General features: G+C 38.1%; 1 protein-coding gene, 1 non-coding gene and 1 pseudogene across 2 annotated transcripts; 2 read left to right on the forward strand and 1 right to left on the reverse strand.

The window, feature by feature from the left end:
- The first annotated feature begins 17,267 nt into the window (after positions 1–17,267).
- On the forward strand, positions 17,268–18,310 carry LOC113180704 (farnesyl pyrophosphate synthase pseudogene; annotated as a pseudogene).
- Positions 18,311–33,398: 15,088 nt separating this feature from the next.
- Rnf24 (ring finger protein 24) lies at positions 33,399–111,245 on the forward strand. The gene is made up of 6 exons (XM_026385846.2): positions 33,399–33,490; positions 86,719–86,868; positions 93,981–94,023; positions 95,523–95,564; positions 106,249–106,328; positions 107,323–111,245. The coding sequence occupies exons 2-6, from the start codon at positions 86,726–86,728 to the stop codon at positions 107,459–107,461; spliced, it is 447 nt and encodes a 148-aa protein (XP_026241631.1). The 5' UTR covers positions 33,399–33,490; positions 86,719–86,725; the 3' UTR covers positions 107,462–111,245.
- Positions 36,306–36,410, reverse strand: LOC113180711 (U6 spliceosomal RNA). Its single transcript, XR_003300500.2, has one exon. It is a non-coding gene; the product is annotated as a U6 spliceosomal RNA (small nuclear RNA).
- Positions 111,246–114,567: the final 3,322 nt, after the last annotated feature.

Below are 114,567 nucleotides of genomic sequence, written 5' to 3' on the forward strand. Positions count from 1 at the left end.
TGGATTTTGCTTAGACTGGGTGGGAGCCATTGGAAGTTTTCAAGCAGAAGATGAATATGGGCTCAGCCTCTCAACAGTTACTCTAGCTGCTGTTTTGGGAATCACCTGGGGGGGGTTGAGAAACTAAGGGACTAATCAACTGGGAGAGAGAGAAACTAAGGGAGAAGTTGGGGAGAATGAATAAGGCACTCATCCAAGTACAGTGGTTGTGGCCCAGATTGGATAATGAAGGTGATAGTGGTTAGGTACTTTGAAGACACACAAGGTGGGGTTGCTGATGACTCGGGTGAAGGATACAAGAGTCAAAGTTTCTATACTGAACGATTAGTCCAGAAACATGGTAAAGTGGAGAAGACTACAGAAAAAGCAGTTTAGTGGTATAAATGAGGGTGCAGTTTGGGATATGAATGGTAGCTTCACAGAGTAGTTCATCTGTCTTGCTAGTTACAGGGAGAGACATTTTTCAGGGGGCAGGATAATCCTGGGTAAAAGTGATGCTCGGCTACAGAAAGACAGACACAAATGTTCATAACTTTATTCATAGGAATCCAAAATGAGAGACAACTCAAATATACACCAATGAGGCAATGGATAAACGAATTATGGCCCATTCGTACCATGGAACACTACTCAACAAGAAAAAGGAATGAACTACTTATGTATGCAGCATTCTGGATGAATCTCAAAGGCATTGTACTAAGAAACAAAGCGTATAAACTGTATGGTTTGTTTTATATGAAGTTTAAAAACAGGCAAAACTAAGCTAAGATGGGGAGAGTCATTTCATTTGGAAAAGGGGATGGATCGGTGGGTGATGGGGCCAGTACATAAAGGGACTTTCTGAGGTGATGGTAATTGTTCCTATTTTTATCTGGTTAGAGATTACACAAATGGGCAAGAAAAATTCACTAAACTGAATCTGATGTATGCATTTTACTGTGTTAAAAATTAAACTTCAATTTCTTTCTTTAAAAAAAATAAGACAATGAAAAAAAAATGACTGTTGGAAGTGAGCTCTACTTGAAACACCCAGCTCCTCATAACTGATGGTAAAAATAAAAAAATTAAAAAATGGAGTGCTGTCAAGAGGAAGCCAAAACATGAGTTGACTGTGACCACAAGGGAGGATTTTTGTAGAAGCTTTGATCAAGCTGGAAGTTGCCTCTTGTGTGTTGGGGAGGACCCAGTGTCCAGCTAGGGTGAAGGAAGGAGATTTGACCCTGGAATTTGGGTGTATCAGTTAGCTTTTATCACCTTTTACTTATTTATTTATATTTTGGGCAGCCTGACACATCTGGGAACCCTCCTGTTATTTGGAGAAGCCTAAGATTATGAATTGTTTTCTCCAGAGACAAGGGTATAGCAGCCCAGAACCAAGCCCAGCTTCCTCCTTTTCTTGCCTCCCAGAGCTCTGAAGCTAAGGTAAGAACCACAGAAAAGCAGGGACAGTTGAGAATGTGATCACAGACAGAAAACAGCGGTGCCAGCAGCAGCAGTGCCTAGCCACGCTCCTCCTGTGGCCAGTCCTCTGATCAATCCCGTAAACCACCCTGTAATCATCTAATAACTCCTTCTTCGGCTTAGGCCACTCAGTCAGTTTCTGTGGTTTGTGAACAAACACCCTGGCTGATAAGTGCTATATTGGAAGAGTCCAGAGCTAAGCGTCAGAAAGATTTGGGAGGTGTTTTAGGTCACTCTGGTTTGTCAAGTCCTGGACAGTCAGAGGGAGCCGGTCCCATGACCAGCTCAGGTCATGCGGGGAGACATTGGACAGGGAGTGGCCCTGTAAAGACAGGGAGAGCTGTGGAAGGCAGGTCCAGGGCCCACTGGCTCAGCCAGGGAGACTAGTTGTAGCTCTGTGGGTGGGGGCTGGGGCTCTCCATTCCTGCTGGATCCAAGGTCAAGGTGAGGCAGTTTATGGGACTGAACCAAATCCACAGTGCTGGAACCTCACAACTTAATCAGAGCTTTAGGAGCAACTTTTAGGGAATGAGGGCCAGTATGCTGCCTTGGGAATATCTCCTGGATACAAAGCACAGACTGGGCCTCAGGGCATCCTCAGCCAAAGAAGAGTGACCTTGAGATGTGAGATACACTTTAGAGGTCATGGCAGAGGGGTGTGCATGCATGCACACACACGTATTAGCTCCCTCAAAGAGGAATGCAGGAAAAAGATGAGAGAGTACCAGGACAACCCCACTGAAGAGAGGAAGCCAAAACGTGAGTTAAGGTGACCACAAGGGAGGATTTTGTAGAAGCTTTGATCAGGCTGGAAGTTGCCTCTTGTGTGTTGGAGCAGACCCAATCTCCAGCTAGGGTGAAGGAAGGAGATTTGACCCTGGAATTTGGGTATATCAGTTAGATTATACCTTTAAAATAATAAGCATTTACTATTGTTCATGTGTCTAGGTTAGCTGGGTAGTTCTTGTAGTATCGTCTTGGATCACACATGTGTCTACTGTCAGCTGAGCTGAGTCCTAGTGGGTCTTGACCGAGCTCTCTGACATGTTTGGGCAGCAGCTCACAGTTTATCTAATACAGCCTGAGCTGAGAAGCTTGTCTCTGTTCCAAGTGGTCTCTCATCCTCCCGAGGGTTAGTCTGAACTTTGTTCACCTGATCATAGCAACATTCAAGAGACCAAGCCGAAGCAGGCAGTGCCTCTTGAGATCTAGGCTCAGAACAAACATCACCTTCCATCAGCCAAAGCAAGTCAGCTGTCCAAATCAGATTCTAGGGTAGGGAAACAGACTCCACTTCTCATTGGGAGGAACTGTAAGATGAGGAGAAGGAGCATGAGGCTGAGCATGCCCTTTTTGGTGAGTAAGACCCACCTGCTGACGTTGAGGAGCAAGATTTTATCATCTCTTACCTCTTCTTTCCTTACCAGTTTCTCCTGGGCACCAACCTCTCACTGATCCCTGACTCACATCAACCAGGCCTCCCTTGGGGAAAGACTCCAGGCTCCAAAACCAGCCCCCTCTCAATTACCCCAACTTCTTCCAGGTCTTCACGATTTTTCCTTCTGCTCACCGCTAGGAGAAAAAGAACCTGAGAAATCCTCTCTGTCCTAGAGTCAGGGTAGGTTTAGCAACAGATTTCATCTCTAAACAGCAATAATGATGATATGAACAGCTTCCATTTACTTAGCATCTACTATGTTCTTCTCCAATATTATTCTGGGATTATTCTTATTGTTACTGGTACAACATAGAACATTCACTCTCTTGAGAGGGATTATAAGGCATTGTCTGAGGGAGTTTTGTGATCAGTTGGCATTGTCTTCTGTGGTGGTAGCAGGCATACCTGGTGGGGACTATAAGTCCTGTGCCCCTACAGGTGGGGCAGATCAGGATAGAGTGAGGCTACCAGTATTTTAAAAAGAACTCCACACTAAGAAAGGTGTCTCCGATTTTCAGTGAGCAGATTCACTTGAGGTCCTCAGCATTTAGGGACCACACATGCAGTAGATACTGCTCTTGGCTCTTACCTCTTCCAACTACCAGTACCTGTGATTTTTTTTTTTTGCCCCAAAGTTTTATTTGGCCAGTTGAGCCTATTCTATTCATCTGTAACCAGGTGTTAACAACCTATCCCCAGTTGCCCTCAACTAATGGCTGATGGGTTATGTCATAAGCACCTGCTAGAATTTAGATCTAAAATGCCCCTCAAAGCCCCTTGTGTTAAAGTCTTGGACCTCAGTTTAGTGCTATCAGAAGGTGGTAGAACCTTTAAGAGGTGGGGCCAGTGAAAGGTCTTCAGGTAACTGAAGAGTGCTCTTGAAGGGAATATGGGATGCTGCTTTCTTTACATCCAGCTTCCCTGAGGTGAGCATGTTGTTCCACCACATACTCCCACTTTGATGTGCTCCTCACCACAGGGCCAAAGTAATGGGGCCAATTGACCATGGCCTGAAACTTCTAAAACTGTGAGTCCAAATAAACCTTACCTCTTTTAAAGTCAGTTTATCACAGGTAAATGATTTGTCATAGTAACACAAAGCTGACTAATTCCATTTTCCCAGCTCCCTCTCTGATTGCTCTCCCTGGTCTCACTTCCTCACTTTCCTACTAAAGATCCTGGGATCTCTTCACAAACCTTTGTCCCAGGATCTACTGAAGGCAATAATCCAAGAGCCTACCTTGGGTGAGGCCAACCCTTCAAGCTAGTGGTCACCTGGAAGGCCCACACCAAGCCTGACCTCTGCTTAGTGACTAAGCTGCCTGAAAGTGATAGACATTTCAGCTGCTCATTCAGAAATCATCTCCATCCCCAAGGCATTCAAGCCAGAAGACACACGTAAAAGGCAAATTTTCTTTCCTGGAAATTCTCTCTCACATACCTATACACGTAAAAGGCAAATTTTCTTTCCTGGAAATTCTCTCTCACATACCTATGAACTCCTCCATATGGCTACCAAGGAGTCTTAACTGAAGGGCAGGGATGACACACAAGGTCCATCTCTAATTAATTAATAGAAGATAACTGGGTCTCCATTCAGGGTCTAGGAATATAATTAGTGACGCCAGCCTCACATATTGGAAGGATTTTTGGGGGTGAGCATTAGCCTTATATTTATCCCCATAGCTCTAGAAGTAAATGAGTTCCTTCACAGCAAAGTTGGATGGATTTTTCCTTGGTATTCCTGTTCCACCAAGGCTCTCTCTGGCTCTGGCTGAGGTACTTCCTTCATCTATCTGACTTGCTCTAACCCAAACAGCGAATTTGTGCAGTGAGCATGGCTACCCATTTTATGAATGAGGAAACCGAGGCTTTGAGCTAGTAAGTGAATTTCCCAGCATCACAGAATTTATAAGGATAGAACAGAGGTTTTAAATCAGATCTATCTGACACCAAGCTCCCACCCTATGTCCTTCTTAGAGAAGGCAGTAGTAAAGGGCTTTAACCAAAGAGAACAGCCCCACATCTCTTTTAGTTAAAAGAAGCCTTCTGCCAACCCATGCTCTACATACTTAGCTATCTTCTCCAATCAGTTTCTTTGGAGGCCAGCTAGGAGACTTTCCCCAACCCACAGCCACCCCAAGTAATTCCTCTGCCAGGCCCAGGCCCCACCATCTCTGGTCCAGACTGTCTCACCTCCACCTGGGCCACACACTCCTACTTACTTGCTGTCCTTGAGCAGCTGTCTCTAAGAGAGGGCTGCAGGTCGCCTGGAAATGCCAGAGGCAAAATTTTAACTAGAGCAGATGTGATTGGGGAGCTTCCAAACCTCCAAGTTATGGAAAAACCCAGCAGAGGCCTTCCAGGATGGTGACTCAGCTCCCACAGGCAGGGGCTGCAAATAGGGTCTGTGGACCACAGCCCAGGCTGGAGCCCACTCACTAGGCTGCTGGCCTGCTCACCCAGGGTTTGTCTCCTGTACTGTTCCAGGAGCAGTTCAAGACTTCACTTCAGATACATTCCCATTGCTGCACATCTGGGGCCTGTTCCTGAGGGTGGGGACTTCCTACTCTGAGAAGCCTGGGGGTGGGACCCACAGTCTTTCCCACCCGCAAGTGTAGCCCCCAATTTCCCCACTCCCTACCCAGGGAAGAGGTTTCCAGCAGAGTCTCCGAGTATGTTGCAGGTGCTCTGTTTTGTGGATTGAGGCAGCAGGGAAGGAGGAAGTGACAAACCCACAGAGAGCTTTCTGAGGGCTAGGACTCTTGGCCTGTCCTCAGCAAGAACCCCCTCCCCCAAGGAGGTGTCCACTTCTGTTGACCTTCCACCCAGCTTTAGATATACAGTGTCCAGTGGGCTGACTGAAGTCATCTAGGCCTGAGTTTCAATCCTCACTAGCAGGTGTCCTGAGTCCCACTTCCTAGACTCAGAGCCTGAGATGCAGAATCTTGGGTGCATGATTTACCCAGGAAAGGATCTTAGGAAACAGGCAAGAAAGAAAGTAGGGTAGGAAGGAATAGTCCCAGTTGTAGTTCCTTGAAGGTAAGTTGTAGTTGTAATTGTAGTTGTATTTGTGAATAGTCCCAGTTGTATTTCCTTGGAGGTTAGAAGTCCAGGTTCCTGTGTACCTGTGTCAGCCAGTCCTTGTCTACCACTGAAGAATGGGGGGGCTGGGGATGGGAGAAGGAGGTGTAACTTGCTAGGTTCTGGACAAATGCAGTCCCATCACTGAGGAAATCCTCTAGGGATGGTCTCAGACATAAAAGCTGTGGCTGGAGCACTGGCAGATTCTAGTGAAGGAGGTGCACTGTCTGAGAAAAGAGATTCGGGTGGGGTACTAACACCACACTTCAGTTGACTCCTCTGTCAGATGAGCAAGATACCTACCTACAGGTGCATCAGAATAGTTCACCTGAATCAGGTCACTGCAGCACAAGGACCCCAATATAAGGTAGAGCCTCACTAACTGGGAGCTACCATTCCTATTGCTTTGTGAAGTTATTTCAGTAAAGAAGTTAATTTTATGTGTCAATTTGACTGGATAACACTGCCCAGATATTTGGTCAACTATTACTCTGGATGTTTCTATGAGGGTATTTTTAGGTGAGATTAATATTTAAATCAGTAGACTTTGAACAAAATAGATGTCCCTCCCTAATGATGGGATCATGAGGCCCACCAATCACTTTAAGGCCTGAATAGAATGAGGCTGACCTCAAGCAGGAGAAATTCTGCCAGCAGATGGCTTTCAGATGAGAACAGCAACATGGGCTCTTCCCTGAGTCTCTAGCCTGCCAGCCTACCCTGCTGATTTTACCAGTCTCCATAATTAATTGTGAGCCAAGAGGGGGAGGGGGGCAGTGAATGAGTTAGGGGAGAGGGAGAGAGGGAGAGAGAGGGAGAAAGAGATGCATATAATTATGTTATTGAGGAAAAACTTAAATAAACTCTCTAGCTTCACTTTCTCTCCGTTGACTTTTCTGTTTTACCACTGACTGGGGAGGTCTCACAGCTGGGAAATACATTGTTACTCTCCCGCTAGCTTTGCTGTAGATACCACCTCTTTTGTGTGAGTTAAGATGTTAATGGTTGCCTAGGTTACTCTTCAGAGACCTGAAGGCCACTTTTGCTGAAAATACTGACTATTCACTTGGGCCTGTAGATGTCTGATGGGTAACTGGAATGGGATGAAAGGCTTGGCATCTCTGCCTTCATATTGGGTCTGTCTCTTCTATTGCCTTAATCTTTGGGTCAGATGCTCATCAGCTCTGCATGTAGACATGATGATCATTTGAGATTTGTTTTGTGCAAAACGATAACATAGTGCTAACTTGACCTAGATTTGCCTGATCTCCCTCCCACCCCCCCTCCCACCTTTAAGCTAAAAACACTTATCAGCCACATTGAAAGAAAACACCAGACCATGAAAGAAATGACAAGGGATGGCACACAAGTTTCTGGAGGATCTCTGCGTATTCCCAGAAAAGACATGAATGTGCCTCCCTTTTATGAGCTTACCCTCTCCCACATTATTGCTTTCCTGTAACTGCATCCCCTCAACGCCCTGGAGTTGAGAAGCTGATTTGTGAGAAATGCTCCCTCTTCTGCATTCTTTGGCCACTGAATAAAGCCTTTCTTTCCCCACAACACTGATCTCTTGGACCTTGGTTTTTCCATGTAGTGAGCCTCTGAACTTATTGCTATGTTGTTACATAGTAGTTCTACTGCTTCTGTTTCTCCAAAGAACTCTTGACTGATACAGAAAAAAGGGAAGCAGAAGGTGGGTAACCAAGGGCTCCATTGATACAAACACATGTATGTTTCTATGTACCCCCAAACATGCTTGTAGAATGCTCCAAATCCCCACTTGTTCTTTTTTTTTTAAAAAAAATTTAACTTATTTATTTGTTTTCACGTGGTGCTGAGAATCGAACCCAAGGTCTCATTCATGCTAGGCAAGCACTCCACCACTCAGCTACAACCAGCCCATCCCCACTTCTTCTTAAGGCTCCTCTCCCAGCCTGCCTGGCATTCACTGAGTCAGCTTCCCAAGCAACCCCTTCAGGATGGCACCTCACTCCCCAAGCACACCCCACCTGTCCTTATCAGCCCTGCCTCCAGATTCTTCATACCCTTGCCCTGACTAGCCTAAGGTGTCAGGAACGTGTGTTGGGGGAGTGATTCCCTGGGACAGAGGGAAGGAGACCCAAAAGGGGCAGCTGTTCCTAGAGCTCTCTGCTTCTTCCCAATTTTAATGATCTCACCAGGATGCCAACAGCCCAGCACAAGGAGACAAAGGGGACATTAAGACCACAAATATTCCCCCTCTGTCATCTCAAACTCTGTAAGGCTCTCTGCTTTCTTCCTACCACAGTGACTCACATCCTTTCTAGCCACCATCAAAACTGATAAACATATTACTGTGCCCCATCCCCAGGCTCAGGAAAATTTTTAAACAGGAGCCAGGAGTGATCCCACAGGAGGACACATTTAGAGTTGGACCCCGGGCAATAGCTGCCTGGTGGAGAATATATTGTTAGGCTGTGAACAGCCCCAGAGTTTCTAAAGCCCCTTTGCAGATACAAGTCATTATCTAGGGAGACCTAACACACAAAAGAGGAAGTTCTTAGGAGTGTCTTATCATCTGCAACTGGCAGAAGGCTCAGGCCCCAAAAAGATGATAACAAAGCATGACATGATGATGTAAAAGAAAAAAATGTCCAAGTCGGTATTGCAGCTCGTCTACACAAAAGAAGCGGAAATAACATTAACCCTGTGATCTAGTTACCTGAATAGTTAATATGTTTCCGACTTTGGATACAGTCTCTTGTGAAGTACTTCTCAGAACCACCCTGGGAGTGAGGGTGAGTACCTCCATTTTAGAGATGAGGTAACTAGATCACAGGGTGCTCAGTCATTTTCACAAGGAGACAGGGCCCTGGAATGAAATTAGAGCCCACCTGTCCATGGAGGGAGCACAATCAACTGGTAGCACTTCAGGAGGAAGCATCCCAGGACCTCACTGGACAGTTTGTGTCTAGCACTGTCCAGGCTATGTAGGTACTGATCCTGGCTCATTAGAGTCCTATTAGAATTCATTTAGTTTACAGATCAAGCCTACCAGTTTACACATCAAGCTCCTATGACTTGAACAAGTGAGAGTCAAGCCCTGGAAGTTACTAGTCACCGGGCATGCCAAGGACTGAGTTTCTTATTTTTCTGATTAAAAAAAAAATTGAGGTATAATTTACAGAGTTCAACCTGATGAAATTATATTTATGTAAAAAGATGCATATGCAACCTGAATCCCTTTTAAGATACAGAACACCAAAACACCAAAATACCCAAAACACTCCCACACACAGATTTTCTCATGCCCCTTCCCATTCAATACCTTCCTAACTATTCTGATATCTATCAGCTTAACTTTTCCTCTTCTTAAATTGTATACAAATAGAATTGTATAATGTGTACTGTTTCATTCATGTTGTTGCTTCTGTCCTCAGTTTGTCTTATTATTGCTGAGTAGTTTTCCCTGTGTGAATATACTACAATTTGTATATTGATTCTGTTGATGGACCTTTGAGTTGTGTCTAATTTGGGACACTATTAAAATTAAAGTTGGGCCAGACACAGTGGCCCACGCCTATTATCCCAGCCACTCAGGAGCTCAGGAGACTGTGGCAGGAGGATCGAAAGTTCAAGGGCAGCCTCAGCAACTAAGTAAGACCCTAAGAAACTTAGAGAGAACCTGTCTCAAAATAAAGAATAAAAAGGGCTGGAGATGTGGTTCAGTGGTACAACAACCTTGGATTCAATTCCTAGTATCAAAGAAAAGAGTGAGAGTGAGAGTGAGAGAGAGAGAGAGAGAGAGAGAGAATGCCTGAGGAAGGAATATCCACAGCTGAATCCTCTTAAAAATAAATAAATAAAGTTGCTTGGAACATTCTAGTACATGCCTTTTGGGAGACTAAATAACTTTTTTCTGTAGGTTATATGCCTAAGAGTGGAATCACTGAGTCATAGGTAATGGTATTATGGGTTGAATTTGTGGCTCCCCAAAAGATAAAGAAAGCTTTAATCCCTGTACCCACAAACATGATCTTATTTGGAAATGGGGTCTTTGTAATCAAGTTAACAGTCAGTAGAGTGGGACAAGCCCTAATCCAATATGACCGATGACCATAAAAGGGGAAATCTAGCTGCAGACACACTCAGAAAAAAGGACCATATGAAAACAGAGACACACAGGGAGGGTCTGTGTGATGATGGCTGCAGAATGGGGTGATACAACCAGCTGCATGCCAAGGGCCACCAGTGATGCCAGAGATACTAGAAACTCAGACAAAGGCAGAGAATGGTCTCTCCTAGAGCCTTGGAGGGAGTGTGGCCCTGCCAACTCCTCGACTTCTAACTTCCAGCTTCCAGACTGTAAAAGGATACATTTCTGTTGTCCATGGCCACCCAAGTGTGGTTCTTTGCTATGGCAAACTGAAGAAAGGAATATAGCTGATTTAGTAGCTACGGCCCAGCAGTTTGCCAGAGTGCCAACCACTAAACGTCAGAGGGAAACCTGAGGATCAGATTCCAAAAATTGGTACCCACACCCCTGTAACTGCCCTCCTAGGAGGTCTGCCCAACAGCCAGCTGCTGTTCTCTCCAGAAAAATCCTCCTAAACCACTACCACTGCACTCAGGTGGAAATGAAAGCTCAGGGAGGTTAGAAACTTGCCCAAAGTCACATAGCTGGCAAATGCTGGGGCTGAGTCTTGATCACAAACAGACTGATTCTAAAGCCCTGAGATTTTTGTGACACTTGGGCTCCAAAGATTATCCCCACCTGATATCACATAGGCAAGTGGCTGCGGGTTTCTCCTGGGAGCTCCATTCCTTTTGGCTCACCTTAGGTTTCATGCTGTGAGTCACAGCAGCCAGACTTTACGAGCCCTCTAATGGGCCAACTACCCGATAACCTGATTATGCAAAAAGCCACATGTGAAACTCCCGCCCTAATAACTACATAATTTATAAAGCAATGAGTCTACCTTCCCCTTAGTCTTTGGCTGCCTGCCCTCCACCGAGGCTCAGTGGAGTTTTTCAAGCTAAGGCAGGAAGCACCAATAAAGGGCTCCATCCTCTCCCCTTTCTGAACCCAGAGAGCCTCCATTGCCCTAGGCCTCTTTCCTGTCTTGGCCTCTGCACATTCCACCATGCACTGGAGACCCTGGAGGCTGGAGAGAAGGCTTGGAGGGGAGGCAGGAACAATCAAAGGAGAAACAAAGAGAAGGAGATTTTGGAATAGCAATGGACCCTGAGGGACAGGGCCATCCAGCATCCACTGCTCAGAAACTGGGGCTGAGACAAAACCCACCAAATGAAATAAAAAATCTGTCCCCTTTGACCTGGGGAACCCAGACAGCAAGGCTGGTTCCAGAGTGGGACAGCACAACTATCCATTCCCCTTAATGTCCTCCTGGGATTTTCAGATGAGGGCTTCCTTTTCTGATTCCCTCTGATGGGTCTCTCTCACTGCTTCTTTCTTCCTTCCCTCCCTAGTCCTCTTAAAAGCATTTGTCCTGGGCTGGGCTTGTGGCTTAGTGGTAGAGCGCTCACTCACCTATGTGTGAGGCACTGGGTTCAATCCTTAGCACCACTAAGAAAGGAAGGAAGGAAGGAAGGAAGGAAGAAGGTGTGTCCATCTACAACTAAAAAAAATACATTAAAAAAAAAGCATTTATTCTGTGTCAGGCATGGTGCTAGGCACAGAGAAATGAGATCACACAGTCTCTGCTTCCTGGTGTTTCCTGAGCACTCCCCTCCCCTATCCTCTGCAGGGATAATGGTGCTGGGGATGGAACTCGGGGTCTGGCATCATACCCTACACTGAACTGCCTCCCCAGCCAGTCGTCCACAATAATCTTATCTACTTCCAAGACTTCATGTCTGTCCTTCCTACTCTCCCTCTGGAACTAGCCAATTCGTACCCATCTCAAAAGCCATCTCCTAAAAACAAATAGTTTCCCTCACTTTCTTTTTGTTTATGTTTTTCTTAAAAAGAAAATGGAAATTTAACAGACAAGTTAAATCCTCTCTTTCTTTTAGATTTCAACATTCTCTTAAACAATAAGAATTTGGGGCTAGGGATGTGGCTCAAGCAGTAACGCGCTTGCCTGGCATGTGTGGGGCGCTGGGTTCGATCCTCAGCACCACATAAAAATAAAATAAAGATGTTGTGTCCACCGAAAACTAAAAAATAAGTATTAAAAAATTCTCTCTCTCTCTCTCTTAAAAAAAAAAAAAAAGAATTTAATCTCCACTATGTACAGGGCTCTGCCCTAAGGCCTTGAACTCCTTTAGTCCTCCAGACAACTCTGGGAGATCAGCACCAATGTTCTCTTTTTTGCTCAGTTCTTCCCTGCTGCCCTTGTCTTGGTTCACCATGGGTGTGGTACCCTTCCCTCTACCCCATTGGCTTCAGCCTTGTGACCTGCCTTGGCCAATGGAATGTGGGTGGAAGCAAGGTGACAGTGCTGAGCTCAAGGCTTAAGAAAGCATTGTGTGTTTTGCTTGCCACTCATGCACGTGACTTCTGCCATGAAAAGAGTACGCGTTGAATAGTTGCTGATAGAAACATGTAGACCTGAGGATGGGGTTGTGACTCAGCAGTAAAGTGCTTGCCTAGCACATGCGAAACGCTGGGTTGATTCTCAGCACCACATAATAAAAAGGTATTGTGTCCAACTACAACTAAAAGATATTTTAAAAAAAGAAAAAGAAAAAAGAAACATGTAGACCAGACCTAAGCCTAACCTCAAACCTGGAAACCAGTCCACAGAACTGCAGTCAACCTATGGACTTGTGAATGAAAAATAAGGGTTTATGGTTGAAGGTCATTGAGCTTAAGGGTTGTTTGTTACACAGCATTAAGGCAGCAATTGCTGAATGATACAATTATCATTTCCCATCTTACATGTGAGGAAACTGAGGCTTTCAGAGGTTAAGTAACATTTCCAAATTTATATAACTAGTAAGAGGTGGAACTAGGATGCCAATCCAAGCATCTCAAGAATGTGTATGTATGTCACATATAAATATACAATAATATAAATACATACATTCTGACATATGTATAAACACATATATTGCATATTTGTAAACTATATATAAATGGCAACATTACACATATCCTTTTGTAGGATCTTTTTATTACTCTACATTATGTTTTTAGAGTTCCCTCTGATGAAATCCTTTGCTTTTTTTGTCTGTTGTAATGCATTAGATGAATGCATCCTGCTTTCTATAAATTGGACATTTCATTTATTTCCGGTTTTTGCCATTTCAAACTATGCTGCAACAAACATTTTTGTACTTGTCTCCTCATATACATCAAAGTCTCTTTAGAGTATGTGACTGGAAGTGGAATTGCTGGGTCATAGGACATGCATGTCTTTTACTCTACAAGATATTATGAAATTGCTTTCCCAAGTGTTATATCAATTTGCATCAGGGTGTGAGATCACCAGCCTGGTATGAGATTATCTGCGGGTCCACATCTCTGTTATGGTGCATGGTGTCAGTGCCTCACTCAGACCCTCTTATTGGTTTGTATATCCCTGGCCCAGCTGCTGTGTGGTCCCCTAGCTGGAGAATTGCCCTTGGCCATGACAGCCTCCTGGCCTTCCATGATCCCCGGCCACCATTCATCTTAGTTATTTTGAATTGGGTTCAAAGGGTAGGAAGAAAATATAAATGCAAGAGAAAGAAGCCAAAATTCCCAATCCCTTAGCCCTGGTTCTCCTAAGCTCCAGGGCAAAGAAGGATACAGGGAGAGGAAGAGGGGAAAGGAAGGAAGAGGGAAGGGATCCAAGGAAGAGGAGTGTGGGGAATATGACTCAAAGCTTCTCCCCAGGGTAGGTGTGCTAGAGGGAAGGAGCTGAGCAAGCCTCTCTCAGCATACAACAAGGATCTTGCAAACGGCCACATCATGCCCTAGTAAGAAAAGCCTGTGATGCTTCCATCACCCACTCACCCACTGGCTCCTCAAATCTTTGTCTTTGTATTTCAATCACACCTACTTTCCTGATTCTGCTCACTCACTTTGATCATTGTTTGTATCTCCAGTGCAGAGAACACTGTCCAACACATGATAGCAGCTCAATATTTATTGAATGAATTAATTGGAGAACGTCGTTTGGTACATCCAGATTTTCAATAGGAGACAAAAGATTCCATGGAAGCTTTCTATCTATACTTCTTCCTCAACTTGTTATCAAACCCTATATTTAACACTCATTGTCAAGTATGAAACCACAGCCCTGTTTCTCATAACAAATTTAGTTTCTGTTTCTCTTCCCCTCTCTGCTCACAGAGCAGGCAATCTTTATACCACCCAACAGACACCATCCACCTGCTGGTCTTCCTGGAGTTCTGGGTCACATACTCTTCCTCTCTCTTTTTTACTTTGGTGCATTTTGGCAGCCTTTAAAACTCTTCTTTGTGAAATCTGTGGTTCACCCTTTCTCGGAAACTCTGCAGCCCCACCTATGGGGCCACTTATTTAAAAGTAGACCCACCCTTCTTACTATTCCTTGTATTTCTTCCAGGCTGTTTCTGTTATCCTCATCCCACTTCCTCCACCTCCTTCCTCTCAGACAGACAGACAAACAGACACACACACACACACATACACACACGCACACACATATACATGCATGCACATGCACACACACACACATAAATATGAATATTTCTTCCTCTGTGTATTTCTCCATTTTATGTTCTAGTCTCTTATGCCACCAAACCTGTCTTTCCCAGCACTGATTTCCTCTGTAAAGGTGTTGTTAACTCAGAACCCCTTTCATTCTGGATCTTTGACCATGGGCACTGTGGCAAGCAAAATTATGACCCCTTGAGATGTCTGCATCTTAGTCTCCAGAGCCTGTGGATATACTACCTTACATGGCATAAAGGAATTTGAGATGTGTTGTGATTAAGAACCTTGAAAAGGGGAGATTGTCTTGTGTTTTACAGGTTGGTCCAATGTAATCACAGGGTCCTGTCACTGTCACAAAATATCTGAGATAATCAACTTACAAAGAGGAAAGGTTTATTTTGGCTCATGGTTTTGGAGGTTGCCATCCATGGCCACTTGGCCCTGTGGCTTTGGGCCTACAGTGACACAGTACATCATGGTGGGAGCATGTGGCAGAGGAGGCCTGTTCACCTCATGGTATCCAGAAAGCAAAGAAAGAAACAGGAAGAGGTTCAAAATCTCCTTCAAGGGAACATCCCAGTAACCTAACTTCCTCCTACTAACTTCCTTCCACCCTTTTAAGTTTCACCACCTCCCAATAACACCACAGGCTGGATACCCAGCCTTTAACACAGGGACCTTTGGAGCCACTTATCCAAACCATAGCAGGTCCCTATAGAAAGGAAAGAGGGAAGCAAAAGAGTCAGAGGAGATGTGGTGACAAAAAAAAAAAAAAGATGTATTTGTATGTGTAGAAAAAAGGGGGAGAGGGAGAGAGAGAGAGAGAGAGAGAGAGAGAGAGAGAGAGAGAGAGAGAGAAGGAAGGAAGGAAGAAAGGAAGAAAGGACAGACATGAGGGGTCTGTGAGACTAAAAGATCTAACATTTATATCATGTGAGTTCTAGTAGAAGAGGGGAAAGAGTATGGACCTGAACAGTATTTGAAGAAATAATGGTTTTGTTTTGTTTTGTTTTGTTTTTTGGTAACAACAACAACAAAAAAAGAAAAACATAAAATTGCACATTCAAGAAGCTGAGCAATCTCTGAACGTACTAAATCCAGAGTAGTGAACACCAAGACATGTCACAGTTAAGCTTCTGAAAACTAGAGACAATTTTTTTTTCTTTAAAGCAGAGAGAAATGATGCATTACTTAAAGGGGAAAACTATTAGAATGGAAGCAGATTTCCCATCAGCATCTCCAATGACCAGAGGAAATAGCATGACATTTTTTTTAAGTGCAAAAAGAAAAAGAATTTTCAACTCAGAATTCTATGCTCAGTTAAAATACACTTCGGGAATGAAGGGGAAATCGGGACATTCTCAGACTAGAGAGAATTTGTTGCCAGAAACCCTACTCTAAAACAATGTCTAAGGAAAGTCTACTAAAGAGCAAGGAAATGATAAAGGAAGTCTTAAAACATCAGGAAAGAACAAAGAACAAAAGATCGAAAATATGGGTAGATTCAAGAGATTTTTTTTTCTCTTAAGTTTGTTTATGGTTGAAACAAAAACTCTTTCTAATGTGGTTCTCAGTGTATAAAGAGAAAACATTTAAGAAAATGATAAATGAGGAACAACAAAAGAACCTAGAAGCAGGTAAGTTTTCTACACTTCACTTAAACTGTAAAGTATTTATGCCAATAGACTGACAATAAGAGTGGGGGGGTGGGCAATAACTAGAGCAAACACAACAAAAGTTATACAAAGACCTACATTCAAAAACAGTATAAATAAATCATTGGAATTCTTCTAAAATGTTCAAATAATCCACAGGAAGGCGGGAAAAAGAAAAGAAAGAACAAATACGGGGAAAGTGGCAGACTCAATTCCTAACATATCAATCATTATATTAAATGTAAATGAATTACAAATATCAGTCAAACCATGAAGATCATTATAGTGAATTAAAAATATTACCCAACAATATGTTGTTAATAAAAAACTCATTCTAAATATAATAATGTGTGTTAAAAATAAAAGAGTGTAAAAAGATATATTAAGTGAAAATTAAATAAAATAAAGCAGAAATGGCTGCTTTACTCTCAGATAAAGTAAGATTTTAGAGCAAAGAAAATTACCAGCAGCAAAGAGAAAAATTACATAAAGATAAAAGGACCCATAAGCCGGATGTAGTGGCACATGCCTGTAATCCCAGCTACTTGTGATACTGAGGTAGGAGGATCACCAGTTTGGAGTCAGCCTGGGCAACTTAGTGAGACCCTGTCTTTAAAAAGGGAACTATATGCCAGGAATGTATGAGGGTTCTGTGTACATACAAAAAAAAAAAAAAAAAAACCTCAAAATATCTGATGCAAAAACTGGCAGAACTGAAAGGGAAATAGACAAATCCACAATTATAAGTGGATATTTCAGTTCCATTCTCAGAAAAAGATGAAACATTTTTTAAAATCAACAAGGAGAGAAGATGGTGGATTAGAGAAAGGAAGCCCATCCCAGTTCCCTGGCACCAGACTTACAGAGCAGGAAGGCTGCTCCTTAGTGAGGTAAGTAACTAAGGAACCTCACTGAAACTTAATCCTGAACTGTAAAAAAAAAAAAAAAAAAAAAATCATAGAGCTTCAGAAAGTCAGTATATTTGAATATTAGAAATAATACTTTAGAGATCAAGCAAGAACCGGCATCCAGGAACAGAGCACTTTGCTCCTCTCTCAGAATGAACAGAGACCAGAAATCAGATGTGTATGCCCAAGAAAAGCAGGATTTCATCCAGCATTTCTCGCAGATGGTCAAGGTGCTGGCTGAGGATGAGATGGGCACTGAGAGACAGGAGATACTATTGCTCAACTCAAGGTGGTCCTGGAATATAATGCCATTGAAGGCAAATACAACCAGGGTTTGACAGTGATGGTGGCATTCTGGGAGCTGGTGGATCCAAGAAAACAGGATGCTGAGAGTCTCCAGAGGGCCCTGACAGTGGGCTGGTGTGTGGAACTGATGCAAGCTCTCTTTCTGGTATCAGATGGCATCATGGATTCATCCCTTATCTGGCAGGAAGAGCTGGTATCAGAAGCCAGGCATGGGTTTGGACGCTATCAATGATACTCTGCTTCCAGAAGCATATATCTACCACCTGCTGACGTTCTACTGCTGGGAACAGTCCTGCTATTTGAATTTGATTGAGCTCTTTCTGCAGAGTTCCTATCAAACTGAGATGGGGCAGATCCTGGACCTCATCCCAGTCCCCCAGGATAATGCGGATCTTGGAAGATACACTGAAAAGAGATACAAATCCATTGTCAAGTAAAGAGAACTTTGCACTATTTCTGCCTGCCTAGCACTGCTGCCATGTACATGGCAAGCATTAATGGGGAGAAGGAACATGCCAACTCCAAGAAGATCCTGATTGAGATGGGAGAGTTCTTTCAGATTCAGGATGATTACCTTGACCTCTTTGACGACTCCAGTGTAACAAGAAAGGTTGGAACTGACATGTAAGACAACAAGTGAAACTGGATGGTGGTTCAGTGTCTGCAATGGGCCACTCCAGAACAGCGCCAGATCTTGCAGGAGAATTAGGGGCAGAAGGACACCAAGAAGGTGGCCCAGGTGAGGGCACTATATGAGAAGATGAATCTACCATCTTTGTTCTCGAAGTATAAAGAAAACAGTTACAGCTACCTTATGAGTCTCATTTAGCAAGGGCAGGGAGGGAGGGCTCTCAATAAATTATTGTGTAACCTTAAAAAAAAAAAAGAAAAGAAAGGAAGGAAGGAAGGAGGGAGGGAGAGAGGAAGAAAGGGAAAGAAATAATGCCAGTAGTGGCAGCAGAGTGGAACAGGGAGCATAGAGAAGAGACAAGTGTCTGCAGATAAAGAAATTTTTTAAATAAAGAAAAAATGACTTGGGAAAACCTATGGTTTACAGAGGAAGACTGATTTTAACGGATACAGAGTTGGTAGTGGAAATGTCTCAGTGAAAATGAATCCAAAGCATTCCACTGAGACGAAAGCATTCTGAGGATGGAAAACCCTCCACAGGCCATCAGCATGGAACACCATAGCAGTTGAGGAAAATGTTTCTGGATGCTGAACACTATTCCCACACAGCTTGCACAGCTGCCAACAGAGACAGGGGATTGGAAATTCATAAAGGAAGTTACTAGCATCCTGCAAAAAAAATTCCTAAAGGGTGCCTGAACCAGAGAGACTGAAATAGTTATAAAGAAAAATTTACCTGAACCATTCAACCTCTGGATCCTCATGGACAAAACTCCCATAAATGCTAGGACCCCATAAGAGCTATCACAAATATGCTCACTGCAGCCACACAAGTGCATCTGCACTCCAGGGAGCATACCCAGTAATTCACATCCATTGAAGTGAAGGTGAAACCTGTGAGGAGTTAGTCTCTATGCCCTAAAAGCAGATTTTACCAGAAGCCCCAGAGATCCAGTAATCCAGCAGAGATCGGCAACTCCACTCCCATAGTGGGTATGGACCAAATCTCAAATACCTTCCCATGGAGTTCCAAATTCCACCAAAGTCTGAACCCCAGCAACTAGAAACTCCAGTCTAGAACTCTACATCACCCCACAACAGGATTACACAATTCATCAGCACTCCCTAGACTATCCCACCCAATACTGGAAGATGGGAAGCTGAGAGCTTCAACATGAGGAACAAGACGACAGTGGCCAAAAATACAGAGCCAAAAATAAATATAAAAGAATTATCACTTAGTTGGTAGAGTGCTTGCCTCCTAAAGCCCTGGGTTCAATCCCCAGCACCACCACACACACACAAAAAAAAAAAAAAAAGAAAAAAGAAAAAGAAAAGAAAGAAAGAAAGAAAAAAAGAAAGAAAGAAAGAAAAGAAAAGAAAATCCATACCTGCCAACAGATTTGATCACTTCAGGGGAAACATGCCTTTTCTCTCTCATTAATTTTTTTTCCTTTTTCTTTTGTTTCCTTTTTCTTATTTCTTTTTCCTGTATATTCTCATTTTTAATTCTTTTTAAATTTTAACTTTTTTTCAATTGTTTCTAACATCATTTCATTGTATTCTATTATTCTTTACTTTTTTCTCATTAAGCATGATTTTGTGTATATGTGGGTATGTACGTGTCATTGTGTATGCTGTCACTGCATGGATAAATTTGAAAATATATAATATTCATATAGCTTATACATTAATATCTCTCTCCTGTACTTGTTCATTATTTAGGCTTGATTTAGACTTAAGTGGGGTGCAATTTTACAAGGGTTCAAGTTGTTTTGATCTTTCTTTTGCTGTCATTCATACCTAGGTTCTGGGCCCTCCTATCCTTGGTATTTTCCAAGAAGAACTGAAACCAGCATACCAGAGTGATACAGCCACTTCAATATTTATAGCAACACAATTCACAATAGCTAAATTTTAAAATCAATCCAGATGCCCATTGTTAGATGGATGGATTAAGAAACTGGTACATGTACACAATGAAGTTCTACTCAGTTAAAAAGAAGAATGAAATTATGGCATTTGCTGGTAAATGGGTGCAACTGGAGAACACCATGCTAAGTTAAATAAGTCAGATTCATGAAGTCAAATGTTTTCTTTCATATGTGGAAGCTAGAGCAAAATAAAGAAAATTAGGAGGGAAGGATAGGACATCATAATGATATAGAAAAGCTCAGTATTGTAGAAGAAGGAAATTGACAGGCAGAGTGGAGGAACAGAAAAGGAGAGAAAATGTGGAATGAATTCTTAAAAATCATGTTATATGACCGGGCGCGGTGGCGCACACCTGTAATCCCAGTGGCTAGGGAGACTGAGGCAGGCAGATCTCAAGCTCAAAGCCAGTCTTGGCAAAATCGAGGCGCTAAGCAACTCTGTCAGACCATGTCTCTAATAAAATACAAAATAGGGCTGGGGATGTGACTCGGTGGTCTAGTGTCCCTGAGTTCAATCCATAGTACCAAAAGAAAAAAAAATCATGTTGCATGCATATATAAATATACCACAGAGAATCTCACCCTTATGTATCAGTAGAAAGAACCAATCAATAATAAATAAATAGATGAGTGAAAGTAAGCCTAATAGAGTGGAGAAAGGAAGATGGGAGGTGTGCAGAGAGGATAGGAGAGAAAAGGGGGATTGTGAACTAAAACCAAATTCCATGCATGTATGATTTTGTTGGGATGAACCCAACTACTATGTATAACTATAATGCTCTAATTTTTTTAAAAAATCCACAAGGATATACAAGAACTGAACAACACCCATCAAAATCCACCAAAGTCTGAACCCCAGCAACTAGAAACTCCAATCTAGAACTCTACATCACCCCACAACAGGATTACACAATTCATCAGCACTCCCTAGTCTATCCCACCCAGTACTGGAAGATGGGAAGCTGAGAGCTTCAACATGAGGAACAGGAAGACAGTGGCCAATTGTATCAAGATACAATTGGTACATAAAAAACACTGCACTCAATAGTAGCAGAACATGCATCCCTTTCAAGAACCTATAAAATATTTCTCAAGATAAATGGACCAGGACATAAAACCTGGTCCATAAAACTAACCTTAACTGATTTATAGTAGTTGAAATTATACATGCAAAGTATTTTCTTTGACCGTTACAGGATCAAACTAGAAAATAAGAAAGGAAAGGTAACATTTAAAATACCTAAGTATTAGAAACTAAACACATTTGCATGTGTGTGTGCTGGGGATTGAACCCAGGGTAGAGCACTTTCCTAGCACGTGCGAGGCGCTCAGTTCAATCCTCAGCACCACATAAAAATAAATACATAAAGGTGTTTTTAAAAAAAGAAAGAAAGAAAGAAAGGAAGGAAGGAAGGAAGGAAGGAAGGAAGGAAGGAGAGAAAGAAGGAAGGAAGAAAAAGAAAGGAGTTCTGCACATTGCTTTCTTTCCTGGATGAAAATCATATAGGTTCAAGCTGGGTAGAGCTCAGAGTGGCAATAAGATCCTCCAGTAGAGAAGACTGGGTAGTATATGTGGCAAGTTGAGCTGGCTTTGCCAGGGCTTCCAACATTCACAAAGTCTGGAAGTAATCAAATGAGTTGTTCATGTTTGAGAATAAGCCCCCCAAATGTGATAATCCATATCCCTTAGGGCTATCACAGAAACTCAGAAGACACTGTGCATCAAGAGGGACACAGGAGATGACTGAGAGATAGCAGGTCCCCAGGAATCTTGCAATCAAGGATAAGGGTTGGGCCACCAAGGACTTGTATGAACTGATCACACAAAGACAAGATAGAAAAAACACATCACACACAACACGGACGAGGCCACTGCAGATGCAAACCAGAGGCCATCTACCAATTTTTTAGATTCTTGGAAGCTGCTCAGAAACTTGTGAAAATACCCCCGACTGCCTGAGATTAAGGTAAAACTAACTGCGAATGGGGCTTACAATAGAAACTGAATTAAATTTAAGTTGTAAAAATTAAAAGGTATTTCTTGCACATTGGTATTTTTCTGCTGAAATGCACATCCATTGCACTAATAATTTGCTAAAAGAAGAGAGCTAAGGGTTCTTCAAGTAATATAAGCTTATCTAGGTTAAAAAAAAAAAGAAAAAAGAAAGAAAGAAAACCAAAAAAGAGGCCACTGTTCACACTGAGGGATTGACTCTACCAGAGGCAACACAGAATGGATTCAGCAGGGGGAAAATAGCCCTGTTTTCTTGTGTGCTCATCCTCCCTTGAGCAGGGGATTCTTTCCTTTCAGAGGCCCACCTATCCCAAAAGCAAAAAGTCCCTACTCTTAGAATTCTTCCAGTGAAGCTCTGGGTTCATTCCTGTCTCAGCTCCTTCTCAGGCCCCTCTTTAGAAGCTCCCAGGGTTCTTCCCTACAGCTGCTTTGTGGTGTGTGAGGGTTTCAGTCGCTCACTGGAGGGCAGAAAGTACTGATGTACTGATGCTGTCAGTACCTCACAGACAGTCCTTGGCATTCACCTCTGCATACTGCAAACTGCTTACTATGAACACCTGTACATTTTTGCCTAGAGCCTTTTATCTCTGGCCACAGGAATGTGCCACAGGAACAGGGCAAGCGGGAAATGCTGGAGAGTTAAGGCCCCAAGAAACATTTTCAACCACTGATGAACAGGGAATCAGCAGATAAATACTCCAGCTTCTTCATCCCTTGGGCTAGATGGCTTTGAGGTGAGTGTTCTGTACTGGATCCCAGACACACACACCCCCAAGGGAACTGAGCTTGTTTCCCACAGTGATGGGAAACACACTAACCCAGTGTATGAACTTCTTTCTTTCCCTTCACTCTGCTAACTGGTGCTTCTTGGGATCATCTCCCACATTAACTACTTGTATTGGAATTCTTGCCTCAGCATCTCATTTGGAGAAGAACTGAAAAGATCAGTGCTAATTGTTGGTTTGTATGTTAAACAAAATGCACTGTGTTAAATGAAAGAAGAAAGACCCAAAGGGCCTCATATCGATATGATTTCATTTGTAGGAAAGTCTAGAAAAGGAAAAATAACAAGGATGGAGAGACAGTGGTTTCCAGGAATTAGGGGAGCCCCAAGGGTTGATGACAAAGGGACAGTATGAGAGTAAATTTTGGGGTGAGGAAAGTGTTCTGTATGTGATTCTATGTATTTTTACAAATCCCGCTGGACTGTATATACTACAAACGATAAGTTTTACGGTGGTATGGATAGACTTGAAGACACAAGGAATTCCCTTAATCCACCTGAACTTTTACAGAGGATGATTCTAAGACCCAGGAAAATTACTTGCCAGAGTCCTATAGCCAGAAGACACAGCCAGAACTGGAAGCCAAACCTCAATCATATTAGGCAGGTTCTCTTTCCAACAATAACTAGGGTTTCTGTCTTTTAGCCAATTTATCCCAAAAATCTGTGCCTCTAACAAAAATTGGTTATGAAGATGGCATAAGGATAGTGGTAATCTTGTTGATGACAGTCTATATCATATTTGTCTCTTGAATCTCTCTGTTCCAATCGTCCTATGTTCACCCTACGTCAGCTTCATGGGAATTCCCTATACTTATTCCCTTTGTTGGTTTCCCCAATTTCCTGTTTTCTCTGTCTTCCTCCTTGGCTTACTCTCTTGGTTTGTTAGAGCACCTCTTTCAGTTGCTTCCTAGTGAAGGAAACATGCAATTGTGCATATCTGAAATTATCTTTGTTGTACTCATTTCTTGTGTTTGGCGAGGTATAAAATTCTAGACTGGAAATAATTGTCCTTCAGAATTTTGAAGATAGTATCTTAATAGTCTACCACGATTGCTGGAATAGTTCCAATGAAAAGCAGTCTGAGACCATTCTGATTCATGGAATTTGGTATATTGAAGCTTGTAGTAACTTCTCTTTGTCCCGAGGGTTCTGAAATTTCACAATTATATATATACCTTGGCTGGGTCAACCCTTACCATTGAAGTAGGCCTTTTTTTTTTTTAAGTTGCTATTATCTGAACATTTTAAAATTTGTTTTAATTAGTTACACATGACAGTACAATGTTCTTGACTATCATACATTTGAATCAGATAGGACATAATTTCTCATTTTTCTGAGTGTACAGGTTGCAGAATTACATTGGTCATGCAGTCACGTATATACCCACAGCAATAATAATGTCTATTTTATTCAGCTGTCCTTCCATTCCCCCCTTCCCCTCCCGTCCCCTCCCACCACTTCTCTCTACCCAATCTAATGTGACTCACTTCTTCTTCTTTTTTTTCCCCTCACATCTTCATATCTGTATTCTGTATAACGAAGGAGGTCTTCTTCCCTCTTCCATGCAATTCCCATTCTCCCTCCCTTTCCCTCCCACCTCTCTTCCCTATCTAGAGGTAATTTTCTTCTCATGCTCTTCCTCCCTACCCCTTTTTGAGTCACCTCCCTTATGTCAGAGAAGACATTCAGCATTTGTTTTTTGGGGATTGGCTAACTTCACTTAGCATAATCTGCTCTAATGCCAAACATTTCCCTGCAAATGCCATGATCTTATTATTTTTTAGTGCTGAGTAATATTCCATTGTGAATAAATGCCACATTTTTTTATTATCCATTCATCCATTGAAGGGCATCTAGGTTGGCTCGACAGTTTAGCTATTGTGAATTGTGCGGCTATAAACATTGATGTAGCTGTGTCCCTGTAGTATGCCATTTTTAGGTCTTTTGAGTATAGTCGGAGAAGAGGAATAGCTGGGTCAAATGGTGGTTTCATTCCCAGTTTTCCAAGGAATCTCCACACTGCTTTCCAAATTGGCTGCACTAATTTGCAGCCCCACCAGCAATGTATGAGTGTACCCCCCCCATCCTCGCCAGCACTTGTTGTTGTTTGACTTCATAACGGCTGCCATTCTTATTGGAGTGAGATGGTATCTTAGAGTAGTTTTAATTTGCATTTCTCTGATTGCTATGGATGGTGAGCATTTTCGCATGGATTTGTTGATTGATTGTATATCCTCTTCTGAGAAGTGTCTGTTCAGGTCCTTGGTCCATTTGTTGATTGGGTTATTTTTTTGTTGTTGTTGTTGTTTAACTTTTTAAATTCTTTGTATATCCTAGAGATTAGAGCTCTATCTGATGTTTGAGGGGTAAAAATTTGTTCCCAGGATGTAGGCTCCCTATTCACTTCACATATTATTTCTCTTGCTGAGAAAAAACTTTTTAGTTTGAATTCGTCCCATTTGTTGATTCTTGGTTTTAATTCTTGTGCTATAGGCGTCTTATTAAGGAACTTATGGCCTAACCCCACATGATGGAGATTAGGGCCTACTTTTTCTTCTATTAGATGCAGAGTCTCTGGTTTGATTTCTAGATCCTTAATCCATTTTGAGTTAACTTTTGTGCATGGTGAGAGATAGGGATTCAATTTCATTTTGTTGCATATGGATTTCCATGAACTAGGCCCTTTTGATCTAGCAATTTACATTTCCCAGCTTAAGAAAATTTTCTTGAATATTCTCATTGATAATTTTATCTCCCCACCCTTTTGGAATATATATTATTCAGATATTAAAACTTTCAGACTATTCCTCCTACAGTCCTCATCTTTTCTTTCCCATTTTTCATTTTTTATCTTTTGGGTCTATTTTCTATAAGATATCGCAGACTTCTTCCCCAAATATTCTGTGGAATTTTTCATTTCTGCTACGGTGTACTTATTTATTTTAAAGCTTCTTTTAATTTCCCATCCTTTTTCTTTTCTTTTCTTTCACTGAGAATCAAAACAAAAGGCTCCACAAATGATAGGTAAGTGCTCTCCCATTGAGCTATATCCCCAACCCTATTTCCTCTCTTAAAATAACATCATATTCATATTTCATGGATATATTATCATCTCTTATCCTTAAGAATAAGTCATGATGTCTTTCAGATTATTTTTGTTTGTTTGTTTATTTTGATCAATAGTTTGTATGTTTGTTCGTTCATTTGTTTTAGGAGACAATAATTACAAGGGTAGAAATAAACACACCTCTCTTCAATTTATTTTTGACAAATTATTAGGCTAATTCATTAGGGAAAGAACAGTCTTCCTTAAATAACGTTGGGACCATTGCATCTTTATTTTGATCATTATTTGTTCTCTTTAATGTTAGTAGTTTTCCTCAGATAGCTGGTAATCCGGTGGTTTATACTAGATGTTATTGGTATCCTGTCCATACCCCAGCTGCTGCTGTGTGACTGGTTGTTAATGGGTCAGAGTTGCCCTGTAAAGAATTGTCCTCTTTCAGATCTTGTTTTAGTGTTTGTGGTCCCCTCCCTGGAAGCCAATGATTAATTAATATGTGTGTACAAGAAACAAACCCTCTTGCTCCAAAGTGAGATCAACTCTGTGGTGCAATTTCCACTCACTGCGGAATCAGACTGAGGCCGTTCTGCTTTCCACCATGGTCTCTGCAGCAAGAGGGCCCTCACCAGATGCCAGCTCATTGATCTTGGACTTCCCAGCCTATAGAACTGTAAGAAATAAATCTCTGTTCTCTGTAAATTATCCCGTCTTAGGTATTCTGTTATAGCAGCACAAAAAGGACTCAAAGGGTTGGGGTTGTAACTCAGTAGTAGAGTGCTTGCCTAGCATGTGTGAGGCACTGGGTTCAATCCTCAGTACCGTATAAAAATAAATAAACAAAATAAAGGTACTGGTCTGTTTTCAACTAAAAAAAAAAAAATAAAGAACTCAAACACTCCACACTCCCTCCTCCTGACCTCTCCCATCTCCTTCCTATATTATACTTTCTTTATTATAATTATATAACAATACAATAAATAATTATTAATAAGAATTGTTATTAGTGATCCTGGGAATTGAACACAGGGGTGCTTAACCATTTAGCCACACCTCCAACTCTTTTTAAATATTTTATTTAGAGACAGGGTTTTGCTAAGTTGCATAGGGCCTCACTAGGTTGCTGAGGCTGGCTTTGAGCTCCTGATTCTCCTTCCTCAACCTCCTAAACTGCTGGGATTATAGGTGAATTTGCCACCCAGCAAATTCTTCTTTTTTTTTGGGGGGGGGTGGGTACTGGGGATTGAACTCAGGGGCACTCGACCACTAAGCCACATCCCCAGTTCTATTTTGTATTTTATTTAGAGACAGGGTCTCACTGAGTTGCTTAGCGCCTTGCTGTTGTTGAGGCTGGCTTTGAACTTGCGGTTTCCAGCCATTGGGATTATGGGTGTGCACCACCAAGCTCAGCAATTTCTTCATTTTAAGACAGGGTCTTACTAAGTTTGGGAGGCTAGCCTTGAACTTACAATCTTTCTGTCTTAGCCTCCCAAGTAGCTGATATTACAGACATGTGCCACTGTGCTCAGTCATTATGTCTCTTTTAAAATATTTCCTCACTCCCAACTCATCTCAGAAAACTGTGTGCCCTTATCCATATGGTCAGAAGTCCTTCAAGACCCCTGAAAAAGAAATGATGTCTAATTTTAAATCAAATGTCTGTGACTAATTTTAGAATAGTAACTTTCTGTATAGTAACTACAGTGGGAGCAGGAGCTGGAATTAGTCATCTTTGGATTTGGCACTTAATGCATGTTTGTCAAAGACTATCTGACTAGTGAAGGAAAAATCAGTCTTTCAAATAGAACCTAGAAATCAAAGATTGTCTAGAACCCAACCCCTCTTCCCTACCTGGTAGGGAAGGTAGGTCCTGGGGTGGGGGGCCCGTCTTATCTGTTGGGTGGTGAACACCATCTCAGAAAAAATATCCCTCTCAGCCTGACTTTCCCATAGCCGTGCAAGTGACTTCCCTGGTCACCAAGGCAGTGCATGCATATTGGGGTTACCTTTACCTTTTCTATAAGTTGTACCAAAACATCCACTTATGTTCTTTAATTTGTACCATTCCTTCAAATAAAGAAAATTTGGTACCAAAAAAAAAAAAAAAAAAGAAAGAAAGAAAAAATATCCCTCCTCTGATCAATCACTTGAGTGTTTAATTAGCCAGAGTTCTGATTGACGCTTTCAAGGGTTGACCATACAATACTTTGACCCCTTGCACTGGGCCAGGAGAGGAGTCCCTCCATTCTATGAGAGCAGGAGGTGTCCTCCTGTATTTCCTGAGTTCCTTCATTCCAGGAATAATTCCTTCATTCCTCCTTGTGTGGACCTCTTACTGGGATGTGACCTTGCCTTTGTGTGTGTGTGTGTGTGTGTGTGTGTGTGTGTGTATGTGTGTGTGTGCGCGTGCGCGCGCGCAGGGGCGCGCGTGTATGCACCCGTGCATTGGGGTAGGGGTTGCTTCTCAATGTGTGTGCATGACCATGAAGCAGTGAGAAAGGGGAGAAGAAAAAGTATTTGTATGTGTGTGGCATCTTTGGGCATGGCTGTGTGTCTACCCTCAGGCCAGTGAAGAGGCTGGGAGCCAGGGATTCTATTTCCCCAGCCACCAACAAGCTATCTTACCTTTCTGGTACATATACAGGCCCAATCACCCAAACAGTACTCAGAGTTCCAAAAATACAAGTATGTGCAGGATTCTGTGTGGGAGCTTCCTAGCTGGAACCAGACACAGATACAGAAGAGCAATGGCACGATTTCCCAGAGATGGTACAACCTACTCAGACTCACTTTCAGACTGGAGAATGTTTGTCTTAGTGTGGATTCTCTCAAGAGTAGACCCTTGGGTGCAGGGATTTGGATGTAGGCAATTTATTTAGGAGGTGATCCTAGAAAATAGGAGTGAAAAAGTAGAGAGAAGAAGATATGGAAGGGAAAGAAACCAATAATACTAAATTGAATTGATGGGCAAGTTACTGCCCAGTTGCCCATAATTGAGACTTAATCCTATCAGGGAACCAAGGAAACAACTTTCTGAAATAGCTCTCAGCATTGTTCTCCTGGATAAGGAGTGGACTGAGAGTACTTATCCACTGACTTCAATCTTCCCATTACTTATAAAAGACCATCAGGGAACTTTCCAGTTCCATCTGTGGAATCAAGCATGCTGTCCGACTCAGCTTCTCCAGCTATGGGTTATACATCTCCTAGCTGGAACTGTTGCCCTCACCATTAAATGCCACCATCACCACAATTTCTGCCCCAACTGTGCCACTGCCTTTCTCTCTCCTAAGTTTTTTAGGTCTGAGCTTGAAAGAGAAAGAAGCAAAATGAGATACTTAACCCACAACTCATTTTAGTGAAAAGAAACTATGGTGGTTTTCTTCTTCCTTCATTTAAACCTATCTAATCTACCCAAGTAGCTTTCAGCCACCATCCTCTCATCTCAAAGCAAGGACGGGGAAGAGAGATAAGACAAGAAAACACAGGTGGGCTTTCTAGAATGTTCTCCAGCTGCTGCAGCATCCCCTCTAGGCAGGCTTCCGTGCTTATCTTGGCTTTCTGCCTTTCACCCTTCATGATTGTGTTAGTCAGATTTTTATTTCTGTGACCAAAGTACCCGACAAGAACAACTTAGAGAAAGAAAAATTTACTTGGGCTCATGGTTTCAGAGATTTAGTCCATGATGGCTGTTTCCATTGCTCTGGGCTGGAGGTGAAGGACGTGACAGAGGAAAGCTGCTCAGTTCATGGCAGCTTAGAAGCAGAGAGAGCAGAGGAACTAGGGGAATAAGATAAAATTCCCAATGACATGCCTCTGGAGACCCACCTCCTCTAGTCATACCCCACCTTCCTACAGCTATCACCCAATAATTATTAAATTATTAATCCATCAAATGGATTCATCTACTGATTAGGTTACAGCACTCGTAATCTAATCAATTCCCCTCTGGACATTCCTGCTTTAGGGGGATAACTCATATTCAAGCCACAATGATCATAATAAGGAGTCAGCTCTTTATGTTCTCAGAGATGGGCTCAGGCAGTGACTAAGGAAAGAAATTTGGTCTTGCTGGAGCAGGATCCTCCAGTGGGGGCAGAACTCCCATTCCAGGCCTTTAGCTCCATTACTTGGCATTTCTCACTTGCCGGTCAGTCATCTGAGGCTAACACTGGGAGGACATGTCTTCCAAATAACACTGAAGGTTTTCCCCTAGGATAAGAGGGTGAATTGAGTCTACAATCTACTTTTGCTTCTCCAGAATCCCACTAAAACTACTATAAGGGAATTTTAAAAAGAAAGATACAGATTCTTGAGGACAAAGAAAACAGAAGAGACAATAGCAAAACAATTTTGGAAGCTAGAAAACAGAGGGGTGTATGGTAATTGACTTAGAAGTTCCAAGAAAGCTGAAACCCAGGGAAAGCTAAGAATGGCCCTATTTTCATGGCAAAATTAAAATTAAAAAAAAAAAAAAAGAATTGGCAGTCTCTGGTTCTTCTAGAACAGCAAGCCAAAATCAGGAGAACTGGGTGAAAGGTAATTGGAAAATAGTCTTAGTTCATGTTTCCTACTCTCCAAGCTGCAGGCCTTCCCTCACCAGGCAGAGGACTGTAGATTTAGTCTCTAGAGAGGGTAAAACAGAGGGCCCCTGGACTGGAAGCACAGAGATAACTGAGGACAAAGTTACTGTGTGGAAAACAGGGGTATTAAGTGACTATTTCCTCACTACATACTGGGCTTCTCAACTTCCTCTCTGCTTACTTCCCAAATCACTAACAGTTCCCCTTTGCCTCTCTTCTCTAGAAACCAGTCAAGAAGAAAAGAACGAAGGATGTTGGTGTTAGAGATTCCAATAAACAACTACTCTTGTCTTCCCTTCAGTGAATCTCTGCTTTGATAAGTTGGACCCCTGCTCCCAAGGCTTTTCAATAAGTTTTCAGACCTTTACTGTTAATCAAGTGTAGAGAGCTACATATATCTTAGGTTCCCTAGAAACAGGCTGTGATGGGGATTTGGGTACATGCAATTTATTGTTGGGGGGCTCTCAGAAGATGCTCCCAATCCTCTCCCAGAAGTACCAGGGAAAGGAGATCAAAGAAAGAACAGCCCAGACCTCCCTTGATGCCCCTGTACTCCTCCATCACATGTATTTTCTCTAGAGAAATGGTAGTGGTTGAGAGTGGGGAGAGCAGTGAGTTGACCCTTGTGCATTGCTAAGCAATTTTCTCTTTCTAACACCTAATTTTCCTAAGGACAAAAGTCATGAAGCTGGAGCCACTCCACCCTCTACCCTGTAGCCTGTTTGGACTAGCAATTACTAGCCAAGCTTTATAAACAAAGAAAACTGGTTTCCAAACACAGGCCTAGGGAGGGAAGCCATAAGAAAGGAGAAGAAAAGGAACTCAGCATTTCTCTCCTACTTGAAACCTCCCTGGGCTGCCAGGGAACATTGCCTCCACCAACAACTATTGCATGTCCACTGTGCACCAGTCACATGCTTGGTTCTAAGGAAACACTGCTCTTGATGTTGAAGGACTCATATTCTGGAGGGAGCCAAAATATGCAAAATAAGCGGGACCTCAAAGTGTGCCTGGCGCCCAGAGAGAAGGGTAAATGACACAGGTGGGGATTTCAAAGGAAAGGATGTCAATGCGTGAAGGGAGTAAGGAGACCCTCCCAAAAAGTGAATTCTTAATATTTAATTTTTAAAGAACAGTTTTAGGTCCACAGCAAAATGAGAGGAAGATGCAGGAACTTCCCTATACTCCCCACACATGCATAACCTCCCCAGTTATCAACATCCTCCATCAGACTGGTACATTTGTTACAACTGATTATTACCCAAAGTCCATAGTTTACATTAGGCGCTGAATTACTCTTGGTGCTATATATTCTACAGGTTTGTTCAAAGGTATAATGACTTATATTCACCATTATACTATCATACAGAGTTATTTCCACTGTCCTAAAAATCTTCTGCGGATTTTTAGAGGAAAAAGCAAGATGAGTGTTGCTTTCCTTGTAAAGAAATCAACAGGAAATGAAGTCACTGATGGTGAAACACCATGATGGTATTCTGGAAATGGCTGGAAAATAAGGTTTAAGGAGCTGGATGGAGCAGGAAAGAGAAAAAGGCAGATTTGCATATCATGAGACTAGATTTGCATGGGAATGGATTGAGGTGCCTGCAGGAACTCAGGAGACAGGTGAGAAGACCCAATTTAGACAATGACAAATATCAATATCAGGAAAACTGAGTTGAAAACCCCCTCCTGGTAACTGCTGTGACTGAGAGCAAGGTAGGTAGCCTTCCCCCAGCGTCCTGGCTTGATTGGCAGAGAAGATATGGGTCCAAAACCCCAGGACAGGCAACTCCGATGGAAGAGCTACTCTCTTTCCCCAGCACATGCCTGTACTCATCTCTCACCTTGGGGTACTGTGATCAGTGAGTAGCAGGCTATTTCTTGAGATGTTCACTGATGTTTCCTCTTGACTTCCCCTTGTTTTGAAGGCTTATGGTTTGCCAAAGCAGGAGGAACAGGACTGCAGGCATTTTCCATGATGACATTTTGCTTCCTAAAGTTAAGCTACTAAGCTATTTGTGGTCTATATGAGGGACCCAGGAGGGTTGGGAAAGGAAGGAGAACTTTAGAGAGGGACATAGGGATTAAGGAAGAGGGGCAATCATTTTTGCAAGTCCTGAGCTGCAGTGCCCACACTGCTGAGAAGCTTCAGAAGAGGTTTTGAGGCCTGTTGTTTGCTCCCAGCGGAGGAGCAGCAAAGTAAAGGGACTGGGAACAAGAACACACTGCCTGCTAAAGACATGAGATCCTTGGAGCTGCATTAGACCCTTGATCTTGGTATTACAAGAAAGGCTGAGCCCCCACCAAAACAGGTCAACTTCTTGCCTGTCCTTTAGATTGGAAGTTGGGGGTTGAGAGCAATAGGTAAGACATAATTAAATAAAGACATGCACTGTTTCTTGCACACACTTCTCTCCACTATCTGGGCAAAGTCCAGGTGGCATCCATCACAGTGTCCTGCAAAGACAGATGGAGGGGGGAATTGGTGTACACGTCTCCCCATCAAACTAAGGGTACCCCATTTCATGCACATCCCTGTGTCCCCAAGGACTCCTAGGCGAAAGAGATGGTGTTCCAACCTTTCACTGTCTAAAATTGCTCCCAGCGCAAGCAAAATTCTAAACTCTCCAGCAAGACAGGCTAAACCCCCGCAGTTTCGCGGTTAGACCACGCCAGCCGGCAGGGCGGGACCAGGCCTGGTCAAGGAACCGCGCGCTTGCGCACTGTCGACGCTGAAGCCGAGGGCCCTCAGCGAGGTAGGCGGGGACTGCCCGGGCATCCGGGTCCCTCACCCCGCCCCCGCTGCATGAATGAGAGGCGCGGCGAGCGCCCCTCCCCCGCCGGGCCCGCCCCTCACCGGGGGCCGCCGAGCGCAGTCTGCAGTCGCCACCTCAGCCGCGCTGCTCCCGACGGACTGTTGCCGCCCGCAACCCGCAGCCCTCTGCCGGGCGCTGACGGTCCCGCACGCCCGCCGCCGCAGTAGCCGGCGCGCCCGAGTAAGTGAGCGAGCGAGGACCGGGACGCCGAGACCGCCGCCCCCGAGCTGGGTCTTGAGGGACGGGGCGGGTCCGGGATGCTGAGGAGACCGCGGGCCCGCGTCAGCCTTCCCTACACACTCTGGGGCGCCTCGGCGGGCTGGGCAAGGGGCCGAGGGCTGAGACATTTGCCTCAGGCCGGGGAGAAACGCGTAGAAGGGTTCGGCGCGGCCCGGGGCCGGGGCCAGGGAGCGGTGAATCCTGCACAAAGGGCGGCGTGGGGCTGTCATCCGGAGGTCACCCAGGGCAGGTTCGCGGCCCCCCTTTTGCCCTGCCGGCCAGAGCCCTGGCGTCGGGTCCCCGAGCGTGGGAGGCGGCGGGAACGAGCAGGGAGGCGACGGGGAGGATGTCGAGGACGGCTGCCTAGGTGCTGGCGGTGTGGACGCTCCGTGGGGGGCGCGGCGTGGCAGTGTTTTCCTGGTCCCGATCCTCTCCTCCGCCTTCTTTGTGGTGCTTGGCTCGTGCCTGGTTGTCACAGTGTGCATGGCAGTGGTCTGCGTTGAGACCTCTCTCCTTGGCTTACTCATTATGGAAGTCATATGGTGGCCTCATCATGGGGGGAGGTGTGCTCCCACAGGCCAGAGATTTGAGGAGCCTCCTTTGTTTCCGGAGACCTGCTGGGGTGTATGTGAGAGAGAGACACCCATGAAATGAGAGAATCAGATCATCAAAAAGGACATAAGGGGGTAAGGGGGATTGAAGGAAAAAAAAGTAACTTCACACCTTTCCCCAGTTCTGCGGTATTATTTTCAAACAGCAGTTTTTTGGTTTCTTATTGTAAAACCGGTGGTTTTCGTTAATTGAAAATATGCATGTTTATTTTCTTCTAGCTGTAAATATAGAATACTTTGCTTTGTGGAGGTTAGTTAATGGCAGTATATATATGTACGTGGGAATACTCCGACTCATCGGACAACTCATCTGGCTATAGTTCATTGATAATGTCTTTATACTTGAGAACAAGTCTGTAGGAATACTCCAGTATATCTAGGACACTGTTTTCTGGAATCCCCAGTATGGGCAGATTTCGTTCCTGACTCCCTGTGTTAAGAAGGTGGTCCAGCAGGTTCTTTCCACCTCCTTGCTTTTTTTTTTTTTTTTAATTCCTAATACTTTGGCAAAGATTTTTATTGCATATTACCCTGGCATGCGCCCTTCCTTTGATCTGAATTTTCCTGTATTCTGTTGTCTGGTTGTGCAGCCCAGCTCAATGGCTCCTCTTACAGGACTAATGGAAAACAGAACACCTTTTTTTCATTGTCCTCTTCCCCAGAGAGAGAGAGAAAGAGAGAGAGGGAAGAAGCACTGCAGGTTCCCATAGATATTGTCTGGATAGGACTGCCTGTCTGATTTTGTTGTCTTGGTGAAGTTATGAGGAGTTATAGTTAATGTAGACCAATTAAAAGGAGGCCATTGTGATACCACCATCTATTCTTTGCTATTTTTTTAAAAAAATTATTTAAATCTTAGAAGACACTTGTTTTGTTGGATGATTTTCAGTTTCTTTTCCACCCTTCTAATTTTGTGGAGTGATGGTAAATTAGGTAAATTCAGTTACAAAAACACACTTTCAAAATATTTTTTATTATGACATTTTAATTCAAAATAGGGGAGGTAAAAAAAAAAAGAGAGAGAGAAAATTAGGAGCTAGGTGTAGTGGCACAGCCTATAAACCCAGGGGCTCAGGAGGCTGAGGCAGGAGGATGCAAATTTGATACCACCTTAGCAACTTAGTGAGGCCTTGTCTCAAAAATTTAAAAAATTTATAAAAGGGTGAACGAGGGATGTGACTCAATGGTTAAGCACTCCTGGGTTCAATCCCTAGTACTCCCCCCCCAAAAAAAATAATTAAGAGGAATTTATATTGGATGGCATGAATAGTTGGGTATGTTCAATGTTCTAAGATTATTTATTTATTTGGGGGGTACCAGGAATTGAACTCAGGAGGACTCAACCACTGAGCCACATCCCCAGCCCTATTTTGTATTTTATTTAGAGACAAGGTCTCACTGAATTGCTTAGAGCCTTGCTTTTGCTGAGGCTGGCTTTGAACTGGCTTTGAACCTCCTGCCTCAGCCTCCCCAGCTGCTAGTATTACAGGCATGCATCACCATGCCTGGCAAAGTATTTTTTTAGTTGTCAATGGACATTTATTTTATTTATATGCGGTGCTGAGAATGGAACCCAGTTTCACACACATGCTAGGCAAGTGCTCTACCACTGAGCCACAATACCAGCCCTAAGATTATTTATTTTTGAATCATATGTATTTTAGTTCCTAGTAGTTTGGGATGCAAAATGAAATGTCAACCTTCACAACATCTGTTTATTTATATTCCCTCTGTTTAAAACCTTTGCTTTTTAAATTGAAGGAGAAATTTTCCTCTGGTTGGTTCAAGCTCTGTTATTCTTGGTAAAATGCTTTTCTTATGCTACCAAGTTCAAATTATTTTTTTGTAAGAGCTAACATTATTAAAAGTTGACTTTTTTAGTTAAAGAAGTTTGGGTTTTCTGATGTTCTATTTAAATAAAATTTAAATATCAATGAATTTAGCTTGGGTAAATTAACTTAAAAACTATGTCACTAATATTGAAGCAACCCCAATACATTTATAAATTGCCTACATAAGACATTTTTTAGAAGTACTTTTAAAATAAACCATAAAGGGAAGTTTTAGATAAACAGTATAACCGGATTATCACTGTAATAGTCTTGTATTGTACTGCAATTTCATAGAACTTTAATTTTGCAAGAGTGACTTAGCCATTTTTTACATCAACAAAGGAACTATTCCTGAATTTGCATGTCATCCTTGTGCAGAGCTCATGCTAATCTCTTTATCATTCACAGTTTTAGTATATGTGCTGCTGTAGCAAGCACAACAAAGGACTCCTAATACAGCCTGACCTTGTTATTCAGCATTCTGTTAATCAAAATCTTTACTAACCTAGAGTCTAATGTTTCTGTAAGTATGGTAAGTGAAGAAAAATTCTGCAGTGACTTCTAAAACATTGAAGTAGACTAAATTATGTTAAATGTTTTAGTAGTAAGTATATTATTTACAGGGGCTGGGGGTGTGGCTCAGTTGGTAGAGTGCTTGTTTAGCATGTGTGAGGCACTGGGTTCGGTTCCCAGCACCACATATAAGTAAATAAATAAAGGTCAATCAACAACCAAAAAAAATAAAAAAATAAAGTATATTATTTACATTCATTAGAATACTAATATTATTAGGCATGGTGTAGTTGTATACATGGTGACTTTTAAAAAAATATTTTTAGTTGCAGATGGACACAATATCTTTATTTTTTTATTTAGTTATTTTTATATGGTGCTGAGGATCGAACCTAGTGCCTCTATGGAGGCAAGCATTCCACCACTGAGCTACAGCCCCAGCCCACCCCATGACTTTTAGTTTTCCAAAACTGGGATCCATAATCTTCCCAACAATGTCTGCTAACGAAAGTAAAATGTTGTTCTATTAAGTTTCCTTTATTAATAATTATTTTTATTTTAAAATTAGCAGTAATTTTATTGTAACATATTAGCTTGAAGCAGATAAAATCTTTTTTTTTTTAGACTGGGAAATTACTTAAAAATCATCAATTTCACGTGGTTCAAACTCTGCCAACTCTTAGCAGTCACTTTTGGTATTCCTTATTTATTTTGTTTTTAATTTTCATACTACTGTTTCTTGTTTTATTTAATCTTTGGGGGAAAAAATGGACTTCTACTTTGGAAATTGAAGATTTAGCTATTCCATGTAACTGTCCTTCATCTTTACTGGTACTTCACGATTCCCAGTTACATCAGTATTTAGTATTTTTATGACTATGACTATGCCTATTATTCACAGATGAACCATGTAGAGTACTATTATTACATCTTGTTTTTCATTTGCTTAGTTGTGTTTGTATCAGTCACTAATTCTTCCTCCAACTATGACAAAACAGATTATTTTTCAGTATTTTTAAAGGTAATCTCGCGGTTTCGCTTCATTTTCCTGGGGGTTGGTCCTGCTGGAGCCCTCCCTTTCCTACTCCAGTTTGTATTGTTTTGCTCTCAGAGTGCATAGCCATCATCCTAGGACTTCCCTTTGTCATCATTTTGGGAATCCTCTTTGCCATTCCCCTGTGATCCTGTGTCTTCCTCATTCCTTAGTAGCTTCCTGAGAAAGGGTACTTAGAAAATCTGAAATTCCTTCCTGAATTTAGAATTTGCATATCTGGAAATGTCTTCATCTTACCCTCACATTTGATGGGGGGGCTAGTTCAGTGGTGAAATGTAGATTGAAAATTAATATCCCTCTTTGAAGGCATTGTTCCATTGTAAACTTCCAGTGTTGCTATTGAGAAATTCAGTAGCATTCTAATCCCTAATCCCTTTTTCCCATTCTAGAAGATTTTAGGGTCATCAGTTTATTTGTGGCATTCCTAACATTTCCTGATATATCTTGGTATAGCTCTTTTTCTTTCCTCTGGCTTGTGGAGTAGATTATATTTTCCAAAGTTATCTGCATACATGTGTACCATCTCATACTCTTCCTCCTCATTCCTTCTTTACCTCATACCCCCTCATAATTCCTAACTCCTACATTTGAGCCATGCATCATCAACTCTCCAGGGATCTATCCATGTCAGCATACCCACATGCTCCCATGTTGCTCATCTTTAAAAAACATAACAAATTATAACTTTCCCCACCTCCCATCAATCACCTCCTGTTTACCTGCATAATTGAAGTCTCACATGAGATGTGCACATTTCCTTCCTACCTCATTTATAGTACCTGTCACATTTTGAAATCTATTGTTTACTGATCTTTTTGTCACCTATGCCCCTGGAATGTCAGCTCCAGGAAGGCAAGGACTTCATCTGTCCTGTTTACTATTATGTTCCCTAGAACAGCTGCTAACAGAAGTACCTATTCAATATATGGGCAAAAAGGTATAATTGACATTTTTAAACTAGTAAAATAGCTCTTGCTTTTTGAAATTTTCTAATAAGAAAATACATTTTCATTTGTTTTTTATTTTCCGCTTTTTGCTGCACTTAGAGTTGGAAAAAATTGTAAGTACTATACAAGTACTATATCATGATTGAATTTTTCCCTAGGTTCCACTTAATTCTTTCCTATGTATAGTTTAGTATTGGCAGTTTTCTGCCAGTATTCCAGCATCAGATTACTTGGAGTTGAATTCAGCTCTTACTTTTTAACAAGTAACTATGGGCAGGTTAACGTCTGTTTTTCCATCTCTAAGATGGAAATAATGATGGTATCCCTGCATGTACTTATTCTGTGAGTTAAAGGAGATAACATGTGAAATGACAAATTCAATACTTGGAATGGCAGTGAACTTAGTGAAAAACAATTATTATTGCAGCCTCCTCCAATTTATAACATTTGGTTATGACCCAGACTCTTTAATATTTTTGTTCAGAATGCTTGTGTCTCTTAGCATATATTGGCTATGAATATGACTCAGCTATTTTTTGGTTTTATGTTGTTGGTTTTTTTTCCTGATTCCTTGCCTCTGCTGCAGATTATCCTGTGTTGGATACAATGATCTACAGTTGACAAATGAGCACCTTGTAGCACTTACCAGCAGTTTGGGTCATTTGATAAATCATTTTGATCATTTGATAAAATACTTTTTATTTCAAGCCATATCCTGTTTTATTTATTTGTCTTGCTCAGAGATGAAGGGCCTTCTTCATGTTATTCCACATTAACTCTTCTTATTTTATATTTACTTAAACTTTCTTTTTTAAATATTTTTTTCATTGTAGATGGGCACGATATCTTTATTTTATTTTTTGTATGTGGTGCCGAGGCTCAAACCCAGTGCCTCACGCATGTGAGGCAAGTGCCACAGCCCCGGCCCTATTTATTAAAACTTTCAAAACACCCAATATGTCATCAAACAGATTTTTTTTAAGTAACTATAAGACACTGATATTTTCAGATACTAGCTAGCTGGGAAGATAAATATAGGTAGCAATACAATATAGTCTACTTTGAGTCACATGAAAAATACAGACAGGCTATAAAAATTCAGAGTAGAACTAGGTCCTGTCAGTCTTATGGGATGCTTTTATGCATGTTAAAATGTTTGCTTTATCTTATTCCCTAATTTTTTGTCTTGATTTTTATTCTGGAAGTTTGCTTAATAATCATGGGAATGTTTTAAGAGATAATATACAAGCTAAAATTGAGAATAATTTTTAGTTTTAGAAATTGTTTCTGGAAGTAATTTAGCAATTACCCTGCCTTTTTCTTTTCTTCTCTAGATAGGTAGTAGGGACTCTTCAAATAATTTGAGCGTTTCAGACCTCAGAGTACAGTGTTGGGTAAATTGAGGGTTCTTAAAAGAATGCCAGATGGTTTGAAAGAAGTTGTGAGCACTCCAACTAGCGCAGTCCTTTGAAAGCCAGCTGGCTAAGTCTCTTCTGTGCTGGAGGTAGGAACCAGACACTTTGTTCCATGCCAGCTGGCACATGAATAGCTGGCCAATGGCTTTACTTTTGGTTGGCCACTCTTGGGAAAGACAGCCTGTGCCCTCCATATGCCCTAAGGATAGTCTGGCACCAGAAGAGTTGTATTAGGCCTCCCTGGTGCTTGCTCCAAGGGCTGGAGCCAGCCTGCAGTAGCAAGGGAAAGGAAGCTAGCTACTTCTTAGATAGCATTACAATTGAACCTCATGTTATTCATTGCTTTGGAAAAGTTTAATGCAGCTTGAATTTTTATGGCTTCAATGTTAAGTATAATAAAGTTGCTTACAAATAAAGGTGAATGTTTTTATATTCTAAGTAACTACCAGTTTACATGCTTTCAAAGTTCCTGATTAACTTTTCTTAAAGGGAGGTTTGCCTGTTCTTTTTATGGTCATCGTCATCTCCTAAAGTTTTGGTCATTAGGAAGTAAAATTTTTCCTCATATCATAATGCTTGCTCCTATATAAAGTATAGGTTTCAATAAAAAGCTAATTTTGTATATTTTCTTAAAATCTATCTCATTTTGGGGCCAGAGTTGTGGCTCAGTGGTAGAGTGCTCACCTAGCACTTGCGAGGCCCTGGGTTTGATCCTCAGCACCACATAAAAATAAATAAATAAAGATATGTGTCCAACTAAAAAATAAATATTAAAAAAAATCTATCTCATTTTATCTGCTCTTCATATTTTCTTAGGCAGGCTCTTGTATCAATCAGGTACAGTTCCTCACTTCTTTTAGCAAACTTAATTTCAGTGGTTTGAGAATAAAAGAAATGCTAATGTGGCACTGCAGGTAATGTGAGCATCTTTATGATGATATTGTCTAGCCTCAAAATTAATGATTTCACTACAGTCTATCACTATGCTTTATGTTGTGCATGCCTCTTATCCCAGTGTCTGGGGAGGCAGGGGCTGGAAGATGGCAAGTTTAATGCCAGTTTCAGCAAGACCTTGTCTCAAAATAAAACCATGAAATGGGCTGGGGAAATAACTCAGTGGGGAGCACCCCTAGGTTCAATCACTGGTACCAAAAAAAAAAAACCCAAACAAAACTTTTTTTTCTTACAAATTTGGAGATTGAATGGTGTTGCATTACCTTTACTTGTTGAGTTTATCTAGGCAAACAAAAAATTTATGGACTATCTGTATCTCTGATTCCCTCCCACTTCTGAACATTTGAAATTATGCCCTGTAGTATAAACTTGTAATAGAATCTAGGCATCATATCCAAATATTCTTTTGATTTTGAACTGAATAAAAATTTGGCAGATAATGAAACATCAAGTTATGAATTAATGTAGTTTGTGGGAAATGGGTGGGTAGGGAAATCAGAACTGTAGGCTGTCATTCTTTTTCTTTAGCATAAGAGAAATTACCAAACTCTCCCAAATGTGTTAGAAATCTTATGCATTGCTGTAACTAATTTTTTTTTACTCAAACTTGTTGATTATCTCTGAAAACAGGCTAGAAGGACATCTTGTGGAAGTGACTAAGATTATTATAAAAATCACAAAGCAATATATTAATTGGGCAATATATTATACTGAGAAATCATCTTTCACATTAGTTAATCTGTACTGAAAACATTTCATGCCTGTAGTTTTACATGTGTTTCTTATTTACTCCTTACAACAATCCTCAAAACATTATGTATGATAAAACTAAAGATGAAAAAAGTAATCTGTTCAGGTTCACAGGTCAAAGGCCAGATTTAGAAGCCAGGCCTTTATCCTCCAATGCCCATCACCTGTCACATTTGATGACTTTTAGAAGAGAATAGTTGGAAATAAGGACAGATTTAGGGGACATCTACATGTTTTTATCTCTTCTAATATTCTTGCAGAACTACTGCAGAAAATAAAAAAGGAAATAAAAATTATTTTTTAGAATTAGAATGGGTCAAAGGGGGTGTATGAGTTTCCTAGGGTTGCCATAACAGATTATCACTAAGTTAGTGGTTTATAACAACAGAAATTTATTTTCTCAGAATTCTGGAATCTAGAAATCATAAATCAAAATGTCAGCAAGGCTACCTGAGACACACCCTTCAAAGATTCTAGGAGAGAATGTTTCCTTACTTATTCCAGGTTCTTTCAGTGTCTTCATGTGGCTTTCTCTTATTTCTCTCTTATAAAGTCACTTTCTGCCATTGGATTTATAGTCTACCCAAATAATCCAAAAAGATCTCATCTCCAGATTTTTAATTATGTCTGCAAAAACTCTGTCCAAATAAAGTCATATTCATGGGTTTCTGGAATTAAGATATGGACATATCTTTTTGGGAGGCACCAGTCAACCCACTACAGGAGGTAAGAACTTTATTGGTGCTAATTTTCTATTTCACTGCTGTGTCACACAGAATCATATATTAGACAAGTATTCAGTAGATCAAGATACAAAATAGGCAAAGGTATTGGAAGTATAGAAGGACAAAAAACTAAAGTTCAAAGGAAGGTTTGGGGAATTAAGGCAGATTTCATGGTAGTATTCCTTGAAACAAATCATGAAAGATGGACAGATTTATTTATTTATTTATTTTGGTACTGGGGATTGAACTCAACCACTGAGCCACATCCCCAGTCCTATTGGTATTTTATTGTTGCTGAAGCTGGCTTTGCACTTAGGATATTCCTGCCTTAGCCTCCCAAGCAGCTGGGAATGGACAGATTTTTATCAGATAGTTGGGGAGTGCAGGTTGTAAAAGTATCAAAAATAAAGATAGGAAGGCATCTTTGTGCAGCCATAACTAATGCATTTGACTAAAGTGTAGGATTTAGAGAAATAATGGAAAAAGAGGTTGAAAAGCCTCAGCCAGTTCATGGAAGGGCTGTAGTATTGGGTTGATGAATTTGTATTTAGTTTAGAGTTATCTACCCATGAGAACATATTACAAGAGTTTCTTACAGGTGCCTTCAGAACTATTATAAAGCCCTTTGAAAAATATATATAGTTTTTTTTTTCTATAGGAAGATTTTCAGAAGGGTTCATAACTCCTAAAAAGATTAAGAGGAACACTGCTTTATTAGGAATGAAATGTTTTATGCTTTGGAAATGTTTCAAGAAATCTATTGATTTTCTTTTTGGTTTACTTTGAATTACTACTTGAAAGATAATTTTAAAACTGAGCTCCAGAGAACCTTAGTCAACACTATCTGTGGAATATATTGTGAATGTTGCATAATAAAAGTTCAGATACTATTTCAGGAGGGATATGAAGGAGGCCATGGGTTCTTAGAAAAGTAATCAAGGCTGGGCGTGGTGGCGCAAGCCTGTAATCCTAGCGGCTCGGGAGGCGGAGGCAGCCTCAGTGATTTAGCGAGGTGCTAAGCAACTCCGTGAAACCCTGTCTCTAATAAAATACAAAATAGGACTAGGGAGGGATGTGGCTCAGTGGCTGAGTGCCCCTGAGTTCAATCCCTGGTATTCAAAAACAAAAATTTTAAAAAAAGTAATAAAATGATTACACAAAAAGAAAAATGCACAGCATTCAGTTCAGAATGCAGCTGTGACATCTGTTTTCTGTTTCTCCATTTTCTCTATTTCAGTTTGCTCCACCACCTATTTAGAACTTTGTATATAAAAGCATGACCAGTTCTGAGAGAAGGGATACACAGCTGCATTCCTAAAAGTTTTTTGTTTGTTTGTTTGTTTTAGTATATTCTGTAAAACTGCTTGTTCTTTACAGTTGTTTTTCTTGTTTTTCAGTGAAACAGCCTACTTCAGGAGTAAAACAATGTTTATTTTGTATAACTGGCCATTATACAAGAAGAAAATGGATATATTTTCCATGTAACTCATTCCATTTCTACATAATTAGCCAACATGTAACAATTTTCACTGATCCCTTTGTTATCTATCTGAGATTAATATTACTCAATAGATTTACCTGTACTGTTTTTTAGATTTCTCTGCTACTGAAATTCTTTTTTATTATGAAAATTTGTATACACTCAGAATTAGAGAGTAGCGCTAAATATCCTCATATGCTAATCATTCAGATTCAACAGTTAACAAAGTTTTCCGTATTTGTTTCATTTATCCTTTTCTCTTTCATCTTTCCTTGCTGGAGTATTTTAAAGCAAATCCAGATAGTTACCCTACCAAACTTCTATACACATATCTAAAAAATAAGGACATTTCCTTATAAAACCAAAATGCCATTTTCATACCTAATAAAATTAGCAATTAATTTTTGGTATCATCTCATAGCTAGACCTGATTTAGCTTTGCCTGATTGACTTAAGAATCTTTTTTTAGAGATTTGTGGGATCCAGAGTCTACAGATAACATTGGTCATTTTGTCTCTTGTGCCTATTTTGGTCTAGGGCAATTCCTCCTCCTCTTTTTGTTTTGTTTTGTGTCATGGACTCATTGCAGGAAATGGGTCAGTTATCCTGTGAACTTTCTCACATTTGTGTTTTGTCCACTTGCTTCATCATGGTGGTGGTTTTTGCTCCATTCCTTATATTTCCTATAAATGGAAGTTAACTCCAGAAGCTTGATTAAAGTCAAATCTAAATTTGTTTGTCTATTTTTGGCAAGAATGCTTACCAAGTGCTTAAATTGCATCACATCTAGAGGCCTGCTGTGTCTGGCTACCCCATTTCTAGTGTTGTGAAAAGACCCCATTGATGGTAACATCATATAGGTATCTTATCCAAAATCCAAAATGAGGGCTGGAGTTGTGGCCTAGTGGTAGAGCACTTGCCTGGCATGAGTGAGGCCCTGGGTTTGATCCTCAGCACTGCATATAAATAAATAAATAAAGTAAAAGATCAATTTACAACTAAAAAAAAAAACATTTAAAAAAATCCAAAATGATTTTTCTTCTTCTGTTGTCTCTTCCACATTTATTAGCAAGAATTCTGTAAAGAAAACCTTTACTTCAACAGAGGTATTTGGGGTTACCCTGAAATACAGTTTGTATGAGAGGCTACCATAAAACTTTATATTATTGTGTCATTGATAAAAGATAACAAGTTTTAATCAGAATAAGTGGAATTGAGTTCATTGAATTGAGGATTTAATCTTGTTTTAATGAGACATTTAAAAATTTTTAGTTCTATAGCAATATGTGAATGATTGTTTTTCTGTTAATAGTTGAGGTATGTACTCCAGTACCTCTGGAAGTTAAAGGTGGAGATACTTGAAAGCCTTTCATAAACTTGAATCAAGCAGTGGAGAGGAAAGAGAATTAGATTAGGGTCAGGGGATTTCCAAAGTTGATTTGGCCCAGCCTTCTTCTTTAATGCAGCTGAATATCTAATCCTTTCATTTGTCATAATAGAATCTCTTTGGGGGTATAAATATCACTAAGTTTCTAAATAGTCCTGAGTCTTGGAATAAAGAAAAATTTATAAAGAAATAATTACTATAAAAGACGTTGTTCTAAAATTTATTTTATCAAGATGAAATAATGATGATCATATTCAAGCATCTTTTTCTAGACTGTTTGCTTCTTTTTTAAAATGTCTTTTAGTTGTAGGTAGACACAATGCCTTTATTTTTATTTATTTATTTTATGTGGTGCTGAGGATCAAACCTAGTTCCTCACCCATGCTAGGTGGGTACTCTACCATTGAGCCACAACCCCAGCCCCTAGACTGTATGCTTCTTAAGCAAGATATTATTCTTAGTTAAACTTTTGATCTAAAGCTATTGGGTTACAAAATGAACTCTGCTCCTCTACTTATCCTACCTCTGCCCCTACCCTTGACTGAATTTAAGAGATTTTTTTAATAAGAAAGAACTTCACTTGCCTAATTTTTATTATTTCTCAGAAATATTGCCTAGTGATTCCAAATGCTTGATTACCCTGGGACTCATACTATTGGGTGGGGCCTAGTTTGAATACAGTCTAATCTGAAGTTTCTCTTTAGTTGTTTCTTACCCCCATTTTAATTTATCTTTAAATCTTTCATGTAAAAGGAGCTTGACTCAGATCCATGGGGTACAAATCACAGAAATGAAAAACATAGGACATGCTGTGCCTTTTTAATGTGGTCTCTTATGTACTTTCTATCAATCAATTACTGGTGTGTGTGTATATCCCTAAAGCATTGACAGTGTTTGGGGGAAATTGTGAATAAAGAAATTGTAATTGTGTATTATAGAATTAATGCTTAAATATTTTAAAGGCTGAAGGAATTCTTCACTGAATGTTGTTCTTTTTATTGAAATTTTTCTTTCTGAGAGTTTCTTGATCACCAATGCTCACAATACCTTTTGTTTAACTTCATGTCTTCACTTTTTTTTTCTTTTTTTTTTTTACTGAATAAATAAATGCTGAGCAAAGAAAGCCTTACTTGTTTGTCCTGCTGCATTTCGCCTTAAGACTTTTTATGCATTTTCTGAACCCTTGTGTTCTGGAAAATGTAACCTTGATATCAAATGACAATTAAACAGATCAATATTCTTAGCTTGATAACCATCGCTAGACAACCTCTAATTATATTATTTGAGAAGGCTATTAAAAGTATATGCTTAGTGTGATTTCTCCATAGGCAAACACTTAATATGAATATACTGTTTATTTAAAAATAATAATAATACTGTCTTCTGAAGAATAAAGAATGCCATTAGAAAGGGATGTAGCTCAATGGTGAAATGCTTGCTTAGCATGCTGAAGGCCCTGGATTCTATCTCTAGCACCACAAAAAATAAACAAACAAGATCATAGACAAAATCAGAATAATTGTTTTAATTGGCTGAGCTAAATATGAAAACTGATTATTCCTCATCTGAACTCTAAAATGGTTTTAGTGCTAAAAATTACATTTTCTATTTGGGGAATTAAGCACAGATATGGAATACCTAATTGTGTATAAGGTGCTAGGTACTGAGCAGAAGGGTTGAGTTCATCTATAGGATGAGGAACATGTACTTCCTTTTTGTTATTAACCTTTCTAGGAAATTGTTCCAATGCTGTTGCTTCCTAGCCCTCCCTTAAAGCAGCCAGAAAGCCCACTGTGCTTGGATAGGGTTTTTCATCCTTTGTCCTCTTTGCTTGTTTGTAACAAGGGGGAGGGGAAGGGATGGGATAATAAAGCTAGAAACTGATAAACCACAAAAGTTAGCAGCCTGCTGCAAAACTTGTACATTTCTACCAGAAAAAAAAAAAGAGTAGTTTTTTTCTTTTTAAGAATATTTCAATTATTTAATCAAATTCTGCTTGGATTTATTACCCTACCATTATTCACAACTCATTTATTTATAATCTCTTATATGCCAGCCATCATGTATTGTTCAGAATGAACTTATAGAGATGAAAATTTTTTGATAAAAAGTACTTGATGAATTAACTCCACTACTTTCATTTATTTTATTAAATGAAATTGTTATGGTTTAATTCTGCATTTATTAGATTTGAGGTTGTTATTTTGATATTTTTTTATTGGCATTTTTGGTATTATCTGACTTAAAATTTCCTGTTAAGGTGAAGAAAACTGAATTCTCAAAGGAATTTCAGTACTCTTCTGACTAAGATAACTTCCTACAAATGCAGTAAAATCAATGGAGCCTGCATTTAGATTTTATTCAGGCTAACTTCCAACTCTCTTAAAAATCTAAGCATATTTTCTTTTACATGGTAAATTCCAGATTTATTTTCACAAAGGCAAAAAAGTAGAATGATGTAGGGAAAAGCATATGGAGTTTAAGCAAGTTCTGACACTATTTGTTTACTGTGTAGCCTTTGTCTACTAAAATCTCTCAACTTCATCAGCCATTCTCAGATGGGGTAATTACATTGAAATCTCAGCCATTCTCAGATGGGGGTAATTGCATTGAATACTTTCAAGTTGTTGTGGTAGTTCAGCTTCTTTAATAAACTGATTTCCTAATGTTTATTGTTACTGTATACAAAGGATGGGACCATGAAAGAAGTATACAAGAAAATCTCAGTCGTCTTCTTTTCATAAATATAAGGCCAGTTATGGTGCCAGGCTAAGCCTAGTTACTGAGCTATGCTGGATCAGAGGTTTCATTCCAGTGGTTATCAGATGATGTGAAAAATTGTTGCTACTTAACTGCATTTACTTACTTTATTTTTTAAAGATTTTTTTAAAGATGGACACAATATCTTTATTTATTTTATTTATTTATTTTTTTATGTGGTGCTGAGGATCTAACCCAGTGCCTCACATGTGTGAGGCAAAGCTCTACTGCTGAGCTATAACCCCAGCCCCTGCATTTACTTTCTTAACTTTAAGGAGATATATATGAATGTGTGTACACACACACACACACACACACACACACACACATAGACATATATGTGTATATATAAAATTTTTGATGGTTGTTTTAAGTCAGTTCTTCCCCCCACTTTTGAACAGTTGTATTGAGATGTAATTTACATTCCATATAGTATGTTCACTTAAGTGTAAAATTAATTGGAATTTAATATATTTGCAGAATTGAGCATGTTAGCATAATTTTAGAATATTTTCACTATATTTTTAAAAATTCTTTTATTTTAAAAAACTTATTGTTTGTTCTTTTTAGTTAAACATGACATTAGAATGTATTTTGACATATGTACATGGAGTATAACTTCCCATTCTTGTGGTTGTACATGATCATTATCATATTTCAAGAACTGGGAACCGTGGCATATGCCTATAATCCCAGCAATTTGGGAGGCCGAGGCAGGAGGATTATAAATTCGAGGCCATTCTCAACAATTTAGCCAGACCCTGTCTCAAAATAAAAAGGACTGGGGATATAACTCCTGTGGTAAAGAACCCCTGAGTTCAGGCCTCAATACCAATCAATAAATAAGTAAATAAAATATAAAGAAGAAGAAATGACTCATTCCTTAAGTCATCACTCCCCACTCTCCCCACACTTCTTTCTGTCTCTATTGATTGGCCTATTCTGAGCATTTTATATAAGTGGAATTATACAATATGTGTCCCTTTGTCACTGGCTTCTTTCACTTAGCATGATGTTTCAAGGTTTATCCTTGTTTTCTTTTTGTTATATTAACCTGACAGGCTTGTTGACCTATCTGTAGGATAGGAAGGAGATGAAGTGACTTTTTTGTAATAAAGAAAATTGACTTGTGTCCATGGTTCATTATCAGTCACAAATGATGAGAAAAGCTCTCTAAAAGCTGCAATTGCTGTAGCTGCAGACCAAAGAATGGTGTTCTAGTACAGAATGTGGAAGATTCATGTCCCATCATTCTGTTTAGCTGCTTCTGTGTGCATGAATAATGCCATGATTATTAGTACATCTTTCAATAACAGAGACTAATACTGTGTAACTGTATGGGACTATTGTAACCAAAACTATTGCACCACTGTCATTTTTATTTGCTATTTTCCTCTTGTAACTGATTTTTCTGTTGACTGTTCTATATAACTCAAACATTGTTATATAATGCTAGGATTACATGCAGTAGTTTTAGTTATTATGTAACTTTATGAGCTAAATGCTAGGTATTTTATTTTGGGATAACCAATTACTGTATATTACAGATTAAGCATCCCTAGCCCAAAAACCTGAAATCTGAAATGTTCCAAAATCTAAAAATTTTTGAGCACTGACACGACAGTTGGATAATTCTATACCCAACCTCATATGACAGGTTATAATCAAAACACAAGTGTTGTAAAAATATTATGTAAAATTAGATTCATGATGTGTATACCTGAAACATAATGACTTTCATGTTTGGACTTGGGTCCCATCACCAATATTTCTCATTATGTGTATACAAATATTCTAAAATCTAGGGGAAAAAAATCTGAAAGTCAGTACCTTTTTGGTCCCAAACATTTCAGATAAGAATTATCTATCCTGTAGTATAAATGAGATGTTGGAGACAGGATACATAGAAATACAATCCTCAGAGCACATTCCTCCCAAATTTGTGGATATAGTTAAAAAAGAAAAATAAGTCAGACTGTCATTTTGAAAATCCAGCCACTGTGCCTTAGTTTGTTCTGCAAAGTGGGATGATGGTTGAACTGTGATACTTAATTAGTGCTGAAGGTCTTTTTTTCTTGTGGTGCCAGGAATCCAATCCAGGGTCTCATTCATGCCAGGCAAGCATTCCATCACTGAATCATGTCCCCAGACCGGTGCTAAAGGTTTTTAACTGTGGTTCTGTGAAATTAATTGGTAAGAAAAAGCATTGCTAGTGATCCTAGACTACTTCTATATCATCTCAAGAGTATGTTGTAGTAGCCAGTTGTAGTAGTGCATGCTTGTAATCCTGGCTATGCAGGAGGCTGAGGCAAGAAGATTGCCAAATTTAAGGTCGGCCTGAGCAATTTAAACCCATCTCAAAATAAAAAGCTGGGGATGTGGCTCAGTGGTAGAGAGCCCCTGGATTTGATTCCTAGAAAAAAGATTACCTGGTAATGTCAAATTTCCTGTTCTAATGAGTTATCTAATGTTGGTGCCATGACAGAAAGCCGGTAGTATAAGTCTCAGTAAAAATCATGTTTTTCTGAATAATAATTAGGATTTGTGGTCTGATGTTCTGAATGGTCTGTGAATACAAAATAATTTAAAACATTATGATATCAATATTCAAAATGTTAGAATATTAAAATATCAGAACATCACTGTATGAGATGGTTTCAGCTGTTAACAGAAAACCCAAAACAGCAAATGGCTTAAAATAAGATTAAAAATATCTCTTATTCTTGTAAAGTTGGCACAAGCCTGATATGGAGTTTAATGCCGTAAGGGACCTTATACTTCTTATCTTCATTTCTCTCTTATTGTACCCCCGCTGCAGTTGGATGTAAATCTCATTCTTATTCAGCAGGATGGTGGCATCCATATTACTGGGAACAGGATCTAGAAAGGAATGAAGCAGAAGGTAGAAGGCACCTGTGAATGCTCTGTTAAGCATGATTCCCAGAAACATCTGTCACATTGGCTAGAACTAAAACATACTGACATGCACAGCTGCAAGGAAACTGTGGGAATTGTAGCTGTATGCTTAGCTAAAAAGTCTTAATTTCAGTGAAGAAAGAAGAACAGGTACTGGGGAATGGTAAAGAGGGTGCACCGTCAATCTCTGACATAATCTCATTAATAATAAACAATGGGGAAACCCAAGGGGCATTTGCCATTATATATCTCTTCCTCTAAAGAAAGAAGGGTTTTGTTTCTAGTAGTTGATATTACAACCTAAATGGAAATGTCCTTTTAGAAGAAAAAGGCTGACAGTAGAAACATTTCTTAAGAATATGTCATTCTCTTGGGCTGGGATTGTGGCTCAGTGGTAGAGCGCTCTCCTACCATGCTTGAGGTACTGGGTTCGATCCTCAGCACCACATAAATGTAAAATAAAGATATTGTGTCCACCTAAAACTAAAAAATAAATAAATAAATTGAAAAAATTAAAATAAACAAAAAAAGAATATGTCATTATCTTTTCTGTAATCGGATTAGCATAAAAGGATTATCCAAAAGAGATATTTCCTTGTTTAAATCCTAGAGTTGAGTATAGTTTAGAAGCCAAGCTCTTGTGAGTTGAGTTAGTGTGAATTTTTCCACAGAGCCAAGTAGCCCCTGAGGAAGCAAGGAATAGATCTGACCCAAATACACAGTGATCTTACCTGGAACATACACCTTGTAAGGCTTAAGTCTGGCCTGAGCTCCCATCTCATTCCTTATTTTGTAGTGGGGAAAGTCCATACATTCTAATGTGTGCATCTGTAAAATCAAGATAATAGTGCTTTGCATGATGATAATAATAGTGGTCTTGTAAAATGTTTTCATAAAGGAAAGAAAACTTCCAGGGCTTATGATATTGCAAGTCTTGGCTCTTTATATTCACTGTTCCAGAATGATATGACCTTTTCAGAATTTTTCGAAGTATAAAATCAGCAGAACCACTCACTTCCCAAAATATTCAAATAATATATTTCACCTGTCCCATTAACACAGTACATCCTCCTAAAATCATCTTAAGGATTTTTTTCAATACCTTTTTCTTACTTATTTATTCTTATGTGGTGCTAAGGATTGAACCCAGGGCCTTGCACATGCTAAGCAAGCACTCTACCACTGAGCCACAACCCCAGCCCATCTTAAGGATTTTTTTTTTTTTTTAAGAACAAGGAGAATCTAGTAGACAAAGGAGGGGATTTGGGGTTTTTAGTTTTTTAATTATACTGAGGATTGAACCCAGGTGCATTCTTATCACTGAGCTGCATCCCCAGACCTTTTTAAATTTTATTTTTGAGATAGTCTCACTTAATTTCCCAGGCTGGCCTCAAACTTGATATCTTCCTGCTTCATCCTCCAGAGTAGTTGGGATTACAGGTGTGAACACACTACCCAGCCAAACAAGGGATCTTCAGGCAGTACCTAGAGCTATAGTTTTGGAAATTTCAGGTAATTATCATCAGTGTCAAAATACATAAAAAGCAGCCTGCATACTTTTCTGGATTCATAATTATGTGAGGATTACTGAGTTAGTCATGAGCTTGGTAGATGCTGTTTTATAGCCATTAAATTTTCTTTCCTTCCACAAAATTAAGATCCAAGAACTGATAAGCTTTTAATTTATACAGATTAACCATCTGACATTTTTAAAGAAATGGAACTAAACTGATACCTAGTTCCCCAAATTCCATATTCCACCCGAGTCACTTCAGAAAGGAGTTCACCTGAAGCCCAGAAAGATATAGTTCAGACTATATCTTTCAGTGGTTCCTGACTCAGGAAAATTCAGACACTAACCCCAATACCAACCTTATACCAGAAAACCAAAGGAGACTTTGATGGCAGTGAGGAGCACTCATATGTCAGGCACACCCCTTGAGGGGTGGGGGGGTGTCATAACTATCCTGGTTTTTCAGATAGGAAATTGAAACTTGCCTATGGTACAAGTTGGGGGAGTGGCTAAGCTGGAGCCTGCAGGATTAATGCCTCTGCCTTAGGCTTTCTCTGGTTTACTCTCTCCTTTCCTGCTGATGAATTTCTAAAGCATGGGTGACATTTTCTGTCATTTTAAAGACTCTTCAATTTTTCATTTGTATGAAAATGTTTTTACCATTCTAAAAGTGCTTGTTTTACAAAAACTCTTTATTCCACTTTCAGTATATACAGTTTATGGCTTGTAATCTTTCCTCTCCAGGCATTCTAAGCTTCTGTTGGAATTCTGAAAAACCAGTACCTTTTCTGGTAACTAAGACTTCACCCGTGGGCTAGCAGCGTAGCTCAGTGGTAGAGCATGTGCATAGCAAGTATGAATGAATTCCTGAGTTTGATTCCCAGCACCACCGCCAAAAAAAAAAAAAAAAAAGGAATTTACCAGTAAAGTCCTGCAATTAATATGCTCAACCCAAAGCCCTCAAGAATAAGAGCTCTTATTGCAGTTTACAAATGACTATCTTGCCATTTCTCTCAAGAGTAGCCTGAATGAGGTTTAAAGACTGTAAACCTCCAAGTTTGAATTAGGGTCACTCACAGCTGGGCAACTTGTTACCAGTTAGAAAAGGGAGTCCACACATGGAGAAAATTTAGTGCCTTCTAATAACCTTTGTATACTTGAATTTTGTTATTTTTCTTTGAAGACTATAGACAAACTCAAGTTTTTTCATTTAAAAACAAAATAAATAAATCCTTCATAACTGCACCATTAAACAATTATAGCTGGGCATGGTGGTGTAATCCCAGCAGCCCAGGAGGCTGGGGCAGGAGGATTGTAAGTTCAAAGCAATTTAGTGAGGCCCTAAACAACTTAGTGAGACCCTGTGTCAAAATAAAATATAAAAAAGGGCTGGGGATGTGGCTCAGTGCCTCTTGGTTCAATTCTCCCACACATCCCCCACCAAAAAAAAAAAAAAAAATCAGAATTATATTGATATCTGTCTGGTGCCCTGTGCTTTTCCAGGAATTGACTATTGATTTATTATGGATAGGTATCTTAAGTATCACTGACCTATTCAGATTATCACATTCTTCTTATTTAAAAAATGATTCTTTTTTCTATCTTTAGGATAGCTCTGGCTCATTGTTTCAGGATATTTCCTTGATCATCACATAGACCAGCAATTCCCGAGTCAGATCTTCCACATTCAATGCTGTTTCCAGAAGTACCATGACATTTTAAAACGTTTTTTTTAATACCTTTATTTTATTTATTTATTTTTATGTGGTGCTGAAGATTGAACCCAGGGCCTCCTACGTGCTACATGAGCACTCTGCCACTGAGCCATAACTTCAGTCCGGCATTTTCAGAATAAAATGAACCTTGACTAATTTTAATTTAAAATATTCAGTTCTCAGCCAGGCACGATGGCTCATACCTGTAACCCCAGCAATTTGAGAGGTTGAGGCAGGAGGAATACAAATTTGAGGCCAACCTTGGCAAGTTAGCAAGACACTCTTTCAAAATAAAAAGGGCTAGGGAGTGTGCCTCAGTGGTAAAGTGCCTCTGAGTTCAATTCCCAGTACAAAAAAAAAAAAAAAAAAAAAAAAAAGACAGTCTTTGTCACAGATTAGAAGAGCTGGGGACCAAACCTGGTACCCCACGCATCCCAGGCAAGCTCTCTACCACTGAGTCACAACCTCATCCCGGATAATTTACTTTTGAAAACAAAGTATAGGGTTATTTAGTCTCTGATATCTGGTAAAATGGGATATTGTATCCTTATAGGGCTCTCCTGAAAATACTTCCATGGATTGTACTAATGGGTTTGGCTTAAAATTTTAGGAAAACTAACAGATTTGAGGCTCTCATATTTTAAATTCTTTTCCTAATGTCATAATTTTCAAAGCAAAAGGACTAGATGTTGGCTTAAATAAAATAATGTACAAGTAAAATATCTATATTAAGTAGATTATAGTGTTCAGCTGAATTCTTTGGGTTTGTCTACTGCTTAGGTCCCAACTGATTGTTAATAATAAAAGATTAAAAATATCAGAGACATAGTCATGTCATCTGTGTATTTCAACTTCCCTCAGTACAGTAATACAATTAATGTAGGAAAAATTATAGAAAAGGAGCAGCTTAACATACAATCCATGAAACTAGAGAATTTTTCCAAGCAATTCTATAGAATTGTAATCAAAAAGAACATTTTACATAGTGCTTTACAGTTAAACAGTACAATTCACATACCTAGTTCATATTATTCTTTATAGTCACCATGGGATGGGTACTATACTTTCCAATAGTCTGAGAAAAGCCAAATTAGCTGTCCAAACTGAAAGTATTAGTGGTGAAAGGAACTAAAACCTACATCTAAAACCAGATCTCTTACTCTTCTCATGGGCTCCTGTGAGATCCTGTTGTTTTTCACTTTAGTAAGCTTGAACCTAACCAACAGGGTTAGAATAAATGCACCAGTGAAACAATTCCTGCCACAGGTTCCTGTGTGCAGGCAGTTAGCATGCTGATGTGCCCTACGTCATTTTTGTTGCCTTAAAGAATCAAAAGGGCCAATCATAATTCTTAAATAATTTGGAATAAAATATTTATTTTACATTTTGAGACAATTTTAGATTTAAAGAAAAATTGAATAAGGAGAAATAATAGTAATAATAATAATAATAATAATAATAAAGAATTGGTAAAATAACAAGTAAAATCTCTATTGCCCTCAAGAAATGCATTTTTCAACTCACTAAATAATAGTATTATCAGGAATAAATGAAACTTCTTTGGTGTTTTAGTTGGCTTTTTCTCCCTGTGACCAGAATACCTGACAAGAATAACTTAGAGGAGGTACAATTTATTTGGGGCTCATGGTTTCAGAGTTCTCAGTCCCTAGACCACCGACTGCATTGCTTTCGCCCAAGGTGAGGCAGTACATCATGAGGGAAGGGCCCAACAGAGGAAAGCTGCTCAGCTCTTGGTGGGGTCAGGAAGCAGAGGGTTCAGGGAGGCACTGAAGGGAAAATGCAGGGCAGCTCCCAATGACCACCTCCTTCATCTGTGGCCCACCTGCTTACAGTTAGTCCATTGAAACTAGAATTGACTGATTAAGTTATAACTCCTAAAATCTTATCATTTTACCTATGAATATTCAGCTAATAGGGGCTTTGAGGGGGTCACCTCATATCCAAACCATAACACTTAGTATGGTAAATGTGTTAGGGGACAGGATGTCTTCAGCCACACACATTATGTTTATTCATGAAAGGGCAATCTCATTAGAGTAAGAATAAGAGAATTTTTATTATTAACATTAGTTTACTATCATTTTAGAGATACTAGACAACTCAGAGCAAAAAAATTATAGCTGATTGTAAAGAAGGAATTAAAATTATCATTTGATCATTACCTTATCTAAGCAAATGCTGATTTAAGACAGATAACCATAGGATATTTATGCAGTAATAATCCTTGTAATTTTTTCCTTATCATATCTGCCCAGAAAAGGCATGGATTTTCAACTTAGTCTTTTAAATAAATATCAAAAATTTTAAATCCCTATGAATCTTCATAAACAACATAAGAAAACTTTTATGTTCTGTTTAATAGTAATATGAACAGATATTTTTAAATACTATAAGTATTATGGGCAGATATTCAGTGAAAAATTATTCTCCTTCCAATCCTTTCAGAGGCAATCACTGGTAAGAGTTTTTTTGGGGGAGTGGTTTGTTGTTTTGTTTTTGGTGGTAATGGAGATCAAACCCAGTGTTCACACATACTTGGTAAGTGCTCTGCCATTGAGCTATACATCCCAGGTGTGTTCCCTTTCAGTCTGTCTCTGTCTCTGTCTATCTCTCTATTGTGTCTGTGTGTGTGGGGGGGGGGGGTTTGTACCAAGGATTGAACCCAGAGGTGGTTTACCACTGAGCCACATCCCAGACTTTTTTTTTTTTTTTTTGTATTTTATTTTGAGACGGGGCCTGGCTAAGTTGCTAAGGCTGTCCTTGAACTTCCAGTCCTCCTGCCTCAGCTTCCTGAGTTGCCAGCATTACAGGCATTGCTCACCTATTGTGTTTTGGTTTACTTTGTTGTAAAAAAACATGTTGCAGAACAAAATCAGCTTTTTTCCTGAAATTAAACAGGTATTATATTACACCTAGAGTTTATTTCATGGTGAAATGGGAACTGCTTTTTGCTACCCATTTCTTCTCATTGCCTTTATGTAATTATGACTGTAAAAGTTCAACTGGAAAGTATTTTCCTCCTTCATAACTTGTCATCCATTTCATCCTTCTCCTGTCTCAACATTACTCTGTTTTCTTCCGCTGCCCCCAATGAATGCTCATAAATGAATTCTGCCCTTAGTACCAGGCGCATTGCCACAGGCCTGTAATCCCAGCCACTCAGGAAGCTGAGGCAGGATGATTGCAAGTTCCAGGCCATCCCAGACAATTTAGTAGGAACCTGTCACAAAATAATATAAAAAGTGTGTGTGTGGTGGGGGAAGCTGGGGATATAATTCAGAGTTAGAATGCTCCTGGGTTTAATCCCTAGTAGAACCAAAAAAAAAAAAAAAAGAATTCTGCCCTCAGTTAATCTCAAAACTGTGAAACAAAAGTCAGTAATTAAAAGCTGATAAACAGATTATTTATAAAATTTTAGTGGACTGTGTTCCTTGGATATAGAGGTTAGAAGGGAATATGAGACATCAAACTTGAATCCCTTTCACCAAATGTAGTCTCAGAATTATCTAATGGGATTTTTAAAAAATTGAAAATAGAAACTTAATCATAAGAATGGAAAAAAGGTCTTTATGAACTGACCTAGAGAATAAATACTGGGAACATGGTAGAGTAAAAATAAACATATCAAAATGACAAACTTCTAAAATAAACAAAAAGTTTAAGAAACACACTTCAATTATGGTAAAAAAAAAGATAGTACCTCAGGCTTGATTTTAAAACTTTGGCAATGCCAATGAAGAGAAAAACTAGGCATAAACTCAAAACAGTGGTAGCAGAAGAAGCAGACCCAAGTTGCAGAGGGATCGGAATTGTCAGTAATGGGGATGGGGAGGCTGAAAGACACAAAGACTATTAAAAGGAACTGGTTAAGCTGGGCAAGGGTCAAACATCTGTAATCTCAGCAACTAGGCAGACTGAGGCAGGAGCATCACAAGTTTGAGGCTAGCCTTGGTAACTTAAAGGCCCTGTCTTGAAATAAAAAATAAAATGAGCTAATTTATGACATTCTTTAATTTTAAAATGGAATCAAAATAATGGGATGGTCAGATTAAAGTACAGCTGGGATAGAAAAATAGGTTATAACTATTCCAATAGATGTAGTTTTTTTTTTACCTCCTACTCTCCTCTAAATAATGGGAAGGGGATACAAATAGGAGGAAGCATTAAGAAAGAAAATATTACATAAGTTACTACAGAGAAAAATAGAACCCTTAAAAACAGAATACAGATACCTAGTTATCAGTTTCTTAGAACTGACTGAAAAGAAAAAAGAACTATATTCTGGAGAATAAAAGATAAAAATGACTTTAAACTTTAAACTCAACAGAGATGAAGATACACTTAGGGAAATATTTAAAGAATACCAGCAAATTATCTTGTCTAGCTCTCTGCCTTTTGAAGACAAAAGATTTTACAACTCTGAAACTCTTTTCCCTGATAGAACCCTAAAAAATCTTTTTCTAATAACCAAGTACCAGAAGATATTATAAAAGACTGAAATGCAGAGGGACATCTTTGAAATATATGTCACAGAAAGACTGGAGTTCTTAGAAGGAAGTGCAGCACTAGTGTCATCCAGGAGCATCAGCTTAGGTGCCCAGGAGCAATACCTCCTAGTGCAGGATCTCTGTTGGAGATACTGGGCCTCAAATTTTCCAGGGCCTGGGCCTCAAATTTTCACACTCTTTCCCTTAGGTAAATCACATGGAACAAACAGAATAAAATCAGTATATAATTTTGATGAATTTAGAATTTAAATAGAGATATGTAAGTGGTTTTAAAAAGTATTTCTTTCCTGTCATAAGGATACTTTCTGAAGGACCTATTTGACATTCACTGGTAGGTGCACAATGGATGTGGCAGAAAGTGTGTGTTTAATTGTATCCTTTACTTTCATATGCACAGACTTCATTTAAGTTCTTTAATATCTTTGTCTCTAATGTAATATGTGGACAAATATTGGTTACATATATCACTGTTTTTTTTAACTTTAAAACATATTTTGAAATGATAGTAGTATCATTCAAAATTCAAATTATACAAAAGAATATAGACAATGAAACCTTCCTAGGTTCCTTGTTTCCTCATCAAAAGCTGCTTATATTATTAATTTCTTGGAAATCCTCCAGGGTTTACACATATTTAAAATAAATTTCTATACTCGTTACTACTGAAATCTACCCCCATCTATCTAGTAATCCATGTTTGTAATTTTATTGGCCTCTGATGTGGTGGAGAACAGTTTGCTATGGTCTGAGCTACAAAAGCTTTACATCTATTCCTGACCATTAATACAGACCCAGCGCTAATTCGCCCAGCTCAGATGGTCATGTTATAGCTGGAGGGAGACTACACTGTGGCTCATTGCTGAACGTTAGCAAACAGAATGGTCTCTTCTGAGTTGGTTTCTATAGTAGCTGGTTAAAAGAACAGAGATGTATCCTGGTTTTCTTATTTTCTTCTTCTTCTTCTTCTTCTTATTATTATTATTATTACTATTATTAGTGTGTGGGGGGGTACTGGGCTTTGAAACTGGTCTATCATTGAGCTACATTTCCAACTCAATTTTACTTTAAGATAGGGTCTCCCTAAATTGCCCAGGCTGACCTTGAACTTGGAATCCTCCTGCTTCAGCCTCTTGAGTAGCTGGGATTACAGGTGTAAGGCACCATGTCCAGCTTCTTATTTACAATTTGTTACTGACATTACCTTTGATTAAGCTAGAAAATGAAAAGATTGCATCTCCTAAAGCATAGTGTGCCTTCATGTTCCCTATTGGGCAGGGTCTTGAGAGGCTACTTGCTTGCTTGTTATCAGAAAGATGAGCTAAAAAACAGATACCCCCAAACAAAAAATTTATTTGGTGGTATATAGTTTTTATAATTATTTTAGGTAATATGTAAGTATAAAGATCATATAGAATGTCATGTTCAATTGCCTTGACATAGGTTACAACCATTTTTTCCTGGAATATTGACTGTTCAATATTAAGTGTTCGGGCTGGGTTGTGGCTCAGTGGTAGGGTGCACAACTAGCACGTGCAGGGCGCTGGGTTTCATCCTCAGCACCACATAAAAATAAAATAAAGGTATTGTGTCTAACTACAATGAAAACAAAACATTAAAAGAATACTAAATGTTCTGTGGGTGTTTTACTAATATTTATTTAAATGGCAGGCAATTAACTGCATCTAAAATTTTTTCAAGGTTAGGCTGCAAAATGAACATGCAAAAAATGTAGCTTTTCTATATGCCAGGAGAACCAATTTAGAAAATGTAATGGAAAAAAAACCCCACTCCTATATGTAATAACTATGAATAAATAAAGTATAAGACCTGTATGAATAAGCTATACAAGTTTATTGAAAGGAATTAGATTAGAATAAATGAAAAGATATATCATATGCCCGGATATAAAGACCTATTTTAGTCCATTTTGTGCTGTTCTAATAGAATATTATAGACTAAGTGATTTTAAATCAACAGAAATTTGTCTCACAATTCTGGAGGCTGGAAGTCCAAGATTAAGGCAAAGGCCTTCTTGCTGCATCATAACACGGTGGTAGAACAGAAAGAGGGTGAAAGAGAAGCAAAGGGGAGCAGAACCTATCCTTTTATAAGGAACCAATTCCACTGATAATGGTATTCATCCATTCATGAGAGAAGAACTATTACAGTGACAATTATGTTTCAACATGAATTTGAGGTGAGGGGACAAACATTCAGACTATAGCAAGACCCATTCTCCCTAGTTAGATAAGCTATTAATTTAATGTGTTTTCAATCAGTTTCCCAACAGGGTATTTTTAAACTTGCTTATTGAAAAAAAATTATATAAGAATATGCTTGAAAATATTAAAAAGGAAGACTGACAGAAATGTTACCCTATCATGGATTATTGATAGGCTGAATTATATTAAAACAAAGCATAGGATACTGATGTGGGTCATCATAGACAGGAACAGGGGAAAAGTCTCCAAATTTCAGGGCTGGGGAATATGGCTCAAGTAGTAGCGCACTTGCCTGGCATGTGTAAGGCACTGGGTTGGATCCTTAGCACCACAAAAAAGTAAAATATTGTGTCCACATGAAGCTAAAAAATAAATATTAAAAAAAAAGTCTCCAAATTTGAGAAACAGAACCAGGCATGTGTAAGAACTCTGAAAAAAGTAGAATTTTAAGACAGTGGAGAAAGGATTTCATAAATGTCATTACTGGAACAAATGGTGATTTGGGAAAACCTTGGTCTTTTTTGTTTCATGCCTAACATGTAAAACCATTTAGATATTAAAAATATGTAAGTGGTTGTTTTTAATAAACTGGTGCAGGAAAAACAGAGAAAGAAACCATAAAACACAGACAAAACTCAGTGCTAACAGGGACCAAGCAAGAATTTGAAAATAAAGTCATGCAGCACTGAATTTCTTTTATTATTTAGATAGAGTTAGAAATATTTATCCACTTTGAGAAAAATAATGGCAAAAATAATGGAACAATAAATGGCAGCCTACATTTGGTTCAAAGTTAAGAAGTGATCGGGAATCTGTTGACATAGGCCCAGGACCATTCTCACACTGTAGACTTCGGGAATGCCACTCACCTATCCCAAATTGTGCAACAACATGGCAGCCTGGTAAAAGGCCACTTAGCTCCAAGCAGTTTTTGCCATGCAAGAATGCCCAGGGTTATCAGATCTTTTGGCTTTTTTTCATTGTGAAGCTGGAAATTGCTAATTTTATGTTAAATCTCACAAATTTAAACCATTGTCTTAGTTCTTTAAAATTTTATAGGCCAAATTAAATTTATTTGTAGGCTAGATTCAGTCATAGGCCTTGAATTTATAAACTCCAATGTATAGTTTTGGTTTTTGTTTTGGTTTCAGGATTGTACTTACCTTTTCAACATTTTTCCCTCTACACTATGGATCAGTTTTCATAGCACAGGAATTCTCTATGCACATTTACTGAATTCCACCTCCATTGCCTCAAGGTCTAGGGCTATTGCATGAAGATATTTCTCTGTTATCATGGTTTCTTCTTGAGATAGTTTAGATACTTATATTCCTATAAGTTTTATTTAATCTAGGTTTTAAAATTAATACTTAAATTTTTAAAAAGATTTTTATTAAAATATCAGTATAACAATAGTTTTTATCTTTTTCTCATTAATATTCTGGTTGATTGATTGGTTGATTTCGATGCCCTTTAATTTTTTTCATCTATTTTCATTTTAACCTTATTAATTCCTTCTTCTATTTTGTTTAGTTTGTTCTTTTTCTCTTATAAATTTGAATTCTTCTTTTTTTTCTTTTCTTTTTTAATGTTTTTTTAGTTGTAGATGGACACAAAAGACATTTCACCAAAGTGGGTATACATATGGTAAATAAACACATGGAAATATGTTTGAAATCATAAGTCATTAGGGAAATGCAAATTAAAACCACAATGAGATATCACTACATATACATCTGTCAGATGACTAAAATAAAAAATGACAGTACTCAATGCTGGAACATTTGTCTATTTATTTATTCATTTATTATTATTTTTTATGTGGTGCTGACTGAGATTGAACCCAGTCTACCATTGAGCTACAGCCCCAGTCCTATTCATTCATTTTCATTATTTTTAGACTTCATGCAGAATTAAAAGCTATGCATTAGTCTCTCAGTAGAAGGATTTTTCCCTACAATGTGATTTAATTTCTAAATGGTCTTTGATTTACTTTGATTTGCTTTGATTTTTTTTTGACTGAAACCAAAATCATTTAAAGATTATTTTTTTGAATCCAAGTAGTTAATTTTTTTGTTGCTGTGTATTGTTGTTGATGATTTAATTTTATTTCATTGTGGTCTCAGAATGTAGCCTATACAGTTTTCATTCTTTGGAATGTTCTTTATAGAATAATAAACAGTTTATCTTTAAAAAAAAAAAGTTCCATATTCATTTGAAAAGGAACTGCCCTTCTGTAAAGATACAAAGCTCTGTGTATATATTTATTATTTGTTGAATGGTATTTATATCCTTTCTTTCTATTTGAAGATTGATATCTTTATTACTATAAATATCATTGTTCCATATAATTTTTTGTTTTCACTTCTACTTTTTTGAAAATTGGCACTCCTACTTTCTCTCTATAATATTTGCCTGCCATTTTTTGCTCTCTTTTTTTTAACATTCCCATTTAAAATTTTCTAAGTCATTTAAAATGTTTTATTAAAACTAGCCTTTAGCTAAATATTATTTGTGTGTAATATTAGAGTCTTTCTTAATAAGGAAACGTAAATCATTTATTTTATTTTCATCAAGAGTAATTTTTACCTTGTTTCTATTCTTTGTTTTATACTTCTATTATTTCCTAACTTTTGACTCACCCCTCTCTCTTTTTTTTTTTTTTTTAAGAGAGAGTGAGAGAGGGGGGAGAGAGAGAGAGAGAGAGAGAGAGAATTTTTAATATTTATTTTTTAGTTCTCGGCGGACACAACATCTTTGTTGGTATGTGGTGCTGAGGATCGAACCCGGGCCGCACGCATGCCAGGCGAGCGCGCTACCGCTGAGCCACATCTCCAGCCCACCCCTCTCTCTTTTTATCTTTTCTTTTTATCTTTCTTAAATATCCACTTGTCTTTGCTTCTTTTTCCTTAGTGATGGTGACAAAGTAATATTATCTCATTGCATTAGAGCTGCAAATGAGATGCATTACATTTTAGCATAATATTTGAAATTATACCTTATAGAAATTTTATTTAGTAGTATACCTTTTCAAAAATGAAATTTTTAGTACAATTTAACCTTTTTTTTTTTTTTTTTTTTTTGGTGCCAGGGTTTGAACCCACAGGCACTTAAACTGAATCACATCCCCAGCCTTTTCTTTTCTTTTCTTTCCTTTTTTTTTTTGAACCCTGGTTAGTAAATCCCTATCTTGATTTCAAACTTATTTTCAGGTACTTATTTATCATATGTATACCCACTTTGATGAAATGTCTTTTTTGCACATTTCCTAATTGAATTGTTCGTTAGTTCTTAGCTCCACCATGACAAATAATCACAAATTAGGCAGCTTAAAACAGTAAAAATTTATTATCTCACAGTAATGCTTTGCATTCTTCAGTTAAATAGCATTCTCCTCTCATGTCTGTTTCTTTGTGTCTATTCTTCCAAGGACACAAGTCATATTAAATTAAGGATTTACCTTTACTCTGTATGATTTCAGTTTGTTAATTACATCTACAACAATCCTGCTTTGAAACAAGGTCACAATCTAAAGTAGTAACTTCACCATTTTTTTTTAAGACACAGTTTAACCCATAATTGTTTTGTTTTGTTTTTGAATGTTGAGTTTTAAGTATAGATATTATTAGTTCTTTGTCAGGTAAGTTATTTTCAAACTTAGCTTCTTTTTATCTTTTTTTGGTTTTATTTTCTCTTCCTTTTTAAAATAATGCAATTCATTTGGACAGTTTTATGCTAACATATAAATTGAACAGTAGTACAAAAGATTCTCCCTACCACCACCCAGTTTCCTTTCTTTTTTTCTATCTATTTATTTTGTGTGTATTTTCCTAGATGATTTATTATATTAGAAATCAGTCACATTAAGATATATAGAATCCCACCCCCACATGTCAAATATTTCGAAATTAAATGGCACACTTATAAATATCTCAGGTCAAGGAAGAAAGCCCAAGAAAAGTAAAATAAAAACTGCTTTGAACTAAGTGATAATAAAAGCTTAAAATATCAGGATCTCTTGGATGAAGCAGTACTTAGAACATTCATAACTTAAAGTACTTGTATCAGAAAAAAGCTAGAATATCAATCAAATTATTTTCAAATTATGTAGTGGGAAGGAAAAATAAGAGTAGGAGCAGAAATATATGAAATAGAGAAGAAATAATACACTAAAAATTTGATAAAAATCAAGTCTAATCATGAAAAAAGCAATAGCACAAAAATTATTATCAATGGAAAGGAAGCTATCAAAATAACCATACAGATGCTAAAAATATGTTTTTTAGGGTGTTTTTTTGTTTTTGTTTTTGTTTTTTTGGTACTGGGGATTGAACCCAGGGCCTTTGTGCATGCAAGGCAAGTACTCTACCAGCTGGGCTATATCCCCAACCCAACAGATGCTAAAAATATATTAAGGTAATATTACAAAATTGTATGCTAACATATGTGATAGTTTATCTAGCATGGTCTGTATTAGAGAAGGATCCATGTGCTGCTGAGAAGAAAATGTATTCAGTCATTGACGTATGAAATATTCTATATATGTCTGTTAAGTCAAATTATTGATTGTATTTTTAAAATTTATGACTCCCTTTCCATTGATAATAATTTTTATTATTATATGAAATATAAATCATATATTTCTGCTCCTACTTTTATTTTTCCTTCCTACTACATAATTTGAAAATAATTTGATTGTTATTCTAGCTTCTTTCTGATGCAAATACTTTAAGTACTGAATGTTCATCAAAGTACTGTTTACTTCTATAGCTTCTTTAGTTTTTGTTTGGAGGAACTATCCAGTGGTGACAGAGGCATGTTAAAGTCACCCAGTGTTATTGTGCTGTGGGCTATTTGATTCTTGAAATTGAGAAGGGTTTGTTTGATGAATGTAGATGCTCCATTATTTGAGGCATATTTACAATTGTTATGTCAATAATAATAATAATAATATATAATATATAATTTCCTTAAGCAATATGAAATGGCCTTCTTTGTCCCTTCTGATTAACTTTGGCTTAAAGTCCACTTTATCTGATATGAGGATAGAAACCCCTGCTGTTTACGTACTCCATGTAAATTTGTTTTTTCCCATCCTTTCATCTTTAGTCTGGATGTCTTTTTGCCTATGAGGTGAGTCTCTTGGAGATAGCATTGTTGGGCCTTGTTTTTCAGTCCAGTCTGCCAGCCTTGTCTTTGAATTGATGAGTTTAGGCCATTAATGCTCAAGGGTTTTATTGAGAAATGATTTGGATTCCCCATCATTTGGGTTTATTTCTAGTTTTTAATTTGAATTAGTTTCTTCTTTCATTGACTAGTCCTTTAGTGTAGTTTCTCCCTTTGCTGGCTTTCACTTTTTTTTTTTTTTTAATTTCTGTTTCATCTTCATGGAATATCTTGTTGAATGTTCTATAGTACAGGCTTTCTAGTTGCAAATTCTTTTAACTTTTGTTTATCATGGAAGATTTTTATTTCATTCTCAAATCTGAAACTATGCTGGGCATAGGATTCTTGGTTGGCATCCATATCCTTTCAGAGTTTCATGTATATGTTATTCCAGGACCTCCTACCTTTGAGGGTCTGGGTTGAGAAATTAGCTGAGATTCAAATTGCTTTCCCCCTATACATAATCTGATATTTTTCTCTTATAGCCTTTAAAATTCTATCCTTATTCTGTATGTTAGTCATTTTCATTATAATGTGCCTTGGTTTGGGTCTGTTGTAATTTTGTACATTTGGGGTCCTGCAAACCTCTTACTATATTTGATTTTCCATTTCATTCTTTTGGTGTGAGAAATTTTCTGATAGTACTCATTGAGAAGATTGTGCATTTTTTTTGGTTTGTATGTCCATGCCTTCATCTATCCTGATAAAAATCTTAAATTTGGTCTTTTCATGTTATCCCATAGTCTTGAATTTCTGCTCATGGTTTCTTAACATCTCTCTGTGATCAACTCCATTTTCAAAATTATATATTTTGTCTTCATTGCCTGATGTTCTGTCTTCCAAGTAGTCTAATCTGTTGGTGATGCTTTTTATTGAACTTTTAACTTGGTTTATTGTTTTCTTCATTTTGAAGATTTCTGCTTGGTTTTTTTCTGCCTCTTTACTGAAGTGAATTTTCACTTCCTGTATTTTCTGATTTCATTTCTTATAGCATTCTTTACTTCACAGATCAGTTTAACTATGTCCTTTCTAAACTACTTCTGACATTTCTTCTACTGTAATGTCGATGGATTCTGTTATTAGAGTATCTTGGTTTGTTTCAGGCACTTTGTTCACTTGTTTTTTCATGTTGTTTGTGTGTCTACCCATCTAATAGTATGGATCTGAGGCAGTAGAGTTTCTACCCTGTAGACTTATAGTGTTCCTGAAGGTTTCCAGTCTCAACTGTTTACAGGGAGACAAATAAGAACAACAATATACAGCATTAAGCCAAATAATTCCTATTATGATGTCTACAATGTTAATTATCACAATAAACAGAAATGATACGATCAGTTATTGCCTACAATAAAAACAGCAAGTTTGCAAAAGGGTTTATAATTTCAAATGGACAGGGAGAGAACAGAAGTGATATAGGATGTGATGATTATGAGGGAGGAGGAAAGAAGAAGTAAAAAATTAAAGAGTGAAAGAAAGAACAGTAGAGATTGGCTGTTAGCAGAGGAAAAGAGAATCAAGAGCAATAAATAAGAGAAAAAAATATAGTAAAAAATTTTTAATTAAAAATAAAAATTAAAGAATATAAAACAAAACTAAATACTAATTAATCCTTCTAGTTCACAAAACACTAATCCATAAAAAACTGACTTCAAAAATACTAGAAATGAGGGGGGGAAATATGAATATGTATAAATGTCCATGTATCATTAAGATCACAATTAAACAGAGAAAAAGAATTTAAAAGATCTTGATGAAAAGTTAAAGAATTCTTTTCATTGAACACTTCATAATATTCTCAGCTTCTCAGCAGTTTTAGGTGGGGTTATCTGGAACTTGAGTCTCCACCCTCTGAATGCTGGAGTGAGGTAATCCCATAGGCCAAATTCCTGGAGGCAAACTTTAGGCTAAGGTGGGCTCCAGGCTCTTCGCGGAATGCCGGTTGGTCTAGAGATTTTAAATCAGTGCACCTCCAGCACCCAGTACTTGCTGGTCCACACTGGATGACTACTCCAGGGATCTTCCTTGGATTCTGCTCTGTTGGTAGGATTGCCAATTCTTAGTCCTACATCACCTTTGGACTCCAGGTTTCCTGGTCTGGCGTTCACTCTCCAAATAATAAGATATGTATGGAACTTCTCTCCCACCTCCACCCTTCCAGGTTCCAAGCCAGATGCATCTCTCAGCCAGTCCTGCTAGTGTCGGATTGGAGTGGGAGGGTAGAGCCAGGGGATTTCCACTACCCATTGTCTCCTGTGGAAACCTCTCTCCACATTTGATTTTCTCCTGGTCACTTAAGCACACTCACACTCTATATCATGTAGTGTGTGTTCACTAGGCCTGTATTTCAGGCCAGACTCAGGTTTGCCAGGAATTAGCCCCTTCAGCTGCTGGCCCCCACAAAACACCTGCAAAATGGTTCCTTCCTTTGTCCCCCAAATGCTACCTGGAGAGATGGTGGCTTCTTTCCCCCATGCACACGCATATTGTACAGCATGTCTTTCAAGTTTGCCAGGCAATGTCCTTGATGTCTAAATGCTCCATACCCTGACACTCCTCTGGCCTCCCATATCGTAAGTTCCTTTAATTCCCTTATCCCTCCACTTTGCTCTTGGAGGGACCGCTCTGGCTGGTAATCCCAGCCCAACTGTGGCACTGGCTATACCACCGGGGAATTCTTGCTTATTTTATTATATCCAACCTCCTAAGTTCCTGGTCTGCTATGAATGTCCAGTTTTAAATTCCAGTAAAGTACCCCCAGGTTTTGGTTCACCCACCTTACTGACAAGCTGCCTGTCTGCTTTCTTGGTTTCAGTCCTCGGAACAGCCAGGAAAGCCACCTCCTCTACTCCACCACTATGAAAATCTTATTTCTTTTGGTATCCTTTTAATAAGGACTTTCATAAGGAAGAGCTTGTTTTTTTTAAAATGATATAATTCTTTTCCTTTTATGGACACATTTTCGCTATCAGATCGCTTTCCCCAATCCTAGATCTCAAATATTTCTTTCTGTTTTTGCCAACTGTATGATAATTTTACATTTTGTGTGTAAGACAACGGTCCACTTGGGGAGTTACTTTGTGTGTGTGAGATTATGATCAAAGTTCAGTATTTTGCCTATGGATGTCCTGTTGCTTCAACACCAGTTGTTGGAAAGACTGTCCATTGAATTATTTTTCCACATTTCTCAATATTTATTTAGGCATAAATATATAAGTCTGTTTCTAGGTTCTCTGTTCTGTTCCATTCATCTATGTGTCTGTCCTTTTGCCAATAGTACACAGTCTTAATTATTATATTGTCATTAAATTGAGTAGACTGAATCTTCTCCCTTATTGCTTTTTAAAACTTGTTTTAGCTATTTTAGTTCTTTACCTGTCTTTCTTACCAGAAATTTGGTAGGAATTATATTAAATCTGTTTATCAATTTGGAGAAAATAGTTTTACTCTTCAAATGCATGAACACAGTTTGCCTCTGCATTTATTTAGATCTTAATTGATTTATTTAATCAAAATTTTATTGTTTTCAGCATTGAAGTTCCATATATATCCTATTGGATATAGTCCTTTTATTTTATTTTTTTAACAATTGTATAAATTCATTGTATTTTTAATTTCAGTATTCACATGTTCATTGTTAATTGATTTTTGTATGTTTATTTTTTATCTTACAGCTTGTTAGACTCACTTATTAGTTCTGGAGGTTTGTTGGGGGTTTTTGTTTGTTTTTATAGGTTCTTGGGGTTTTTTTGTTTCTAGTGGATAGTGATTTTGTCGGCAAATAGGGGCAGTTTAATTTCTTCCTTTCTGATGTGTATGCCTTTTATTCCCTTTTCTACTTTATTGCACTGGCTAGAACTTCCAGCACTATGTTGAATAAGAGTGGTGAAAGCAGATATCCTGCCTTGTTCCCGGTCTTAGGGGGGTAAGTATTCAGTCTTTCACCATTAAGAATAATTTACAGTTTTTGTTGTTATCTGGTTGAAATGTGTTAGTGTTTTATAGGTGCTTTTCATCGAGTTGAGAAAGTTCCCTTCCATTTCTAAATTTCTGCAAATTTTTAATCATAAATGGATGTTGACTTTTGTGAAATGCTTTTTATGCATCAGTTGATACGACCCTGTGATTTTTCTTCTTTAGCTATTTAATATGGTAGATTATACTGATTTTAAAATATTAAGCCCACCTTACATCCCTGGAATAAACCCTATTTGGTCATGAACTATCTGGACCTGAAGCATTCTTTCTTAAGAATTTTTTAAATGATGAGTTAAATTTCTTTAATAGTTGTAGAGCTGTTCAGATTATCTTTTTATTGGGTTAGTTGTGATAGCTTTTTAGGAATTTGTGTGTTTTATTTATGTTGCTAAATTTATGCCTGTATATGTATACATATCTTTATTATCCTTTTGATGTCTGCAGAGTCTGTGGTAACATCATTTACTTAATTTTTGATACTGGTAATTTGTGTGTTTTCTCTGTTCTCTCCTTTCTCCTCTATCCCCCATGCTGGGGATCAAATTCAGGGGCTCTAGCATGCTACACAAGCACTTTTCCACTGATCTATACCCCAACCCCTGTGCTATACCCAACCCCTTTTTTCTTTTCTTTTGTTATTCTTCCCAGAGGTTTGTCATTGATCTTTTCAAAAAACAAACTTCAGATTTTTGTTTCACTGATTTTTCTCTATTGTTGCCATGTTCAAATTTTGCCAGTTTCTCCTCCTTATTATTTACTTCCTTCTGCTTGACTTGGATTTTTTTTTTTTTTTACTCTTTTTCTAGGTTCTGAAGTAAGCATTTAGATTACTGACTTATTTTTCTCTCTTCTAATGTATACATTTAGTGCTGTGAACTTCCCTCTCAGCATTGCTTTACCAGTGTCCCACAGATTTTGATATGTTCTGATTTCATTTCCAATCAATTCAGTGTTTTTTTTTAATTACCCTGAGACCTTTTTGACCCATGGATTATTTTAAAGTGTGTTGATTAGTTTCTAAGTGTTTGGGCATTTCTCCTATTAGGTTTCTGTTTCTAGTTTGATTCTAATGTGTTTAGAAACATAGTTGGTATGATTTCAGTTTTTTAAAGTTTATTGAGATCCATTTTATGGCTGAGCTTGTGGACTTTCTTGGGTACTTGAAAAGATTGTGCATTTTGCTCTTGCTCAATGGAATGTTCTATAAATTTTCATTAGATCTTATTGGCTAATTATGTTGTTGAATTTTTTCTTTGTTCTTGCTAGTTTTCTATCTAGTTGTTCCAGCTTTTGTTGAGAGAAGGTTTTGAGCCTCCAAGCGTAATCATGGATTTGTCCATTTCTCCTTTCAATTCTCTTTCAATTCTTAGTTTTTACTTTACACATTTTGCAGCTCTGTTGTTATACTCACACATTCATAATTGCTATGTCTTCTTGGTGCATCGACCTTTTATCATTATGTAATGTTTCTGTCTCTGATAATTTTATTTGTTCTGAAGTCTAATATAGCCACTCCTACTCTGTTGATTAATACTTGCATTGTGTATTTTATTCTTGACAGCCTACCTAGATCATTATTTTTGAGGTGAGTTTCATGTAGACAGTATATTGTTGGGCCATATTTTTAATCCATTCTGCCAATCTTTGCATTTTCATTGGCATATTTAAACCATTTATACTTTTAAAAAATTTTTATACCTTTATTTTAGTCATTTAATTTTTTTATGTGGTGCTAGGGATCAAACCCAGTGCTTCATGTGTGCTAAGCAAGCACACTACCATTGAGCCACAACCCCAGCCCAAACCATTTATACCTAATGTAGCTATTTATAAATTAGGGTTTATGCCTGTTGGTGGGGGGAGGTTTTTTTTTTTTTTTTTTTTTTTTTGTTGTTTGTTTTGTTGAGGTAGGATCTCACTAAGTTGCCCAGGCTACCCTTGAATTTGTATGCCTGCTACCTCAGCTTCCTTGGGACCACACACATTCTGCCAGTCTAGGTCTGTCATTTTGATTTTTGTGTTGTTTGCTCTCTCTGTACCTTATTACTCTGTTACTTGAATTGTTGTCTGAAGTCCATTTGAAGTTTCCTGTAGTGTTTTGAGTATATCTCTTTGTGTAGTATTTTCAGTAATTGCTGTAGGTATTTTATTATATGTGAAGCCTTTTGGTGTCATCATTTTACCAATTAACTGAAAACTAAAAGTCTTACCTCCCTTTGTATCTCTTTACCCTCTCTTATTTTTAATGTCTTCAATATTTCCTCTTCATACATTTAGAGTAATTTAGACAACTATATTTTTCCTTCAACCATCAAATAGAATTTAGAAAACTGAAAAAGTTTATTGTGTTTACCCATATTTTTGCTTGCTGTTTTTCTTCCTACTTGATGTTCCAGTGTTCCTTTTTTTATCATTTCCTTTCTGTTAAAATAAATTCATTTAAGTAACTTAATTTAGTCATTCTTCAGAGTAGGCCTTCTGACAACAAATAATCTTTGTTTTCCTTTATATGATTTATGATTTCCTGAAGGATATTTTTGCTGGATGTAAGATTCTGAGTTGATGACCCTTTTATTTCAACACTTGAAAAATATGTAATTTTCTTCTTATTTTTTAATTTTTATTTTTTAAATTTTTTACAGTTCTGTGTTGAATCCAGAAAGAGCTTCACACATGCTAGGCAAGTGTTCCATGTAATTTCCTTCTTTCCTTCATTGTTTCTCATGAAAAATCTCTTATCTTTCAAATCATTTTCTTTCTAATGGTAACATGCATCCCTCTCTTGTTGGTTTCAGGTTTTTTTCTTTGTCTTTAGTTTTCAGAAGTTTCAGTAAGATGTACCTAAATATAGATCTATTTGGGTTTATTCTATTTGGAGTTTGCTCAGTATCTTGAATCTGTATATTTATAGCTTTGTACAAAATATGGGAATTTTTTTAGCCATTTCTTTGAGTACTTTGTCAGCCCTGCCCATTTTCTCTTTTCCCAGAAATTCAATGACATAAATGTTAAATTTTTTACTTTAGTCCTCATGCTCCTGAGGCTCTGAATTTTTTGCCATTGTTTATTTATTTGCCCTTCATTCTAGTTTCTCTCTGTTGTTCTTATTGGCTATTTTCTATTATTCTGTCTTCTAATTCATGAATACTTTCCAGATTCTTCACCATTTTGCTATTGAACCCATCCACTAAGTTTTTAATTTCATTTCTTAGGTTTTTAAGTTCTGTAGTTTCAGTCTTATCATGTCTTCTATTTTCTTACTGGGACTTTCATTATTTTCACTTGTTTCAGGCATATTCATAATTACTCTTGGAACTTTTTTATGATGCCTGCTTTAAAATCCTTGTCAGACATTTCTGACTTTTTCTCTCATCAGTGTTGTCATTTGTTTTCTTTTTTCATTTAATTGACAATCTTCCTTGTTCTTGGTATGAATCATTTTCATTTGAAATCTGGATAGTCTAGATCTTATTTAAACCTTCTGTTAGCTGGCTTCCTTATGTCACTCTGACAGTAAAAAAGGTGGAGATATATAGTGTTGCCTCTTTAATGCCAGGTGAAGGTAGAAGCCCAGCTTTCCCTGCAGCCTCTGTTGACATGGGAGAGTTAGGAGGCTCCTTGTTATTAATTACCAGGATGGGAGTTCCAGCTCTCCATCAGGCTTTCACTGATATTCTGTGGCTGAGAAGTGCTTGTTGCTGCTTGCGGTATTAAAATTCTAATTATCCACCATATCTCCTCTGTCACTACTCCAGTGGGGAAAAGTATAGTTACCTCATTAGTGGAAAGAGGTGTAACTTAGGGTTTATATGTTGTTTCCACCAATACTACAGAGGTGAGGCTTCATTACCACCTGGCAGTGTAAAATCCCAGCTTCCAAGGAAGACTGTTCTGACACTATCCCAGCAAACCACCTGGGGGCACCTCGTTATGTCTCAGTCAGGGTAGAAATCTAGGCTCTCCTTTTTACTTTAGCTGGTATGTGTAGGGATGTAGCTACAGTGTTTTTTTGGGATATGTTTAGCTTGAAATAGAGCAATTATTACCTAAAAGTTTTCTGTCCCCCCAGGCTACCCTTTTGGTGGTCCTTTGAATATAGAGAACAGATTTGCTGTGGCTCTTTTTTGGTCTTTATCTGTTGGCATTTCTGGTTTGCCAGTTTCTCTAGCTCTAAGTCTAAGATATGTAGACAAAGAAATCGCAGGGAACACACTGCTACACAGTTCCTTGAATCTCTTGAACTTTGTTGTATTTGTTGTATAAGTAATGTCCAGGGGTTTTAGTTGTGTTTAGCCTGAGAAGTAGGAGAATGAATGTCTACTCCATCTTTCTAGAATCAGAAGTCTACTTGGATGTATTTTGATGGAGGTATAGACAGGAACTCTATTATCTTTTATCATTCAGTGTTTTAGTTAATAAAGATAACTGACTTTTCTCATGTATACACTATGTGTTCAGGTTTTCCTCCAAGTGCTTTTCATATATTAAGTTACTTAATTCCTGTAAGACTCTATGAAGTAGTTACTAATGTTTTTCTGCTTTTATCAAATGACGAAATTGAGACATAGATAAGATAAATAGCATACTCAAAATTTCTGGCAAATTCATGATTAAATTCTAGGCCCTCTGACTCCATAAGCCTCTATTACGTGTGACCTGAGACAAGTCTAGTAATAGTTCTTTATGCTTTCTATTATAGCACCTTGACTTTTCTTTCTGGAAGCTTATCATAGTTCTTTATCTTAGAATTCAGAAATTTTATTAAGATATGTGTACATATAGGTCTTTCGCCAATAATAATTTTCTTTGGAACCCACCATATCCTTTTTATCAGAAAACTTAAATATTTCTACTACTCAGTAACATATTTTCGAAATTTAAAAAGTTTCCTCTTATCTACCCACTTTAAAATGTTTTTTTAAAAGACCGTGTTTCAAGAGACTAAAAATATACTTAGTAGGGCTAGGTTATGGCTCAGTGACAGAGCACTTGCCTCATACATGTGAGGCACTAGGTTCGATCCTCAGCACCACATAAAAATAAACAAAATAAAGATATTGGGTCCATGTATAACTAAAAATATGTTTTTTAAAAAGATACTCAGTAAAGAACAAATAAGTGAATTACTTCTGATTTGCCAAGAGCTTTCTTTTTTAATAAATTAGAGAAAAAAATCATAGTTAAGCATGACGATTAATCTGTGAGAAACTGCTTGCACCTTAAGGCTTATGTCATAATTTATATGAAACTGGAAGACTTGCTTGGTTATAGCTCTTGATGTGAAAAAGAAAAGTGAGATGAATAAAAAAAAGTGTACTATGAAACCAGAGTCAGCATCCCTATTTACTGTTATTTTTAATAATTTCAAAAAGTAAATGAAGCCAAGCATAGTGGCACATACCTGTAATCCCAAGCAACTCATGAGATTGAGGTAGGAATATCACAAATTCAAAGGTAGCCTTAGCAACTTAGCAAGGCCCTAAGCTACATAGCAAAACCCTGTCTCAAAATAAAAAGGTCTGGGTATGTGACTGATTGGTTAAGCACCCCTGGATTTAATCCCTGGTACCAAAAAATGAAAAAAATGACAGTTACATAAAACAGTAATTGCAAAAAATTCATCACTGAGCTTATAAATATGAAGATTTAATCTGTATGACCATAATAGCGCAAAAAGTAGGGGATGAGGTGGGCATGGTGGAACGTGCCTGTGGTAATCCCAGTTAGAGCACTGAGGCAGGAGGATTAAACTTCAAGGCTAGCCTGAGCAACTTTACAAGACCCTGTCTAAAAATAAAAAGGGTTGGGGGTGTAGATATCATAGAGTGCCCCTGGGTTTGATCCACAGTACAAAAAAAAAAAAAAAACCCAGGGGAGGGGAAATGGAGTAAGGAAATATCAGATGGTAACTCAAAGCCACAGGTAGAAGTGAAGAGTACTGGCCATGCATGGTGGCATATGGCTATAATCCCTGGGACTTGTGAAGCTGAAGCAGAAAGATGACAAGTTAGAGGCCAGCTTCAGCAACTTAGCAACTTAGCAAAACTCTGTTTCATATTAAAAAATAAAGTAAAGGCCAGGGAGCTCAATGGTACAGCACCCCTAGGTTCAATCCCTAATACAGAAAGGAAGGAAGAAAGAGAGGGAGGATACTTGAAACAGTAAATATGTAGGTGAATATAAAATGTTCTGTAACTATATATTTTCTGTTTTGATCATATTTAAATGACAAAATTATAAAAGTAGTAATTATGACCTATATTATTGGGTTTATAAATATGTAGAATGTATGATGATGTTAAAAAGAACGAGTAGGAAAGGATGTATATATATTGGTACAAAATTCATGTGTTTTACTGGAATTAAGTTAGTATTACTCTAAAATATATTGTAATAAGATATTATAATCCCTAGAGTAACTACTAAAAACTAAAATATATATAGTTTAAAAATCAACAAAACACTCTTGAGCATATGTCATATAGAGATAAAAACTTAGGTTTACACAGAAACGTGTGCCTGTATTACAAATAAAACATAACAGTTTTATTTGTAATAGCCAAAATCTGGAAACAACCAAGATGGCCCTCAACAGGTGAATGGTTATACAAACTGTAGCACATACAGACCATGTAACACTGCTTAGCAGTAAGAAGAACAAACTGTTGATACACACAGTAGCTTAGATAAATCTCCAAAAAAAAAAAAAATGCTGAAATTCCAGAATGTTAGATACTTTGATTCCATTGGTATATCATTTTTGAAATAAAAAAACTTTAGAAATGGAGGATTTCTTGTTGTTGCCAGAAGTTAGGTACTAATGGTGAAGGTGAAAGGTAAAAGTGTGTGGTTATTAAAAGGGTAACACTAGGGATCCTCATGATGTGGGCACTGTTCAGTATCTTACCTATTATGATAGATACAGAGCACAAATTAGTACAAATAAGTAGAGAAATCAGAATAAGATTGGTGAATTCTGTCATCATTCATACTGTTTGTGATATGATATTATAGTTATATATAATTAATATATAGTTGTGATATTATATGTATAGTTAATTATAACCATCATGGGAAACTAGGCAAGATATACAAAGGATTTCTCTGTGTTATTTCTTAGAACTACCTATGAATCTGTAATTACCTTAATAAAATTTTATTTAAGAAAAAAATGTTTTAGATTTCAAAAAATAAAATGGTACACTAGAAAAATACCTACTTAATAAGAGGTCAGAAAAAGAACATGAGACATCTAGAAAACAAATAATAAAATGGCACACAAATCCAGTCATAGCCATAGGAACATTGAATGTATTAACACTCCAGTTAAAAGGCGGAGATTGACAGACTAGATTTTTTAAAAAATTAAGATTCATTTCTGAACTGTCTACAAGAGACAGTTTAGATTCTAAGATACAAAATTATGGAAAAAGATATCTTTATTTCCTTCTTTAAAAATTCTTTTACCCCATATTTTTATTGGTGCTTTATAGTTGTACAGAAAGTGGAACTTGTTATATAATAATATATGCACACAGTATAATAATATAATTTGATTGACCAGTGTCATCCCTCCCCCTGGTCCCTTTACTGATATTCAGTTTTCATGAGATTTACTCCCCACTTTTCTTTTCCTGTTTTTCTCTGTAGCTTCCACATATAAGAGAAAACATACAGCCCTTGATTTTTCTGAGTTTGGCTTATTTCACTTAACATCATTCTCAAGTTCCATCCGTTGGAAAAAGATCTTAGAAACAGTATACATAAGATAACTGCTACTGGGCTGGGGGTGTGGTTCAAGCGGTAGCGCGCTCCCCTGGCGTGCAAGCGGCCTGGGTTCAATCCTCAGCACCACATACAAACAAAGATGTTGTGTCCGCCGAAAACTAAAAAATAAATATTAAAATTCTCTCTCTCTCTCTTTAAAAAAAAAAAAAAGATAACTGCTACTATCAGGCAAAATAAATTTTAAGACAAAAACATTGCTGGAGATAAGGAGGAACGTTTTATAATAAAATGGTCAACTCATCCCCTAAGACCTAAGCCCCAAAATACATAATGCAAAAATGGACAAAATTTAAGAGAAAAATAGATACAGTACAGTCAGGTTTACATAGCTGTGGGTTCTACATTCTCAACCAACCATGGATCAGATATATTGAAAAAAAAAAAAAGACTATCTATACTAAACATATGCAGAGTTTTTTCTTGTCATTTTAACAACTATTTACATGGTATTTACATCATATTCAGTATTATAGTTAATCCAGAAATAATTCAAAGTATACAGGAGGATGTGAATGGGTCATATTAAATACTACATTTTTTATGACAGATTTAACATCCATAGATTTTGGTATGAGTGGTTGGTAGGGGGATCCTGGAACTAATCTCCCTCAGCTATTGAGGGACAACTGTAACTAAACAATAATAGTTGAGAAATTCACTTCATCACTCTCAGTAATAAGTTAAAAAATCACCAAGCGTATATAAGAATTGAACACATTCAATCACCAACTTGACTCACATTTATAGTACGCTATCTAATGACTATAGAATACACATTTTATTTAGCAAACATGGAACATCATTCCCCAAGGTATACCATATTCTAGGTAAAAGGTTGATAAAAAGTTTTTTTTGTTTTGTTTTGTTGTTGTTTGTTTTTTGTGTGTGGTACTGGGGATTGAACCCAGGGGTACTCTACCACTGAGCTATATCCCAGACCTTTTTTTTTTTTTTTTTTTTTTTTTGAGACAAGGTCTTCCTAAATTGCTGAGGGTCTCATTAAGTTACACAGACAGACCTCAAACTTGTGAACCTCCTGCCTTAGCTTCCTAAGTAGCAGGGATTATAGGTGTGATCCACAACACCCAGTTAATGGTAAAAAGTTTTTTAAAGGGCAAAAAAGTAATGTTTTGGGCTTGCTCTTTATAAAACTTGAATATAAGAACTAAAATTCTTAGAAGAAAACATGGGAGTACATCTATATGCCCTCATATTTGATAATGGAGTCTTAGATATAATAATACCAAAAACCACAAGTGACAAAAGGGGGAAAAAAGCAAGAAAAGATAAATTGAACTTTATCAGAATTTAAGTTTTTTATACATTGAAGGAAATTATCAAAAAAGTAAAAAGACAACCTACAAAATTGGGGAAAATATTTGCAAATCATGTGTCTAGAAAGGGCTAAGCATCCAGAATACATTAAGAATTCTTAAAACTCAATAACAGAAAGACAATCCAGTTTTAAAATAGGTGAAGGACTTGAATAGCCTTTCTCCAAAGAAGATGTGTAAATAAAGTAAGCATGTGAAAAAATGTTCAACATTATTAGTCATTAGGGAAACAAAAAACCTCAGAAATGACTAGGCAAGAGAGGCTGGGGCTGGAAGATCTTGAGTTCACACCCAGCCTTGGCAACATAGTGAGACCTTGTCTCAAAACACGCACACACACACACACACACACAGACACACACGCATAGATAATGCTTCACATCCATGAAGATGAGTATTTAAAAAAAAAAAAAGTAAGCTGGGGATATAGCTCAGTTGGTTGAGTCCTTGCATGCACAGGGCCCTGGGTTCAATCCCCAACACATCACAAGAGGCTGAGGAGGCTGAAACAGGAGGATCGTGAGTTCAAAGCCAGTCTCAGCAACTTAGCAAAACCCTGTCTCTAAAAAGCTGGGGATGTGACTTAGTGGTTAAGCATTCCTGGGTTAAAGCCCTGATTTAAAAAAAAGAAAGGAAGGAAGGAAGGGAGGGCGGGAGGGAAAGAAATTAATTTAAAACAAGGGTTGATGATATGAAAAAATTTGAACCCTCGTACATTGCTGTAATTATTGTAATGATGTAAAATGGTATCACTTCTGTTTGGTTTTTCCTCAGAAAGCTAAACAGAATTTACTACATGACCCAGCAATTCAGCTCCTAAGAATATACCCAAAAGAATTGAAAACAGAGACTGAGACAATCCTTATACACAAATAATCTTAACAACACTATTCACAATAGCTAAAGGTTGAAAGACCACAAATGTTCATCAGCTGATGACGAAATACTGTCATTTCACCCATAAAAATAAGATAAAGTGCTAATTAATACATGCTACAATGTGGATAGATTTCAAAAACATTATGGTAAGTGAAAGAAACCAGATACAAAAGTCCTATAACTTAGGATTCCATGTATACAAAATATCCATAGTGCCTAAATCTATAGAATCAGAAAACAGATTGGTGATTGCCAGGGGGAGAGAGTATATAAGAAGTAACTGCTTGATGGGTAGAGGTTTGTTTTTGTTTGGTTTTTTAAAATATTTTTTAGTTATACGTGGACACAATATCTTTATTTTGCTTATTCATTTTTATGTGGTGCTGAGGATCGAACCCAGTGCCTCACATGTGCAAAAGCAAGTGCTCTACCACTGAACCACAACTCCAGCCCTGGGTAGAGTTTTATCATATTTGGAGTGATGAAAATGTTTTGAACTCCTATACAGCGAATGGTTGCATAACATTATGAATGTTTTAAACACCACTTGTTTGTTGATTTTAAGATGATTAGTTTTAAAATTTATTTTTGTTTTTATTTTTTTGTTCCTTAGTAGCTGAAATTATAGGTGTGCATCACCACATCCAGTCATGGATGCATTTTTTTAAATTATATATTAACTTTTTTTGTGTACTGAACCCCAGCATGCTCTGAGCCATACCCCCAGCCCTTTTTATTTCTTATTTTGAGACAGGTTCTCACTAAGTTTCTGAGGCTGTCCTTGAACTTTAGATATTCCTGCCTCAGCCTTCCAAGTTGCTGAGTTTACAGGCATGCACCTCAGGGCCTGGCTTATATCTATTTAAAAAAAAAAAATATATATATATATATATATATATATATATATTAAGAAAGTCTAAAGTAGTTTTTCCTAATTTTTTCTTGGACACTTTTTATTTATAAGAAACAGATGTAATTTTATGGTTTGTGAACAGGCAACTATAAAATACAGCATTATTAATTACTGGTGGCTCCCTTTCTAAGCATTTTTAAAGTAAAAGTAGAATACTAACTTCTGGTAATGTAATATTGTCCAGGGAACAGAAACTGACTGACCTAAGAAGAATATGACTACCAAATATGCTTTGAGAAAGGATGCTGCAGCTGTGGTATATTGTTTTAAACTCCAGTCTATATACGAATCTAAATCTCATGTAATCTGTCTTAAAACCTTCTTGCTGAGAAGTCCTATTGCTGATAAAATTTTAAATCTTCTTGCCTTTGCTTATTTATTTATTTATTTGTTTGTTTGTTTTGTTTTTATAAATTAATTAGGTGATTTGAAATTAAAGCAACAAATTTCAGAACCTATGAATTACACTGGGAAAAAAGTGATTTTCGTGTAAATAAGTCAGAAATTCCAAGATACAATGGTGCATTCTCTACAAGTTCCATTTCTCTTCTTCTCTCCCACAAGGAGCAATTACTAAAGAACTTTTTGCATCATAAGACCTCAATAGCAAAGCATTATTATTACTCAAATGATGAATATGTAGTTCTTTCCATGCTGAGTAGTATATATACTATCCAGCCCCCAGGATCACTGAGGCACATATCTCTTCTCTTTGATGACAGCACTACCTCTAATGTTTCATATGTTTGTATCTCCATTCAGAATTCTACAAGAGTTCCTTGATAGTACCATCCAGTGCAAGGACCCCTATAGGGTATCATTCTCGTAGCACTGCATAGGGCTCACTTCAAGTTGGTCTAAATTGAGGGCTTCTGTTGGTTTGGTTTCCAGTTCTTGCCTCTAGAGGCCAGGTTAGTAGACTGCTTGACACAAACCTTTGTAGTGTATGTGGAAGAACTCCCTGATAAAAGGGCACTTGGTTTGATGGAATCTTTTCCAGAGGCTTGGTCTTTATTGAGATTTCTTTATTCCTTGTATTTCACATGTAACTTCCTTCCTCAAACATGTATGCATGCATGAGCGCCCATACACACATATACCATACACATCCTAAAGCCTCGTTATTTTTGTCCTCTTAGAGGGTTTGTTGTTTGTTTTTGGTACTAGGATTGAATCTGGGGGTACTTTATCACTGAGTTATATCCTCAGCACTTTTTATTTTTTTATTTTGAGACAGAGTCTCACTAAGTTGCTGAGGCTGATTTTGAACTTGAAGTCCTCTTGCCTCAGCCTCCCAAGTATGGCATTACAGGTGTGTGCCACTATGTCCAGCCCTCTTAGAATTTTTATACTCTTCAAATTCTATTATTTTATCCTTCTAAGAATTATTTGAAGTTAATAAGATAGGCATTTTCCTATTGAAAGGTGAGAAAATTTAAATATAGTTGGGACAGGTACTGACATTCACCTGGTGACATCCTGAAAACAAGCATCCAGATTTATTGACACAAACAGTCCCTTTTTTTTAACTACACCACTTTGTTGCCCTATTTCCTTTCTGTTAGCCAACCTAGCACAGATGTTTAAACTCTTATTTCCTAAGATGAGAAGTATTTTACCAAGCCCTATTTGTCTAGAAGTGACATTTTTAGGGATTAAAGTACAGTCATCCAAGTCTTGACCATAGCAGGGGTCATCAAGTGTGGCCTTGTCCACAATGTAAAGTTGAAAGATAAGTTTTGTGCAGCTATAATTTTCTTATAACTCTGCAGCATATGTGCTGTGTATATTTGGCAAAATAATCCTTAGCTACATCTTCCATTCCTAAGAAGATCTGAGCATAGGAAAAGGGAAATTATGTATTTTAAGTAAAAACTCACTTTAAGCAAAAATGGACAAAGATTTAAAACTGATTAATATCATTTATATTTGGCAGTTCTTGGAGAAGAAATACTATGTGATGTAGTTACTCTTTGCAGCTGTTGATTTATTGGCTCAAGATATTAGAGACTGGATATGATACAAAACTAAAGGTTTGAATAAATTATAAAAGATTGTAAAAGTTTTTAAAGAAAGCAAAATTTGTGAAGGATTTCATATGTGATTGAGTTGATATTTATGGATTTTTATAGGTGCTAAATAGATAACAAAGATGAATTAATGTTATTATAAAAATTATGTTCTGTGGTTCAAAGCTATTATACAAACTGTATGTTTTTTGTCTTGTTAATTTCATTTTGTATTTCCTTGTAAACATTGCCTGTTAATGTTTTGCAGAAATACTACTTCTAACTAAACAACCTGAGTTAATTTAAGATAATAAGACATCACCCACAAGACAGATAATAGATAATGCTGACTCCCAATACTAGTGTTGATCCCAATTAAATTAAAGGGAAACTGTAAAAATATAGACATTAATGTTAAAACCCATTACTCTCAATTCAAGACTGGTGGGACTGGCCTGCTGAATGTTTAAAGACCAAAACTCAGAGACTAAAGCCAAGGAAGTAAAAAAGCTAAGGAGAAAAGCCAGTATTTTGGCCCGGCCTCTAAATAAGTCAACCAGGACCCAGGAATGACAGGACCCCTCTAAGGGCCCTGCAACTCTGATTAGTCACTCAACCTCCCACTTAGATATCCTGAGGACCCTAGAGAACTGAAAACCAACCATTGTACATTTTGCAAAGAGGAGGGTTATTGGAGAGGGAAAATATCCCTGATGCTTCCAAGGGAAGTCATGTGTAGTCAGTAAGACCATAATAGTAAATAAGAACAAGGTCAATTTTGACCAACTTGGTCTTAAACACCTGGCAGGAAAGTATAAGCAAAGAACAGTATGGGCATTTAAAGAAAAATGCTTTAGTCCTTTTAAATGTAACTTAATGTGCATTTGCATCAGCCCTACCAGAAGTGAGTAAAGTTTATAGAGAAAGGGTGCTTACACAAGAGTTTATAGAGAAAGGGTGCTTACAAAAGAGACTCTGCAGGACTCAGGCTGTAGCTCAGTTGCAGAGCGCTTGCCTAACGTGTGAGGCACTGGGTTCGATCCTTAGCTCCACATAAAAATAAACGAAGGCATTCTGTCCATCTATGGCTATAAAAAAAAGAGGCTTTGCTAAAGTCATAAGTTTGTGCTTAGTTAAGTCTGATCTGACAGACTGTTCTTTTAAAAAAAATCCATATCTTGAAATGTATAAGCAAATAAAACTATTAAAGCTTACTTAATTAGCCCCATCTAGCTGTTATCACTATTAGGACCTCTGGTAATTATACTTCTTCTCTTACTGATCAGCCCTTGCCTTTTAGCCTCCTAATAAAGTTGTATTTTCCAGATTACAACAATTCATATTAAAAGCATGACAAGGATTCCAACGTATTCCAACAACTAAGACCAATCTCTCTTTGTCCCATTAGATGAGGCAGGAAGAGACTTTATGTCCCTGGGTAGATTAGGACAACATCTCATATCAGCCTAAAGTAGATACAAAAGCTGAACTTTTCCCCTTCTGCACCCCTTAAGAATAAGGGATCCAAGCCTTGGGTAGGATGCAGGGCAAGATAGAAATTTGGGATAAAAAGAGGTCTCAAAGGAAACACTCATGAGCAATTGAAATGCAGAAAGCACACTGGAACAATTCTAACTTCTAAGCAACATTACTCTTGGCCTCCCTTGTAAAATAAGGGAAATGCACAAGCACAAGAAAAACTAGCACAAAATTATGGGGCACCTTATAAAATGAGGCAATACACCGTCACAAGAGAAATAACACAAAATCATGTAATTCCACCTTAGCTCCACCTCTAGTTCAGCTCCTAGTACTAACCCTTTGTAAGTATTAACAAACCATATCAACAGGTTACTGTCTCTCTTTCTGGAGATAGCCTGCATTCTACCTAAAATACATATTCCTTGCTTTACTCCAAAGGCATCTCTCTTGAGATTGCCCACATTCTCCTTTGAATGTATATCTACTTTCCTAAATAAACCTCTTTCTATGCCTTTGGCAGGGGGAAAAAGTATATTAGGACTGGAAATTTTAAGTAATGATAAGACTTACATTTCAGAAATGGCCAGTCACCATCTCAATGGTGTCAACAGTGTAAATATGATATAATTCTGAGAACTAACAAGAACACTAAATGTGTATAAATTTTTAAATTTTCTATACATAAATAAAAGTAGTTTTATTTTCTTGGTAAGGCTTTTTTGTTCTGATTTTGATAATAGTCATACTTATAATTCAGTTATTCATCTTTTGTCGTAATAAGCAGGCTTGGCAGGAGTTTTTTTTATTCTGTGAGGAATCAATGACAAGGGAAGTTCTAGTGAGAAGGTGTGATAAGTCATTTTATCACTATAGCTTATCACCTAAATGAGGAGTCAGGTTCCATTTATAAAATTTTAACTTTGGTAGTGATCATTAAGTATTACCAAGCAAATCTACAGAAATAGTCCCCTTTTAATATTTTAAAAACATTGGCTCTTTTCTTGTTATAAAAGTAATACAAGAAAGGTAGTAGAGCAAATTGATTGAGAGCACTGGCTTTGGAGTTGGAGGGACCCAAGCTCCTCTACATAGTTGACCAGACTATGTGACCAAAACACTCTCAGCTTTAGTTTCCTCATGTATAAAACAGGGAATAATTGTGGTACCCACCAGAAAAGTTTGATGTGATGATTAAATAAAATAATGCCAGTAAAATTATTAGTACAGAGCCTGACTTGATAAAAGATGTTTAAAAAGAAGATAATAAAATTCTAAGCCACTGTTAGTATTTTGATAAGTTGCCTTTCAGGCTTTCTCTCTCTCTCTCTCTCTCTCTCTCTCTCTCTCTCTCTCTCTCTCAATTGACAAAAGGTAACACTGCAGTTGAGAGGGTAATAGATTTGGCCAGTAAAGATTCATGTTGATTGACTCATAATACACACACACACACACACACACACACACACATTTGTATTTGCAAAATGGGTTTCATATTTTATGTGCAATCTTTGTTTCATTTTTCCCACATATTTTTATTTCTCTTGAATTAAAATTAACTAAAAACATCAGCTTTAATAACTCCATAAAATAATAACATATGATGTAATTGCTTAATCATCTCTTTGTAAGATATCTAAGTCAGATATTTTTTTGTTTGGGTGGTTATTTGTGGTTTTGGGGTTTGTTTGTTTGGTAATGGGGATTGAGCCCAGGAGCATTTTACCACTGAGCTACATCCCCAGTCCTTTTTATTTTGTATTTTCAGACAGGATCTTATTAAGTTGCTTAGGGTACTGCCAGATTGCTGAGGCTGGCCTCAAACTTTCAATCCTCTTGGCCTTAGCCTTCTGAGTCACTGAAGCCATTGCTTCTGGTCTGTGTTTTTAATACTTTTATTATTACTATTTAATACTATTTAATTACTATAATAATTACTATTTAATACTCTTACTATTATAGATATTAGGAATTTAAGAGTTGAATTATTAAGTCAAAGGTTAAAGTTTGAAAATTCTCAAGATTTTTTTTTCCTTTTTGCACTTCTTTGAGGTTGAACATTTTTGTGTTTATTGATTATTGGCATTATTTCAGTGAAATATCTTAATGAATGAATGCAACTTGCAGAGCTTTTTCACAGGATCTCTATTCTCTAGAACAATGCCAGGTAAGTAAGCACGTAGTAAATATGTGATACAATGAATGAATGCTGTCTGTCATACTTGTTTCAAATGAAGTCAAGCATTAGAAAACTTTTGCCTCTATACATCTTGGTTCTTAGTCTTTATACCTAATTCTTTTCCATTCTTGTCTTCCCCTACAGTTTATCCATGAGCTCAGATTTCCCACATTACAACTTCAGGATGCCTAATATTGGATTCCAGAATCTGCCTCTCAACATATATATTGTGGTTTTTGGCACTGCTATATTTGTCTTCATCCTTAGTTTACTCTTCTGTTGCTACTTGATTAGGTAATTTTCATTTTATGTTACTTCAGAATATGTTAAGCAATCAAGTTTCTACCCTAAGATTTTTTTAATATATGTGTATATATTCATATATGAATATTCATACATATATGAATATATGCACATATTTTTATATATTCATATACAACTATATATATATGTTAGCTGTAGATGGACACAATACCTTTATTTTGTTTATTTAATTTTTTTAATGGGATGCTGGGGATTAAACCCTGTACCTCACACATGCTAAGCAAGCTCTCTATCACTGAGCCAGAACCCCAGTCCTACCCTCAGATTTTAAAATATTTAAACTTAAATGTGATAATGGCAAATTTTCTAAAAGTTAATATGCTTATTGTTTTAATCTTCTCTGAGTTACTAATCAGTAATACACCTTTATGCAGTCTTCAGTCCTATTTACTGTTAAGTCTCTTATAGGAGAAAATTGTCTTTATTAATTTGTCCTCCATATGAGCACCTGGTCCAACTATACTTACATCATTGTCTGTTTTCAAAAAAAAAATATTTTCACAGGGATTTCAAATTGTTTTTTGAAAGGGTGTTGCATCATTGTTAGCTAAAGTCATTAGGGATCAGCAGTGTCCAAGACAAGACCCATGCCTTTAAAAAAGCTCCTTGTGGTCCCTCAAGAACATTTTAAACTCCCAGTTGTTGTCCAGCTAGTTGAATAGTCAGATGATTGGTTATCCGAAAAAACCACTACATATTCTACATTACCAATAGTACATGTAGAGACAATTGACAAAAGGTAACACTGCAGTTGAAAGGGTAATAGATTTGGCCAGTAAAGATTCATGTTGATTGACTCATAATTATTTAAGCATTTGTACTTTTTAAGTTTTTTAATAGTGTCTAATTTTCAAAACCAAGACTGAGACTATATAAAATTTTATATGATATTCTTCAAAGAACTTTTTGGAGGCCTAGAGTTGTGGCTCAGTGGTAGAGTGCTTGCCTGGCACTTGTGAGGCACTGAGTTTGATCCTCAGCACCACATAAAAATAAATAAATAAAATAAAGGTATTGTGTCTTTCTACAACTAAAAAATATTGGGGGAAACAGCTTTTTGGAGCTGAAGACTGGGAAGGCGTAGCAGCAGATAAGAGGAAAATCAAGAAAGAGGCGCCCCATAAGTATGATTTCAATGGATTGAGTCAGTTGTGTCAGCTGCTCCCAGAGAGGTCCAGTAAGATTTGAAAATTTCCCATCACCTTGAACAATTAGGTTTGTATCCATACTCTTTTAGAAAAGTTCAGGATAGGGGAATAAAGGAAGGCAAGCTATAATGTGGCAAAACCTGACTAGTGAGTGAAAATGGATACAAGACATATAATCTCTTTGAAGAAATTTGGCTGAAGAACTATTAGGTTTAGGGGAGAGGCAGAGGCTGTAAAATCAAGGAAGTATTTTGATGTTTATTTTTTGTTTGTGTATGTGTGTGTGTTACTGAGGATTGGATACCCAGCCCATTTTTATTTTGAAACAGGATCTCACTAAATTGACCATGCAGGTCTTTTTTCTTTTTAAAGATTTGCCGTTTTTAAAAAAATTTGTTTGTTATTTTTTAAATTTTTTTGTTTTTTTTAGTTACACATGACAGTAGGAAATATTTTGATATATCATACATACATGAAGTATAACTTCCCATTCCTGTGGTTGTACATGATATGGAGTTACACTGGTCATATATTCATATGTGAACATAGGAAAGTTATGTCCAATTCATTATACTGGTTCATGCTGGTCTTGAGCTCACAATCCTCCTACCTCAACCTCCTGAGTCACTGGGATTACAGGCAGGCATACACCACCAACTAACCTGTGTGTATATATATGTGTGTGTGTGTGTGTGTGTGTGTGTGTGTGTGTGTGTGTGTGTGTGTATTCATATTCATTCTTAAGTTTTAGGTGGACACATCTTTAGTTTACATTTATGTGGTACTGACTGAGGATCAAGCCCAGTGCCTAGTGCATGCTAGGTGAGCACTCTACCACTGAGCCACAACCCCAGTCCCTATTTTTTGTTTTTAAAGATAGAAACCAGCTAGTTGTGGAGGATTTGTGAGAAAGAATAAATCATGTATGTTCAAAGAAACAAACCTAAGGAATATAGTGATATAGTCCTAAACAGAATACCTGTAGAGAATAATTGCTCATGTAAGTCAGTAAGTCTGGGAATAAGAGAGTTTGCATATGTGGCAGTCTTCTTTTATTTCCTGTGAAATAAAAAATTACAGTTGAAAATGATAGGGAGGTGGTGCATGTCTGTAATCCCAGATACTATGGAGGCTAAGGCAAGCAATTGGGAGTTCAAGACCAGCCTCTCAGCAACTTAGACCCTGTCTCAAGATAAAAAATTAAAAGGCTGGGGATGTAGTTCAGTGGTTGGGTACCCCTGGATTCAATCCCTAGTACTGCAAAAAAAGAAAAAGAAGAATGGGAAAAGAAAAGAAAATGATGGAGAGAATGTGGTACTGTTAAACTTAAAGAGTGGCAAGGGTTTGAGTCAACCACTTCATGGAAGCTTAGGATTCTAACCATGAACATATAGAAGGATTAGAGAACAATGTGGAGTGGCAGGCTGAGAATAGTCTTAGTGGCCATAAGCTACATGGTTTTGTCATTTTCTCCAGCACTGTTCAGCATTGTTAATCATGCTTTCTTACATATTTTTAAGATATTTATTTAGCAATGCAAAATGAAGTAGTATAATCTAAAATATTAATAATTAGTGGGACTTAAAGGAGTAATCAATAAGGGGAGTTAATTTGAGAATTTCCTAGAATAGATGGAGTTTGAGCCACAGATTGAAGAAATGGGAACATAATTGATCCCTCTTATGAGTGGAAGTAACAAGTTCTACTTTGGGAAAATATTCAGATGCAATGGAAAGATTCAGTTAAGCAAAAGGAAATTACAAATCAAGCCTCATTTTAATGAATTCTAATAGAGTTTATCTCTTTTCTTTATATGAAAATGTACTGTACACATTTTTTAGTAAAGAAGCAGACAAAAACTAGTAAGCATAGATAATTTGAATAACATTATCAAAAAAACTAAAGAAACAATTCTATTTATAATATCCAAAATAATAAAATTCCTCGGAATAAAGAGGTGAAAATCTTTTTTTTGGTGGACAAAAAAACATCTTTATTTTATTTTTATGTGGTGCTGAGGATCGAACCCAGCGCCCTGCGAATGCCAGGCGGGCACGCTACCACTTGAGCCACATCACCAGCCCAAGAGGTGAAAATCTTGTATACTGAAAACTAAAAGCATTGCTGAAATAAATTAAAGAAGACTAAATAAATGGAAAGACATCCCAGGTTCATGGATTTAAAGACAATATTGCTGAGATCGTAGTATTCTTCCAAGCTGTTGATTCAATGCAATTCCTATCAAAATTACAATGACTTTTTTTCTTTTTTCCAGAAATGGAAAGATTATTCCTCAAATTCATTTAGAACTATGAGGGGTTCCAAATAGTCAAAATGATATTGAAAAAGAAAACAAAATACAAGGAATTACCTATCTTGTTTTTAAAACTTACTGCAAATGTACAGTAATCAATACATTGTCATTTTGGCCTAAAGTTAGAAATTCAGCTGTCTCAGTGGCACACACCTGTAAACCCAGCATCTTTGGAGATTGAGGCAGGAGGATTGCAAGTTCAAAGCCAGTTTCAGCAACTTAGTGTGGCACTTAACAACTCAGGTCTGTCTCTAATAAAATATTTGAAATGGGCTGAGGATGTAGCTCAGTGGTTAAGCGCTCCTGGGTTCAATCCTAGGTACCAAAAAAAAAAAAAAAGAAAGAAAGAAAGAAAGAAACATAAACCAAAAGAATAGAATTGAGAGTCCATAATAAATAAACCTGAACATCTAAAATAAGAATGCCAAAATCATTCAGTGGGTAAAGAATTGTTTTTTTAAACCAGTAGTGCTGAGACAGCTGCATATTCACATGCAGAAGACTAAAGTTGAACCCCTGCTTCACACAATAATTTTAAAAATTACTCAAGATTGATGAGCGACCTAAATATTAAGAACTAAAACTATAAAATTCTTAAACATGGGGTAAATATTCATGACTTCAGATTGGCAATGGGTTGGTTCAAAAAGCACAAGCAACCAAAGGAAAAAAAAATGCAGTTGTAAAATATTTTAAAAGGTGAGGCCCAGTAACTGGGGAGGCTTAGACAGGAGGGTTACTTAAGCTCAGGAGTTTAAGACTAGCCTGGGAAACATAGTAAGATATCTCCTAAAAGATAATAATAATTATTATTAATAAAAACATTTGTGTACTAAAGAACATTATCAAGAAATCAAAGAGCTGGTGGGGAATAAAACAGTGACGCTGCTGTGGGAAAAAAGTTTGTCAGTTCCTTAAAATATTAAATAGATTTATCATATTACCTAGTATTTTCATTCCTTGGTGGATACCTAAGACAAATGAAGAGATATGTCCACACAGAAACTTGTGCGGGACTTTTTTTTGGTTTTGGTTTTGGTGCCAGGAATTGAACCCAGGGGAGCTTAACCACTGAGCCACATCCCTAGCTGTTTCTATTTTTTTATTTTGAGACTGGGTCTCACCAAGTTGCTGAGGCTGGCCTCAAACTTGCACTCCTCCTGCTTCTCTCCCAACTCATGAGTACTAAAAGTGTGCCCCACCACACCCAGCTGTGTAGAAGAATATTTCTAACAGCATTATCCATAATAACCAAAATGGATAATCAACCAAATGTCTATCAACATAAACAAATTATAGTATGTACATGTAGTGGAATATTATTCAGACATAAATGAAGTACTGATATATACAGCAACTAGGATGTACATGAAAACATTATGCTCACCGAAAAGCCAACCACAAAAGGTTGCATGTTGTTTGAGTTCTTTTCTAGCATATATCCATGATATGAAAATCCATAGAGGAGGGATTAGAGATTGCCAGGAGATAGGGAAGGGGGAAGGAAAGCATGATTACCTAATGGGTGTCAGGTGTTTTATTGGAGGGTGCTGAAAACTTTTAACATTAGAGAGACAACTGTTGATTGCACCAACATTGTGATTAAATTATCATTGATTTGTACACTAGAAGATAGTTAATTTTAATGTGAATAAAAATAACATTTTTAAAAGAAAAACTGACAAAAGTAATAGAAAATATGAATAATTTATATGTAATGAATATTGAATGGTTATTAATGCATTCCCATAAAAAACTTGCAAGCCAAGTAATTTCATCAGTGAATTCGTTATGTTGAAGCACTTTAGGCAAAAATATTGCTTTTATACAATATTTCCAAAGAACAGAAGTAGAGGAAATGCGTCTCAGCACATATGATGAAGCCAGCATAATTTTCTTTCCACAGTCTGATGGTACATGACAAGAAAGGGAATTATAGACCAATCTTTCTCATGAACAAAATATTAGTGAATAATATATGTGCAAAAAAAGAGTAATGCATTATAACCAAATAGGAATTGTTCCATGAATGAAGGTGTTTTTAATATTCAGAAATCAAAAAGTGTAGGTTTGGGGATAAAATTCAATGGTAGAGTGCTAGTCTTGCGTGCATAGGGCCCTAGGTTCAATCCCCGGTACTGCCCCCAAAAAAGCAATATAATAACCACATTAAAAGTAAAAGAAAGGAAGAAAAATAATATTTTATAAAATGTAATACTTACACATAATGTTTTTTAAATAAGCAAACTAGAATAGAAGGGAGTGTTTTTAAAATTCAATCAAAGCTGTCTACAAAATACCTAATAAAACATCATACTTAATAGTGACAATATTGATAGGCTCTTGACTATCACTTTTATTTAGTATTGTATAGGAGCACTGTTATGATTTATATATTTTCCTAATCTTGAGCTACAAAGAGATTTTGTTAACTAGATACAAAAAAAAACCTAACAGTAATTGGAGAAAAGATAATGAATTGGACTACATTTAAATTTTCAATTTTTTAAAACTGAGCCCATTAAATAATGGCAAAGATGTGGAACTAGAACTCTCAGAAACTGCCTGTAGGAGTAGAAATTGGTACAAGCACTGTGGACATAGCAATTCTATTTCTAATTATATCCTCATCAGAAATGAATCTGTATGTCCACTAAAAGATAAGCAGAAGAATTTGTGAAGCTGCTTTATTCAACAACAGAATGGATAAATTGTATTATATGCACACAGTGGAATACCATGTCAGTCAAAAGAACAGAATATAACATGGATGACTCTCAAAAAGGATTGTAGACTGAAAGCCAAACACAAAAGAATATATGCCAAATGATCCACTTATATGAAGTCCAAAAAACAGATATAATCTATAGTAACCAGAAGTCAAGATGGGGGTAACTCTGGGGAGTAGGTACTGATCGAGAGGAATCATTTCCGAGGCTTCAAGGATACTATAAATGTCCCATTATCTTCATATGGATAATAATTATACTGGAATATACATTTTCAAATTTTTGAGCTATATAATTAAGGTCTTATACTATTTATTTATTTATTTATTTATTTAGGTAATGGGGATTGAACCCAGGGGTACTTAACCACTGAGCCACATCCCCAGTCCTTTTTTATTTTTTATTCTGAGACAGGGTCTTGCTAAGTTGCTTAGAGCCTCACTAAGTTGCTGAGGCTTGTCTTGAGCTCCCAATCTTCCTGCCTCAGCCCCCTGAGTCACTGATATTCCAGGAATGTGCCACCACGCCTGGCAAGATTTTATACCTTATTAGATGTATGTTATACTTAAAATTTTATTTATGAAAAATGTGATATAGCAAATATTATTGAAAAAATAGATATTTGCAAATATAAAAAGAACTGTCATCTTCATTAAAATATTTATTGTATTAAGATTTTGTCATAATGAAATATCAATAGAACTTATATTTGGGTAACATTTCATGATTCACTTTCTCCTAACCTGGCAAAAGAGAAGTCATTTAGGAGTATTCTAGGATAAAGACTGTATTTTAAACCATAAATTATATAAATTAACACTAAAATCAATTTAAAAATTTTTTTCAATTATTAGAAATCTCAGTAACTCATTGCTTATTTCTGTCTTTTAGGTTAAGACATCAAGCCCACAAAGAATTTTATGCATACAAACAGGTAAGAAATTTAATTCAATATATTAATTAATTAATTAATTAAGATTTATAAAGATCTACTCTTTTTTAATGTTTTTTTTCAGTTGTAGAAAGCCACAATATCTTTATTTTTATTTTATTTATTTGTTTTTATGTGGTGCTGAGAATTGAACCCAGTGCCTCACATGTGCGAGGCAAGTGTTCTACCGCTGAGCTATAACCCCAGCCTCCAAATTGATTTTGATCATATTTTTTTCCTAAAAACTAAGAACTAAGATTATTTTCACTCATATTTTAAACTAAGACTGGATTTACATATTTTCATTTTAGCATTTCTGTCAATAGAGTTGAGACATTTCGATAAATGAATTTACTCCTTCTCCATTTAAAGACATAGCAGTTCCTCAGAGATGACCAGCTATGGTACAGTGGTCTCATCATTCCCTTTTGTACTTTAAATGTTAGTTCAGGTCTCGCATTAGAAGCCCACAAACTTGGATCATAGCTGTTAACCCTTCTATAGTTCCTCACTGGTTTGTGCTTTAATAACTCAACTTTTCTTGAAATCCAAATAAAAGTATTTTTTTTCTTCCTTGTGTCATTCTTTAACATTTACCACTGACACCAAACAGTGGGCCTAGATTTTCCTTAATTCTCTTTTGGCTCTAAGCATAAAATTTTTGTTGTCCTTAGAATTTTAGTATGTGTTTATATGAGTTTAAATATAGGCAGGGAGGGAAAGCAGCTTCAGCTTGTTTGGGTCATTAACCTTATTGACACTGATGTTAACAGGACTATGTCATCATTTTAGGAGTGTATATCTTTCTATCCATTTTTTATTCATGTATCCTTTTTTTTAATATTTTTTTAGTTGTAGACGGGCACAATATCTTTGTTTTTACATGGTGCTGAGGATCGAACCCAGTGCCCCACACATGCGAGGCAGGAGCTCTACCACTGAGCTATGGTCCCAGCCCTTATTCATGTATCTTTGATATCTGAATTTATTGGCTTGTTCCCTAGATGTACACACTGATGTCTTGGTTAATCCCACATTCTTCCCCATAGTTTTCATATGAGACTCAGAGTTGAATATTTTAGTTTTAAGTGAATCTTTTGTCTCATTTTGTCATAATCTTGACAACCTAAGCATGTTTGTATATAGGCTAACTAGAAAGTAAAATTGGCCTTGGTGATCATTTGTACATGAAATTGATAGAACTAATTGGGTCACAAGACACATGGTAAATTTAATCTTTAAAATATACTGAATATATTTAAATATATTTATATTATATAGTATATTGAGCTCAAGTTAAAAGAATGTTGTTAAAATGTTCTATCTCAAATTGTAAGAGATTATCTTCAATACTGAATTATGAAGGAAATTTTATTTGTGTGTATGTACACACACACACACATATACATATACATATATAAATATAAATATTTCTAAGTGGAATGAAAAAAGTTTTAAGTTACAAATTTAAATAAGCACAAAATAATTTTTTGTTCTTACAGGTTATATTAAAAGAGAAAGTAAAAGAATTGAATTTACATGAGGTAAGTTGCTTTATAAACATTTTAATATTGTCTTAAACTATTTTCTAATAGAAGTGATATGCTATAGTATGCTTAAATAACTTTATTTTCAGAAGCTGAAAAACTTAGGCTTGTTTTGATTTGCTTAATAGACCATTTGAGGGTGAAGTCATATAAAGATAAATTGTGTGAGGCCTTAAAGAGAGTAACATATTTACTGTTTTTAATAGGGATGGTGCCAATGTAAGATTTCATAGCAACAGGGAACGCTGCTTACTGTCAATGCTATATAAAAGGAGATAGATATAAATCAGTTTTTCTATTTGAGGTGAATTTGTACTAATTCCACTCTTGAAAATGTTCTCAGTATTACCTTCCTACTAATGGCACACATGCACACACACACACACACACACACTCACACACACAAAGTATGATTTTCTAATAGGGATAGGTGTGTGAGAAAGTGAGGCAGAAGGATGGAATGGGGAAGGGCACAAAGGTAGCAGTAGAAATCCTGGGCATTGTCTGAGAGTTAAGTTGCAGGGTTGACTCACAAGTGCTCACTGGTAATTTAAATATAAACTTTTGTGTGTGTATCCTGTTCTAGACATTAAGACACATAGTCTATAAAAATTCTGTTAATTTTAATGTTATTCCTGTGTTGTCTGTGGTGAAGCTACATTGTCAGTCTCTCAAAGAGAGTTAATTTGTGAAGTTATTTGAAGAAGAATAATTATTATTTAAATTGTTGTTAAACACTTTGAAATGATCTGATGCTCCTTGGGTCATTTTACATATTTTTCATCAACGAATTGAATACATTCCTGCTTAACAGCAGTTTACTTATAGTTTTGGATTAAATTTAAGCATCAATTACTGTTGGATATTTAACTTTCCAAAGTTTAATTTTAACATGTAGCCAAAATTAGCATAAAATAATAGAAGATGATCTCTTTTCTAATTAAGATTTTTTTCTTTTTCTATTTTATTTGAGGCAAGGTCTGAGTTGCTTAGCGTCTTGCCATTGCTAAGGCAGGCTTTGAACTTGTGATCTTCCTGACTCGGCCTCTCGAGCCCTGGGATTATAGGCGTGCACCATCATGCCCTGCTTTGAGATCTTTTTGATAACCATAAATGAAATTTTAATTCTGACATACATTAACAAGTTGAAAAACCAGGTTTGTCGGGAACAGAAGTCTTCAGTATTGATTTGATCGATTACTTTTAGAAAGTTAATCCTGAATAAATGTATTATGTTGCTGGCATGATACATGTACCTATAATCCCAGCTACTCAGTAGGCTAAGGCAGAAGGATCACAAGTTCGAAGCCAGCCTGAACAACTTAGCAAGATCCTGACTCACAAGTTTTTTTAAAAAGGTCTATGGATGAGCTCAGCAATAGAGTGCTTGCCTAGCATGTGTGAGGGGCCCTGGGTTCAATACCTAATAATACCAAAAAAAGGAAATTGCTGCCTCATTACATATTAGAATTAGTGCCCCCAGCTGTTCCTAATCAATTTATTTTGCTGAATCTGGCCATTTGTATTTAGTTATTTGTTATTTGTATTTAGTTATGGTAAGAAGTTGCTTTTATCATTAAATTTCTTTTGTACCTTTGTCTTCAATTTTTACCTGTGATAAAAACAAATTCTAGTTATGGTCAGAAGTTGCTTTCATCATTTTCTTTTGTACCTTTGTCAAAAAATAAATGGCCATATTTTTGTGGCTCTATTTCTATATACTCTCTTCTGTTTCCTTAATTTATGTGCCTATTCCTTCATTAGTACCACATTGACTTGATTAGAGTAGTTTTATATTAAGTCTTAAAATCAAGTAGTATGGGAGCGGGGGCGGGGGCTCAGTGGTAGAAGCACACTTAACCTGGAATGTGTGAGGCACTGGGTTTGATTCTCAGCACCGCATATAAATAAATAAAAAATAAAGGTCTATCAATAACTTAAAAAATTTTTAAATCAAGTAGTATGGTTCCTCTAACTTATTCTCTTCCAAAACTGTTTTAGTTAGATGTCTTAGTCTAGTTTCTGTTGCTATAACAAAATACTTGAGGATGGGTACTTTATAAAGAAAGGAGGTTAGTTTGGGCTCATGTGCTGAAGGTCCAAGAGCGTGACACTGGCATTGGCTTTGCCAGTGAGGACCATGTGCTGCTCCATGTGTGGTAGAAAAGCAAAAGTGAAGTAGGCACATGCAGAAGAAAGGTCAGATAGCAAGAGAGAGACAGAGGGAAACCTGAATAGCTTCATAATCTTTGTTACAGTAACTAGTCCAGTCTTGTGAGGTTCTAGCTCAGTGGTGCTAAACTTAATCCAGTCTCAAAAGAATAATCCAGTCTCTCAGGAAATATGAAACCATTCATGAAAGAAGTGCTTTCATGGGCTGGGGATGTGGCTCAAGCTGTAGCGCGCTCTCCTGGCATATGTGCAGCCCGGGTTCGATCCTCAGCACCACGTACAAACAAAGATGTTGTGTCCACTGGAAACTAAAAAAATAAATAAATAAATATTTTTAAAAAAAAGAAGAAGAAGAAGTGCCTTCATGACCTAATTACTTCTGCTAGGTCTCATTTCTTAAAGGTCCCACTGCTACTCAACACCATTACATTGAGGACCAAGCCTCAACATGAGTTTTGGTGGGGACAAACCAAGTTATAGCACTAGTCTAGTTCTTTTGCCCTTCTATGTAAAGTATAGAATCAGCTAGTCTATATCAGTTAAAAAAAAAAAAAAAAAAAACCTGGGGCTGGGGTTGTAGCTCAGTGGTAGAGCACTTGCCTTGTATGTGTGGGCTCTGGGTTTGATCCTCAACACCATATTAAAAAGGTGAATAGTGAAATAAAGGTATTGTATCTATCTACAACTAAAAAAAAAAGTAAAATAAAGGGAATAACTGAAATAGAAGATTTTTTTAAAACCTGAGTATTGATTAGTATTATATTAAATATATAAATGTATTTGGAGATAATTGACATTTATTATATTTATTTTCTAATGTATGAATGAATGTATTATATCTTTTATTTATTTATTTAGTAATTTTTTTGAGGCACTGTTGTTTAGGCTGTTACACATTTAGAATTTTTATGTCTTGGTGATTTACCCTTTTATCAAGATCCCTGTTCATCCCTGATAATTTTCTTTGCTTCAGTGTCTTTTTATTGTGTGTGTTGGCGGGGAGGGATTGCCAGGGATTGAACTCAGGGGCACTCAACCACTGAGCCACAGCCCTGTTTTGTATTTTATTTAGAGAAAGGGCCTCATTGAGTTGTTTAGCACCTGCCTCGTGGTTGCTGAGGTTGGCTTCAAACTCACGATCCTCTGTCTCAGCCTCCCCAGGCTCTAGAATTGTAGGCCTGCACCTGGTCCTGCTTCAAAGTCTTTGATAATATAGTGACTCCAGCTTCCTTTTAGTTAATGTTTGTATGGTATGTGTCTTTCTAGCCTTTTATCTTTAGTCTACCTATATAATTATATTTGAAGTAAGTTTTTTTATAGACAGCATATAGTTAGGTTATTTTTATTTTCTCTGTTCATTTGTCTTAATGTATCAAGGCAAATATATCACTTAATAATATGAGACTCTCAGAAGTAAACATAAGTATATAAATCATCATTACCTTGGATTAGGCAATGGATTCTTAGATATAACAACTAAAGTACATGCAACCTAAGGAAACAAATAGATAAATTGAAGTTAGCAAAATATTAGACTATTATGCTTCAAAAGACATTATCAAGAAAGTAAAAGGACAACCCATAGGGAGAAAATATTTGCAAGTCTGTATCTGAACTTTTATAACTCAATCATAATAAATCTATAAAATAAAAAGGTATGCAAATATATTCTCCCAGCTTTTCATATTAACAGGGCTTTTTTGTTGTTTTTGTTGTTCTAATTAGTTATACATGACAGCAGAATACATTACTATTCATTGTAAATGAATAGAGCACAGTTTTTCACTTCTCTGGTTGTACGTGAAGGAGAGTCACACCATTCATGCAATCATACATGTACCTAGGGTAATGATGTCTATCTCATTCCACCATCTTTCCTGCCCTCATTACCCCCCCTTACCCTCCGTTTGCCCAATCCAAAGTTTCTCCATTCATCCCATGCCCCCGCCCCCATTGTGGATCAGCATCAACTTATCAGAGAAAGCATTCAGCCTTTGGTTTCTTGGGATTGGCTTACTTCACTCAGTGTGTTATTCTTTTTTAATGCTGAGTAATACTCCATTGTGTATATATGCCACATTTTCTTTATCCATTCATCTATTGAAGGGCATGGTTGGTTCCACAGTTTAGCTGTTGGGAATTATGCTGCTATAAACATTAATGTGGCTGCATCCCCGTAGTATGCTGTTTTTAAGTCCTTTGGGTATAGACTGAGGAGTAGGATAGCTGGGTCAAATGGTGGTTCAATTCCAAGTTTTCTAAGGAATCTCCATACTGCTTTCCAGATTGGTTGCACCACTTTCCAGTCCCACCAGCAATGTATGAGTGTGCCTTTTTCCCACATCCTCGCCAACACTTATTGTTGCTTGTATTCTTGATAACTGCCATTCTAACTGGAGGGAGATGAATTTTTGATTTGCATTTCTCTAATTACTAGAGTTGTTGAACACTTTTTCACATGTTTGTTGACCAATTGTATATCTTATTCTGATAAGTGTCTGTTCAATTCTTTAGCCCAATGGGCTATTTGTTTTTTTGGTGTTAAAGTTTTTTTGAGTTCTTTATGTATCCTGGAGATTAGTGCTCTGTCTATTGGGCGTGTGGTAAAAGTTTGCTCCCATTCTGTAAGCTCTGCCTTCACCTAATTGATTGTTTTTTTTTTTTTTTCCTGAGAAGAAACTTTTTTAGTTTGAATGCATCCCACTTATTGATTCTTGATTTTACGTCTTGTGCTTTAGGAGTCTTGTTAAGGAAGTCAGGGCCTAATCTGACATGATGAAGATTTGGGCCTGGTTTTTTTTTGCTATTTGGCGCAGGGTCTCTGATCTAATTCCTAGGTCCTTGATCCACTTTGAGTTGAGTTTTGTGCATGTGAGAGATAGGGATTTAATTTCATTTTGTTGCATATGGATTTCCAGTTTTCATAGCACTGTTTCTTGGAATAGGCTATCTTTTCTCCAATGTATGGTTTTAGCACCTTTGTCTCACATGAGATAACTATATTTATGTAGGTTTGTCTTTATGTCTTATTTTCTGTACCATTGGTCTGCATGTCTATTTCAGTGCCAATACCATGCTGTTTTTGTTGCCATAGCTTTGTAGTATAGTTTAAGGTTGTTTTGTATGGCTCTTGCTTCGATCTTCTTGCTAAGGATTACTTTGGCTATTCTGGGTCTCTTATTTTTCCAAACGAATATTATGATTGCTTTTTCTGTTTCTATGAGGAATGATGTTGGAACTTTAATTGGAATCATATTGAATCTGAATAATGCTTTTGGTAGTATGGCCATTTTGACAATATTAATTTTCCTATCCAAGAACATGGGAGATCTTTCTTCTAAGGTCTTCTTCAATTTCTTTCTTTAGTATTCTGTAGTTTTCATTGTAGCAGTCTTTCACCTCTTTTGTTAAATTGATTCCCAAGTTGTTTTGTTGTTGTTGTTGTTTGGTTTGTTTTTGAGGCTATTGTGAATGGGATAGTTTTCCTAATTTCTCTTTCAGAGGATTCATTGCTGGGCTGGGGATGTGGCTCAAGCGGTAGCGAGCTCGCCTGGCATGCATGAGGCCCCGGTTCGATCTGCAGCACCACATACAAACAAAGATGTTGTGTCTGCCGAAAAACTAAAAAAATAAATATTAAAAATTCTCTCTTTCTCAGCTGGGAATGGAACCACCATTTGACCCAGCTATTCCCCTTCTCGGTCTATTCCCTAAAGACCTAATAAGAGCATGCTACAGGGACACTGCTACATCGATGTTCATAGCAGCTCAATTCACGATAGCAAGACTGTGGAATCAGCCTAGATGCCCTTCAATAGATGAATAGATAAAAAAAACTGTGGCATTTATACACTATGGAGTATTACTCTGCATTAAAAAACGACAAAATCATAGAATTTGGAGGGAAATGGATGGCATTAGAGCAGATTATGCTAAGTGAAGCTAGTCAATCTTTAAAAAACAAATACCAAATGACTCCTTTGATATAAGGGGAGTCAACAAGGACAGGGTATGGATGAAGAGCTTGAGAAGAAGATTTACATTAAACAGGGATGAGAGGTGGGAGGGAAAGGGAGTGAGAAGGGGAATCGCATGGAAATGGAAGGCGATCCCCAGGGTTATACAAAATGACATATAAGAGGAAAGGAGGGGTAAGACAAGATAATACAAATGGAAGAAATGATTTACAGTAGAAGGGGTAGAGAGAGAAAAGGGGAGGGGAGGGGAGGGGAGGGGGGATAATAGAAAATAGGACAGACAGCAGAATACATCAGACACTAGAAAGGCAATATGTCAATCAATGGAAGGGTAACTGATGTGATTCAGCAATCTGTATACAGGGTAAAATTGGGAGTTCATAACCCACTTGAACCAAACCGTGTAATATGATGTATTAAGAACTGTGTAATATTTTGAAAGACCAATAATAAAAAATTTTAAAAAAAGGAAAGCAAGAAAAAAAATGCTCTCTTTCTCTCTCTTTAAAAAAAAATTTTAAAAAAAGAGGATTCATTGCTGATGTATAGAAGTGTATTTGATTTATGGGTATTGACTTCATATTTTGCTACTTTGTTAACAGGGCTTTTTGCAAAATAAAAGTCTTTAACTCCAGTTTATCAAATTTTTTTTCTTATTACTTGTAATTTAGGTAGTATGTGCTTTTCACGCCTGTGGACTTGAAGTTGCTCCAACATTATTCATTGAAATGGCTATCCTTCTGCCATTGAAATGCTTTTGCACCTTTGTCAAAACAAGTTGATTATCTGACAAGGGATTTATATCTAAAATATATAAGAACTCATAACTAAAAAGAAAAATAAGTCAGCTAAAAAATGGGCAAAAGGACTTGAATAGACATTTCTCCAAGGAAGAAATACAAATAGCCAAAGAATAATTTATCATTAGTTACTTGGGAAATGACCACTTTATACCCACTAGGATAACCATAATCAAAAAGACAATAATAAATGTTAGTGATGATGTGGAGAAATTGGAACCCATATATAGTCCTGGTAGGAATGTAAAATGATTCAGTCACGTTGGGAATCAGTCTGATAGCTCCTCAGAAAATTAATAGTTACTCTCTATAACCCATAATTCTACCCCTTCATATATACCCCAAAGAATTGAAAACAGGCAATCAAATAGATGTACTGATATGTATGGTGGCATTATTCACAATAGCCAAAATGTAAAACAACCCAAGTGGCCACCAACCAATGAATGGATAAACAAAATGTGGTATATTTATACAAGGGAACATTATTTAACTATGAAAATGAATGAAGGCCAGGCTCAGTGGCGTAGGCCTATGATCCAAGTGGCTTGGGAAGCTGAGGCAGAAGTATCATGAGTTCAAAGCCAGCCACGGTAATTTGGTGAGGCCTAAACAACTCAGTGAGACCATAAATTTAAATAAAACATAAAAAAGGGCTGGGGATATAACTCAGTTGTTAAGTGCCCCAGTAACCCCCCAAAAAAAGAAGTACTACAGTATGGATGAACCTTAAAGACAGCAAGGAAAAGAAACCAAATGCAAAATACCACATATTTATGCTTCCATTTACATAAAATGTCTAGAATAGAGAAATCTGTTAAGACAGAATTAGTGGTTGGTTGCCAGAATTTGATGAAACGGGAAAATAGGAAGGGATTGCTTATGGCTATGGGTGTTTTGGGATAAGGGAGGTGATGCAGATGTTCTGGAATTAAATAGTGGCAGAGAGTTAATATATTATTTTTTATTTTCCCTGGTTCTGGAGATTGAACTCAGGGTGCTTTACTACTGAATTACATCCCCAGTCCTTTTATTTTTTTTATTAACATTTATTTTTTAGTTGTAGTTGGACACAATACTTTAATTTTATTTATTTTTATGTGGCGCTGAGGATCAAACCCAGGACCTTGCATCTAGGTGTGCGCTCTACCACTGAGCCACAATCCCAGCCCTATTTTTTTATTTTGAGAAAGGTTCTCATTAAGTTGGCCAGGATGACATCAAACTTGTGATTCTCCTGCATCAGCCTCCTGAATCACTGGGGTTACAACTCTGGATGTGTTTTAAAACTTTTAGGAGCTGGGAATATAGCTCAGTGGTAGAGCACTTACCTAGCATGGACAAGGCCCTGGGTTTGATGCCCAGTACTAGGAGCAGAGAGGGAACAGTTCTTTGACCAGGCACAGTGGTACCCATCTGTACATTCCTGAGTCCAGTGACTCAGAAGGCTGAGGCAGGAGAATTGCAGGTTTGAGGCCAGCCTTGTCAATTTAGCAAGACCCTGTCTGAAATAAAAAACAAAGAGGGCTGGAGATACAGCTCAGTAGTGCCCCTGGATTCAGTTCAATCTCTAGTACCAAAAACAACAACAACAAAAAAAAAAAAAAAAAAAAAAACCCTGCTGAATTCTATACCTATTTAAAGGAGTAAATATGATGATATGAGAATTATAGCTTAGTATTTATAAAGGTGATAGGAAATCACTTTGGATACAAACAATCTGTCATTGAAAGTAAAGGTCATTTGCAAAATATGCTCTATAAAGGAAAATTTTTAAATGACTCTGGCCCTGGGGGATCTTCCAGGAAGTCCAGTTTGAGGCTTTTGTCTTTTTATTATTGCCTTTAATTTTTGGTCACCTTTAGCACTTACCATGTCAGAATTTATCTTCTGTGTGTATGTGTTGTATTTATTGTTGTTTGTTTGTTTGTTTTCAGGCATCTATAGTTTTTGTTTGTTTATGAGGGTGTTTTTAATTTTTTTTTCGTTGTTGATGGACCTTTATTTAATTTATTTATTAATTACAGTGCTGAGAATCGAACCCAATGCCTCACACATGCTAGGCAAGTGCTCTACCACTGAGCCACAACACTAGCCCAATATAATTTTAGAATTTGTTTATGTCGAACATAATAGCACATTAAAAACCATAACAAACTCCATTTTGAAAAAGGTGACAAATTTGGATCCTAGAATTTATAAAAATGAGCAATGTGTCTCACATACTTCAGTAGAGTTAGTACTGAACTTCCAGAAGATAATTCTAACCCTGTTTCAGAAGGTTAGGCTAAGGGAAGCTTCCTCTTGAAGGCCACAGGGTTGCTCACCCAGTTTAGAAGGTGAGGGCATTTTCTGCCTTTATAGATGAGAAGCTGAGGCCCAAAAAGATAACCCTGCCCCAGAAAACAAAAATGGACTTGAAAGTAATGCTCTCATCACAAATTTTAAACAATAATAGACAATTGGTATTGATAGACTGCCTTACTATATCCTTCCAACCTTATATAGTTCAGTGAGGAGCAGGACAGGTAATGTCCTCATTTTATAGGTAAAGAACAGTAATTATGAAGACAGAGGTCACAACTTGTAATAACACAAAGCTAGTAGGTGTCCAAGCCCAGGCCAGACACCTATCCTGCCTTCTTCCTTCCTGCAGTCTTGGTGGCATGCTGAATCTTACAGGCACTCTTGTCCATTCTCCTCCTGAGAAGATCCTGTCTGCTGTACACAAAAGGCCCCAGTAACTGCCACAACAGGGGTATTGGAAGACTGACATTCACAGCACTGGCTATAGGCACACGTAACCTAGAAAGACTGGGTTACATATTACAGGTTAAAAAGCTGATCACAGCAAAACCGTATCTGCTGTCAGGGCAGGAAATAGTGATAGCCTGAGCCAGGATCCCTGGGGATGAACAGGAAAACAAGCAAAGAAGAATGCAGCTCAATAGCAGGAGACAGAAGGGGTTCAGCAACACATCAATGTAACAGACCTGAGTCCCCAGCCAGGACTAGCTGCTCCCCAACTCCACCAAGCCTGGCCTCTCCCCAACATGATTATTGCTACGTTTGTTTCCTCATCTGTAAGATGGGTAAATGTAATGATACATGTATCCAAGGCACTAAGTATGAAAGCAGTGAAAACTGTCCATCTGTCAGAGAGCAATCCTGGCCCATGTACATAATTTGGTAAGTGAAACTTGTAATAACATTTAATTAGACAAAGACAGACTCTGATAGAAGGACAGTGCCACATGGCAGCTCTAAGAACTATAAATAGCATGTTACTGCAATTCGTGCCTTAAAAACTGAAGCAAGAGTTGCCCAGGATGTGAGCAGGCCCTTCAGTGAGTACTTGGGAGCTGGGACCGTGCTGCTGATCAGGCAGAGCATCCCCTGGGAAAGTCAGTCCCTGGTCACATCATGCAAGTTACAAGGTGAAGCCTGCATGTATGAGAGGAATCCTGTCACACTTCTCTCATGTACAGAATAAAGGAACCTCTACTTGTTTTCTGTCTCTCCGTCTGCCTACCACCTTTAAATGTGCAACAGGAAGAGCATGGGCATCTTCTTCAGAGGGCCTTACCATTCCAGTTGGTTTCTTTCCTGTAAAGAGTTGTGAGACACTATAAATTTCTTCAAATGGCTGGCCCTGGGGAGCCTGAGCTCTGCTCTGTGGCTTGGGTGAGTACCTACCAGACACTTGGTCTCATTTGTGACTTTGTCTTTCAGCTCTGTGCAGTATGTCTAGAAGACTTCAAGCCTCGGGACGAGTTAGGGATTTGTCCATGTAAGCATGCCTTCCACAGAAAGTGAGTACTGGCATGGAATTATTTAATGGGAGTTGACCTTGAGGCATATCAACCAACTCAGTGTGGGCTATGTGGCAATGCCAGACAAGCTTGATGGCTTCTCAGTTGGTCTGTAATGCAGGAAGTTGACAGCACCCTGTGAGGCAGGTGTGTGTATTCGTGACATTTAGGAGGGTGAAGGGGGTGGAATGTGACTACCATGACAGGGCTCAGGCAGAGAGTCAGCCAAGCCTACACCTCTCTGGAACCCAGATTATAAACAACTATTTAGATGGAACTTTCCAACAATAGTTTCCATCTCATAAAAATGTATTTTAATCAAAACCATAGTTACTTTAAATCAAAATAAATAGTCTGTATATAAATGGTAGTGTGGGGCCATCTCCTCCTTACCACAGACATTAATATCTCCCTTCTCTTGCAATTTTATGTGTTTTGTATTTCTACTAGAAAATTTTATTTTCCTGCTTCCTATTTCCCTCCTCAGTGTACTTTGCTCTTTAAGAAGTCCTGGGTAGCCGGGCATGGTGGCACATGACTGTAATTCCAGCCTCTCAGGAGGCTGAATCAGGAGGATCATGAGTTCAAAGCCAGCCTCAGCAAAAGTGAGGCACTAAGCAACTCAGTGAGACCTCATCTCTAAATGAAATACAAAATAGGGCTGGGGAATATGCCTCCATGGTCGAGTACCACAGAGTTCAATCCCTGGTACCCCCACCAGAAAAAGAAGTTGTGGGGGGTAAACTGAGGGTATAACACACCAACTGGCTTCCTAATACCACCTTTTGGAAAACAGGAGGGTCTGATTCCTTCAGAGAGTGACATGTCTTCTCCACCTATAGTGGAGCTCCTTGAGACCATATACCAGATTCCTCACACTTGGGTTCTAGGTGGCAGACATGTTCACTATCCTTGGCAACAGTGAGATGACTGCAGGAGCTGCTATTAGTATGGGACTAACATCTCCCTCCCCTCACCTTGTTTCATTCTGCAGGTGCCTTATTAAGTGGCTGGAAGTTCGGAAAGTGTGTCCACTGTGCAACATGCCAGTTCTGCAGCTGGCCCAACTGCATAATAAGCAGGATCATGGGCCCCCCCAGGGACCTCTGCCTGGGGCAGAGAACATTGTATAGCTCACTGCAAGGATCAGACTGTTGTTGAATACGAGATCTGTGTGGAGCCAGGAGGAACACAAGCAGTCTCTGTCTTGGCTGCTCTCTACCTGGGGCATTAACTGCCGCTTCTTTTTCCTCACGAAGAACTCTTGAGTCAGCCAGGCTGGCAATCTAGGCATCTGGGTCTTGTGACAACCAAAGCACTCTGACACTATCCCATGGCCAAGAGAAGAGGAGTGGATGAGTCTACAGGTTTGATTCCAGAAACTTCATGAGGGTCTCTTGCTAACTCCATTACACTCTATCTCTTTATCAAGCAGAAGGGAAGATAAACACAGGTGTAAGATAAGGGAACTGAGGGATCGTCTTTAAAGCCACGCCCCTACCCTGTGGACAGATGAGCTCCTGTGCAGACCACAAACTCTCCTGGCAGCCGGGAACTGAGTAAAACCAGTGGTTACACCAGCCAAAACACAGGTAGCTGCCAGTGGTTGGTGAGGCAGTGCCCACAGCTTTTCAGTTATGTTCCTTTTATAAGTCCATCTTGGAACCCAAGGGCAGAAGTGCCCCTCACCATTATCTGTCCCAAGTTCACTTGCTACCAATACTTGCTATCAAATCATCTAAGCTGAAAATATTAGATGTGCTTGGAAAGGCCTGGTCAGAAGTCATTTCCTCTTACCATTTCCTCCTCCCATTCACCAGTTAGGCCTGTCAGGAGCCCCAGCAAGGGCTACAGCCTGTGTCCACACTGTCCCTGTGTAACCCAGGGGGCTCCAAGGTTCTGCCTACATCCCTATAAGCACAGTATGGTGCCAATGTAGTGCTGGCCTTGGCCCACTGGCGCAGGTGAAGCTGCTGTGAGCCCTTCAGATGGCCCTAAAGAGGAGCAACTGACAAAGGCCAGTCCTCCTGGCCCAGCTGAATGAAGAGAATACTGACCCCTTTGCCTCTCCTGTTCTTTCCTCACTCTATTCTTTCCCCTCTCTTGTGCTGTTTCTACTTAAGGAAAAAAAAAATGCCTGTCATTGACTTTTTAAAGTCTACCCCAAGTAAGTTCCCTACATAATTCTGAATCCTGAAGCCGGTGATCCATGCGGAATTGTAAATAGTTTCAGGAAGCCCCTATAGGGCTGGCTACCCTTAGTGTGTGCCTCAGTATTTGAACTTGTGATCACCAACTGAAAGTGTCTTCATAGGAGAGAGATGCATGCTACTCTTTGGCTCTTTCTGTCCAGCTTTTCTAGAAATGACTCAGTCTATTAGGATCTGTGAATACTGTGTAAACTAGCCATGTGAAGTAGCAGTGGATGAGACAGAACGTTCTTTTCCACAGCCTGCTCTCCCCCTCCCATCCCATCATAGGAGGTGCCGCAACACTTCATCAACTGCTTTACTCCACTCTGTCCCACAGGTGTGAGTAGAGTTTTTCACTGGAATACAGTCTGCGTGATATGGAGAGGATGGAGAAGGCATTGCTGCTGTACTCATGGCATGTCTCCAGGAATTTTTTCTGGAATCCAGCCTCTACGATCATAAGAGGGAACCTGACCTTGGCTCAGGTGGCTTGGGTCAGATGAGGAAGAAAATTCCCATTTGCTTAGAAAAGTGCTGGGCAGAATCCAGTTTGGAAAATTACAAGTGCAGTTGGTCAGAATTGGCCGTTTCCTATGTGTGACCTATTCGTATGCCAACTGGACTGCTGCCTAAACAGGGCAAGAGAAGTGTGAACTATTTTTATATGAACGCCTTAGCCTGTTTGGCCCTCTTGAGAACTCTTTATACACTGCGACTTTCACCCTCCTTTTGTGTTCTGTTCATAGCATGATAGAGTTGAATGCTGCAACACCCAGTTTACAGTGAAATGTTTTCAGTGACCAATGTTAAGTGGGCTTACTGCTAGCCCAGCCTCATTAACGGCCAGCATCCACCAGTTTCCATGGCATGACCTTGGGACAGATGTTGCTGCCTCTTTTTTTAAGGGGCTCCAATAGGAAAGAAATTTTTCCCCTTCTGACCTACAGTGCAAATCATTGCCACTTACAACTTTCCTAGGACTCTAGCCTTTCAGTTGCCACCTTTTCTGTCCTTATGCATTAGTACTAAGGAGATAGCCTCATGAAGTCCCTGGATTTGTGCCAAGACAAAATCATCTCATCTCACTGCATAAGAGCTCCAGGCAGGCTAAGGTGCAGACCCTAAATAGTCAGAGCCTTTAGAGGAAAGGACAAGAATGCTCTGTATTCTGCACTGGGCCTCATCTTGGATATGCTGTGCCTGAATGAAGTGCCACTAACTTCACCATCACAGCACTTGTGAATGCAAAGTGCTTCTTAAAAGGAATTCCTTTGCTAGCATTGGGCTGGAAGCTGAACTGTCAACAAGAGTATTCCTCTGCTTTTAGTGATCTCTTGGCTTGGTGGCATCCTGCTGCATCACTAACAGTAGTTATGGCAACTCTTAGCCATACAGTCCCTACACCTGGGTCCCCCACCAGGTGTAGATATGTGGGGAATCTGATCTACTCTTGGACCACTAGCTGGTGTGATTTGTCAGTGTCTTAAGCAGCTCAAAGATTGGATGTCACTTGGGTGCTGTGGGTTAGTGGAACATAACTCAGCCCTTCTGTGGCTAAACCATTATCTAGTTATTGCTAGAGGCCAACTGAATTCAGCTGATGTTAGAAGCAGGGAACAGACCCAGCCCAGTTCCTAGTTGGATCAGCATAAGACCCTAGAAGTTGACATCTGCTGCTTTTCTTTGCCAAGTATGATCTAGTTAGGCCCATCACTGGCAGATAAAGTCCTTGCAACCTGTACTTTTCTGGCCAAGGAGCAGGACAAGACAGAACTGGCCAAATGGGAACAAGTGCTTCTGGAGGTCTGGGCTAAGGAATACAGGGGACCTCCCACTATTGCCAGCTACCTAGTTCTTAATAAATCAAGATTTGTTTCCCTTGTGCCAAACCCCTTGGCTCCATCAGAAATGACATTGGGCCATGTCTCTTCATGACTCCACATCTCGTCTCCATTGTCAGGTCCCACTTTAAGCTACTATGAACTACTGTAGAAATTATTTTCTGAGAGGCTTCCTGGGTATTAGGAGATGCACAGGGAGGTATCCCAGAGCTCCAGGCAGAAGCACTTGAAGTAATTTAAGTCACCCCCTTCCTATTCACTTGCCTTGTGCCATTCTGCAGGCTTGTCTCAAAGCCTCATTTCCTCATTCACCACCTGGGGACTGCATTAACAATGTCCTTGCCACCTCTTGGGAAGATTAGCCAGTGTCCAGAGCCTGGTGAGCAGCAGGCCTAGGGACAGGGGGCTGCTCATCCACATAATATCTGAGTCATGCAGGCTCAAGAGCTTCCTAAGCTGCAGGGGCTTTACCTGGGCTAGCACTCACCTGTCTCCCTTTCCTCTCCTGATCTTCCTTGGTCACATTCATCTGTCATTTCCCCCACTGCACCCCAACTTGGTTGTTCAATGCTGTCTTCCTTTCTAGATTTAACTTTTTAAATAGGTAATCCCACAAAACAGTTAAAAATTTTCTTCCTTGCACTCCTGACTCCATCAAACCCAGTTCCTCAGCACATGAGCACCCACTGGTTTTTGTTCCTTGCATAGCTTTCCAGAGATTATTCATGCATACACATTCCACATGTGCAAATGTATGGGTAATTGGAGTTTTTTTGCTCATGTTATAACACACAGGCTTATTAAAGGGACATTCCTGTTCGTGTGGGAAGAGTCATTTGATTAGTCAGAATCTCTTAAAAGGTGAGCCCAGAACTGGGGGATATTTTTGCACCACATTCCTTTTGAATAAGGTGTTTTTTATTTGATGTTTACATACTGGAACTATATAGTTTCTTATGTGAATCAGCAACTGCAATCCTTCCCTTAAGCCAATGGTCCAGCTAATTCAAGAGCACTAGTTTTCAGATAGTCTTCCTGTTGTGTGAGATCAGTGCAGGCTCAAGCAAGACCAGCTCCTCAGCCCCAAGCTATATGTGCAGTGTGCCCCAACCCCATCTGGTTTGTTTAGTGTTGTCTGCCTGTAACTGCCATTGTTTCTTAAGAGTGCCAGTGTCTCAGAGGAAGGAGTTTGAATAGAAACTAAAGGCTTATCTTGTAGTGCAGATGTCTCTGCCTCTACCAGTCAGCTGGCTGCTATATCTGAATGTCCATAAGCAAGTTCCAGATTGGCTTCCTTTTCTTTCATCTTCATCTGTGTACTCAGAGGCAAATGTTTCCTAGAGAATTTCCCCTCACCCAACCACTTTTCCATTTGGTATAAGAAATTACCATAATCTTTTCATTTTTGCCCTTTAAGGAGATGAAAGTTGAAGCTGCTTCCTCCAGGCACCCCTGGGGAAGGGTAGACTTGTGCCTCACTCACCAACAGCCACCCAGTGCCTCTCATCAGCCTTTATGGTATCTGTCTGCCTACTGCCCCAAACAACATCACTGTTTTAAAGTGCAACTAGGCCCACTCTAACCTGAACTTTGATTAGAAATTTTGTGATAAACTCCACCCTTCAGGCACTTGTGGAATATCTGGCTTTGGTTAGTCTTTCCCTGTTAGGAATTCCTTAAGTAATAGAGATGGAGATACCTAAACTCAATGTAAATTCTGAAAACTGCATGTGATAACTGGAAAACACCAGATCATAGTTCTTTAGTAAGATGAACAAGATCCTATGTGCCATGGATTGTGCTTCCAATTGAGGGGAAATTCCCGATCAGCTTTACAGCCCAAAATGTTGCAAGATGCAAAGCACTTAATTCCACTTTTAAATGAAGCACCTACACTTCTGGCTTTCCAATCTAGTCCTCATGCCTGTGGCCACAGGGTCAGGGAGACCACCCGTGCTGCTTTATAGACATGGTGTAACCTAGAATGTGGGCCCCACCAATGTCAAGAGACTTCTGTTTGTGCTTTGACAAAGTTTCCCAGCACCCTAGGCCAGTTCCAGCCCGGCAGGTCTGTTTGAGGCCTGCTGTGTACCATTAGTCTCCGTCCACGTTCGTTCCTCCCTCCCTTGCACAGCTCGGTGGATGGGGTAGGGTGCCCAGCATTAATAAGTCCCTCCTGGTGACAGCCTGGTCTTCCAAGAGAACGCTGCTGGTAACTTGTCTCTAGGTCTCTTGACAGATCATTGCCAGGAAGGGGGGCACTTTAGTCTTGCAGTTTAGCCCTTTGGGGCTTATTCACTAGATATTGTATAACTCCCTCAAAAATAAGGTTTATGAAATGCTGAACCTCAGTTTTCATAGACGTGTTTGTACACTAAGAATTCTGCAGCAGAATATTTTTAAACATCCGCAGTTTTTTGTAAGGTATATTTTTGTATATTTAATTGCTATTTTAAAATTTTAATGCATTTTTTGCTAATCACTTGTTTAAAAACAAAACATGCATGTAATTGACTGAAACACATGTAAATAAAAAGCAGGTTTTGAAAATACTTAGTGTTCGAGTGTGTGCCTTTCAACTCAAGAGTAGTTGCCTGGGTAGTAAGACTTGAAAATACAAAGGGAAAGGTTCTGCTCAAGCAGAGGGGATAGGTGCTGATGCCTCTGGCCTGTCCACTTCTGTAACAGGCATAGTGGTGAGAATGCTAGGCTTCAAATGGAGATTACAGTGGAAGTCCAGGCCTTACCAACCACCCTGGCCTCAATTGTACAGGCACATGTTGACAATCTCCCAACTGTGAACTCAGGGTGGCCTGAAGTAGCAGGACTTAGCTTTTTCCACGTTCAGCCCACATGACCCTTAGGACTCACCCCCAAACCAACCCTCTTGCTATATATCCCAGACCTTAAAGTCTTGAAGAGAAGTCTTGGTCCAAAGTCCTCTAGGCCAGTGCTACTCTTCTCGCTTCTCACTAGGACATCTGCAGCTTAGTTTCAGTCTGGTGGCTTCAGGAAAACTTGTTCTGAGGCCATTCATGACCTTGCAGTCGAATCTGGACAGCCTCATCCATTCTCCACCAGGTGCCTAAAGACATGCCCTTAGTCTGAGCCACAGGCCTCTATGAATAGCTTGTTTTGTCTCTTATTCCTTCACTGCCCATTTCATTACTATTATTTTTCTCATGCTCTTGGAATTCACAAAATCCCCTTGCTTTTCCCATCTGCATGCGCATTACCCAGCTCTATATCTGACCTAAAAACTCAGGTGCCTATTTGACAGTCCAAAATCAAACATAGGTGCCCTTACGCCCTCATCTCCCTACACCCTGCCACCTCCTACCCCTGACCAGCCACCCTCCTCCTATCAGTTCAGGCCATATATTTTTCTCTGCACCATAGCCACAGCCCACATACTGCTTCTGGCATTAGGATAAGGTGAGACACTCAGGCCACCAGGTGGAAAGCAGACTAGGACTTGAGAGCAGACAGGATGTTGGCTATGGTGACCACCCAGAGTGCACCTTATGGGCTGGAGGTGGCGAGATGGCAGTAAGCTTGGATAAGGATATGCATATCTGTAGGGATAGCGTGGAAGTCCACAGGTGGAGAGGAAATAGTGTCTAGGGTTTTAGTTTAAGGGCCAGGTCTGGGTGGGGTGCTGCCTTGAGGAGATCCAGGATTGTAGAGATGGCTTGAGGAGATCCAGGATTGTGTCTGAGGACGACACCATCTGTCATCAGAGAACAAGCTGGCAAAGACGGAAATAATCAACGAGGCAGAGAAGCAAGAGGAGCCTGCTAAGAGCTGACGCAGGTAAGATCCTGAAACATCCATTAGATTTGTAACTTTAGGTTCACTGGTAGCCTATCAAAAACACTCCCATGGAATGACAGAGTGGGCTGAACACAAGGTAAAAAGTGAAGAAAAACAGCTTCAAGAGAGGAGCAGTGGGTTGAAGGAAGGCCAACGAGACATTCACAGCTCATACTCTGGATCCAGACAGATCTGGGCTTGATTCCAGTTCTGCCCATTACCAGCTGTGTGACCTTGGGTATATTTGCTCTTCTGGGCTTCAGTTTCCTTCTGTGTTATACTGTAGGAATAGCCAGGGCCGAGGAGGCTGCCCATGTGGAACACTGTCATAACCTCATGTGCTCCGTGAGATGGAAGTTCACAGGAATAATCTGCCCAGCAGAGCAGGAAAGC

This window comes from Urocitellus parryii, chromosome 6, assembly GCF_045843805.1.
Source record: "Urocitellus parryii isolate mUroPar1 chromosome 6, mUroPar1.hap1, whole genome shotgun sequence".
Taxonomy (NCBI): Eukaryota; Metazoa; Chordata; class Mammalia; order Rodentia; family Sciuridae; genus Urocitellus; species Urocitellus parryii.

What these genes read in the sequence shown, in the direction of transcription:
- Rnf24 (XM_026385846.2), top strand. Translation starts at nt 86,726, where the DNA reads ATGAGCTCAGATTTCCCACATTACAACTTCAGGATGCCTAATATTGGA. An exon ending in AAGAATTGAATTTACATGAG is followed by an intron (nt 95,565 to 106,248) that starts GTAAGTTGCTTT and finishes TTTGTCTTTCAG; the next exon opens with CTCTGTGCAGTATGTCTAGA. An exon ending in AAGCATGCCTTCCACAGAAA is followed by an intron (nt 106,329 to 107,322) that starts GTGAGTACTGGC and finishes TTCATTCTGCAG; the next exon opens with GTGCCTTATTAAGTGGCTGG.